This window comes from Stegostoma tigrinum, chromosome 35, assembly GCF_030684315.1.
Source record: "Stegostoma tigrinum isolate sSteTig4 chromosome 35, sSteTig4.hap1, whole genome shotgun sequence".
Taxonomy (NCBI): Eukaryota; Metazoa; Chordata; class Chondrichthyes; order Orectolobiformes; family Stegostomatidae; genus Stegostoma; species Stegostoma tigrinum.
The window spans coordinates 14,051,398-14,195,576 of NC_081388.1; the positions used below are offsets into that span (position 1 = coordinate 14,051,398).

Below are 144,179 nucleotides of genomic sequence, written 5' to 3' on the forward strand. Positions count from 1 at the left end.
GAAGAAATTTGTCCTCATCTCAGCCTTAAATTGGCTCTCCTCTTTACTGAGACTGTGCCCTCTGGTCCTAGACTCTCCCGAGGGGAAACATCCTCTCAGCATTTACCCTGTCAAGTCCCTGAAGAATCCTACACGTTTCATTGAGATCACCTCTCATTTCGCTAAGCTCCAGTGACTAGAGTCCCAAACTGTTTAAACTTGCGTCATAAGACAATCTATTGCCCTTTAGGTGGCTCAGTGGTTAGGATTTGATCCCAGCCTTAGAAAACTATCTGAGTGGAGTTTACACATTCCCTCTGTGTCTGCATGGGGTTTCCTCCCACGGTCCAAAAATGTGCAGGTGAGGTGGATTGGTCATGCTGAATTGTACTGCAGTGTGCAGGCTAGATGAGTTAGCCACATAAAAACAGGGTTACAGGGTTAGAGTATGGCGGGAGGAGGTATGGGGGTCTGGTTGGGATGCAGTTTGGAGGGTTGGTGTTGGCTTGATGGGCCGAATGGCCTGCTTCCACACTTTTGGGCTGTCTACTGTGAACCTTCTGTGAACCGCCTCCAATGAAATTATATCTTTGGGGGCAGGAGGTCACGGGGGCAGCGAGGGCTGAGGGTAATCACTCAGTGACAATCGTCCTCATCTCTCCTGCCATCTTCCCATCATGTCCAGCTTGGTGTAGCAACCAACAGGAGCTGAAATAGGAGAGGGATTCACCATCTTCCCTAGTGCACAAGTGACGGACAGTAAATAACAGCAAGAATTTGTTGGATCGTTCTGCAGCCTGGACAGTGACGGATAAATAAAAAACACACTCAATATGTTTGTGCTGCACTGATGTAGATGGTGTTTAACAAACAAGACATGCTGAACTTCCATTCAGACTGGTGAAGCCTGTTTGTTTACTTCAGTTTCATGAATAGTTCATTCACTTATTTCGCAGCTCGCCCCTCCAACTGGAGCTGTGCAACCGCCCAAGGGCCTGCGCTATCGCTGGTGCCTTTTCGCGTTACTTTCATGGCTCTCCAAACCACATTCATCTCCCTCAGCCAGCGCCCAGCATCATGTTGGAAGCAGCATGCCCAGCCTGAGATTCAGTCAGCTTTAGGGCAAACTCTGCTTGGCACAGTGCCAGCTGGGCTGACCAGTGTCCAAACTGCGACGGAGCGGGCAAACGGCCAGTGGTCGGGCTCTCCTGCAGGATCGCACCAACGTGCGAGATGACTACGCAGTTCCAAGGGTGAAATCGGAGGGCCACCGAGGTGATTATAAATCACACTGAGCAGCGCCAAATAACAAAAAAACCCACTGGCTTCCTAGAATTCAGCTTCAGCCTGGAAACTACCTCCACAATCTTTACTGGAACCAAAAGCTCACGCTAACCACACTCACTGAATTAAGTAACAGAAAGGAAATGACTTCACTCCTAATGAAGAAGCAGTTACTTGTTCTGAGGTGTTTGTCATGGACAGGCATGTTTTTCCTCAATCTGGTTTCTCTGTTCTTTCTCAATGGCTTTTATAATCGCTTCTCCATTCTGAAGTCCTCACACTGAGGAAGTTTTTCTTTTTATTCATTCATGGGATGTGGGCAAGGACCTCTCAAGTGTTCATTCTGATCTCTCCCTCTCTCTCTCTGCAGCTGTAACACCGTGCTCTGTGCTCTGTTCTGCTCCCCGATGCACTTTGTATGGGTACGATCTGTCTGTGGAGCAAATAAAACAACACTTTTCACCGTATCTAGGTACACGTGACAACAATAAATCAAATCAAGTCCCTGCGCACTCCTCTAAACTCTCGTGGAAACCAACACACTCTGTCAAACCTTTCCTCATAAAACACAACCCATTCATTGCAGGTGTCACCCTAATAAACTTCTTGCAAACTGACCCAAATTCTTAAATGCGTTCTTAAATACAGCACTTCTTAAATAAGAAAACCGAAACTGTACATAGTATTCAAGCTGTTGTCTCATCAATGCCCTGTGTAACTGAAGCGTAACATGCTTACATTTACCATTCTGAGGAAAGGTCACTCGGGCCGAAACATTAACTCCGATTTCTCTTCACAGATGCTGCCAGACCTGCTGAACTTTTCTAGCAATTTCTGTTTTTCTTCCTGATTTACAGCATCCATAGTTTTTTCGGTTTTTATCCTTACTTTTACATTCATTTCCTCTTGTAATAAAGGACAGTATTCCATTTGGTATTTTAACCAGTTGCTGTACCTGCAAACTAACTTTGTGACTCATTTACTTGAACACCTGGATTCCTCTGTACCTTGATATTCTGCAGTCATTTGCCATTTAAATACAACTCTATTTTGTTCATTTTTCCTACCAAAGGGAAAATGTGTTTTCCCACATCATACTCCATCTGCCACATTTTCGCCCACACACTTACCCAATCAGTAGCAATCTGCAGCTTTGCTATATCATCTTCACAATATGTTTTCCAACCAGCTTTGACTCACCTGCAAACTTAGCCTCCATACCTTTGGTCCCCTCATCGAAGTCATTGATGTCAATTGTAAATTGTTGGGACACTAGCACAAAACACCATGCTCTGTTTTCTACCAGCCAGCCAGTCTTCTATCCATGTTAATACATTATCCTCCATACCATAAGGTTTAAGTTTCCACAAGGTGTGGCACTTTATCAAGTGTCTTCTAAAAAATTCTAATATAGTGCCTCGCCTCTAACTACAGCACACTAACAGCTCTTTGAGAAAACTCCAATTAATTGGTTAACTATGATTTATCTGTGAGGAAGGCATGCTGACTCTTCCTGAATACTTTGCATTTTTCTAAGGGTGCAGCTATAATCTCTTTAATGATCGATTCTAACACCTTCCCAATGATAGACGTCAAGCTAACTTTCCTGCCTCCCTCCTTCCCTTCTTGAATACAAGAGTTACATTTATGCCTAGAAGGGGCACACAGTGGCTCAGTGGTTAGCACTTGCAGCCAGGGACCTGGGTTCAATTCCAGCTTCAAGTGACTGTCTGTGTGGAGTTTGTATTTTCTCCCTGTGTCTGTGTAGGTTTCCCCCAGGTACTCTAATTTCCTCCCACAGTACAGAGATGTGCAAATTAGATGGATAAGCCATGGGAAATGCAAGGTTACCGGTAGAGGGTAGGGGGTGTGGATCTGAGTGAGATGCTCTTTGGTGGGGTGGTATGGACTCCATTGGTCAGATGGCCTGTTTCCACACTGTAGGACTACTCTGATTTACTACCTTTCAGGAATTTTTGCAAACTTAACACCAGTGCATCTGAAACCTCATTGGCCACCTGTTTTAGACCCTCAGATAAAGTTCACCTGACTCAGAATTTATCAGTTTGCTTCTTACCAGTGTCCCCATGATTTAATTTCATTACATCTCTGTCTCCCTCCATTTCCTGATTGTCAACTATTATTGGTATGTTTTTTTTGTATTCCCTACAGAGAAAAGTATTTATCATTTCTTATTTTTTTTTCTTATTATTTCTTCTTATTTATCTTATTTTCCACTATTAACTCCCCATTACCTACCCCTAGATAACCAACACACACTCTACTCCTGAGGAAGGGTCACTTAACCCAAAACATTAGCTCTGATTCTCTACACAGATGCTGCCAGATCTGCTGAGCTTTTCCCAGCAATTTCTGTTTTATTACTTACTCTTCTCCTTTTCATTTACCTGTAGAAACACTTGCTATTCATTTTCACATTTCTAGCTGGCTCTCTCTCCGTCTTTCTCATACTCTAATTTCTTCCTCCTGATTAATCTTTTAATAATTCTCTGCTATTCTGAACAATTATCTGAGCTTACCTTTGCCAGTGTTACATGCTTTTTATTTCAGGTCGATGCTTTTGCTCACTACTTGAGAAAATACAGATGGTGAGTTCTCCCCTTAGAGTTTTTCTTTGGAATAGGAAAACACATAGTCTGAAATATCCCCTACAATTGTGTTTCTATTGATTAATCGCATAACTTAATGTATCAGTTCACTTCAACGAGTTCAGATTTCATGGCCACATAGGAACTCTCATTTAATCTTAAAACCTCTTAAAGGTCTTGGAGTCTTAGTCTTAAAGTCTTAGACCCAATCTTCTCCCTTTCAAACAGGATGAAAAATTCAACAATTTTGTGGTTTCTGCTATTAGTTAATCCTGTCACATCATACAATGCCTGGTCTGTTCTCTCAAAAACATTCATAGATCTGAGGTGGAACATTGGCTCAGTGGTTAGTAGGACCTGGGTCCAATTCCAACCTTAGACAATCGTCTGTGTGGGTCTTGCATGTTCTCATTTCAGCTGGGTGCCCTGGTTTCCTCCCACAGTCCAAAGACATGCAATTTAGGTGGATTGGCTGCGCTAAATTACCCATAGCATTCAAGGGTGTGTGGGTTAGGTACATTAGCCATGGGAATCCCACGGGTGGGGGAATGGATCGGTGTGGACTTGTTGAGCCGAATGGTCTGTTTCCACACTTCTAGGATTCTATGATTTGTACAGCACAGCAACAGGCCCTTCAGCCCACAAAATGATTGTGAACTTTGCACCCAGGCTTCTCCAATCCATCCATCAATTAAAGTGCACAGAGCCTCAGAGTGGCAGGGAACATGGCTGATGATCAAAGAAGTTGCTATATGAATGAAAACTTTGCTTTCCTGTCTCGAGAGGGACTTCTGAATTGAAGCCACGAAGCCATGACTGGCGCCAAATGGTGTATAAGTGGGAGAGTTCTTTTGGCAAAATGGTAGTGCCCATAGCTCTGAGCCAGGAGACCCAGTTCGATCCCCGCCCGCTCCAGAGGTGTGGTCTGAAGAGGTCAATTCATAAAATACGTGGTATGTAGGCGGGGAGGATGTCAAGCACCTTTTGAAGCTCTCGTTTAATTGGCCCGTCCTTTTGGATACACTAACCTAATTTGGGATACACTAACCTAATTCTGACTGATTTGAATAAAAGCAAGCAGCTATGGACACTGGAAACCTGAATAGTTTGATTTGGAAATAGGTTCCCCATCCAGTCACTGTAGCTAAGGATGAAAATAGAAATCGACAAGCAGATTGGCCCACCAAATGAAGGAGTGGGAAAGACCTCACCCTATCTCTGTGGCCCCATAAAACAAAATGTCAGCTATTAATAAGCTTGACAGGAAACCCGATCAAGCTTAGGGCTGAAAGTCTGCTGTTCTATCATAATCCTGCGAATTGTAGGCTCGCCAGGAGTACACACCAGAGCTGGCTTCTACCTGTCTTTGGGCAGAGCTAATAAACTGCTTATTGAGAATGCACTGTCTGTCACATTTGTCCAATTTAATTACTACGCACTTCATTGAACTCAAATTCCTGAGCCCTGACTCACATTGTGTAATTATGAAGTGCCTTTCTCTGAACCTGTTCCAAACTTTATTTAATCTGCTTGTCATTTCTACGCTGGCCCTCATATTTCTAACATATATACATATATTTTTTGTTGCTAATTGTGGTGAGGACACACCGATTGAAACACAATGCATCTGAGGATTAAAGATGAGGATGTGTGCGACACTTCTAAAGTATTCGGGGATATCATTGAGAGAGTGGATTACTCAAGAGATGAGCTCTGAAAGATGCAACAGACTCTATCAATGCCTTATTTCTCCTAGGACTGGCTAACTGGCTCATTGCTTCAGCTACATGCCACGCCAAATACGATTCATGAAACAACTCGGTGGTCTGGAAGCAGTTGGTATTCTGGGGAAGAGGAGATTCGGTGTAAGGACAAATCTGTCTTTCCCCATCCTGTGGCTTCTGAAGTTGAGACCGTCACATTATCACCTGGTGGCTGGCACAGTGTCTCAGTAGTTAGCACTGATGCCCCCAACACCAGAAACCCAAGTTTGATTCCAGTATCCGGTGACCGTCTTGTGTGGTGTTTGTACGCGCTCCCCGTGACTGCATGGTTTTGCTCCAGTTTCCTCCCACAGTCCAAAGATGCGTGGGTTGGGGTGGAATGGCCATGGGAAATTACCCATAGTGTGCAGGTTAGGTGAATTAGACAGGGTTACCAACGTGTGGTTATGGGGACAGAGTGGGCTGGGCTAAGTGTCCACTACCTGCACTGTAGAGATTTGTTTCTGAGCACCCTGAGCATGCAGAGTAACACGCTCACTGCACATGTGGGTGAGCGGAGCAGTGAATTTGGCCACAGCCAGGAAGCAATGTTACAGTTTGGCAAAGGAGCACTGGGTGTAAGGAGTGAGCACATTTCTGGACAAACGTTTGCAGGAGCATCATCGCCACCTGATGGCTGACTCAGGAAAGGCAGAAAACACATGCCTGTCAGATCCAACTGCTGTCTGGCAGAGCTGCATCCAAACCTGAGCTTGTGAGCGAGGGGGTGGGGCAGGAAGAAATCTGCTTGCTTGTGTAAACCTCTCTTTTAAATCAGCCGCTACCAGCATCCTTGCAAATGCCCACCTTCCTTTTTTCTCCAAACTCCTGGAACGTGTGACACCTCCGAGATATGATCCTGTCTGAATTCCAGTCAGGATTCCACTCCTGCTACTGTGACACCTGCCAAAAATTCCCAGTGGCAGCCCCTTTGCTAATTGCAAAGATAAACATCTACTCTCAACCTTAAACAGGATTAATCACACTGTCAGACTGCCAATGTGGTATACTGCATCCACTGTACCCGGTGCGGCTTCCTCTACATTGGGGAAACCAAGCGGAGGCTTGGGGACCGCTTTGCAGAACACCTCCGCTCAGTTCGCAACAAACAACTGCACCTCCCAGTCACAAACCATTTCCACTCCCCCTCCCATTCTCTTGATGACATGTCCATCATGGGCCTCCTGCACTGCCACAATGATGCCACCCAAAGGTTGCAGGAACAGCAACTCATATTCCGCCTGGGAACCCTGCAGCCATATGGTATCAATGTGGACTTCACCAGTTTCAAAATCTCCCCTTCCCCTACTGCATCCCTGAACCAGCCCAGTTCGTCCCCTCCATCCACTGCACCACACAACCAGCCCAGCTCTTCCCCCCCCCCCCCCCCACCCACTGCATCCCAAAACCAGTCCAACCTGTCTCTGCCTCCCTAACCGGTTCTTCCTCTCACCCATCCCTTCCTCCCACCCCAGGCCGCACCCCCATCTACCTACTGACCTCATCCCACCTCCTTGACCTGTCCGTCTTCCCTGGACTGACCTATCCCCTCCCTACCTCCCCACCTATACTCTCTCCACCTATCTTCTTCACAGTCCATCTTCGGTCCACCTCCCCCTCTCTCCCTATTTATTCCAGTTCCCTCTCCCCATCCCCCTCTCTGATGAAGGGTCTAGGCCCGAAACGTCAGCTTTTGTGCTCCTGAGATGCTGCTTGGCCTGCTGTGTTCATCCAGCCTCACATTTTATAATCACACTGTCTCCTCCTCTGTCTCTCCATTCTTGGCCAGAGGGTTGGATATCTCTCCGCTGCCTCCCTTCATCTAATCTCAACAGATCATCATCCTCAGTGCTTTCCCCTCACGCTCCTTGCGCTGTTGTAAGACCTAGGAGCAGAATTAGACCATTTAGTCCATCAGCTATGCTCCACCATTCAGTCATGGCCAATACATTTCCTCAACCCCATTCTCCCCACGACACTTCATACTATTACTGATCAAGAACCTATCTATTTCCATCTTAAATACACTTGACCTCCAGTGGCAATGAGTTATTACTGGGATTCCCCAAGGATCTGTCCTTACCCCCACTCCATGCCCAATCTTGTTGATCATTGATATTATACAGAGGCACAGCATCCTCTCCTACATGTACACCGACAGCCCCCAGTTCTGTGATCACAGCCAGCGCTCCAGACTCATTCCACTTGCTAAATTATCCAGCTGCCCAGAGGGTAATGGGATCTGAAATACACTCTCTGGAAGGGCAGTGGATGCAGGAACATTTAAGACCTATTCAGGTGACCACTTGAGCAAATTACATACACAGTGGCTCAGTGGTTAGTATGACCGCCTCACACTGCCAGGGGCCCGGGTCTGATTCCACCCTCTGCAACAATGCAGAGAACGTGTGGAGTTTACATGTTCTCCCCATGTCTGCGTGGGTTTCCTCGGGGTGCTTCAGTTTCCTCCCACAGTCCAAAGATGTGTAGGATAGGGTGGATTGGCCATAGTGTGCAATGCAGGGTTACATGGTTTGGGTAGGATGCTCTTCAGAGGAATGGTGTGAACTTGACGAACTGAATGGCCTGCTTCCACACTGTGCAGATCCTAAGTGCTGGGAAATGGGACTAGGGAGGATTGCTGGTTGATGGCAGATATGGACATGGAGGGCCAAAGGGTTTCTGCGACTTTAGACACCCTCCATCTAATTATCGGGAAGACTGTTTTCAGGCCCCAGCGCAACATACTGACAAAGTTCACGACCTCAGTCTCATTCAATCTCTGACATCATATTCATGACATCACCGAGAATGCCTAATTCCCCCTCGGTAACACTGCATCCCCTTCCCCCGCACCCCTTTCATCTTACCTCCCCTGTACTTTCACATTCCTGGTAAATCTCCCACATTCCAGCCTCCATCAGCACAAGGCCATCAGAACCTGCAAGGCTCACACCAGCCTGACTTGGGAACATGTCACCATTTGCTGGCAAACAGGGAGAGTGGAATTCCCTACCCCAGAAGGCTCAGTCATTGAGAATGTCTGAGATAGAAATCAAGGGATTTCTGATACCAAGGATGGCAAGGGAAATGGGGGATATTGTGAACATAGCCACCTCTATGCTATGATCTGTTTGAATGGAGGAATAGGTACAGTGGGCTGAATGGCCTACTCCTATGCTCCACAGAAACACTTGTCAGAACATTCGCTGGTCTGGCTTCTCTTGCCGTCTGTTCCATTTTCCCTATCATTCCTATGCTTGTCAATCCCCGCTTGTTCCTAAAGTCTAGATTTTAAAATGTTCACCTTTTATTTTCAAAACCCTCCTCCTCCCTACCTACAGTTCCACAAACATTTGAGACTTTGGCTCCCTGGTCATTCGGGCTCCTTGAGCATTCCTAATTTTCTTTGCTCTGTTTGCTCCCAGACCCTAAGATCTTGAATTGCCTCCCTACACCAGTCCACTCCACTTTCCTCCCTTAAGATGCTCAAAGATTCCTTGCCCAAGATTTTTTGCATCTTAACCAGCATGTCTGCTTGTGGCTGAGCGTCATAATTCTATCAACATGGACGACCATAGTCCTGCTAAACATTGCCAGCGTTAGCACTTTCTAAATGTATTTAATGAGATATGAGCATCGCTGGCTAGACCAGTATTGCCCGTCCCTAGTTGCCCTTGAGAAGGTGGTGGTGAGCTGTCTCTTGAACCGCTGCAGTCCATGTGCCATTGGGAGGGAACAGTATTTGAATTCAACAACAGTGAAGGAACAGAGATATAATTGCAGGTCAGAATGGGGAGGTCCTTGGAGAGGATTTGGCAGGTGGTGGTGTCATCATGCAATCTTGTCCTTCTGGAGATAGAGGTCACGGATTTGGAAGGTACTGTCCCAGGCAAACATTCACAAGTTGCTGGAGTGTATCTCAGAGATGGTACACACTGATGCCAAACGTATGTCCATGGTGAACAGAGAGAGAACTTTGAATGCAGATGTGGAGATAATCAAGCGGGGGCTGCTTTGTCCCAGATGGTTTCAAGCTTCTTGAGTGTTGTTGGAGCTGCACCCATCCAGGTAAGTGGGGAGTATTCCATCACACTCCTGCCTTATGATGGTGGACTGACTTTGGGGTGTCAGGAGATGAGTTACTCACTTGACTGCTCTACTTCTGGTCTTCGAGTGTACTGGATGCTACAGGTTTGGTTTAGATGATCCTCAAAACAAACTGAAGCAGTGTTAGCATCTACCTTCATGTGAGTCTGCAGTGTTACCTCAAGAGCAGTGTTTTGCATTTCCGAAGTTTGCAAGGCTTTTTTTTAAAAAAGGGATCATTGTAGCAGTGGAACTTATCTCCCTGACATTGTCTCTCCCAACATCGTGCCCCATTGATTATCTGCCATCCAATGGGGGAGATGTGGGTTGCCCATGTGGGTTGAATGCGAGAGGATGATCTCCATACTCTTGTACCCAGGATGATGGCAAATCCTACCATATGTTGTTTGGTCAGGTCAACCCATTTTTATTTAGTGGGATATGGGAATCGCTGGCCGGGCCAGCTTTTATTGCCCCTTGAGAAGGTGCTGGTGAGCTGCCTTCTCAAACCACTGCTGTCCACATGCTGTCCCACAATGCCATTAGGGGAGGGAATTCCAGGATTTTGACCCAGTGACAGTGAAGGAACGGCGATATATTTCCAAGTCAGGATGGTGAGTGGCTTGGAGGAAACTTGGTGGGGGTGGTGTTCCCATATGTCTGCTGCCCTTGTCCTTCTAGATGGAAGTGGTCGTGGGTTTGAAAGGAGCTCTCTGAGGATCTTTGGCAAACTTCTGCAGTGCATCTTGTAGATAGTACACACTGCTGCTGCTGAGCGTTGGTGGTGGAGGGAGTGGAAGATTTTGGATGTGGTGCCAATCAAGCAGCGATGGATGGTGTCAAGCTTATTGAGTGTTGTTAAGGTTTCATTCATCCAGGCAAGAGGGGAGTATTCCATCACACCCCGATGTGTGCCTTGTAGATGATGGACAGGCTTTGGGGAGTTAGGAGGTGAGTTACTCGCTGCAGTTTTCTTAGCTTCTGACCTGCTCTTGTAGCCAGTGTTTACATGGTGAGTCCAGTTGAGTTTCTGGTCAGTAGTAAGCCCAAGAATATTCAGGGGTTCAGGGATGGTAAAGTCATTGAATGTCAACGGAACTGATTAGATTGTCTCTTGTTGGTGATGGCCATTGTCCGGCATTTGTGTGGTGCAGATGTTACTTGCTGCTTGTCAGCTCAAGCCTTGATATTGTCCAAATCTTGCTGCATGGGAACATGGGCTGCTCCAGTGTCCGAGGAATCATGGCGCCGAACATCGCAAACATCCCCACTTCAGACTACATGATGGAGAGAAGGTCCCCCAATGACCTCAGCATGCTGCCTACAGCAACTCCAGCATTCAATGCCAAACAGCAGGATGTTGAAAACAACACAGTCTCGTGGAGTCTGATTTTAATTCTGCATTGGAGCTAGGTTTACAGTTAATACTGTGGTGCTCCCAGGCATTGTCAAGGAGTCAGTCATTGACAAAAATCTGCTTTTTGGAAGCAAGCGTGGACTTCCTCATCAATAGCACCATTCAAATTTTGCAAACCCACTGTCCCAATCCCTGAATATCCACAGCGAGCAACAAACACGTGAACGTGAACACTTTGGGGATGGAGAGGTTGGCTCAGGTCACTGGACAGCCCGTGTCATCCCAGTTCAAACCCCATTCCCACTGGTGGATTTTGGACCCACCTCCTTGCCTTCACAGCAGGATGCTGAGAGTCAGAAATTTGGGCTGAGAAACGAGGAGGTTGTGAATCTGCGTGGCAATTTGGTCATGTCTTGGCTTCAACTCTCATTCAGCACAGCATTTGCAAGGATTCCAGGAGCAACTACAGAAATTCTTCCCTACAACGTTCACTATTTCTAGCAACTGTGACAGTAGTGAGACTTTCAGAGGTGTATTTGGCCCTTTTTGTGTTGAAGAGAGGTGCTGTCTGTTTGAATTCAATAAAGTAAGCAGTTTGTGAGATTTTTCCCCTGAAGTTGGAACAATATTAGTAGCCTGGATGAGCAGGAAAAACCTACAGAACCAGGATTTTGAGTTTTATTTTTCCAGGAAGCTGTTACAGCGGTCTTGAAGCTGGTTTTAGAAGCCACAGTAGATCTTTCCCTGCTGCTTTTCTCTCTCTCTCTCTCACACCCCCTCAGAGTTTTCTTTTGATGTTTTTCCTCCTGGAACGCTGAATTGGATGTGATACAATCTGTTTTACTGAATTTGCTTTTTGCTAAGGGACGGTTTGTGGGACGTTACTACGGTGGAACAATTACTGTGCAGTAGTTAAGTATCGTTTTGTTAAGTTTTCCAACAAAGTTAAAATTATTCCAATTTCTTCCTTGCTTTGTTGCATTTGACTATGATTTACGAATAAAGTGTGCTTTGCATTAAATGGGAAAGTTTGACCAATCAAATTGCATCCAAAATGCATCAGTTTACACCACCTTTAAACTAAGAAAAAGTTAAGGCCAATGCTAGCTTCTGGATATATTGAGGGGGTTTGGGCTGGTCCATGATACAGCCATTTACTGATGGAGAACTGTACAGGAATTGTATCTAAACTGATTCAGTAACATCAAGCTAACGAAGAACAGGCAATTTCGGCCTGCTGTCCTAACCAACAACTGACAACAAGGCAACAGATTGACAGGTTATTATCACATTGCTGCTTGCGGGAGCTTACCGTATGCAAATTGATCGCAGTGTTTGCGTTTTTACAATACATGTTTTACACTTCAGCAATATTTGGTTAGCTACAAAGCACTTTTCAGTAGCGGTTATGAAAAATGCTATGCAAATGTATGACTTCCTTTGTATCATCACCAGCAACTCAATACTACCTTGGCTGACAAGTTTATAGGAAGTGTCATGTGGCAAGTAGTGGCATTTCATGAGTTATTGTAAAAGAATATGGTCCTCATGTTGGCACAGTGGGAGATAAAATTGCCCCATGATCCAAGTGTATTCATACATATGCCCACTATTAACTATTACACAATAAATATAGCTGGAGTGGTTCCACATGATGCTACAACACAAGCCTAAATTATCCCTAGTCAAGCGTTAAAGCAAATTAGAAAAATATTATTGCTTGTTATGCTTGCCCTCAAAACCCAACAATCTGTGCTTTCTATGGGGAAGTGGCTTTTTAACGAGCCACATTTGTCCTTGACAAAGTCAGGACACATCCAAGAGTAAGCCACCTATCTTCAGAGGGTGTACCTTGGCCAACTTCCAATTACAGAGAATGGTACAAGAAACATGGAAAGGAAACATAGTACAGTACAGTACAGGCCCTTCAGCCCATGATGTTGTGGCAACCTATTATCCTATTAAGATCAAACTACCCTGCATGCCCTACATTTAACAAGCATAAGCTGAGCTCTTGGACCTAATTCCGTGCCCAGATCCCACAGTTGATTGAATGTTAGCATGACAGCTCAGCTTTGGAATACATTCCACCCATCAGACCCATTACTAGCTCTCAATCTGAAGGCCTTTCCCATGCAGAGAAATTCAGGCAGCTCCAGCTCTGTGAAGGTAAGCTACCCAGTTCTTCCATCTCCAATGCTGTTCTGATCACTTGCAAACCCAGAAAGGAAGCATCTTTGATGCAAAGACAAATTGAATTAGAGGTGGGGAGGTATCATTGTCAAATTGTTGTTTCGATTGATTCAGAAACTAACCTTCATCCTGTGAGGCTTGACACAGGAGAGTGGACCTCATGACAACATCGTGTATCTCCAAATTGAGGAGGGCTTTCAACTAATTAGTTTTATGGCAAGTTTTCCAGAGATTGAGAGCCATTACTGAGTGGGATGCCTGAAGGCAACAGTCATTGAGTAAGTGTAAATCAAGAGATTTTCCAACCCAAGCAAAAGATGTTTTGGGCGCCAAAGTTGGCAAAGACAGAAAATAATTCCTCAAATGCTTACAGAAGGGTGTAGTAAAGAAAACTGTTTTTAGACAAGCCAAGACAAAAGACACAATCTTGGTCCCCTTAGTTTTTTTTCCCCATTTCATGGCCCATTTCCAAAAAGTGTGTACAGTTATATAGTGCTTTGACTGGAAGCTAACAGAGACTGCTGCTAGTTAATGGAAGTCTGAGCGTACAGTGCAGTTTTCCAGGCATGTACAAGCACTGCATGCATCAATAAAATGTTTGGGTCATCACAAAGGGGTCTAGATAGCTATGCCCAGAGGGCAACCATCTCAGGCCACACTGGCAGCCACTGGCTGAGTTTCACAAATAAGACAGTAGCGAGCCCAGAGAGAGAGAGAGCTCTAAAGCATCAGAGATTATTAATCCAAAATTCCAGAGTCTTTACATATTCCCAAGGGGATTCCAGAGAGTTTTCAGGCTGCCACATGTCAAAATGCACTTCATCTTGAGAAATAAATAACGTGGCAATGTCTGTTTTTTTTTCCTCAAAGAAAAAACACAGACATTGCCACGTTATTTATTTTACCAAATGAAAAGCAGGCTGGTGTGGTGAGATTACAGAGTGCCCAGGGAAGATAAGAAACCAGAAAGAGATGACGATAAGTTTCAGATCTGATTCCTGGGTTGTGATGCAATGAGGAACTTGCACTGGGTTTAAGATTTGGCGATTGCAATGCAGCCAATCCTGGGAGGTTGGCAGGGGGTTGGTGGGGGAAGGGAGAGGAGACAGAATCAGCTGGAGGTTTGGGATGGGGGTGGTAAGACAGTGGACAGGAAAGAATCAGACTGGGCTTTGCTCCAACTGTCACCCATTAACAGCTAAATTTACAACATTCACTCAAATCTTAATATCATTTAAGAGGCAGAGGAAGATTGTTTCATAGAGATTGCTGCACAATTAAAATTTCCTTTTAAAGTAACTTCATTAGAAGGGAAAATGTACAAGGATTTGGACAATATCAGTCAGGGAACGGAACACTCACTCCTATTGAAATTACACAGATTTGCTCAGACAGCTCCAAGCATCTCCCACCCTCAGTGATTAAAAGAGCACATTTAAAGTGTCATTTTATTTAAAAGCAGTGCTTTTGTTTTAAAACTTGTAATCCCCTGCACCTTCACTTGCTGGAGGGAATGGGCTGATTGGCAGCAGTGATGTTTACCTGTGCTTCAGACAGCCATGGGGAGCTATATGGGTGGTGTAAGCAGGGGCTGGGTCTCAGCCAACATTTTCATGTACTTTGGGTATTTCCCAGTCGCACTGGGAGGAAGGAGGCAGAGCGGTCTGATCCCTACACTTGATACAACATCAATCCTTTTTTTTGTCAGTATTTTTGCCACGGGGAAATCAATTTATTTTCACTGGGCTCACTGAGTTCCCGACAAGTCTATACTTAAGATGGCACTGAGCGGTAACATGACAGAGTACCTACCCATGGATACTTCAAGTTCTTTTTTTCTGTAGAAGGGTCCAGACCCCAAACATCTGCCTTACTGCTCCTTTGATGCTGCTTGGCCTGTGTTCACCCAGCTTTATGCCTTGTTATCTCAGATACTCCAGCATCTGCAATTCCTGCTGTCTCAGAAAAGGAAAGGAAACTGTCGAGCAGAGGAGCTTCCACTGCAGCTTCTCACTCTGCCACCAGCTTGAAAGAACTCTCAATTCACAATTCACGAAGAAAGAGACAGAGCATCTGTTAAAGTGCTCCCTCAACCAAAAGTAGATTAGCTCTTTGTTCATTCCAAATATCTCCAAACACATAATCAAAGACCACTCCAAACAGCTTTTAAAAGTCCGCTCATGGACAAAGTGGTTAACTTGTGCACAGCAAGGCTTCAAGAAATATTAATTTATTGGCAGTGGTGGTTGAGGGAATAACTATTGGTCACAGCACCAGGCAAGATCGCCCTTGCTCTTCAAATGAGTGCCATATGGCCTTTATAACATCTACAAAAGGAATCTGTTCAATAGCTCATCTGGAAGAAAGCACATCTGGCTTTCAGCATTGCAGTGCAGTGTTAGACTGGCACTGAAACTTGTGCTAACTGGCATGTTCATGTCAAATATGGATTGCGTTTACTCCAGCGTGGGTGAGTGTACTAGCAACTGCAACTTTGTGAACAGGGCTCATGGCTCCAGATCCCAGCATCATGGGTTCAAGACTCCCTTCAGGACTCAAATGCGCAAATTAAGACACATGATCACACACACCACTAAATTATGAGAAGCAATATCTTGGTTTAAATGAATTTCTGTTGTTGAGGTGAGAAATCATGGAGCGTGGTAAAAGATAAAGGCTACAAGGACTTATTCTGAAGAAAGGGCACCAAATTGGAAACACAAACTCCACTTTCTCTCCATAGACACTACCAGACCAACAGTGTTGCTCCAGCAATTTTTGTCTTTCAGATTTCCGGCATGTGCAATTCTTATATGTTGATTAGGAGTCTCAAGAGCTGTGAGATCGCTGCTTAGTAGTTGAGGCCCATGTCTCTGTCCTCCTCCCACTCAACTCCTGCATCACTCTCCTCTTCACACTTGGGCTCTAGGGCCAGACAGAGTCAGAGGTATTAAAAAGAAAGTCGCACTAAGAGACAGAGAGGGTGGGGGTGGGGGGGGGTGAAGAGAGAGAGCTGGGAGGCAAAGTACAAAGAGTAGAGGTTTTTCCAAGAGCAGTGTACAAATGTGAATTAAACCACAGCTTGAGTAACGGATACAGTTCATCATAGAAACAGTTGATTACACTGGAGCTAGAGGAGAGACTTACAAGAATGCTACCAAAACTGGGCTGCTTTCAGTGCAAAGTACTTAAAGATGGGTGGTATTTATGAGACGTACAACATTGCACACATTACATTTTGAATGTATTAATGGATTGGACTTGGAGCATGAGGTTCAGGCTTCCCTGTATCAGGGAGAATTATTACATCCCATTGCAGCTGGAGAGACCTAGACATTCAGATACATAGCTTTGAAAGCTGCATCTCACGTAGACAGGGAGGTTAAGTGGTCATTGGGCACGCTTGCCTTCATTGCTCAGACCATTGAGTACAGGAGTTGGGACATCATGTTGAAGTCGGAGTAGTATATAACAGTTCTGCTCACCCTGTTTTGGAAAGGATATTATTCAAACGGAGAATGGCAGAAAAGATTTGAGGATATTTAAGGACGTCTCTCACTGGAGCGCAAGAGATTTATAAAATCTCGAGGGGAAAAGATAAAGTGAATAGCAAAAGCCTTTCACCAAGGGAGGGAAGAGTTGAAAACTAGAGGGCATGGGGTTAAGGTGAAAGGGCAAAGATTTTAAAAAAGGTACCTGACTGACAGCCTGTTCATGCAGAGTGTGGTGTGTATATAGAACAAGTTGCCAGAGGAAATGGTAATGCAAGAACCGTTATAACAACACGTAAAAGACACTTGGACAGGTAGATGGAGAGGAAGGGCTTGGAGGGTAATGGGGTAGATACAGACAAATGGGCACTAGTTCGGTTTAGGAAACTTGGTCAACATGGATGAGTTGGATTGAAGGGACCGATTCCATGCTAAATGACTAAGTTTTCTTAAAAATAAAACCATCTAAAGCTCTATAATTTCTGCAAACTGCTCTGACCTAAATGGATATTAAATAGGCACCATAATGAGATTTGCATTCACAGCTTCAAATAGTAACTTGCGATTTTTCTGCCAAGTCTGCAGTTTTTTTGTTTTAAGTGTTTGCCTCCTGATTTACAAAGCTGTGGAGAGCTCAGCCTGCAGAAGGCTTTGGAACAACTTCTCAACTTTTAACATTTAGGTTCCGGAAGCAAGATAGATGATTGACAGCAGGATGCTGGAAAAGGGGGAGGGGGGGAGAGAGAGAGAGAGAGAGAGAGAGAGAGAGAGAGGGAGAGAGAGAGAGAAAGAGAGAGGTGGGGGGGGGAGAGAAGCGGGGGGGGGGGTGGGGGGGGGGGGGGGGAGGCAGTCGCAGAGAGAGACACAGACCAAGCATGTGTGCAAGCTAGTCTCAGGATTAGCTGGATGGTGATACTGCAGAATTTCCACTGCGTTTGCAACTTACCTCCTTGATTTCATCGCCCTCTGGTGGCATCTCACTTACAACAGAATTATTCACCATTCTCTCCAGTTCTTGGGCTTTCAAATGAGAGTTTGAAAGTGGGAGGTGGGACTCAAAAACACTAGCAAAGATTTTTAACTCCTTTTTGCAGATATTTTCTAAAATCAACCTGTTGAGAGATGTTCTTACATGCTCCTCAGAGGTATGGGCAGTACCACTGTTCCATTAGACTCCCTTAAAGCATTGACACAAAACCATCACCAACATTGGCAGCTTGAAAGGTGCCCTAACTGAATGATGACTGAAATCTCAAATCAGTGACAAAGATGATAGCTAAAATGACAGATGGAGTACAATTTGGTACAAATGGGACAGGACTTATACAAGTCACGGTAGGGCCTTCAATAGCATTGTAGAACAGAGGAAGCAAGGTAAAATAAATGTTTGAATTTTGTGTCACAAATAGGCAGAGTAGTTAAAAAGGTGTTCAGCACACTTGCTTTCATTGCTCAGACCTTTGAGTACAGGAGTTGAGGTTGTGCAGGACATTGGTGAGGCCTGTTCTGAAGAACTGTGTCATTTCTGGTCACCCTATTATAGTAATGTTATTACTAAGGTAGAGAAGGTTTAGAAGAGATTTACCAGGATGTTGCCAGGTAAGGAAGATTTGAGTTCTAAAGAAAGGCTGGGACTTTTCCCCCACAGGAGTGCAGGAGGTTAAGAGGGTGATCTTGTAGAGATTTATAAAATCATGAGGGCACAGTTAAGGTGAACAGCAAAAAGACTTTTCCCCTAGGGTGACGGACTTCAAGACTAGTACACATATTTTTAAAGGTGAAGGAAGATAGATTTCAAGATGACGAGGGGTATTTTCTTTGTAAACACACAGGAGGGCAAGTGACATGGAATGAACTGCCTAAGTGGCAGAAGTGGTCACAGTTACAACATTTAAAGGACATTTGGAGAAGTACATGAATAGGAAAGGTTTGGAGGGATACGAGCCAGGAGCAGGCAGGTGGAACTGGTTAAGTTTGGGAACATTAGCTTGGACTGGTTGGACCGAAAGGTCTGTTTCCACGCTGTATGACTCGAGGCTATGAAGTGGTTTGGATGCAAGTAGAAACACAGGAGTAGGGGCCATTTCAAAGCTTGGGTTAAGGCAACTGAAGCTGCTTCTTTTCAAAGATGGTGTGGAGACAGAATGGAGATACACATCAGAATCAGACGACTGGAGAATGTGAATGCAAGAGGGAGGGTAAAAGATTGCACATGGAACAACACAATGTAGACCAAAGAAACTGCTCATTTTTGACTTCCACATTCTATTCCTGACTCTCAGATGTGCTTCCCCTTAAAAGCATCCAAAACTACTTACAGACTCTACCCACCACAGGGGGAGATTTTTCTGGGGGTGGGGTGGGGAAAGGAAAGAAGGGATGTGTAGCTATTTGCACACGAACAGAGAACCAATGCAACTCATTGAGGGAGCTGCATGAGCAGAGCCACGTCTCTGCAGCTAAAAGCCTCATCCCAGGGCTTCTGTGACCTGCAGCTGTACACATTCCAAACGTTTGCCAAATCACCATCGTTCAGAAAAATGTGATCTGAGAGATCACCCTGCTTCTCATATACTGGCCTGTGCCAAGTGCTCGACCCTTTAAGGGAAATTAAGGATGGATAAAAAAGCTAGCCTTGACAGCACCCATATCTGATAAATTAAATAAATAAAACTCTCCACAGATCTACCTTAACTCCCAAGCTCCCCAAAGAAACATTCAAAACACTTTATTTTGATCCTTCCATGGGCTTTTCCCTTCCCATCAATATAGAGACCTGGATAATGTTTTGGACACCCAGGATCGAATCCCGCAATGGCATATGGTCAACTTTGAATTAAATAAATACCCGGAATCATAAATCTAATGATAACCATTGCCAAATGTCAGGGGAAAATCCCATCAGGTTCAGTCAAAAGTCCTTCAGCAAAGAAAGCTGCCATCCTTGCCTGGTTTGGCCTACGTGAGTCCAGAATCACAACAATCCGGGTGACATTTGACTGCCCTCTGGGCAATTAGGGAATGGTAATAAATACTGGGTTAGCTAGCAAGATCCTCAATCAGTGAATGGATTGTGGAAAAAATCCTGGCTGCTTATGCACTGCCAGTTTTTGACCCAAATTCTGATTTCTCTCTCCCGTCAAAGTTCTTACAATCTTCTTGAAAAGCTTCTCTGTTGAGCAATTTTGAGATTTTTCTTGTGGAATCCTTTTTTTTAAAATCTTCTGAAGTACTGGAGTTTTTGCTCTGTACATTAAACGGCTTCACACAAATACATAAATTTATGAGGTTGGCTCAAAAACTAAAAATGCCCAACATAACTCTTGTTTTGATGTGTTTGGTTTAGTTAAAATGTGGGAGGTTGGAGCAGCTTAAATGGCTGGAAAGAGCAACAAGATGATCAGAGTGTATTTCAGGGATAAACAATGGGCCAAATCCCCAAATATTTAACTACGTTATTATTCAGCAATCTGATTCCCTCTACATTAGCCAGGGTGGGTGCTCAGGTTAACAGCTACCATGAATACAAACAGTGATATCTGAGCAGACTTCCGAGATGTGGGTGACAGTGCCTCTGAGTCAATAGGAGTCAGTTAGATTGTGGTTGGGTGGTAGCTGGGAGGCCTGGGTTCAAGTCTTAACAGTTCCTGTGATAATTTTCGAACAGATGGTACTAAACTCAAAGGGTGCAGAAAAAGACGGACAAGGATGTTACCAGGCTTGGAGCATTTGAGCTATGGGGTAACGTTGAATAGGCTGAGGCTATTTTCCCTGCATTGTCAAAGGCTGAGGAGTGACCTTATAGAGGTTTATACAATCATGAGGGGTGTAGACAGGGTGAACAGTCAAGGTCCTTTTCCTGAGGTGGGGGAGTTCAAAATTAGAGGGGCATAGGTTTAAAGTGAGAGGGGAAAGATCCAAAAAAGAGGAGACACCTAAGGGGCAACTTTTTCCACAAAAAGTGGTGTGTGTATGCAATGAGCTGCCAGAAGTAGTGGTCGAGGCTGGTATAATTACAACATTTCAAAGGCACCTGGGCGGGTACATGGAGGGGGGGACAGGGGCCAAACACTGACAAATGGGACTGGATTAATTTAGGATATCTGGTCGGCATGGAAGAGTTGGACTGAAGGGTGTTTTTCTGTGCTGTACATCTCTACAACTGAGGTGGACTGAAAAAAATTAGAGAACTCAAGGTGGTAAGCTGCTGTCCATTATCAGAAGGAAATCATGTTGAACAAAGTCAGCATTAGGTTTTATCCTGGAGGTGCCACACCAGCAGAAACTATAGGCTTCACTGATGCAGTTTAATTCAATTCACTGAGGATTGGACACCATTTGTTCAGATTCCCCATACTCACTGCTTTAGTTTGCAAAGCCCTTTGGAAAGAGCAGAAGAATCAGAGATTAATGCAGAGGTCATGAATACCATCATCCACTCTTTCCTCCTCCTGCCCGCCCGCCCCCCTCCCCCCCCTCCCCCCCCCCCCCCCCCCCCCCCCCCCATCCTTATTCTAACAATTCATATCCTTTGTGACTGCTACTCAGGTCCTGCACAGCTGCTCAGAAGTTTTAGTTCTGTTTAAATGGAATTCAGAAACAGAAAAGCTGATGACAGCTTTAAAAATAGTGAAATGATTGCACTGCTGTTAAGTTACAGGCGAGCTAAATCTCTCCTTTAGCAAAACGAATTCAGTCAAACATACCTGGTCTGGTCCACGTGTGACTCCAGGACCATATCAACATAGCTATCAGAGCCTCTCAGACCTATGTAATTCTAGTCAATTAGGAATAGGCAGTAAATTCTCAACTTGCAACAATACTTACAGCCACAAGGTGGCAGCTGACAACCTTATATCTCCAACATGTTGCATGGTTTCATGAGCAGAGGATTCTGACAGTTCTGATCCAAATCCTTCATGGTGGAAACTTTGTAGCTTGTAACTTTTGCTTGTTCTTTGCTTACAATACTGATCCTATTCATTACCATAGACCTAGCTCGGATGAACGCCACCAGGCATGATGTAGAAACAGTGATAATGGGAACTGCAGATGCTGGAGAATCCAAGATAATAAAATGTGAGGCTGGATGAACACAGCAGGCCCAGCAGCATCTCAGGAGCACAAAAGCTGACGTTTCGGGCCTAGACCCTTCATCAGAGAGGACAGGGTGAGGGTTCTGGAATAAATAGGGAGAGAGGGGGAGGCGGACCGAAGATGGAGAGAAAAAAAAGATAGGTGGAGAGGAGAGTATAGGTGGGGAGGTAGGGAGGGGATAGGTCAGTCCAGGGAAGATGGACAGGTCAAGGAGGTGGGATGAGGTTAGTAGGTAGGAGATGGAGGTGCGGCTTGGGGTGGGAGGAAGGGATGGGTGAGAGGAAGAACAGGTGAGGGAGGCAGAGTCAGGTTGGACTGGTTTTGGGATGCAGTGGGTGGAGGGGAAGAGAGGGGCTGGTTGTGTGGTGCAGTGGGGGGAGGGGACGAACTGGACTGGTTTTGGGATGCGGTGGGGCAAGGGGAGATTTTGAAGCTGGTGAAGTCCACGTTGATACCATTGGGCTGCAGGGTTCCCAAGCGGAACACGAGTTGCTGTTCCTGCAACCCTCGGGTGGCATCATTGTGGCACTGCAGGAGGCCCATGATGGACATGTCATCTAAAGAATGGGAGGGGGAGTGGAAATGGTTTGTGACTGGGAAGTGCAATTGTTTGTTGCGAACCGAGCGGAGGTGTTCTGCAAAGCGGCCCCCAAGCCTCCGCTTGGTTTCCCCAATGTAGAGGAAGCCACGCCGGGTACAATGGATACAGTATACCACATTGGCAGATGTGCAGGTGAACCTCTGCTTAATGTGGAAAGTCATCTTGGGGCCTGGGATAGGGGTGAGGGAGGAGGTGTGGGGGCAAGTGTAGCATTTCCTGCGGTTGCAGGGCAAGGTACCGGGTGTGGTGGGGTTGGAGGGCAGTGTGGAGCGAACAAGGGAGTCACGGAGTCTCTCCGCTCGGTTCGCAACAATTGCACCTCCCAGTCACAAACCATTTCCACTCCCTCTTCTATTCTTTAGATGACACGTCCATCATGGGCCTCCTGCAATGCCACAATGATGCCACCTGAAGGTTGCAGGACCAGCAACTCATATTCCGCTTGGGAACCCTGCAGCCCAATGGTATCAATGTGGACTTCACCAGCTTCAAAATCTCCCCTTCCCCCACCACATCCCAAAACCAGTCCAGTTCATCCCCTCCCCCCACTGCACCACACAACAAGCCCAGTTCTTCCCCTCCACCCACTGCATCCCAAAACCAGTCCAACCTGTCTCTGCCTCCCTAACCTGTTCTTCCTCTCACCCATCCCCTCCTCCCACCCCAAGCTGCACCTCCATTTCCTACCTACTAACCTCATCCCACCTCCTTGACCTGTCCGTCTTCCCTGGACTGACCTATCCCCTCCCTACCTCCCCACCTACAGTCCGCCTCCCCCCCTCTCCCTATTTATTCCAGAGCCCTCCCCCCATCCCCCTCTCTGATGAAGGGTCTAGGCCCGAAACGTCAGCTTTTGTGCTCCTGAGATGCTGCTGGGCCTGCTGCGTTCATCCAGCCTCACATTTTATTTTCTATGATGTAGAAACACACCTGATCAAGGTGGAATTTGGAGAGTTACTTCAAAAACGCGGACAGATACAGTCCTTAAATTATAGGAGTGTCTTACAGTCCAAATGGCTGATAAAATCCCCTGCTTTTGTCAAAACAGAATGATAACTGTGACTCTGCACAATATTTGTACACTCAAGAGCAGGCTGCATAAGAGCTTAAAACCAACTTCCAAACTTGGTTAGTTATGACTCAAAGTGATTCACATTTATAAAATCATGTCCAGGATACTAATACTTCCCTGCCATAGGCAGGGGGCAACAAACCTGGGCCCTGGGCCCCATGGTTAGGGGCAGCTTGTGCAAGAGGCCAGGGTATGGATGGCCTTTGAATAGGCAAGGAGGGCTCTGTGGCCTATTATCAATATAGCAACAAGTGCCATTAACTTAAGGAACCTCCATGGAATTAAGTAATAAACACACGCACATGCACGCAATAACAGAACTGAAGAAACACAGGTCTGGCAGCATATGTATAAAGAAAACAGAGTCCAGGGACTCAGTTCTGATAGTAACTGGACTAAAAACATTAACAGCTTTCTCCATACAGATACTGCAACACCTGTTTCTCCAGCACCCTGTGTTTGTTGTATATATAAAGTGAAGTGTTTAAGCATGGATTTTCCAGACCCCCCTCACAACTTTATTGGACATAAAATTAAAATCAGACAAGTCGATGCTATGATTGGGGGTGATAGGGACAGAGGAGAGAAGAGGAAAGCAGAGGTGAGCTCAGCTCCCCTAAGCTCCTGCACTGCCGTTTAGCCAAGTGAAATAATAAAGAAACAAACTGCAGTTCTACCCCAACATGCACTGTGGCACCAACAAACGTAGTCTCGTGGTGCAGTGGGTAGTGTCCACACCTCTGAGCCAGAAACACCAGGTCCAAGTCCCACTCCAGGACATGGTCAAGGAAGGTGCACAGGGAGAGTGGCAACGGTCTTCCAACACAACACCAATCGGCAGGCAGCAAGAGCGTGACAGATGACTGCTAGTCAGGCACGTGACAGAGAACATCAGAGCATCCACCATCACTGTCTGACGATCCTGGCTACAACGTTAGTGCAAAAAGTGCACACTGCTATACGAACTTGGGCAACATTTCACAAGAGGATAGAAAGAAAACTACCTGTGCAGCAATTCATTGTCTTAATAGGTCTATTTCTCAACAGTGAAACAATTTACAAACTTCAATAAATATTTAACAAAAAAATTTGGGATACACTGTACAAAACTCAAGAGCAATTAAACTGACCAGCAGCTGTTTTAAGTTTGTTGGTACAGCTGTGCAATACATCAAAATGTTAAAGATGACAATGCTTGCCCACAAAAGAAATTCACGTACTGCATACACACAGTCCATAAATTAAAGGTTCTTTTAAACTTTCTTTCATATTAATTTGACAAATAAAATACTATTTACAAGACGTTTCCTTCTTCTTCCCTGAGATTGGGCTCAGTCACAGCACACACAGGTTTATGTTTACTAAAAAACAGAACACATGCCTGATCAGAAATGGCTTATTGTTTTTCTTCCTTTTTTAAAATTCAAGTTTGGCAGGAGTTTGTTGGTGAGATACAGACACAAGGAGTGGAGGAAGGAGGGGGGCGGGGGCAGATGAGAGAGGAGGAAGAGAGGGGGCGCGCAGGGCAGGGATACAAGACAGGGAGACAAGACACTGCGCACTGTGGGGCAGGGAGACGAAACACATAGGGATGGGGGGAGGCAGACAGACAAAGGGGGAGGGAAGGGGAGGGAGACAGACAGATGGAGGGAGGCGGAGACAGGCAGAGGGATGGAGGGAGGGGAGAGACACGAGAAACTGCAAAGAGGTATATAATCGGAGGAGTTTTGGTATAGCAGACAGTTTGTGGTAATCCATAGGGATTTCTGGGCTGCCAGGTAAGTGTTTTTTTTGGTCGACGTTTGAGCTGGCTGGAAGCCAGGGTAGTGAGAGGGGGTTTGAGAATGCCACACGAAAGAAATTCAATTCCCTGCACGTACTGTCTCAGGCCCAGAGAACAGAGTATCAAGGTACCTTCCACATGCATTCTAACTAGCACACAGACTTGCTTCTTCGAAAAGACGGCATTCCTTTTGACAGGCTTGCTGAGAGAAACTATGACTACAGCATCAATTTTTCTTTTTTTGCGCACTTTAAGATCGCTCTGCACGTTTTCTGAAGAGTTACAGGGAATGCTACAGAGAAACTAAACCATTGACAAGCTTGAGAGACAGGCCAGGCATTGGGGGGAGGGTACTAAAGACACCTCAATAAATGACCCTGTAGTAAATGCTGCCTTCTGAGAGGATCTTTTGTAATTGGACTGATGCAGCATTCCAACCAATGGCCCCAATTGAGGAGTTTAAGAGGTGCACTCAGCTGTGACCCCAAATAGGAAAAACAGAATACACACAGTCTAAACCTTCTCAAAGCTGAATGGAGGGTCACTACAGGTGATTCACAAAACATTCAAGGTATATGGAAAACTGCTCCAGCCAAAGCCTAAAGGGGTTGAATTTAACAGAAAACTTAAAGCGTAAAATACTGATAATGGAGTGAAATCTAGGCTGTGCTTGGGAATGGAACACTTCCCTTTTTTTGGCACTAAATGTCGGCATCACACTTCTCATGTATATGCAGGAGAACACGAGTAACAGGCTGCGGAGCAGAGCGCCCTGCTCGGGTAACTCAATTTTGGGAAGAGCACCACGCTGTTGTTCCAGCGCGAAACTGCACCCCCCCCCCCACCACACCACCTCAGTTTCTCAGCCCTCGCTCATGTTGCTGAGTTTCTGCTGCAGGGGAAGAGGTAGCAGTGGAAGGGGACTGACAAAACTCAGTTCAAAAAGTCAAGCCAGTCCAACAACAAATCACACCCCCGCACCACTACCCCCCCCCTACACAGTTTCACCACAGGGGCCCCTTTCCAATGATGCAGCCTGCCACTCTAGGACTTCTCATTTTAAAAAAAGGTGGGGGAAGAAAGGTAGGTTTAAGCACTCTTGCAAATTCTTCAACCATTAGGCGGGGAACATACAAAAAGTTGGCAGATTTAACCAGCTCGCACCATCACATCAACCACACCACACCCCCAACCCCCACCCCACCAACCCCTAACTCGATGTACGCCAGCTCTAAACAGGTACTGCAATAGAACACTTTCTATCAGTATACAACTGCTTCACAAAACAGACAACTAACACTCAGATCTAAGGAATGACCGGGAGGCTCTCGGTCAGGATGACCCACCCATCGCCTACCAGTCTGACCCCTTTTAAACACTGGTGGGCTCCCGCTTATTGCCAGCGCCAGCCCCAACCCCCTGCAGAGAGGCAGAGGCTGGAGGGAGAGCTGTGAAGCTCCAGCCTCAGCAGACCCCTTTGACCGAATAGCTGGGCAGAGGAGGGTTTGTTCGGAAGGGTGCAGCTGTGTTACGGCTCTGCTTTCCAGCCGCTGGAATACTGATGTACGTGGAATGACTTGGTAGGTTTGTGCCTCTTTCTCCCTTTTTTTTTGAAGAAAAAAAAGATAACAAAGGAATCCACTGCAACCTAGGAAGACTTGGGACAGGCAGGGTCCCGAACTTCAGCCAAAGCGTTCTCGAACCAGCATCATGAGCTTCTTCTTGCCTTTGTAGGTCTGTTTGAGGTTGTCTATGAACTGTGTAAATTGAATGTGCCCATCTTGAGCCATCAGGAAGGTCTCCCGGGCTTTGCTGAGGAATTCAATGAACTCGCTGTAATGGCGGGGGCTGATGTGTGTCAGACGCGAGTGCGTGGTGCTGATGTACGCATCGATCGTCGCGTTAAGCAGCTGGCAGAGTGGGGCTTTCTCCGTTGACATGAGCTTCCCAGAATTCCTGCGGCCGGGAACGCCGGCCAAGCCTGGGGCGGACATTGTCCACCTTCTCAAAATGTCTGACAACACAGGGGCACACTGGACGCTCTTGATTACCAGTGGCACAATGGCAGCCAACTCATTCTTGCCCAGCGAGTGGCTCAGCGAGCAGGCCCACAGGACGTCGTTGATGGCGGTGTGGGTGTCCTGGTTGTAGGCGACATTGAGGTGGGACAGGGCGAGACTGGCCATCTTGTAGGCCCGGATCGGGAAGCCCCTGTGCTCCATGTACCGGGCGATGGTGAACAGGTGCGAGTAGCTCATCCCCGTGGAGGCAGAGTCCAAGACAATCTGGTACGCGGTTTCAAAGGCTACGTGGTTCTTTTCGCACAGCGTCAGCGCTGACAGTGCACAATTCTGAGGGTCCTTCATTGTACACTGGAGTGCAAGTGTCCGAGCACAACTATCCAGTTCCTCACGTTGGGTATAGTCCAAACTCAAGCGCAGAACAGTGGCGTGAGAGGTTACTGTGGCAGCTACTATTGTAGTGGCTTCAGTTGGAGTAAAGAGAGAATACCAATTCTGCATTATATTCATCAAGGCACAGACACCTGAAAGATACAAGAGACAGCCTCCTTAACAAGCAGTGCAAGAGGACAGGTCGCAATTGCTGCCAAAACAATTAACCGATTGCATTTATACAATGCCACGCATAACCTCAAAGCATCCTGGCGCTCTTTACAGCCAATGAACTACTTCTGATGTTAGCATTAGCTTTGTCAAACGTACTTGAATGAGTACAGTGAAATGTTTACAAGTCACCCACTTACAGCACCGTCTTAGGCACAAATGTACCTAGGTACAGATTGTGAAGTACAAATTCTGAGGGGAAAAATGAAAAAAAGGTCACAGAAATAAACTAGAAAAAGTAAGTAATTTGTAGGAATCAAGCCAACCAGTACAAGATACCAGAGTGACTAAAATTACCATAAAGGAGGTGATGGTTTTGATAATTAAGGGCCACAATATTTATATCCACTAAAAGAGACCAGAGTGATTTGCTAGTCTCATCAGAATGATGATGATAAAGGACAGCCTCAGTACTGCACTGGAAGCAACGGACTTGCAACGTATCTGCAAAGTAAGTGGAACCGACACCACTCTTGCTCAGAGCCACAACAGTGACCGCAGAGCAGGTAACATCTCTGTCTTTCAGGGAAAGCATGAAGGTCCCTGTTTCCATCTGAATAGCCTCCAGTGAGCGAGTGTCACAATTAATTACAATATCGCTTGGTTCTGTATATAAATACAAGCCAAGGCATCTTGATGAAGACTGTATGCCCAGCACAGCACACCCAGTCTTTTACATGAAGTACACATTAGTTGAACTGCACAGCTGCAAACAAACATGCACCAGTTGCCATTCAAGAAGCAGCAGTGACTATGGAACTGTGCCTCAGTGACAGAATAAACAGCATGCAGGAGAAATGATGCATCCTGTCCCTGCAACCCTGCATTAATCATGGTTAACTCACTTTGCCTGTGCATCTCTCAACATTATGGCTAATTTTAGCACAGCCACTTCACCTAACCTGCACATCTTTGGTCTATTGGAGGAAACCCATTTAGGCACATGGGAGAATGTGCAAACGCCACACAGACGGAACCCGGGTCCCTGGTGCTGCCAGGCAGCAGTGCTAGCCACCAAACCACCATGCTGCCTGAGTGCTGTTAACTCTTAGCTGTCCCCTTAAATGGTTTAGCAAGTTTCGGTTCAAGGGCTGTTAGGAATGTGTAATAAGTGCTGGCTTTGCCAATCATACCCACATCCCATGCAAGAACGTATTTTTAAAAACTTGTTACTTACCAACTTCTGTTGCACAGCTCACCAGCCATCGGACCATCTCACGACGTCGCCAGTTCATAGTAGACAGAGTCATTCTCATGACCTGTAGACAGGAAGGACATCCAGTCAGGGTACAGTAAGAAGGCATTGCGAGTTCTGATCACTTAAACATGACAGGTGGATCTTCTAAAGACAACTTCATTCAATTTCCAGAACATTAGCTTTTTGTGATGCTAGATGCAATGCACAATGGGTCTCTACCACAACCAGGAAAGACCTTCTACAGAGCACAGCACCAGGGTGTCTGTGAAATAAGACTGAGGCTCACCTCCCACAAGACGGTCTTACTGCAGATTGTACAGCTGAAAAGTAAGAGTTGAACAGAGGCTCCGCAATAAACTGTGTCCCTACCACAGATCCTTAAAATATCTAGGGATGAGTCAGCACAGCATACAAATGCACAAGCAAATTAACATGTACAGGCAAATTCAATTCCTCAACCAAACAGCTTCACTACAAAGTGATACCTTCAGCATGGAAGTGTCTCAGTAAAGCCGTACAAAATAATGCTACATGCAGAGAAGACAGACAGGGATCAGGGTTTAATAGAGAACAGCTCTGCACTTGCTCTGAGGTACAGGACAAGACTGCTCCTTGCAGCACCCACTTTGCTGCACCTTGCAACACCTACAACCACCTAAAGGGTTTGAAACACAGCACAAATATTGTGTCTTGATTAGTTTCAAGTTCACGCCAATTCATTTAGTCTCAGTATTGCTCTATGCAGTGCTTGGAAGATCCTCAAATTAAAAGCATGTAACAGGCCACAAGTTGAAGCCAGGAAATGAACACGTAAAGCAACCTGGATTGTGCCGGGAGCTCCAAGTTGGTGTTGCTAGCAGGGTTTCAAATAAAACAAACTTCATCACAGCAGGATAGTAACTGACGGCAAGTACAGGTTGGTCATTGATCACAGCTACAAGAAATCAGCCCACAGCAAAAGTCATGTCCCCATCCCTTCAAATTAAATGTTGGTTTTTATAGCTTTATATTGTCAAATCCTTTTCAATGTGAAGAAAGGGCAACAGGAATATATTAAGTCATATTTTCTAGCGTCCAGATTTGATTATTCTAATACTCTTTCAAATTGTCTTCCACCTTACATCCAATGTAATTTGTGGCTCAATCAAAACTCTAGTCCTTTTTAGCCATAGCTCACGCACACTGGCAGTGGTTAACTATTTTCATAGAATCATACAGTACAGAAGAGACCCTTCAACCCATTGAGACTGTACTGCCATTCTAATATTCTTAGCCTGGATTTCCAAACCCTCCCATGACATCACTTAATGCAGCTCCATAATCTCCTCCAGTCCCGCAACGCAGGCCTCTGCACTCCTTCAATTCCAGCCTCACAAGCAATCCCAATTTTGACTGCCTCACCTTGTGGAATGGGACCTTCAACAGCTACAAGCTCTGGAATTCCCTTCCCAAAACTGTGCTTTGCTTCTTTAAAGGTATTTCTTAAAGCTTTAGTCACCTGTTTTAATATCTTACAGGGATTTGGGCCAAACACTGCACACTTCAACAGAATGCTGCTGTGGAGTGCCTCAAGATAGCCCACCACATGAATGGCACTATAAAAATGCAAGCTGTTAGGATAATGGGAAATAATGCGTCAATTCCACACTTCGTTCTACAGCAGAAATTATATGGAGGATAAAAACAGGGGAGAGGTTTCTTTTAAAATGCTGAATTGACAGTGAACTGACACAAATTCAATAATATTAAAACAGACCTACCTGTAACCCTAGCTCCAGGGATACATTGAGGAGTGTAATGTCAGGTGCAGCATTTGGTGGTGTAGCTGTTTTGCAAGCATCCTGTGCTAGCTTGTATATGAGTGACGGAGAATGAATGTTCTGTTGAATGGATTCCAAGACCACTCTCAACCACTTTGGGTCTCCTGCAACAAAAAGGAAATATTATTTGATCAAACTAGTGAGGAGAAAGCAAGAATACTTGTGCAGAAAGGAGTCTAAACTGCAGCCTCTGGCTCATTTATCACAGCTCTAGTTTTGTCTAGAAACGCGATATATACACAATGAACCAACTGGCTTATTAGGTCAAAAAGCTCTGAACAACTTGCTCAAGAGTCACAACTGGTATTGCATTCTTAGAAGGAGGACTTTATCAAAATAAAAATTAAAGAAAAAATTGTTAACATGGTTTAAAAGAAAGGGGAAGACAATTTAAAATGATTTAGAACAAGTAATTTCCTATCACAGGTGTTGTGGAAATTGAACCTATAAAGCAAACTATTTTTAAACACTAGAAAGAAATACTTTATCATACGATAGAATCTCTAGTGTGGAAGGAGTACTCACTGGAGTCGACATCAACCCTCCGAAGGCCATCCCACACTCCCTAGCCTCTCCCTGTGAACCCTGGATTCTCCCCTGGTTAATCCACCTAGCCTGCATATCACTGGACACTATGGGCAATTTACCATGGCAAATCCACCCTAACCACCACATCTTTGGACCCTGGGAGGAAACCAGAGCACCCAGAGGAAACCCTCGCAGACGCAGGGAGAATGTGCAAACTCCACAAAGACAGCTGCCCTGAGGGTAGAACCGAACTGGCATCCATCATGCTGCAAGGTAGCAGTGCTAACCACTGAGCCACTGTGCTGGCCATCCTGCCTCCAAGGCAGTGTATTTTCCCAAATAAGGTGCAAGGAACTCCAGGTCAGGTGTATGACGAGCTGAACTGTGCTACAATCTCTGAAGTAAGTGATATAAACAAACGTAAGGACAAAAAGTTCATAGTGAAAGAGGTAATCCCCTGAATTGCTGAGTGGAATTTGGAAGAGCCCGGAGGCTGCTTGTTACTGGCCCTCTTGAACACAATGAAACTATAAGGCACAAGAAGAGGGACATTAAAAAAAAGTAAGGACGACTTACTAATCCACCCCACCCATTGAGCAACTTAAAATAGGCATTATAATCACTTCTAATTTGCCCTGGAAGCAAAACCTCAAGATTATCCAGAAACCAAACAAAGGCCATAAGACTATGACAACTCCAGGGCAGAGACCTGAATGAAGGTGTTTTTACTTTAAAACAGGATGATTAAAAAGCAAAAGCAAATATAATTTCTCAGGAGAACTTGAAAATGACAGACGTTGAAGTGGAAGTAGCACATATCACAGCTGGTGTTTTCATAAGCTCAGTTTTCAGGAAACCATGAATTTCAGAAAGAGTTTTGAAAGCAGGTCCAGTAAAAGCAGGGGTCTTCCGGTAGAATGGTTGATTGAGAAACACTGGGAAGAACAGGTTCATGAGGAAGGGGAACAGAGAGTCTGAAGTGAATAACTGACAAACACAATTGTGCAGCTCTCAAGGATACCGATCTGTATTGTGTAAGCTAGTTCGGCTACTCGATATTATCCAAGTACTTTTCATAACGACCTGGCAATTATAGTTTTCAAAACTTTCCGATTGTACCAACAGGGGGCTTTGTCGGAGGTCGGGTAACATAGCCAATTTGTTTAGCAGTTTCTTTGACCGACATCCTTATGCTCTTCTTCCAATGATCCATCCAGTGGTGATGAAGTTTCACAACTTCAGCATGGATAATATGCCCAAAAAGAATTTAATTTATCATTTTGATATTACTTAAGAGTTCTTACTCTTCCAGCTGATTCAGTCCTAGTTCTTCTCCACCCAGTTATCCCTTGGGATTCTTCTAATGCAGTGCATTTCAAAGCTGTTGAATTTTTTTTCCCCCCAATAGCTAAATAACCTGGATAACAGATATGAATGAATGAACTAGGTGGTGATGTGGGCTATTTGGCCTCGAGCCCCCTTCTACCATTCAACAAGATCATTTATCTGTATGTTTGGCTTTCAAATTCCACATTCCCAGATATCTAAAAACCTTAGATTCTCATTCGGCGAGCAAGTCAATTTACCTTCAACTTAAAACATTCAAAGGTACACTCCCACCGCCTTCTGAGGCGCAGTGCTCCAAAGTTACGCAACTCAAAAAAAAATCTCTCTGGATATTTGTCCAAAAAGTGCAACCAATTTTTTTTTGTTAAAGAATTAGAAGTGGCTCACTGGTAAGCACTGGTGCCTCACAGCAGCAGGATCCTGGATTCAATTCCACCCTCGGGTGAGGGTCTATGTGCAGTTTCCTTGTTCTTCCAATGTCATCTTCCCATTTCAACGGACTCTACTTAGGGATATGTAATTGTTGTAATATGTACGATGTCACATTTTGGAACAATGTTGTGCTAAGCACTCTCATGGCTGTTGGTTAGCAGTGACAGGGTTGACAGAAACTACAGTAGCAACAACGCATAGCTCGAAGATCCACAGAAGATAAACATAAAATCCAGATGGTTCAGACTGACAGCACGGCAGCTCAGTGGTTAGCACAGCTGCTTCGCAGCGCCAGGAATCTGGATTCAAATCCACTCTCAAGTGACTGTCTGTGTGGAGTTTGCACATTCTCCCTGTGTCTATGTGGGTTTCCTCCGGGTGCTCTGGTTTCCTTCCACAGTCCAAAGATGAGCAGGTTAGGAGGACTGGCCATTGGAAATGCAGGGTTACAGGGATGGGGTGGGCTTGGGTAAGCTGCCCTTCGCAGAGCTGGCGCAGTCAAATGGGCCAAATGGCCTCTTTCTGCACTGCAGGGATTCTATGATTCTACGTGCCCCTTAGTTCTCAACATCCTTTCCACATGCCCCACTTTCAGACAAGCCACTTTTAACTCCAGTGAAAACAAGCCCCAGTTGTTTTACCTATCTGAAGGCAACCACTGCGTTCCAACTGCGAAAGTTACATCAGTTCAGAAACTACATCCTGAATTTGAGAGTTTGACCTTTTACTTTGAAATTAATTTCAAAGATGTAGCTCAGTGGGTTTAAATCAGGCAAATGAAGCGTCAAAAGAGGCATCCAGTGTAGGCAGAAGTAACATTCAATTTGGTCTTGGCTTACTCTAAGATTGTGACCTTTCTTGTTAAAATTCCATTTTGGTTAACTTTCCTGGACAAGGTTTGGGAGAAGAAGGTTTTGAGAAAATATTCAGAAGAAATTTGTTTAACCCTAGGTGAGCAAGACGACCCATTGTGATGAAGGGTCTAGCCCGAAACGTCAGCTTTTGTGCTCCTGAGATGTTGCTTGACCTGCTGTGTTCATCCAGCTCCACACTTTGTTATCTCGGATTCTCCAGCATCTGCAGTTGCCATTATCTCCTACATTTTTTTTGTTTTACATGGTCACTGCTTTTAAAATTAAGTCCAGAATGGTTTCTGTGCAGTAATACTCAGGTGCCTGTTGATGGCACTCATGATTACTTTCTGAGCAGTTTGCAAGTGGTGAAATACAGGCAGCTGGTTACAGCCACAAGCGGAGGTCAAAATGGCTCCATTGCAAGTAGAAGCCAATAACTCATGTCAAAAGCATCAGTTCTGGCAGCAAGGACTGCATTCCTGCATCATTACATCTAGCAATTGAAATTCAACAAACATGGGGACCTTGGTGACTACAGGAATTCAGTTTCAGGAAGTTCCTTTGTGGAATGAGTCGGCCCAGCTCAGAAGGAGCGTGCCAGAAAGTTGGGAAAACTTCGCATTAAAGTTAGATTTGAAAGTAGCATCTTGTTCTTAAAAACAAAGGAAGAAAACCTACTGGAAATGCACAGATCGACCACTGTTCAAAGAAAACAGCAACAGGAGTAGGCCATTCGGCCCTTTAAGCCCACTCTACCCTTCAACGAGATCATGGCTGATCATCCAACTCAGTGCCCTGCTCTCACTTTCTCCCCATACTCCTTGACCCCTTTATCCTAATGCATGAAGTAGAACTCTTTCCTGAAAAGATGTCATGCTCTGACCTCATCTGTGTTCTGCGATAGAGATTTCCAACGACTCACCACTCCCTGGGTGAAGACAGGTCTCCTCACCTCAGTCCTAAATAGCCTTTTAAACTGTGACCCCTGGTTCTGGACTGCCCAGGCACTGGGAACACTTTTCCTGTCTCATCCTGTTGAGTCTTACTGAACAGACAGCACTTGACCCACAAAGAACTCAAACACGTAACTGCTTTGACGTGATAGTATCTTGAGTTACCTTTCGCTGCTGTTAACATGGTCGAAGCTAACTCGCACTGTTGAGTTTCAAGATGGCCGAGGATGAACCAACGCGGGTAGCGGCTTGGATCCACTAATGCGACGAGGTGGGGGTGAGAGCCATCACCTGCTGGTGCCATCGATTCCAGCACTGGTAGCCTGGAAGGGGATCATAAACAAAAATGAGCAAGGGGACCTCATGCTGATCAGACCAACTCATCAACTATAATAACAAATTATAAGCAATTAGAAAAGTCAGGAACTCCTTCATGCCAAAATAAAAGAAAATTAACATAAAAATTTGAGAACTTGTTCCCCACAACACCATTGTGTATGCTACAGAGCCAAATAAAATTTTCAAAAAAACAAGATCGATAGATTTTGGTTGAGTAGGGCCTTTAAGAGGTATGAAGCAAAGGCTGAAACTGAAGTATGTAGATTAATGGGGGAACAGGCTTGAGGGCCAGAACGGTTTGCTCCTGCTGCTATGATCCTTTTCCGATGCTTGTTTAGCGAATGTGCTGTGTTTCACATAACACCATTGCACCTGTTACCTAATGCAGCACTGTCATAATACACTGTGCCAATAAAACAGATTGAACATCTACAATTACCAGAGCCAGCACTGTATCCTCAGCCCCAGCCCTCGGGTTATAACTGTGCTAGTGTTGGAAGTGTTGCCTCTCCGTCCTGCAAGGATGGCTCTCGATCACCACCAAATGGCTGCACCAAACATCTCCCAACCATAAATTCTACCTTTCCACACGCTTTTCTCTCTCAGTTACTAATTCACATTACATGTGTTTGGCCCCATTAATCTACACCAGCCCCTGGGGTCACACAATTAACAACATAGCCCAGTATACCCCAGAAAGGACCTCTGATGGGAATGCAAAAATTCGAGGTTTTTATTCTCGTCCATTCTTAATCTGAAGAAACCAGAAATGATTCTAAGATAGCTAGTGGTGTCCGAGAATAACCTGAGGATTATTAAACAACACCTTCAAAGATCTAAGGATGGCCCGAAGCACTTCATAGCTAATTATGTACTTTTAAAATATGATACATTATATGCAATTTACTCAAAATTCCTACTAACGGAAATACAATAAACCAGATAATCTTAGTAAAGCTGGTTGAGCAACAAAGTATTGACAATGGCACCTGGAAGAGGTCTTAACTTTAACTACCTGTCTTGGGACGTTACACCAATTCAAAAGGTACACTTCCAACAATACAGCACTCTTCAGTACTACACTGAATTTGCAGACTAGGTTTAATCTTCAAGACTGGTTGGGGGAGGGGTCTGCCCTGACTGCAACACAGCACACACTTGGATTCAGTGGTACTAGTTGGAGTCAGAAGATTGTGGCTTCAGATTGTCAATGAGCCTCAAACAGCAGTAACATGACCACACTTCATCCTGCCAATGGTTTGCCCAGAATTTGGATTTGGCCTTAAACTACGGGGAGAGGTTGAACAGACTGGGGCTATTTTCCCTGATGCGTCTAAGACTGAAGGACAATCTTAAAAGGGATTATAAAATCAAGCGGGGAATGGATAGGGTGAGTAGCCACGGCCTTTTCCCCAGGATAGGGGAGTCCAAAACTACAGGGCATAGGTTCAAGGTGAGAGGGGAAAAGATTTTCGCACAGGGTGGTGAGTGTATGGAATGAGCTGCCAGAGGAAGTGGTGGAGGCTGACACAATTGCAACATTTAAAAGGCATGTGGATGGGTATATGAATAGGAAGGGTTTAGAGGGATATGGGGCAAATGCTGGCAAATGGGACTAGGTTAATTCAGGTTATCTGGTTAACATGGATAAGGTCGATCAAAAGGGTCTGTTTCCATACTTTACAGATCTGACCACTCTAAACTGCATTTTAGAGAATAATGCCGATATTGTCACCCTCCGAGCTTAAGTTTAAAATCACTAACAGAGTCAACACAATCATTGGAAGGGGTGTATAGAAGGATGCTAAGAAAGTACAATTAGAATGCTTGAACTGAGAGCTTGTATCCATCAGGGAAGGATGAACAGGTTGGACTTTTTCTCTTTGTCGCCGAGAAAAAAAAAAGTGAAGGCTGATCTATTACAATCGAAGTCTTCAAAAACTTTCAACAGCACGGAGCCTGCTTCAGTACCATATATCCCTTACAGCACCAAGGAAGCTTTCACATGGCAGAACCTCTCAGGCTAGGGCATCAACACGCGGAAGAAAAATACACTTGCGTCAGCTCTTTGGAAAATTGTGGTTTAGAGGGAAGCCTCCTGGACGAATTAATTAGATAGGTCTGTGGTTAGCGCTGTTAAGTCATAAAGCTACTGAATTCGCTGAGGCGACCGAGCAAGGGAACCTACAGATAAGGAGAAGAGTGACGTCCCATGAGAGAAAAAGTTTTCCTCAGCTCACCAGCAAACTCCCAGCCCACATTCTTTTGATGTGACTGCAGTGGCTCACCACAACAGGTGCCTAATACATCACATGGGCCCACCCCTTAGAACATACTATGCACTGGTCTCCGAAAGAAAAAAAAGTCACACATAAACGGGAACGATCACAGAACACCCAACCAGAGCGTGCTTGCACGACGGAGGTGACTCACTGACCAATATATATATATTCTGCATATTTCCTGCTCAAGAATAGCAGACTCTTGCAACAGGCAAATGAGTGCAAGGAGATTGCCTTTCTTATGAAAACAAGAACCATACCAGCAAACAGTCTCCTTCAAGCTGTGGGATGAGGCTTTGTAGCAATAACTTTGGTCAAAATCCCCCACCCCTAAGAAACCTTCATGGTGCTTTGGATAAGTGCAAAGCCCACACTAAGACGTGCTTTCCACCTCCTTATGGCTTAATGAAGTACACCATGAATCAGGATGGAAGTTTCCAGGTCGTGATCTTTGTGACGGCTTCACAGCGATCCTTTGAGCAACTTTAGAAACATTGAATCATAGAATCCCTACAGTTTGGAAATGAGCCCTTTGGACCAACAAGTCTACACCGAGCCTCAGAGCATCCCACCCAGACCCATCCCCCTGTAACACACCTAACCAACATTTCCCATGGCCAATCCACCTAGCCTGCATATCTTTGGACTGTGGGAGGAAACTGGAGCACTGGGGAAACCGACGCAGACACGGGGAGAACGTGCAAACTCCAGACAGTCGCCAGACGGTGGATTCGAACCTGGGTTCCTGGCACTGACAGCAGTGCTAACCACTGAGCCAACATGCCACCCTTTTGCTGAGACATGTTTTCAGGAGGCAACATAAAACATCAGGTGTAAACCTGGTTCCTCATATGTTTCACCTACCTCATTGCTCTCAGTGACACTTTATAGGCCAAGTCAGGGTCATGAAGCAGGAGAGCCTTGAACAAGTATCTTGCAAAAGTGTGCATTGGAACACTCTCCCGATGGACGACCTCACCCAGACCACTGAACGGACCGCCTGAAGGAATACAAGTCATCAGATTATTTTCGGTTAACTGAAGAGAAAATTGGATTGATCCTCCTGTTTTAAAAAATGATGCAGTGTTAGTCAATCTGCTTTTCAACAAGCTGATCCAGAACACAAAATAAAATCTGAACAATATATATCAAGGGAGGTCCAGTTTCACTCATTGGGCGTTCAGAGTTTGATCAAAGTTGACAGCGGGGCATAAATCAACTTCAGCCTTCCTGGGCTGGGGAACAGAAATAAGTAAAGCGCAGAGATAACAAGGTGTAGAGCTGGATGAACACAGCAGGCCAGGCAGCATCAGAGGAGCAGGAAAGCCCAAAACGTCAGCTTTCCTGCTCGGTCTGCTATGTTCAGATTCTCCAGCATCAGCAGTTTCTACTATCTCTTAGTAAAGCGCAGACTTTGTTTTGCAAACACATGCTCCCTGGTCAGGAGCAAAAATACCAAAGGATGGCCAAGTACATGCTCACTTAACAGCATCCACTGCCAAATAGCTTGCTCATGAAACTTATGTATAAGGCAGACTGTTTAGATCAAGCACAGAGGCTGCAATGACAAAATGATATCTTTGTAGGGGAGATGAATGCTACTTTTTCTTAGGTCCAATAGGACTTTTTAGAATCATATGGGACACAACAATCCACTTTCTCTCTCCACAGCTGCTACCACAGCCTGCTGAAATTTTCCAGCGCGTTTTATGAAATTTTGCATTTCCCACATCCATTGTTCTTTGTATTTTCAGAAAAATAATTTGTTTTTATGTGTAGTTAATGAACTGTTGACTATTAGTGACATTGCATGTCCAATAACAGCAATGGTCAAATGCCTTTAAGCAAGGCAACTTCTGACTAACTGACTTTAAGCTCACTAGAAAGCTTCAGTTGGATTTAGAAATTTAGAACAGAAATCCATTTATGGGGTTCCCTCCGGGAAAGTTTTGCAATATTTGGCATTAAGAGACCTTTTTACGTCTATTGACCAAACAGCGGAAAATAGTCGCTCTGCCTTCCAACTCCTGCAGTGCAGAAGAACAGCCACTGGTGCCTATACTGGGTTTCTGTTTTGCTACACAGAGGACACAACGCTGTTTAGACCAGTATGTGGTGAGCACACTGTACTGCACAGGCAAAACATGGAGAAGCAAGATTATATCTACAAGTTAATGCTAGCCCCAAATCTAAATCCGATGGTTCAACTCATGAACAGGGGTGGGGAAAGAGAGACAGAGGCACACAGAGAGATGGACAGCGAGTGCGCGCGCGACAGAGAGAGAGAGAGAGAGAGAGACGGACATAGAGAGAGAGAGAGAGAGAGACGGACAGGAGGGCCAGAGAGAGAGAGAGAGAGAGAGAGAGAGAGAGAGAGAGAGAGAGAGAGAGAGAGAGAGAGAGAGAGAGAGAGAGAGAGAGAGGGAGAGAGAGAGAAAACACCGTGCACATTGTGTTTTCAAGCTGTACTTACATTTTGCCACACCAAACAACCACGCTCTCTGCACTGCACTAATGTGTCAGTGTGGTTAATAAGTAAAGGTTAACTCTTCAGTGAGTTTCTGGTTGCGTAACGGAAATTTTGATACAAATCGGGGGCACTGTTTCTCCTATAACACTGCACTGAAGAATGGAATTCTCCATTGAGTTGGAGGCGGATTGCCCCCGCACCCAAATCTCCACTTTACATTTTGCTATGCAAATTACTGGGGCAAACTGCAGAAACTTGTTAAAATCTGCATTAGAGCTACAGTTCAGGATGGTTTCCTGACATGAAAAACAAACAACTCAATTGCTTTCTGGAAAAGTTCTTTTTGTAAGATGATGTAGCACAAGCAGAATAGAATAGAACTGAATAGAATCGCTACTGTGTGGAAACAGGCCACTTGGCCCATCCAGCCCACACCACCCCTCCAAACAGCATCCCATGCAACCCACCCCATCCCTGGGCACTATGGGCAATCTAACATGACCAATCCACCTAATCTACACATCTTTGGACTGTGGGAGGAAACTAGAGCACCCAGAGGTAACGAACACAGGCACAGGGATAGTGTGCAATCTCCACACACAGTTGGCCGAGGATGAAATTGAACCAGAGTCCCTGGCATTGCAAGGCAACGGTGTTAACCACTGAGCCACTGTGCTGCCCTTAATACAACAGAAATTGATCTGACCAAGAAGCGAACTTCTAACGAGCCTAGTCAACATTTAAGAACTGGTACGGGTTATAAGAATTATGAATCTGCTTCTAGCCACAAATGGAGAGGGAGCAGAAAAAAAAAGTTATGTTGAAAGCCCAATTCCATTCTGAAAGCTTCGGAAGACAAGAAAGGACAGGAAAAGCTTGGCTAGTACATACAGTCAGTGCACTGCTCAGATCACAATGCCAGCACATCCTTCCTCAGCTCATGGTAAACATCTTGGGATAAAGACAAAAACTCGAGGTCAATTTAGGGAGGAAAAGAAAATTCAAACTCCTCTGACAGTGCTCTGCTTTTAATGATTTCTACACCAGTCAACTGCATTTAACTCTAAGATATGTAAGACTTTTTATTCAAGACAATTATTAATTATTTTCTCCGAAGATTTGTTAAACTTGTAACTTAGTTGCCTCAGGCAATGCCCAGTTCATCACTGAATTCTATACGATGTACAACCTGAAGTCTTGACAAGAACAACAAGTCTGGGCACTCTGGTTTAAAAGGAAGACAAGGGTGAGTGAGGACTCCTGATCATCACCGTTTGCAGGTTGCCCCGGGAGAGAGAGGTGCACATTTGCCTTGCAGCAGCAGGAGCAGGCTTGGTTGAGGTGTGCATTGCCATATCCAATCAAACAAGCTGCTCACCATCTCACTGTGAGATGATGCTAAGCAACAATGGAGGTGGAGGAGAGAAGAATTCTGCAATTATATGGAAGAAAATCGATCATTCTTACCTTCCAGCAGTAAAAGCGTTTGTTTACGCAAAACCTGAACAAGCCGTTCATCAAATTCCATTTGAGACAACATTGATATAAGTTGTTCTTCATTCCGACAAACCTTGTCCTGGGCATAAAGTCCCTCTGGCATTAACCTTTGCTGTCCTAACCCTATTAGTGCCACCTCAAGTGCAAGGGCATAATAGGATTCTCCCGCATTACTGCTGCCAGGAATTGGAAAGTGCTGATAGACTGTCTTCCTAATATCACTTATTGAATCTGAAAAATAATCAAAACATCTCAGCTATATACAGGTCAAACATTTTTTAAAAAACCAGCAAATACGTTTTTAGGTATGGGAACCAAAAAGGGGAATATTTATGTATCATACATAAAGACACACAGAAGAATGCAAGCATTGATACCCATGATTATTAAGGGTTTGTGGCTTTCACAGAAAAAAAATAATTGATGGAATCCCCTAGACTGGTAAGATTTGTAGAATCCCATGGAACCAAAAGCACCACGCATCATTTCTTCAGTCACCATTAATCAGTGGCTCAGAGAATGATTCACTCTTCGCAAAACACGTCTCAAGATTTAACACCTTGACTTTGAGCATTACGAACAGCACCATGCAGTTGTTGTTTTGGGCTTTCCCGACTGAAATTTTAAAGCGGAGATGCAAACAACTACATCATGTTGGCTTATCTGTGTTTTTAAAGCACAGAAGACAATCAAGTCGATTTGCAAATCATTACATTCCTCACACCCGCTGTATTTCATGTTAAACTCTCTTTAACTAACTGCTATTGCAAGAAGCTGTACAACAGACAACCTGAAGATTAGGAGTTATAGCCATGTTACAGAAGAGTAAATTACAGAAGAAACAGAAACAATATTTCACAAAAATATCATCAACCGAGCAGCACAGTGGCAAGCACTGCTGCCTCACAGCACCAGGAACCTGGGTTTGATTCCACCCTCGGGTGACTGTCTGTGTGAAGTTTGCACGTTCTTCCCATGTCAACACGGGGTTTCCCCTGGATGCTCCAGTTTCCTCCCACAGTTCAAAGAGGAGCAGGCTAGGGGGATTGACCTTGCTAAATTGTCCGTAGTGTCCAAAGATGTTTAGGTTAGGTGGGTTAGACATGGGACATTAGGGAAATGGGGTCTGGGTAGTATGCTATTCGAAGGGTTGGTGTGGACTTGTTGGGCCCAATGGGCCACATTGTCAGGATTCTATGAAGTGCCTGAATCATTTGTTACAAGTAAGACTTAACAATGCAAGAGAGATGGGTCACAATGACAGCTACAATCCATTCATTGAAAGGGCTAAGGGTAATCCGGATTTGGTTACACTGGATCATTTGCAAAGGCATCATCCTTGTGGAATCTGGTGGATGCACGACTTCATCTTAGTTTTTTTAAAAAGTGATCCAACTTACAACAGATTCAGCAGTTACCACTTGCTAGATGCTCAGCATGTTCATACCAAGGCAAACCCTACTCAAGTATGTCCTACATTGGATTCACGTTCAGCCAGCATGATCAAATTAATTCATGTCATTTCCACAGCTTGTGTTCTAATAAGACTGAAATAAACGGCATTCATAACTTCTACTGTTTTGATTTCTGATGCATCAATCACCTTCAATTCCACAGCATTAACATGACAGTCGAGTTGCAAACACCATTTTCTTAGGCAACTAATAGCCTCCTTTGCTTCAGCTGGTTCCTGAAGTGGCAGGCTGACTGAGGATAGCACCCCCACTGCTTTGTCTACAAGCATGTAATGGCACAGAAGCACAGCCTCATCCGAGAAGCAGTTGGAATATTTACCAGTGAACAACACAGAGCTGTCATCCTCCATTTTGCAAGCTTCAAGCAAAGTCCTGCACAAACACCCAACAGGATCCAGGGGATGTCCAACCCAGCCTTCCTGGTTGGAAATGGTGGTTGACCCTTTCTGCAACAGTTCTGAAAAATAAATCAAAGCCATTAAAATACATACTTCACCCCCCTTGGGGAGCCGTGCGACAGAGTCTCTGTTGCTCGTTGAGTACATTATCAAATCTATTCATAGAATGCAAACTAAGGCGGATTTTTCAAAAAATAAAATTGTTTATGCAGCATCTCACCCCATCTCAAACATGGAAAAGTACCACATTGCCCCACTTTGAAAGCAACTCAATTCTTTCCCTGCCACTTGTCTTTGAAAGAAGTGAGAACACAAGTCATTTAGGTACACAAGAGTCAATGAACTGGCAAGTGAGGAACAAGAAACTTTTCCAATGTTTAAACAAACACCCTACACAAGTTAAAAGATCTTAAATAAAAATTTAAGAAGAAAGTACAAGACTTTCTTTCGGCTCCCACCACTCCGTGGGGAACCCAGCCCATCCTCCAATTCACTAAAGTAGCTTGCATCCCCTTTACCTTTCTTTTGCTGCTTGTACATTTCCAGCTGACGTCTTTTCTGCAATCGGAGTGTATTGACAATCGCAATAGCCAAACGAAGAGCTTCCCGAGGATACCCATGTGATCTCAGTGCATCCACTCTCGCACAAGCGGTTGGTACATGCTCTATATTTTAACAAAGATTACATGCACTGCTGTAAGATTTTTACAGATCGGTTACTGCAAATGTTTAACATTGGATATTGGGCTGCTTCAATTTATTTGCACTGAAATCTAAGTAGAAAGTCACCCAAGTGCACAAGATTAAAAGGAATGAGGAAAGCAATAGAGGGGGGCTTTGGACAGAAAACACAAGTTACAGCGAGTAATGAAGGTTCCTCAGTTCTTCATTTCAGGTTACTCAGAAATGCTGGGAAACAATGTCCCTCTTAACTAAACCTCTGTTCTCAACTCACTTGCGTGAACAAAATGGAAATACAAGTTTTACAAGAAAAAGCAAAGTGATTGCTTCTGACTGGCGCTGGATACTTCAGCTCAGAATGGAAGACAGGTTAAGGCCTACTCCTCCACCAGCTTACACACTTGAGCTTTGGGCACACTAAGGCCAATTTAGCAGTAGCCAGGTACTCCCTTGGTGGCAGGTAACCTACACCAAGCTGTGATAGGACAAAAATACACAAATTATCAAATAGCTGTATTTTGATACTAATTCCATATTAAATGCAATTACTTTTGGAGAACCAGATGTTTCAAATCTTTGCAGAAAGTACAATTTTGCCTCACTGTTTGTTTATTAAATAGCCAGCAGTTCAACTGCCTTATATGATTCAGTATCTGATGATGTGACAGCATAAACAAGTAGTATTTGGGATTTGTATGCAGCCACAGATGTTTTGAATTAATCAAGGATTAACTATTGATTCTGGCAGACATTTAGTATGAGGTGGGGAAAATGGGAGTCATGTAGAATATTCACAAGTCTCAAGTGCACCAATAAAATCAGATGACTATTTCTCATGAAACTGCACTATCACATACAGGTGGTCCCTGAAATACAAACATGCAGCTTATGAACACTCATGCTCACAAAAGTGATCCCACACAGGTTTAAATTTTAAAACATCCATCTTACGAATGGCTATTTTATATCCTGCATGCTGACTCAAGTACAAATCGACCCCATTCCCAACCCAGACACTGCCTGTCCAAGTTGCCAGCAACACCGACGTCAATATCCTTAAAAATAAAATGTTAAGGCAACATCCATCATTCTAGGAAAACCTCTCTCCTACAGCAAAGCAAGGCAAGGCAACTAGCAAGGTTCTTGACATTTTCTAACAGTAAATTAACCCTTGTTTGTTTCATCTCAGTGCCAAGGCCACTGGGAGGGTGAATGCTCGCCTACTATCCAACTTTCTCCTGTACAGCCTCAAAATTAACACTCAATACTCTCCATCTCAGTAACCTCCTTCACATCTCGAATTCAAGTTTGTTGTGCATTCCTCATTTTAAACGACTCTGCCAGTGGCAGCTGTCACTTCAGTTGCCTGCACCTCTGGAACTCCCTCCTCAAACATCTCCTCCTGATACTTCACCAACCCCATCCCTGTGCCAAACTCTTAAAACACATACACCCGATGTCTCTTTGCAGCTTGGTGATTAATTTTGATTCATAACGTTGCTGGGAAGTGTTCAGGCCAATTTAATCTTACAAAAAAGTTTTTTTAAATTCATTCACAGGATGAGAGCATCGCTGGCTGGGCCACCATTTATGCCCCAGAGGGTAGTTCGGAGTCAACCCCATTGTTGTGGGTCTGGAGTCACATGAAGGCCAGGCCAGGCAAGGATAGCAGTTTCCTTCCCTAAAGGACATTAATGAAGCAGATGGGTTTTTCAGACAATTAAGAATGGATTCAGGATCATTGGACTCTTAATTCAAGATATTTTTGTAACCGAATTCAGATTCTACTGTCTGCTGTGGTGGGATTTGGAGTTGGGTCCCCGGATTTACTGTCCAGTGATAATACCACTGGGCCATTGCCTTCCTGTGCTATGTAAAAAGTGCTCTACAATGCTATTTAAATACAAATAGCAGTCACTGGTCAATGTTCTGGTAGAAGTCTAATTCTGCAAAATCTCAGAAGTGGGAAATACAATACAATTTCACATTTTTATTCCACAGCAACCTTCTACTTACCAAGCCAGAGGGGCCGCCCCTGAGAGTCAAAGAGTGACCGGTCTCCATCTCTCCACTGATTTGTATAGTTGTCACTGCTGATAATTTTCCGTAGGTGACAGTCCTTCCAGTCTAGACCACAGGCTTCTATAGCACGCACAAAAACAGTTCGCCGGGAGCCTGCTGAGGTTTAAAAAATAGTTGTTACACAGTTCTGAAGCCTCTTTCAACTGCATGGTGCACAATACAATCACAACAGACAAACAGGATCTCAAGGTCAGCCATCCCAAATTTTGTCTACTGTTGTAGAAATTCAAATATTATATCACAGAATCAGTGAACGATTGCAGGAGGCCCCCAAATCACCCCCCATCCCCAACCCGTGCTGGGTCTCGGATGCAGCCATTCATCCAATGACAACTCTGTCTTTGCCCTGTAGCCTCTCAATTTTGTGCTTTTCAGGTCAGCCTTAATTGACTCTGCCTCCACTACTCTCCACACAATACATTCCAGGTCCTAACCACTAATCCCTCTTTTTTCAATCCTTACACCAATGGGGGAAGGTTTCTAAACTCTGATTTTGAGCACCCTCTATCAAAACTTCTCTCCTCTAAAAAGGAGACCCAGTCCCAAATTTCTTTAATCCTTCTAGGTAATTGCAATTCACGCCTGAAACCATTCTCGTGAATCTTCGTTGCACCCTCACGAACGACTTTACAATCTTCCCAACGTAGTGGCCAAAGTTCAACACAATGCTCCAGTTGAGGCTAACCCTGGCATAATTAACCCAACTTCTTTGCTTTTCTATTCTATGCCCAATACAGAAGTCTAGAATGCCATGTTTAATGAACAATAACATTTCATTTACCCTCTCTGCATCTCCATCTCTAACATCGCATCAAATGCCGCACTAAGCATTCTGTCTACAATTAATCAAATTAGTTATTTTGCCCAATTGGTCTATGCAGATATTTGTGATCCATAGGTTTCTCTAAACTTTTGTTGCACACGACCAGCACGTCTTACTGTTCCTCTCCTTCTCTCATGCACATAAACATGACAGTTTGTGTGCGCTCCAGAACCTGGAAAAGCACGTTCAAAATTACTTGCCCAAAAGTTCCTACTCCTGAAAAATACCCATTGAATCGTCGTTCTGGTCTAGACGCTGATCTGAATCTAGCTGTTGTTCACCAGACTGACACCAAACAGCAGAAGTTCTCAAGGTACAACTCACTCTTACACAGAGAGCTGTCATGCAATCCTAGCTATCATGAAAGGTTGGGAGCTTGGGTAGTGTGCAAGGGATACAGGAATGACACCCAAGTTGCACCATCCACAGGACTACACCATCAAGAACAAAAAGGGAGAATGTTTTCAAATGGATCTAAGATTTGAAGGTTCCAGGCACCATTCTTGTTGTACAGTCTGCGTGAAGAAGGGGAACATAATGACCAGGTTCCAGCTCTGCTCAAAGACAAAGCAAAGGTGCTTCGTCTATTCTTCAGCAACTTGTGCCCTCCAACCAGAAACATGTTGTCCCTGAATGGAATGCCTAGATATCAACATGCAACCCGCCACTCCCAGGCACGATTCAAACACACAAGTGCAATTATTCCTGGTCCTGAACATTAGCCGTATAAGCACAGTATCTTCTTGCATTAAGAAAAGGTGCACTTGGTCTCTATTGAAGGCCTCTTTTCGAAATGGCAGCCACTGGAGTTACAATACTCCAGTTTGCTTTGGCCGTGTCAGAGTTCTCTGGAGGTTTCCACATGCCGGCCGTGCAGCCTTCAGGGAGATGGCCTGCACAGACTTGCCCTGACACAGTCTTTCCAGCGCTCCAAGTTTTTCAGCAGCAACACTGTCAACTCTCAAACTTGACTTCACTGGAAGCAGTTCCACAATAGATCAATCAAGTTAGTTTCAACAGAGCAGAACTAACTGCATTTTTACTGTATTTAGCAATCTCAGCCATTGCATCAAATCACTTTGCAGTTCTAAAGTTTGAATCATGAACGAGCGCAAGTCGCAAAGTTCAAATTTTTTTTTGAATTACAGATCATATTTAAACACAGACCACCACTAACAGAAGAGAAAGCTTTGTTGATGCAATGAACTTTGCAATGTAAAATGTAATGCCAATATCCCCAGCCCCAAAAAACACAGGCATCCAAACAAGCTTCCAAAGAAAACACAAAAAAAATTACGTGACCTCATTCTAAACTGACTGAGTACTTAATTGTTCAAAATATGAAATCTAGAGTTAGAAGAAAAGGACATTACAGGCTATATACACCATTCTTTAACACCTTCCACACCCCTTCCACCAACCCCAAACACTACCATAAAAAGGGCCACAAAGTTCCTCCCCCTACTGCCTCTAATTCAGTCCCAGATCCAGTTGCCTTTGAAAGGGGTCAGCTGGCCCCAAATCAATTCTCTGGAAGCCTGTTCCCACAGCTGCAGTATTCTACAGGGAAATCAATCTTATGAGGCTTATAAATTTGGCACTCATGTTCACCGTCTCAGGAAGAGTGTTTTCTTAAGCTTAAATCCCCATCTCTAGCCTTCATCCATTGTGCAGCAACACATCAACCTCTCAAAAATTCAACAGTTAATACAAATCATCAGTTAAGGCGTTGTTCAGAAAGTATAACCACCCAAGGCCTAAAAATCATTCTCGGTCACTCTTCAAATCTCTTCATAATGCAGATGTATTAGTCACTCAAAAACTGCATGTTATACTTCAGGAGTCACTACATATTTGACTTCAGAGGCTTTAACTTAGCATTTCAAAACATTACAAATGCACCCCCGTGTCCCATTAGGCTACTGGGGTATCAGTGAAGCTGAGAATAAACTATTAACTAATGCGAGGGACGCCAGCTCAACTAAGTTTTATATACAACATGGGTGTGGTAGATAAACTCAAATTCCAATTTAGTGGGTTTCCGTTACTGCATCAAAATAATGTGCCAAGTTGTGAAAGGTTAGTTGACTGCAGGGAAACCTATAAGATGGAATCACCTCGATTGGCCACCTTGTAAGCTTGCCTTGAGCATTTTAAACAAACTCAATCAGTACTTTGTGGAAAATATAGACAGATTTGAGGTTTAGTACTGGAAGAAAAGGCACTCCATTCAGGGCAATACTTCACCTCACCTTCAGTCCAGATGTAACGTCTTCAACAATCAAAAAAAGATAACTAACCAACAAATTAATCCAACTAATAGAAAGTAAAGGTAAGGACATTCCAACCGGGGATAAAAGGGGATGCAGCAGGAGGGCCTGAAAGGCTCTTCCTCCTAATGGATTACAAAATCTTTCTTAGGCAGGATGTGGGGTCATCCAGCTCAAGTGGAAGAGATGACCCCTCATCCTCATTCAAGTAAGTTGTTTAACACCAAGAACGATCACTGGGCAGAGGGCATGGAGAGATATTTATTATCTTTCCACTGTAACTTGGCCACAACTAAACAACCAGGAACTCACCTCCACAACACCCTGCAAAAATATTTTGGAAAAGGACATACAAGACGGAAAGGTGGCTGTAGTCGTGGTGCTAGTTTGAAAATATTTGTCATTCATAATACTGAAACAACACTCTTTCCATTTCACATGGCTACAAGATCTATATTAGCATGGACAGGGTAGGAAACTATGACAAATATATTTGTTGCTGCAGTTGTGTTGTTTTTTGGAAAGTTCCAACAGAACAACAAGCTAAATACCTTGGTTTCGATTTGAGTTGTGTTGTATACCAGCAGTGATACTAGGGGTTTCGTTGACATGGTTGCCATAGTTACCATCTTCTTGCGGGCAGACATCCATGTTGTTCCACTTCCTGAGTAGCTCTAGCCAGCCAGCTTTCTCCTCCTGCTTACAGTGAGGGTTCAGTACCACACACACCCAGAGAGCACCTGAGGGAAAAGGGAGAGGCTGGTGATTAAAGCAAATTGTGACCAAAAATAAATCTAAGCCACTTCAGTGTTGCCATATAAACAATGGGGTGGGTACAGCATACAAGCCTTGGGGGAAGAGGTCTGTGGCCTCGGGAAAAAAGCTTAGCCGGCTGGTTTCCTCAGCTGTTTGCGACATCAAAGGGAAATTCAAAGCAACAACTAGGCTGTAAATCAGTAACCACAAATACACTTTCACATGGCATGCACTTTGAAAGGGTAATAAAAAAATCAGGTCTTAGACATGTCAAGAGTTTTGAACTGATGAGATGGCACATTGAGCAACTAGTATTTGCCGCATGACTGGTACATGGCGTCAGTTATCTTCCTAACATCACTTGTCCGTAACACTCGTTTAGCAGGATTCTGCAGAGACACGATGGCTGTGGCAATTTGAGAATACCACAGCCGGTATTTTAATTACGTTACAGTACTAAACTGACTCACAAACACTAGCTTTCCAGTGACATTGGGAGATAAAATTGGTTTTAAAAACTAAGAGACTGTACCAGTGTTAACTTTCAGCTGGATTTCTGTGTCAATTCAGATTGCTGGTATAAAATCAAAGCTAGTTTTGATCTTTATCTTCCAGTTTTGATCAAAGGCTATCAATGGAAAACTCTGACTTTGTTTCACCCTCTTTGTAGACCTGATCTGCTAAGTAGTTCCAGCATTTGTAATTTTTGTTTCCAATGTTTACTGTTTCCTTCTGCATTACTGCTTAAATTTGCTTTTTCAACTCTCAATGTAATAACACCTCAAACCTCGTTTCAAAAAGATCAATTATTGGAACAATTCGTGAATACCACTTGCGCAATGTCGTATGAGTGGTAACCCACTTGTCATTTGAGGCACCAAATGTCAACAACCATCCCATCATTCGACCTCAACTTAGACCCAACTGCCTCAGTTCACTCATCAATTCTAGTACCAAGTGCCTGAATATGACACTACATTCCTGCTGCAAGGAGGCAGCAGCAGGGCGCACAATTTCACACAGCCTGCATAAAAAATAAACACATGAATGCAATATTAATTGTACAGCCATTTCATAACATGCACCATCTTGAAAAATTGATTCAAACTACATTCAGATGTGGTTACACAAAGCCCACTGAACATGGACTTTATTCTTCATCTTACAGACAAGGACATCTGTAGGTGGGGGAAAAAAAAAGTGCCACGAAAGCATATTGCTGACTTTTCTGAACACAATCTAGGCTCCGATTTCCCAAAAAAATGGTTCAGAGCCAAGTTGCCTTGTTTAAAATTTAAATACAGCTTGGTAGTTAGTAGTCAGTCATCATTAACTGGTGCATTTTCCAAAGCAACATTATCTAAAGAAGTCAAGCAGCTCTAATCAAACAATATTAGATGTTATTTTCCCTTTACATTGCTAAATCTTGAGAATCTTCCCAAAACATTCAACAAACTTCTTTTTTCAGGAATAATGCTAAGTGTGCCATCAACACACTTATTAAAACAAAATTATCACCACAGGAGAATCCGTGAGGATTCACCACATGTTTTTTAAACTATTTAGCTTGGTTGCTGCATCTACCACAGAAAGGATTACTTTTACTTTTCCTGCACCCAATGGCCTAACCACAGTAAAGACAGGCTGTGGCTGTTTAACTTCAGCAAAACAGAACAGAGGAGAAAGAATTTCTCAGCAAGTATGCAAAGTACATTATGTGCCAGGTCAAAAAGGAATTCAAACTGGCTGCAGTTACAAAGCAACTCTTTTGCTAACAAAAATATATGCTCCAAAACACGGAAACCTAAAGTAATGAAGCACTAGACAGGGAGTTAAAACGTCTCTTTTCCCAACCTCCTGCATTCTTAGGACAGAGTTGGCAAGCAGAAGGCAGACATTTTGATATGTAGTATGAACAGGATTTAGAGGTACAGCAGTACAGATACATCTGCCTAATGCCTATTGAATACCCTACACACATCCTCCAATACAATGCAAGTGCCAGCAGATATTTAAAAAAGAAATGGGTGCAACGCTCCTCTCAATAATAAGTGAAATAAAGTGATCCAACAAGTGAAGTTTAATCAATTTCTGTGGTACAAATCTAACAAAAATATGGCCAGAGCACTTTACATAAAAGGCCCAGAGATTTTAGGTCACCTCTCCCACACCACAAAACCTTGGTATGTCTCGGATGTGACTTGTAGCTGTCTATTTGACAGGTAAGTCAAATGGATCAAATTTACAATCAACCTCTGGGCACCAACTAGACTGACAATCAGCAGTGGGAACTGGAACTAAATATTTTCCACTCCCTCCAAACTCTGGAGTGATGAGGATAATCGTAGTACAGACTCCCTGCTTCTGTGGTCTCACTGCAGCTGCTTAAGTTCCAATGGGACAGAAGAATGTGGGATCCAATCATTTAAACAACTTTGAGCCCATGAGGGGGCAGCTTGTGTGCTCACCTCAAATCTGATTCTTCTGTCAAGTCTTCATCACTGTCACCAAAAATACACAGGTCAAATCAGCCAGGAGACAGCATAATTTACAGTATATGAAACCCCAACGGAAATATATTTCCCCTGAATTTCAAGTACTCCAATTTTTTTTCCTAATAGCAGAAAATAAAAGCTCACTCATTAGGGGGTAACATCGGCAGAGACAGAAAACTGGCTGGTTAACAGGTAGCCGAGAATAGGAATAAGTAGGAATAATTTTTCAAGCTGGCAGTACATTCAGAGAGTGCCCCACAAGGGCCACAACTCCTCAATTTATATAATGACTTAGACAAAGGAACCAAAGGTACGGCAGCTAAATTTACTGATGATTAAAGACTGATAGGAAAGGGAGTTGTGAAGATGACAGAAGGAGCCTAAAAAGAAATTTGATTAAGCGAGTAGACAAAGATCTGGCAAATAGACCACAATGAGGGAAAGAGTAAAATGTAAAATTTTCACAAAAAGAGTATAAGGCAGATTATTATTTAAATAGTGAACGGTTGTAGAACTCAGGTGCAGGGAGATCTGGGTGCCTTAGTGCCTGAATCACAAAAGATTAAGGATGCCGGTACAGCAAGTGATCATGAAATCTAATAGAATACTATGTTTTATTGACAGGGGAACTAAATGCAAGAGAGGGTTTATGCTTCAGTTATACAAGGTATTGGCAAGACTGCATCTGGAATACCATACAGTACTGGTCATCATATTTACAGAGGGATTGTTATGCCCTGGATGCAGTTCAGAGAAGGTTAAGTAGACTAACACCTGGAATGAGTGGATTGTTTTATGGAGGAACGACTAGACAGGCTGGGCCTATATCCTCTGACATTAATGAGAGTCAGAGTTGATTTAATTGAAAACATAAATGATCCTAGGAGAACTTTACCTAAAGGACGGAGAATGGCTGCTCCTTTCATCTTTTGGCACGATCTACAGCTAGGGGTCAGTGCAAAACCAGAGATTTTTTTGGGGGAGGGGGGTTAGCCCACACAGACGAGAAAACATTTGAGGGTGGCCATGTGCCTTTTGAATTCCCCTCCCCAAAAAGGGATTGCGCATGCAGAATCTTAATTTTTTGTTTGTTAAAAAAGATAGCGGTTTGGAGATTCTTGAAAACCAAGAGGATGAAGGATTACCAGGGGAATGCAGAAACGTAAAATGGAAGTTAAAGTCAGATCAGCCAAGATCTGACATCGCGAAGGGTTTAGGCCCGAAATGTCAACTCTACTACTCCTCTGATGCTGCCCGGTGTGCTGTGATTCTCCAGCTCCACACACTATGGCATATTAATGAATTGTACAGCTGTCTTAAGAGCAAGTGATCTACTCTTGTTCCTTGTTAGTAGACTCATGATCTCAATCAAGTTGTTTCAATAGCGAATCAGTCTACACGCCAGTGATGCCCAGATCGCAGGTAACACTAGACCGGAACTAGTTTATTTCACAGGTTGCCCCAGTGATCAAAAAGGGCCTGATTCCTTCACAGCTTTGACTACAAAGATAGAAAAAAATTAAACTGTAGATCAATTCTGTTCATCAGATGACCAGTGAAATGACTGACGTTGCAGGTTCAAAATTGGTTACACTAAGGGTTTTCTTAGAAAACGTGGAGGATCTAAATTTGAAAATAACCCAGAGCAGTGAGCTAGACTATCGCACACACAACAGGTCTCAACAGAGTAGAACCCAACGATCTGTAAATATCAGCTTTCGCATTATGCGCATAGAAAGGTTTGCAACACAGACATTACTGTTTCCCTACACACGTTCACAATTCCAACCATGACAATTGTCTTTATCTGAGAAGCTGACGGCCACATGAAATGAAAATCAAGCAACATTGTTTGTAAAGATGGCACGCAGTATAAATGATCTGGCACAAAATGACACTAAATGAAAGTTGATCAAAATGACAAAAACGCTCTGTTGAGAGTGGAAAATCTCACACTGGTACAGCAAATGCTCTTTCAAGGTTGGTATTTAGCCATGTTCTTGGTGCAATGCAGAGGGAGCTTGGCATGTAAACAAAACAGACCTAGTGCACTTGCGAATACCAAAAGAATATTAAAGCATGTTGTTGCAAAAAGAAATGAACATTTGGCCCATCATGTCTGTACAAACGTCCAGCTCCAACCATTATTCATAGTCTATATTCTTTAGTGCAAATCAGAAATTAATCTTCTGAAAATAAATTTAAGAATCTGCTTCTGCAGTTAGTGGGTCCAGAATCTAGGCAATGGGAACTTGATTCCCAACTTACGGCAATTGTCAACATCTTCAATGTGAGCAAGAGTAACACTAAACATCCCAATACTGCTCCCCTACACCTGACAGCCTGCATGTTAGGGGATTCGGATGTAACAGCTATCGCAGTTTCTTTCAAAAATTCCCTACATGCTGAAAACATGAGCTGAGTTGAAAACCACAAAAATAACATTATTCAAATATGTTAGGGGTACAGAAAGCAGGAAACTATAGCTCAGGTCACGCAACATCTGGTAGAATGGGAAATCATTACAAACCAAGTAAAGAGGTTACAAAATATTTAGAAAACATTAGAATATTAGAACAGTATCTGACAAATTAATTGAGTTCTTTGAGGTGATGTGAAAGAGGGTAAATGGGGAAGCCCCAAGGTTGTAAGGAATTTGGATTTCCAAAAAGCATTAGTTAAGGTTCCACATAAAATATTTTATCGCACAGGATAAGAGCTCATGGTGCTGCCTGTGATATGTTGGCATGACTAGAGAACAGGAAAAGTAGAGACAAATGATCATTTGCAAGTTGACAAACTAACTAGACATGCTGCAGTGATCGCAACTGGGGCCTCCATTATTTAAAATTTACATCATTTAAGACTTCAATGAAGGAACAAGGTAATGTTGCCAAATTTGATGATATCACAAGGAGGACACGGACAGTCAGCAAAAGGATATAGGCAGGTTGACAGAGTGGAGAGAAAATGGGCAGGTTGAGCTTAAGTGTGAATGTGAGGTTGTCAACTCTGGCACTCAAAGAACAGAAAAGATTATTTAACAATCACAACGCAGAAAACTGCAGTTGACGAATATAGGCACCCACGTACACATGTCACAAGAATTTAAGATGCGAGTACAGAATTCATTCTGAAGGCAGTATTGTTTTAGTTGTTATTGCAAGGGGAATGAAGTGCATTGGAAATCCTGACAGCCACGCAGGGTACAGAAGGAGCTGGATCAAAAATAGTTTTGATCTTTCTTAAAGAGAAGTACATTTCCATTGGAAGCAATTCAGAGAAGGTCCACTTGGTTGATGCTATAGATGAATGGGTTGTCATACAAGTAAAAGGTTGAGCATTATTTTTCTGAACTCCAATTAATAAAGAGGCAATCTTATTGAAATACATGATGGGGGCTTGACAGGCTTGATGCTGGAAAGAGGCTTCATCTCACTGGGGAATCTAGAACAAGGCAGCATGCTTTCTAATTAAGCAGCCTCCCACTTAAGACTTGGAGAAATTCGTTTTCATAGCATTGCTGTGTCTTCTGAACTAACTATTCACGTCAATAAAAAAAGCCAAATTTCTTTCCAGAAGCATGGAATTCTGGGCCCTGCACTAGATTGAGGACACTTCTGTAAATGTTCACTGGCCATGAAGCACATTTAATGTGTACGGTGTTATTTTTACATTAAATTAGACTTTGCATGAGATATTAAACAATAAAAGTCCACTGATTTTACTTTCTTCATTCATTCATGGACCGTGGGCATCATCAGATAGGACAGCACTTACTGCCGGCCCCTAATTAACCTCAAAGGGATGACAAGCAACCTTCTTGAACCGCTGCAACCCTTGGGGTGTAGCTACACCTATAATGCTGTTAGGCAGGGAACTACAGCTTTCTGATCCAGCAATGAAGATTGTGTGTAGCTTGGAGGGAAACTTGCCGGTGGTGTGCCCATGCATCTGCTGCCCTTATCCTTCTAGATGGAACAGGTTAGGAGTTTGAACCATGCTATCAAACAAATCCTGACATGCCACAGTACTTCTCAGACAAAAATTTTCTTCTGTTCGATCATATGGAAAACAAAACATGATAGGAAAGGCTTAGGAGGGATAAGTGGCAAACGCAGGCAAATGGGGCCAATTCCATTTAGGAAACCTTGTTGGTATGGAGGAGTTTGGGGCCTGTTTCTGTGCTGTATACCTCCACGTCTCTAAAAGGAATCAACTGGGAGCACAAAACTGATACATTGGGAATCAGTCTTGTGAAAAGTCACTGACGGAGACCTACTGAAGTGACTTACATTTAGGAAAGGGTCTCAAATGGCAAATATAGAATTTTGCATTTCCACACATGCCGTACAAATCCATAGCCACTTCCCATCCAATTTACCCAAACTGCTGCAACAAAATCTGAAAATTAGACTAAACTGGAGGCCTCCAGCCTCATTAACCACTTAACTGCCACAGCTCCCAAGAGCAAGCTGCTGCCAACCCTTGCTCTGCTTCAGTCAAAGCCAAAAGGCAGCAGCAGAGACCACTCTCCATTTAATCCCACCACCTGCTTGACCAGTCCCAGTATTTCCCACTTTTATTTCAGTTAGTGCACATTTGTCCGACACACTGAGGAGGCTGAGTCAAAAAGAAACAAACTTTACCGAATGAATGTCCAAAGTTTATGAACTGTACGAACATAATATATACAAGATAATTCCAGTTTAGTTCAGTCAATCCAAAAACATAGAAGTGATCTCAGGTAGACATCGATAACAAAAATGAACCAAAAACAAAGTGAGGCTTATAGGGACCAACCTCAGATGATAAGCAAAAATGGGCTGTCTGACAACATAGGTTTAGTGTGATAAACAGCAGCCGTTACCTAACTCATCCCACAGCTCCCGACATTTATCAGTCATTCCTGTGCCCTGTTGCCTCCAGAGAGAGAGCCGTGGGTCTTCCATAAACTGCTCCGTCATTAGAGTCAGCATACGAGCCCCATTGGAGTCCCGCATCCTGAGCATCTCCCGCACCTGTCAAGCAAAGATAGAAATTGCTGAAACTGCATTAATTTAAAAGCGAGGCTAAAAAATCATATTCCGCCATAATCCCAATAATAAGCAGTGACAATTAAACAATTGCCATTGAAATAATACATCGCCATGGAGTGAATTAGACATGTATGCAGCACCTTAAGCTGACTAGTATGGAGCTGGGAAAGGGTCCTCAGGTTGTTTCTCCAGCTGGTTAAACTGGATGATCTCATCAGCAAAGTAGGGGGGCATTACAATTAGCCTCATCGGTGAAGGGTTAGAAGTCTTTCAGGATTGGGGGTGGGGGTGGTGGAATCCTTCCTTCCAGCAATTTCCAAGAGTGTTTTTGGATAATCGGCAAGGATTGTATCAGACTGACAGCCTGTCATTCACTGTTTGAGACTGTTTTTTGTGTCACTGATGATAAAATGGCCAGAGACGAGAGGTGGTCTGTGGAACTGTACCAGAGAACATTTTATTTCCTTTTACAGACAATTGCATGGAGTCAAAGTGGTGGTGCCAGTGGAAGCATAACAAATCACACATCTATTTGTGGACATTTGTATTCAAGAAGCAGATAAGTAACTTGCCTTCCGATTCTCCTCCTTTCAACAACTTCTCATCCCTCACTATTGCCATTACTGGTGTATGGCCTGGGTGAAGTCTGGTGGGAGCTACCGAGTTGAAGCTAAAGGTCAATAAAAGCAAATGATCGGGTGAATATCTCAAACCCTTTACACAGAGTGGTGGGTGCCTGGAATGCATTGCCAGCAGAGGTGGTAGAGGTGGGCACAATAGCATCACTTAAGATGCATATAGACAGACAAATGAATGGGCAGGGAGCAGAGGAAATGCAGATCCTTGGAAAATTGGTGACAGGTTTAGGTAGAGGATCTGGATCGGCGCAGGCTTGGAGGGCTGAAGGGCCTGTTCCTGTGCTGTAATTTTTTGTTCTTTTGTTCTTTAAACTTAGATAATTGACATTTTGTCAGAAAAACTTCAAGTGCCGGGAACAGTCAGTCCGGCAAGAAATAGATATTTTTAATAAAGATACCACTTTCAGAAATGCATGGGAAGATTGGCAATGGAATATTCCCTAAAGCAGAGGCAGCAGATATGACAGACAGTAGAAATTGCAGATGCTGGAGAAGCAGAGATAACAAGGTGTAGACTCGGATGAACACAGCAGGTCAGGCAGCAGAGGAGCAGGAAAGCTGACATTTCGGGTCTCGACCCTCTTCAGAAATGGAAATTCTTCAGAAATAGCCCCTTCTTCAGAAACGTCAGCTTTCCTGCTCGGTCTGTGTTCATCCAGTTCCAGACCTTATCTCTTATGGCAGCAGATACGAACCCTCTGCAATTATAGGATCTCAATTTGTCAACCTCTCTGTGGATGCTCACCTTCGCAAACATGGAATGCAGCTGCTTACTAGCTCCGTAATATCCACTGATTGACAGCAGCACTTTCACTTGCTCCTGTACCTGCTCTTCATCCAGATGCCAACAGTTCTCAGCATCGATACTCGCACCTGCTGTGGGGTCAGGAGCACCTGTAATGCAATGTGGAAAGAATTTTCAAACAAAAAGAAAATGCAGCTTGGCTTTGGCAAAACAATTGCACACGTGTTGGGGTGGGTTTGAATCCTATTACATGCAAAAGCACAGGAGACAGGTGAGGTAGAGTCAGGGGTGTACAGCATGAAAACCGAACCTTGAGTCCAACTCATCCATGCCAACTAGATACCCCAAATTAATCTAGTCCCATTTGCCAGTGTTTGACCCATATCCCTCTAAATGTACCCATCCAGATGCCTTTTAAATGTTGTAATTGTACCAGCCTCCACCACTTCTTTTGGCAGCTCATTTCGCACACGCACCACTCTCTGCAAGAAGTTGCCCCTCAGGTCCCTTTTAAATCTTTCTGCTCTCACCGTAAACCTAAGCGTGCTAGTTTTGGACCCTCATACCTTGGGAAAAAGACCTTGGCTATTCACCATATCCATGCCCCTCATCATTTTATATACTTCTATAAAGGTCGCCCCTCAGCCTCCAGTGTTCCAGGGAAAATAGCCCCAGCCTATTAAACTTCTCCCTGTAGCTCAAACCCTCCAGTCCTGGCAACGTCCTTGTCATTGTTTTCTGTGCCCTTTCAAGTTTCACAACATCTTTCTGAAAGCAGAGAGACCAGAATTGAATGTAGTACTCCAAAAGTGGCCAAACCATTGTCCTGGTACATCCAAAGCATCAGAGGCAATGACCAGAAAATTAACTGAATCAGTCACATATACAGTCTCCGCACAGGGGGTGGGGGGAGAGGAGAAGAGAGGAGTGGGGAGAGGGTCTGCAGAGTTGCAGATCCAGCAATATTCAAGAAACGTGGCCGGGGTAAAAGCAGCCCATCTCTCCAACCAGAGCCAGATGTGTAGTTCTAAAACATAAACATGCAGCAGTGCAGGAAATCATTAAGATTTTGCTTCACTGCTATCACAACCTCTGCGAGATGGAAGAGCCAGGGCTGCAGCCTGAAGGGAAGTTCCAAGTCAGACAATGTTCCAACCTGTAATTGCTGTTCCTCCTTCTTACTAGGCCCAAGTCTTGCTATTCCCAACCTAACAGCACTGCGGAACTAAACACATGCCAGGACTGCAACAGTTGAAGGAGACAATAGTCACCAGGTTTCACAAAAGACCAACTGTCCAGACAGAATAGATGTACAAAAACAAAATGAACAGCATTCTGCTGACACTTGCTGTACAGACTTATACATGAGGAATGGTCACATGGGGTATATCACGATACAGCAGTACCTACAACTGAGAACAAACACAATCTTTGGCTTGGGTGGAAATAATGTCAGACATCATATTACATTAACAAGTAGGCTGCTCGCTATAGTTCTGCTCAAATCAGCAAAACAGATGGCAAAAAGCAAACAATGTGCAAAAAAACATATTGCCAAAACATTTTATATGGTATAAAATGGAATCATCGATCTCATTCCCCAGCACTCCCTGTTGCAAAAACAGATACTCTATCTACCCTGTACTCACTCACCATCTGCTGCATAGTGTATTCAGAGCAACATTTTAGCACTTTGAACATCCATCAGGGCAAAAACAATAGCAAGATGGACTAACAAAAATAGGATTTGTTAGGCACACCCCAATCACAATGCCCTTTTCGATTGCAGAGAGCAAAATCAGCCACTCTGCTCAAATTGGTAAAAAAAGACACCCAAGTACATAGTAACATCAAGTCCCTTTGCAAGAAGTATACACGGAACTGCTTTGATCTGGCTGGGAATTACTAGAAAGGTTTACTGAACAGACTTGACAATGCCCATCCTGAACAGACTTGGCAATGCCCATCCGTTCAGCTGGTTAACACATCAGCATGACTTGTTATTGCCCAGAACCTGCCCCCAGGACAAGTCAGCCATTCTGAACAGTACATTCTGATCACTGTATGATAAGCAGCTTTGCCAGGGGGAAAAAATGTCCCATATAACCTCAACTTCCTATACAATCAGGTTAAATGTAATGCACACAAACTTGATGAGTTTTAAACATACTCTCGCTGCTCTGTAGTCCTGCTGCAGATTCACTGCTATTTGTCATAAACAACATGCGACTTATGTCTAGCACACCTTCAGGACTGGGAACAAATACCTATTGGAGTGCTGCCCAAATTAGTAGTTCAAAAGGTGCTGGCCAATTTGTTGTCTTAAACGTGAAAAGCCAGATAACAAAATCTCTAGAATCTGCCCTAAGCATTTACAATCCTTTACGAGACATTAAAAACTGATTTATGAAAAAGGTAGATGCTACAATTCCCATGAGGATGCTCAAAAGGAGATGGTAGGTTTGCCCAGTGGTCTGGCCAACATTCCTCCCTTAACCAATACCACAGAAAACAAACACACTATTCATCTAACTGCCAAATGTTACACTCCAAAGCAGCTGGCACACTTAGCTATGTAGTCATGATACTTCAAAAATAATTCCACATGTGAAATGCTTTCTGACATTTTCCAACACTTTTGGAAGTGCAACTTTAATACTAGTACAATCAATAGCAAAAAGGTAAAGTCCAAGTCACCTTAATCCTAACGGACCAGAGGACTGAGATAACACTGTGAAGCTGAATGAACACAGCAGGCCAAGCAGCACCAGAGGTGCAGGCAGGCTGATGTTCGGACCGAGGCCCTTCATCAGTCTTTTGAAGAAGGGTCTAGGCCCAAAACCCCAGCTTTCCTGCTCCTCTGACTCTGCTTGGCCTGCTGTGCTCATCCAACTCTACACCCTGGTTATCTCAGATTCCCCAGCATCGGCAGTTCCCACTGTCCCTCAACTCTAGACTGGACGACTCCAGTTCTCTCCTATTAACTGTCTCACACTCTACCTTCACAAACATGAGCTCTTGAAAATATGACACTGCTTGCATCTGAATTTGCACCAAATTCCATTTACCCAGCATCTCACACTCACCAAATTACACTAGATTCCTGGTTCACCAACTCAGTTTTGACATTTGAAAACTGATTTGAGTTCCTTCATGGTGTCATCCCTTCACATTTTTGTAACCTTCTCCACCATACAACCTTGACCTCTTGCATTTAATTCTCATGGCTCCACCATCGATTGTCATCATCTTCAGCTGCTAGGGTACCAAGCTTTGGAGTTCCAACATAAAACACACTGCCTATCTCTTTCCTTCTTTACAATCCTTCAATGCAGACCAATACAGTTTTAGTTTCACAAGTCAATTTTGTTTGACGCTGCTTCAGAGAACCATCTTTAGATATTTATGTTAGCACAGTTCAGCAAAGTATCAGGTCCTTCATGCTAACATGTCTGTGCCTACCATGATGCCATTCTAAACTAACCACATCCGTCTGTACATGAAGAGCTTGTATAGTGCCCTTAGGACAAAACACAGACCTCAAGCCCATTCTGACAGTTATGCTTCTACATGATCTACTTCTACCCACTTAATTAAAAAGTTGGGATTCTGTTCTTTCACCTTCATCTGCTTAGTTAGTTCCCCGTTAAATACGTTTGCAATCCCAGGCACACGTTGTGTTCAACAAGGCATACACAGGTACTGAAGTTGCAGCAGTCTTGGAAGAAAAACCTCATTAAAAATCTTTGTCCTAAAAAAATGAGTACTACTTACGAGGTGCCTGAGAACGCTAAAATGAAGAGGAGATGTAAACTATGGAAATGGTTTCCCCCCATGCTTGGCAAGAATCCTACCAAAAACAGTGTGGGCAGACTCAACTTCTCATATCATGATCCTGGCCAAAAATGCAACAGCAGGCCAACAGAGGGCCAAGACAGTTAACAAAACGGCAAGGGTACACTTCAGGACCTGTTCATGGCAGAATGCAGAAAGCTGTTTTCTACATTTGGCTTCATGAAGCACCCGATTCCAATTAAATTCAAGCCGAAAACAGAAGGGGATGCTTTTGTTTGTGGAGAGCAGCATAACTAGAGGCTGTCATTATAAAGACAGTCATCATGAAATCCAACGGACAACACAAGAGAAACTTGTTTACTCAGTGGTGAGAATATGGAACTCACTGCCAGATATAGATGTGTTTAAGGGGAGGAGGGGCATGCAAATAAGAGATTTAGAAGAACAAAGAAGAAAGGAGTCTAGAGTAAACCATAAATCACTGGCACAAACTAGTCAGTTGAAGCAGCCTTTTTCTGTCTCTCTCTCTCACTCTCACACACACAGGAGTAGGCCATTCAGTCTCAAACATCATTCGTCAAGATCACAGTTGATCTGATTTTGTCCTTAACACCACATTCCCGACAACCAGAAAAAGGTCAAGTATGACTTCAAATAGAAGACTATTTTAAAATGGTGCCTCCTAGTTTTAGTCACTCCAAGATAAACACCTTTGTCAACTCCTCTCATGATATTACATTTCAGTGAGATCACAACTCATTCGGCTAAACATTACTGGACAGGGGCCCAGCCTGCCCAACTTGTCCTCATCAGATAGATTCAGCTGATACCTGGGATGGAGGGGTTAGGTAATCATACAAAATTGAAAGCAACAAGTTAGTGTCTCAGACCCCAACACAAATCCTCATCTAGAGGATATAGAATCCTTAAACACATACTAACCACCAAAATGAAAATACAACTGAAAACTGAACGACAATATAATCCAATTAGCTTGTGAAATAGAACACCACACATACCAGACAAAAAGAAACTCAAACTACAGTCCACTTAAAGCTAAGAGCATTTCTACAAAGATCGAGCATAACACGCGAGCTTTAAAAACTGCTGTTTTAACTCAATTCGGCTAACAGTGAAGTAGCAGAGTGTAAAAATCTAGCACAGTACACAGCCTTGCACCTTACCGTGCACTTGATTAATTTCCGAACAAGACGAAAGAATTTCATCAGCCAGTTTCTGTGCAGTTGGAAGCACTTCCGTGTGATGGGCTGTGATGAGGTACTGGACAAACTTCTGCAACTGGTCCCGGTTCATTTGCGAGAGCGTTTCGGAGATGGGGAGTCGCAGCTCTACCAGCTGAGCTTTGCGGATTCGGTATAGAGAAAGGGCCACTACATGGCCACAGTAGAAGATGTCCTTATTACCACAGCCACATGTCACAGAAGTAATTTTGCAGCGGTCAAAGCTGATGGCAACTTTGTATGTTTTCTCAGGTTCACCCTGGTTGGCGAGCTCAGTCACAGTTCCACTCAAATGAAATCCTGTGAATAACAAACAATAAAGTTTTAAGAGCGAACCACAAAGAAAATAAAATTTCAAACTGTGCCCACAGGATTCAAAATGAAGAATTAAGTATGCGACATATTCCTCTCTCTAGTGCTTTGAACTGGAGGACACTAGACCATGTCCTCTGGAAGGTTTAGGTGCAAACCTCACCTTGGTCCTTCATCAGGCCAGGACATCAGACCCCTCTTTTGGTTGCATCAGCCCTTTTGATTGAGAGAGATTTGGGAACGGGGTGGGGGGGTGTGGAACGTGGTCAACTTGTATTTAATATGCACAGGAAAGTAGGATACTAGGACAGGATCTTGGCTGCATTGCAATGTCCCCCTGTGGTTAAATAGCCTGCCAAGCACGAAGAGATAAAATGAAGTTTAGGCTTGGCTTAAGTCCAACCCAATGAGACAAAGTCTCTCTTCTTTCCAGGCTTGGAGAGAGAAAGAATTTGGAGCAAGTTCACGAGAACACAGCATAGAAAATGCCCACTTTTGGGCCACACTCTTGTCATTTCGATAACCATTTTATTTTGATTCAGAGCTTGAGAGCAGCAGCATCTAGGAGTATGGCGCCACTTACTAATGATCCTTCTAAGTGCGCTTTTTCCTACAATAGACTCACCAAGCTAAAGGAGGAGATATCATCAAATTCAGGGATCTACCTTGGTCTCCTAGCATCAGTGAGGAGGAAGTGAGGTGGGGAAAGAGACAATGTCTAAAAATAGAATACCTTGAAGAACAGCCAAGCACAAAACTGGAAGAATACTGCCTACAAAAAATCTGGGGTCAGACAAACCTTTTCAGGCAGTACTGACAGCTTCATTCCATTGAGTATGATAGTCTTCAGCAAAACAAAAGTGCTCAAAAGCCAAAAAGTGAAATGCCTCCATCCAGAACTAAAATATTTCAAAAAGGAACATGGAAAGGACTATTTGATGCAGCTTCCTGCGATTCTAGTAGCTCAAAATGTTTCGCACGTGGCAGACAAACCACATTATGTAAATGAAAATTTCAGAACTATGACACTTCAGTAGCAGGGAGATCACTGCAGCAACACAAGTCACAGGCTTGTTGCAAACTGAAGCGCTAAAGTTAGTCAACATGAAGTTACAAAGCTGAAGGAGAGACTTGAGACACTAGGATTTTAACAAATCTGCAGCATTAACACAGTTCTGTTTGAATTCAAAATAGCAAAAGCCAAAAGAAGAGGGCTTTGCTGCTCTAAACTGACTCCCAGATCTACAGTCAGAAAAGAACGAGCAATACTCGACTGATTCCCATTCACAAACTGGGTAAATTCAAGTACATGACAAACCGTGGTTCAAAGGTACATGGGAATCTGATGCATCAAATTTTTAAAAAACTTTTCTGCAATCCTAGTAGCTTAGAAAGTAAACTCTAAGCAGGAATAGTTCAACTAAATAAACAAACCTCTAGTTCAGAGTTATTTTAGAAAGATATGTTCTTATTTCTTCAAAACTCAAAAAAAAGCATAAAATGTTAACATTTCAACGTGCATAACCCATTGTGATAGTAGAAATGGGCAGCTAAAATTATGTAGTCAAACCTGGCACACATTGCTACACCATTGTTAATGTGTTTTTTCCAAAAAAAAAAGGCCATTAGCAATGGAACTGCCACCCCTCAAGAGGGCTTCACACCAATAACTTGTTCCAGGAGAACAAGAAAGGGGAATGAAAATGAAGCCATTTTCACAAATGCCTCCCTTGTTGAGAAGGTAATTGATGCTCTCAGCTGTGATGCTCACAGTACCACATCACACCTCCATCATCCTAATTCCCCAGGAGGAACGAGCCTATCCCCAGGCTCTGCTGGAAGCTCATCTTTCCTTAATTAGTTTTAATAAATGAATCAATGGCAGACAGATGACACTTGGTCCTTAGTTTACTGGACGTCTATAGAGTTGCACTGACTGTAGTAGAGGGGTGGGTAAGGCAGGAGTTGCACATTCCCTAGGGAGCAATCAATCAGCTGTCTCAACTCTCAGCTCTGTCCAAAGGCAAGAAAAAAAGTACAAAGCAGTACTCAAGACCCCACAGCAACTGCCAGACGACTGAATTATGGATTAATGCTTGCAACCTTATCTCCTATATTTATAGGTAGATAACCTTAACAGGTCAACGCAACATTCACTTCCTAAACATTAGGAAAATAGACACCAAAACTGAATTACAGCTTCTGTTCTTTTTTAAAAAGTTTACACAAACTTGTTATAATGTGTTTTTTGGCCTCAGCTGTTCCAATCAAATTCAGAAAGAAGGTCAAAACTCCTGTTACTTTGTGCGGTAGCATGCAATAACGAGCTTTAATTATTATGGAAATTTATATTCATGCAATGCACGAATGGTTAACACACGAACAATTAATATGCCTCTACCCTTCAGGAAAAGCCCTTTTTATGCGTCAGCCGTACTTTGTTCAAAAAATTTCATCTGAAAGGGGCTTTGCCTGTGAATACTGCAGTCTGATGCAATCAGCTAATTTCATACAATGAACAGTAAACTTCGCTCTCACGGCAACTTAAAAGTGCACATCACTGCAATTGTGTTCAGCATGCAGTACAGCAGTAAACAGCTGGTCATCTCCTTGGAGACAGCAAGGACTGCAGATGCTGGAAGCTAGAGTCAATAAATATCGAGCTGGAAAAGCACAGCGGGTCAGACAGCATCCAAGGAGCAGAAATGTCAATGTTTCAGGCCAAAACCTTTCATCGGGGCTGACGAAGAGTTTTCGGCCCAAAACTTTCCTGCACTTCGGATGCTGTCTGACCGGATGTGCTTTTCCAGCTCCGTTTTTATTAGCCGGTCATTTCCTGTTAATTGTACAAGAGCTGTCTGCTGATTGCAGTATTGAAATGAGTCTATCCCAACACTTCTCTTCACAATGCCCACTGTAATCTTTCCTCCAAGTTCCATTTGCAACCTAGTGGAATATGTTTGCTCACATTCAGCTGCCCTTCTCAGTCAAACTGGGGCTGCAAGTTCAGATTCCTCTATTTGATTAATAAATGTTCTACTGCAGGCAAAGAAAAGGTTAGGAAACAGTTGGAGCAATAGACTGAATGACATGATAGACTTCCACATTTACATCAGATTTCAGTTCATCAAGTACTCTGTTGAACGAGATGCGTCTGATAATAACGCTAAGGTCCTGGGGAGTGTTGTTCAACAAAGAGACCTGGGAGTGCAGCAGGTTCATAGTTACTTCAAAGTAGAAGTACAGGTAGACAGGATAGTGAAGGCAGCAATTGGTATTCTTGCCTTTATTGACCAGTGCATTGAGTATAGGAGTTGGGAGGGCGTATTGCAGCTGTACAGGGCATTGGTTAGGACACTGTTAGAATACTGCCTTCATATCTGGTCTCCTTGCCATAGGAAGGATTTTGTGAAACTTGAGGGGGTTCAGGGAAGATTTATGAGGATGTTGCCAGGACTGGAGGGTTTGAGCTAAAGGAAGAGGCTGAATAGGCTGGGGTTATCTTCCTTGGAGCATCGCAGGCTGAGGAGTAACCTTATAGAAGTTTTATAAAATCATGAGGGGCATGGATGGGGTGAATAGCCCATGTCTTTTCCCCCAGAGTAGGGGAGTCCAAAACTAGAGGGCATAGCTTTAAGGGGAGAGCAGAAAGATTTGAAAAGGAGCCAAGGGGCAAACTTTCCATGCAGATGGTGATGCCAGATGAGGCGGTGGAGGAAGGAAGAGGAATCGAGACAGCGCAGAGGGCAAGAGATGCTGGAAGCGCAAGTGTATGAACTGACTTTATTCCCAAGTGATATTGTAAGTGGCTACAAATAGATAGGTAGGGGCTAAGAACAAATTCTTGAGAACTGCAGTAGAAGCCACTGCAGACTGGACTGCAACCAGACAGTCAAGAAAGGAACCTGTCAAGTGCAATCCCATCTAGTTGGGTAACTGACGCTTAGAAGAGAATTTTACAGTCCATCTCAGAAACTGAAGACAAGTCAGGAAGAATAAAGATGTACTTACCTTTAGCATATTAACTATTTTGGTACTGCAACAGAGCAAAAACATGATTGCAGGCTCTCAAATATGAAACTGCAAGGAAGATGAGCATAATAACATGACAGGACATTCAAGGATGATTGAAAAGTGACGAACAGAAAGAGCTGGAGAAACTCAGTAGGTCTGGCAGTATCTGCCACATTCTTACTTTTATTTTGGTTGGAGAGAAGAAAGAAGGGGTTTCTTCCAGAAGGGAATGAAGCAGTGATGACAGCGAAGTTGAAGGCGATTGGAGGTGATTTACTATTCTCTATCCCAGGTACAGCAATTTTGTTCGAATAGGGTTAAGGAAGCAGGTGTGACAATAATAAAAGTTAATATGTAGTGAATAACATCAATTTTCATACAAGATTTTGATGCACTGCAAGCTTCACTCACAGACTTTCAGCATTTTCTCCTGGTATTTCTTTCTAAGTTTAGTTGCTCCGAACAGATAATTAAGAGAATTGCTATACTACACTCAACTTCAGTTCATGAAGAATACTGCAGCTCGTCCACAACTGAGCAGTGCTGGAAATAAGCATATGTGATCAGTATGTTCAGGCTTGGAGGAAAATAGGGAGTGCAGTGCTAAATGGTGTCACAACGTCACTCATGGCAGGCAGGTAAATAAGGTGAAGTCACATGTATTGGGGTGAGCTAGCTAGATGGCTACAGAAATAGCTTAATCATAGAAGACAGAGATTGGCGATGGAAGCATGCTTTTCAGAATGGACAGTTGTGACTAGTGGTGTTCCACAGGGATCAGTGCTGGAACCTCTGCTGTTTGTGGTCTATGTAAATTGATTTGGAGCAAAACATGCCTGGTCTAATTAGTGACTTTGTGGATGACACAAAGGTTGGAGGAATTGTGGACACTGAGGAGGACTGTCAGAGGATACAGCAGGATATAGATCAGTTGGAGGCATGGGCTGAAAAAATGGCAGATGGACAATTGTGAGGTGATGCATTTTGGAAAGTCAGGTACAAGTAAAAATTATACAGTGAATGGCAGAATCCTTAGGAGTATTGACATGCAGAGGGATCTGGCTGTGCAGGTCCAGAGATCACTGAAGGTGGCAAAGGTAGATTAGGTTGTAAAAGGAGGCCTACAGCATGCTTGCCTTCATCAGGAGGGCACAGAGTCTATGAACAGGCAGGTTATGCTGCAGTTTTATGGAAATTTAGTTCAGCCATACTTGGAATATTGTGTACAGTTCTGGGTCACCATGCTACCAGAAGGTTGTGGATGTTTTGGAGAGGGTACAGAGAAGGTTTACCAGGATGTTGCCTGGTATGGGGGATTTTAGCTATGAACAAAGGTTGGATAGGCTGGGTTTGTTTTCACTGGAAGATAGGACGTTGAAGAGCAACATAATAGAAGTTTAGAAGTTTGTGAATGGCATGGAAACAATGGTAAGAATGATGCTTCCCCACCCCCAAGTGGAACTAAACATTGTTCGTAGTATGTACTGTGAAAAAATACAAGATGGGCCAAAAGCCCTCTTCTGTACTGTATGATTATTTGATTAAGAAATCTCGCTCCCAACCGAACTTGCCTCTTGCTAAAGGCAGCAACTAATATTCAGGGAAGGCTCTAACCACCACTTCATTCACTGAAATTCAGCAAGTGATTTTTCAATTAGAAAGTTGAGTGCAAGCAAGTCCATCCACATCCTGCCCAACAGGAATGTTCAAATGATCTTTCCAGCAGTGATCAAGGAATTATTAAAGGGAAGGAACACCAAGCAACTCAACTGCCTCCCGAGCTTCCCCACCCCCTGCAAATTCAGAATAACTATGCACCAGCATTGATCTGAATGGTAATTGCCAGGTCAGTGGGTTTCAATCAATCCACAGTCTTGCCCAAGCATCTATCATTAGAACTAAATGTTTAATTTTAAAATGGGAGAGCAGTATCTTTTACTCTGGGGGGGGGGGAGCACTGGATGTGCCACAAATATAAAACACATAAGAGCCCTACGGAGCCAAGGAAAAATTTGTCCTAATTTGTTGCTCAGTAAAGAAAGAAAGAAAAATATTTAAGTTAATTTATTAGGGAAGGCAGTACACCACATTAGCTGATGTTTACTATTATTGGCTAGCAAAGAACCAAGCTGCATGAATAGCACAGTTATCATGCAGTTATCAACAAGAACCCAAGCAGCAAAAACACACTGCAGCATTCGGAAGGTCTGGGTTAGTTAGCATGTCCCTACTGCATGTCCTTGCACGCAGTAATGTTCTCCGAGGAGTTCAAGAAATCCAAATTGCCCCCCGAGGAGCCGTAACAGCTCTTGGAACAAAAAGGCATGTCACTGTTGCAAGCTATATGAAATGACATCCTTTTCTCTCTGGAGAGAAGGACTTTATCCCTTGCCAAAGTTGGGTTTTTTTTGGGTCAGGATTGACTGGAACTCAGTACCTCAGCATGCTGCTAGCATAAATCAAAATACTTAACTTCATAACAATGTCAGAATGGTGCAATAACACTTCTTCACCCTCCACAATCTTAGGAAGGACAATTAATTAGAAACAATAGATGCCCCAAAGTTAGAGAACAAGACATGGGAACAAGTGATGATCACGGCAAACTAAAAATTCTTTGACAGCTGCTTAAAGTGGAAACCGACTGCATTCAAGGTGCAAAATAAATCTCAAAGTTTACTCAACATAGGCACCAGCCATGAAAAAAGTTGATGGGTAAGGGAGACAGAGAAGCACATTTTCTAGTGAAGACAAATGGGATGTCCTCCATTAGTCCCGATTTTCCAAGCATCCATCTTCAAAGTAAGGTTGTTAATGAAAAGTTGAATTTAGGGACTAGTCAGACAGATGGGAGCAGGCAAGTCCAGTCACAGGAATAAAACCTACAGACACAAATGGGTGAACATTGCCATTCCCAATTTAGATGGACACAGGCATTAATATTATAGCTGGGTATCAAAGTCAGTCTGCATTTTGGAAGGTCCAATTCAACAGCGAGTTATACAGTAAATGGAAAAGCCCTGCAGAAAACTGATGCACAGAGAGATCTGGGTGTTCAGGTCCATCGTACCCTGAAGGTGGCAACGCAGGTCGAAAGAGTGGTCAAGGCAGCATACAGCATGCTTTCATTCATCTTACGGGGTATTGAGTACAAGAGTTGGCAGGTCTTTTTACACTTGTATGGGACTTTGGTTCGACCACATTCGGAATACTGCATACAGTTCTGGTCGCGACATTACCAAAAGGATGTCGATGCTTTGGAGAGGGTGCAGAGGAGGATCACCAGGATGTTGCCTGGTATGGAGGATGCCAGCTATGAAGACAGATTGAGGTGGTTAGGATTATTTAGATTAGAAAGACGGAGGTTGAGGGGGGAACTTATTGAGGTCTACAAAATCATGAGGGGTATAGACAGGGTGGATAGCAAGAAGCTTTTCCCCCCCCATAGAGTAGGGGGACTCAATTACTAGGGATCACAATTTCAAGCTAAGAGGGGAAAAGTTTAAGGGAGGCATGCATGGAGAGCTCTTTAAACAGACGGTGGTGGGTGCCTGGAATACATTTCCAGTGGAGGTGGTAGAGACAGACACAATAGCGTCATTTAAGATGTATCTGGAGAGATACATGAATGGGCAGGGAGCAGAGAGATACAGATCCTTGGAAAATAGGCGACAAGTTTAGAGAGAGGATCTGGATCAGCGCAGACTTGGACAGCCAAAGGGCCTGTTCCTGTGCTGTAATTTTCTTTGTTCTGCATTTTATTAAATATGCAATGACACACCAGGCGCAACATCCATACAAAGAAAGCATACAAGGTTCCTGTTTCATCTCAAGAAATATGTAAGCCTAACTCCAAAGTTGACATCCATCAATGGCAGATCTCATTCCAACGTCACTGGCTTTTCTTCTTAAATAAATCAAAATGTTTTAACTGAAACAGAATGGCATTTAACAAATTGCATGGAGTTTTTGGGAGTGTACAATGCTTGAAGAAGGTGGCTTCATGGAAGGACCGGATTTTACATGACCTGGTGTCAAGGGATCAGCTTCTGAAGATAAACTAGAATGTCATTCCACTCCTATGAAAGCTGTGGGTGGGGAGGGTCACCATTCAGCAAAGATATTCCAAAAGTCAGTGGGATCAATTAGTGAGGCAATAGTCCTTCATTCTGTCACTGTTCTGTGCAAGGTGACAAGTAGTGGGCATTTTCTTTTTCTAGCTCAAGGGAAATATAACCAGGTACAGCAGAAAGGGTTTTTTTTCTAACCAACTTGTTCAGAGATGTTTTTACAGACCTTCGGATCTGGTGGAATTTCAACCCAAGCCTCTTGGTCTGAGATAGGGACACTACCACTGTGCCACAACAGGGCACTGGATTTTCTCTCACACCAAGACATTAATGGAAAGCAACAAATGCAACATTGCATTTCAATTCAATTCACAATTGGATTGCAATTTCTTCATGCGCTAGTTACGGGACATTAATTAGCAAAATTCATGGTAAACCCATTGCAAAGACCCCTTTACAGTTTCTAGAAACCAACAAGATCAGCAGACAAAAAATATATAAAGCATTTAAACAAGGATCAAGAAAAGATCAGTCTCTAGTCTATTGCTTGATGACTGGCTTGAGCCCAGTGTGCGACTGACCTTGGAAAATAAGTGAAAACAGTGATAGCTTACGTGGTCGAATAACAATTGCAAGTATCAAAGCTTGCCATACCAAAGTCACATATCAATGCTTTCACTGGCAGTCAGTTGGGTTTTACAACATGCAAAATGGCTTTTGCGAACAAAGCAGTTGGGACTTCCAGCTCAGTCAGTTGCAAAATGAAAATATTGAGTATGCGCCATAAAATAAAACACAGTCTCCAACAAGCGAGTCTAGGCCCGGAACATCAGCCTCCCTGCTCCACTGATGCTGCTTGGCCTGCTGTGTTCATCCAGCTCTACACCTTGTTATCCAACAAGACTGGTTTCTTTTGCTCCCCTGCACAAGTTAATACAGTGCACATCTTTCATTTTCCAACTTAAAAAGATCTGCAGCTCTTTCATATCTGTTCCATGCCAAAACAGTAAAAAGGACACATGCTCAACCAGTATGAGAGAAGCTTTTCCAACAAAATTGCAATACAGAAAAGGAAAGACCAGAAGAGAGCAGCTCCTTTGGGACTTTGTTTATCGTTCACTCCCTGCAGTTGCGCACTCACTTTGCCGATCATTCAGTTGCTATCTCAAAAGATTGGCAGGCGATCACTGAAGTTAGAAGTGGTACAATTTTCTTGGAAGAGTAAAAGTATTTTAAAGCTTATTTTGATGCCTGTTTTTAATAGAATCCGCAGCCCCATGTTTCAGTTGGGCTCCAAGGCCACTACCTTACAAATCATTCCTTCACACTAGAGCTTGATAGCAAGTCTGTTTATCCAAATAGGGGAGCCAAGGTCATTGAATCTACCCTCACAACACACCCCAGAACTTTAGGAGCTGACAAAAGCAACTATTCCACCTTTCTGAAAAATATAGTCCCTTGGTCTTCCATTTCCCTTAAACCCATTTGGTCTCTGCACAGGATAACAGTAGCTGGCTAAGAACTATGCTGATGAAACGTGCAGGAGAAAGTAAAGTTCTTGTTACCACTTTAAAAATGTAGATTGGAATTCAACGCCCATGAATAAGCATTCACATATAACGACACTACGGTCAAGCATCGAGACTAATCTTCAAAATGAATGTTGCCTGCAAAAGCATGAATTACAAACATTGGGAATTCCATTTTTAAAAAACAAATGGTTTAAGGTTTTGGAAAGGAGTTGCTTTGGCTACAAAATTTTAATTGTGCTCAACTTATAAGTATTAAACTCCCATGCATTGCGCAAAGCTAGATGTGCACTTGTGCGCAAAACAGAGAAAGCTCCCATATCTCCATCTGGCTGGTTTTAATTTCCTTCTTTTCAATTGGCTGCAGCAGCTCATCTGCTGCCTCTTTGGAGCAGGAAACAGAGGTATCAGCTGATGACCTTCCAAAATGCTAATTCTGTCTCCATATGGCTACGCATTAATAGAGTTATCACACAGCGATGAACACAGGGGCTCAAATTGAAACCTCATACGTGTAACATCTCCATCTGAAATCGTAGCCCCTGCTAAAATGGGAACACATGCTGCGAAACATTATCCTTCACACGACCACGCAACTGTTTCTTGTTCCATTGTCTGCTGCAGTCCCACGCATACTGAAACACCCAGTGCTGGGTGCACATTCGCAGAGGCCGAGCAACCATTCTGGTGCCCCAACAAAACAGCTGGAAGTGTAAGCAATTTCCTTTGATAGCACTGTCTTTAAACAGCCGAGTGCATTGTCGATTATCATGGCTGGTTTAATCCCATTCTTCCTGAGCCCAAGCATGCACTGACATGCAATAGTTCAAGTGTGACAGCCACCGCTAAACTGACTTCTGCAGCACTTGTGTTCCAAGGCTAAGCAGTTCTGCACTATTCTGAGCCATCTTGCTGGCTACAAAATTCACTACTGTAGCACACATTCTGTGACACTCACTATAGTAGTTACATTTTCAGAACCCAAGTTACAATCAACACATTCAAGCATTAAAAACAGGTCAGTCCAAGGTTAGTAAGTCTCCTTTAGCGTAAAGATTGTAAATTTTAACTAATTATTGGTGTTTGAGGAGAGGGCTGCAGAGGTGATAATAGAAAAACATTAGAAACTTAAATGAGATACAAAAACTGGAAATATGTACACACAGTCCTCCTGAGCACAAATCAGAGGCTCTGTGTGCACCAGCCCAGAGAGATATCCAAAACGGTGCAGGAATGGAAACCTAGCAATGTAAACATCATTTATATCTGCATTCCACTTTTAATTCACTGTGTAATTATTTTTGGTTTAAGATCTTTGAGACTCAATTCCGATCCGGTCACGATTCGCCAGGTAAATTCAGCTTTTAATGATAACTGTTACAAACCGGAGCATAGGCTATTCAGCATCATTTAATATGAAACTAGGCAAGATTTAATTGGAGTGATAATGGGAACTGCAGATGCTGGAGAATCCAAGATAACAATGTGGAGCTGGATGAACACAGCCGGCCAAGCAGCATCTCAGGAGCACAAAAGCTGACGTTTTGGGCCTAGACCCTTCAGAGAGGTTTAATTTTAAGATTTAATTGGAGCTCATTCCTACACCATGCGGACCCAGTAAACAGTCAATCACCAGGCTTACTTTTTCAGGAACCAATTTTCCCCAGGCAGTACAAGAGGAGATCCCATTCCAGCTTATATGACATACTGAATCAGTGGGGGGAAGACTGACAGGCAATAGTTTCCAAAAAACTGTAGTGCTAATTATCACCACACATCAACCTAGTGGTTTTATAGATTTCATGTCTTCTTTAAAAAAGTTACAAAAATGTGGGTTCTAAAACAAGACACCTGAAGGAAGACCAATATAAAATATAGTCTGGTGTATAATCAGTCCCACTTGAAACATCAACCTACATCAAGTACAAACTAGCCTGCCATGTACTGCAATTCCAAGTTTACTCCATTTCATCTCTTCAAACTTACCTTCGACTTCTGGATGGTAGCTGTGGCTCAGTTAATAGCTGTCTTGCCTGTGAGCAGGTTGATGGTTGATGCAGATAGCTGAGCACAAAACTCGATGCAGCACTGAGGAATGCTGCACTGTCACAGGGTTCAGTTTTAAAAGGTAAGGTCCCATCACACCTTTTAGACAAATGCTAAAGGTCCCATAGTTTTAATGTACCAGAAATATGGAGTCCTGGTCAACATACAACAGACTGTCATACCGCTGTTCGAGCGATTGTTAAAATTTGGTTGCCATTTTTCCTATATTGCAGCCAAAGAGTAGTCGCTATTTTAAATTACTTAACAACATCCAGAGATCAAGTAAATGATAATGAAACTGTTGGCCATCCATCAGAAAGTCTGAAACCTTGAGTCTCTGCATCCAATCGGTATCCAACAAACAATGACAAAGCTCTGTTGTTCTTCGACAACCAGACAGCACTATGCAACTTACACCTTAAGGATGGAGTTTTGTGACTGCTCCCATACACAATGTTGCAACATCTAGATGGAAGCATCACATGAATTATCTACATTGGCCATCTTCAAGGGTGACGGCATCATAGTCGGTTGTGGACCAGTTTGATCCACCCGTGTGCTAGCAAGAAACAACTCAGCACAGTGAACACGGGCTACGTGACAGTTTCCAGGTGGACAGAAATGCTACGGAACCAGCTGTACTCCTTGCTAAGCCATTCCTGCAAAGCTACAATACTGAGATCTAACTTTACATGGAAAACTGCCCACTAAAAAGTAGTAGTACACAGAAAGACCTTGCAGCCCTTTTAAGCCTACACTACTATTCAACAAGATCACAGCTGATCTCTTTGCTTTCCAAATTCAATAATCTACATCTACCCTCAATAACTTTAGATTTCCATGCTTAAGAATCCATACGTTTGTCTTAAAAATAATTACAGACCTTGTCGCCAGTGCCTTCAGAGGTAGAGAGCTCTAACATTTCAGGACAGAAATTTTTGCTGGTTGTGAAAAGAGAATCCTCATTATTAAACTATGCCCCTTGTTCCGGCTGACCCAGCTGAGCAAACGTCCTTTTCACCTCATCAAAACCATTCATTGTGCCACACTCTTAAATCAAGTCACCTTGCACTCAAATGGGTCTCGAATGAAAAAGAAAGGCTAGTCTCTCCAAGCCATTTTCAAGACACCCCACTCAATTCTAGCCTACCTCCAATGCATTTACATCCATTAAGTAAGGAGACCAAAACTGTACAATGAGAGATATAGTCACACAAACAATCTATACAACAAACACAAAAGGGAGATGTTACATTCAAATCCTCTTTTAATAAAGGAGACTATCCCATTAGCTTTCTTGATTACTCACTATATCTGCACATTAAAAATGTGAGTCATGCACTAAAGCGCCCACGTCACTTTCTCCCTCAAAATTCAGGAATCATTTTTCATTTAAAACTAATACTGATTTTTAAATTATTCCTGCCTAAGTGAAGGACTTGACATTTTCCACGCAGTATCAGCTCTTTGCCCACTCACTTCAGCTATCAAAATCCACCTGTAACTGGATGTAACCTCAACCTGAGCTACAAATCTTCTCAAAACTCGCTTCCACCTGTAACATCCAGTCATCACAGCATTCATTCCTACCTAATTTATGCACCATACCTAAATTCTTCTCAGCTAAGTTGGTGGCATGAATTGAAAAAACCAGAGGCTCCAACTCAGACCCTAGACACTTTACTCATCACATCCTGCTAAACGAAGACCCACTTACACAATGTTTTTTGCCAGTGAGCCAATCCTCTATCCATACTAATATTACCCACTATACCAGAGCTTTCATTTTCCACAATAAAGACATTGTGGCACTTTGTCAAACACTTCCTGGAAATCTAAGTACAGCAGTGGCTTCCTAATATCTACAGCATACAGTACTCCTTCAAGAGAACTCAATGTCACAATCACAGTGACTCTTCAATAATTTTTATAAATGAGCAGCTGAAGGATCAATTCTAGTACGTTCCCCACAACACATGCCAAGCTAACTGACCATTAGTTTCCCATTTTCAGTCATTCTCCCTCCCTCGCTTTCTGAGAAAAAGAGTCATATTGGCACCTTTCCAGAATCTAGGGAATTTTGGACAGTTTACACCAATGCATCAACAACCTCACGAATAACCTCTTGTCTGGACCCAGAAACGTGACTAGCTACAGCGCCAATTTGTTTAGTGCCATTTCTTTCCAACTGCCATTTCATCAAGTTTCCTTCTACTTTCCACATCCTGATTTACAGTGTTACTACATCTTCTGTAGTGGAGACAGAGCCAGTTCTTTATTACCTACTGTTAGCTCCCTATTCATACTCGAGGACCAAAGCTCACTTTACTTGCTCTTTTCCTTTTTAGACACCTGTAAAGACACTTTATATCTGCTTTTACATTTTTAGCTAGTTCTCTCTTAAAACTTCATTTCCTCCTCCTCATGCATCTTTTGGCATTGTCATTCTTTATATTTGGACTAATCAGGTGACCATTTAGAGAGACATTTGCTTTTTCCTTAAATAGGATATTTCTCAACTTTAGATCACCATAGCTGGTGGGTCATCCCTTGAGAGATTTTTTAAGAACAGTATTGTACTTATTCTGTGTTTTCTGATATATCGTCCAAAATGTCTACCACTATGTCTCTACTAATCTAAACTCTTGCCTGGCATGCCAGTTCGCTTCAGCAAAACTTAAGGACTGCTAAGTGTCTCACCCCCAGACTTCATGCTTTAAAATTGGATGTAAAATTCAAAATAAATTCCAAACATGCTGCTGAGAAACACTCAAAAGCATTCTGTGAACTCCTCGGCCAGGCTACTACTGCCAATTTTTCTAGTTTGTGTAGATTGAAGTCCCCCGTGAACAATCAAAATCCTTGTTTCACAAGCATCCAATATTTCTTCATGTTTTGTCCCACACTGTGGCTACTGTTAAGTGAACTATAAATCACCTCTATTGGTAACTTCTTTCTCTTATTCCTCATCTACGCCCAAACTGATTCCATAATTTGAGCCATGGTCATCAACCATTATGCAAATGCAATCTTTGATAGTGCTGCCGTTTCACCTTTATCTTGCTTCCTCCTCTTCGTGAATGTCATACCTCAGTATTCAGTACCAAATCTGCCTCATCCTGCAACCATGTCACTACAATGGTTATCAGATTGTGCACTGCCAATTACTTTTACGTTGTGATGCATATTACATATTCAAATACAGAGCCTTCAGATTTGTTTTTGTTAGAAGGCTTTGTACGTTCTGGCCTTCCGTTTTCTGACTCATCGCAATAAGTACATCTCGCTCGATGAACTGGATTATTTCCAATTTAACCACTGCCTCTTTTACCTTATCTCTAATCTTTGACAGATTGCATCTTTGGCCCCTTACCCTCATTATTTAGAATAAAACTCTCTACAGAAGTGGGGAGTTATACCGTTCACAAGGACTCCGGCCCCAGCAGCTTCAGACGTACATCATTCCAGTGGTATAGTCTTCACTTTCCTCAATGCCAGTAGTCCACAAACCAGAACGCACTTCTCCCACATCAATTTTTTTTATTTTAGTGGACTGTAGAGGATCTTGGGGTTACGCTTGGTCAGAGCAAATGTGTGTTTTTGGGAAGGGGCTAAATGCAAGAACTACAGGCATTGAATCAAAACAACATTCTTCAATTTGAAGAGTAGACTGTATGTAAAATTATTCCTGTACCAATGTCCAGGCATCATGTAGACAACAGCCATGAAGCCAAGAACAAAGCTGATGTTCAAATGTTGCTTAAGATGTGCTACGGTGTTATTCAGCGACCAAGAGGGACAATTACTTGCAGTCATCTCAATGCCATGATAAAGAAAAAGGCCAGTCTGTTCATGTACATTCATTGCACAGCTGCTTCACAGCTAAACTGGTTGCACACTGGTTTAAGTGTACAGGTGAGTCATGACTCACTGCCAAGACCTGGCTCATGCACTTTTAAATTGACAATAGCACTAGCAGGATATGGCAGTACTTTTATTTTAATTAATTTATTCTTAAAACCTGTTTCAGCACGGCACTTGATCATATTTATAGCAAACACATTTGCAACAGAGCAGAATGGTTCTGCAGTGTTGCAGTGCACCAGAAGGTTAAAACTGATAAGATTTTCCACTGACAGACTGACAGGACAGTATTTTCACTTCCAAATGAATAATTTCACTATCAAATGTGCTTGCCTCTTGAATGCAATTTGAATACTGCATTTCATTAACAGGTTTAATTAGTTGTTAAGACACTAGAAGATCTGAACAATGGATCTGGGACATTGGGGAGGGGTGGAGAGAAGTAAGAAGGAAACATTTTCATAACAAATTCTAGTGACAAAGCACTGTTGTAATTTGATGGCATTGAACACTGGGTTAACATGTAACAATAATAATGATTTTCCATTTTTAAAAACCTACAACTTATGATTTCTATCATTTATTTAAAAAAAGGCAAGAGAGCGGAGCAAATCCATGTCAGCAGTTAGGAGAAAGGATGGACTGAGAACAGTCTTAATATAGCCCATTAAGCGTGAACAATTTCATATCTACAAAGCTTAGATAGAAGACTTTCACCAAAAAAACGTATTGCCACAGCTGCACAAAACATCAAGTTTCATTCAAAAAGGTCACTCTTACCAGGATATTATAGTAATTGTTCAGGCCAGCCAGTTGCCCACAGATTCCACAGGGGATGAACAGACACTGGGTGCTTTCATGCAGGAAAGAGAGATTGATGAATTACAGAACTATCTCACTGTAACAGGGAGAATGAAGGCACTGAAAACTGACTAAAAACAGCTATGTAATCCAGGAATGCACTGCAGTTCTAATCATTTTACGAAACATGACCCCAAAACAGTGCAGCAATTGCATATTTCTTTTTAAATTACAGATCAAAGATGTGTTTTGCAGCATTTAAATGGGCAGACTTTCTTCTTGCAAGGAGGACACGGCTATTGTTAAACCTGTTCAACTCTTGCAGAAAACTCATTCATACAGATATGATGGAACAAATGCAAACTCCTCAACATTTCTGCGGGGAAAAAAACAATTCTGTAATGCAACAGAAAGGAAATGTGCTTTAAACATCTAGGACAGACAAATAACCTTCAGTAAGAACTAATTGTCTTTTTTAAAAAAAAAAGAAAAACTGATTTCCAGACTGCTGGACATGCATATGGTCACAGAAATTTGAGGGTGCATACATGAGGATCAATGGTCGGCACAACATCGTGGGCTGAAGGGCCTGTTCTGTGCTGTACTGTTCTATGTTCTATGATCAATGCTCAGAATGGAGGACAAAAAATGAACAGGTTGGGAGTGGAGAAATTGGGTACATAAAGCAAATTGATGGAAAATAAGTAAATTTAAGAATTAACAGGAAGTTGTTTAGGCCCTTTACCCTCACTGGAGATCATGAATCAGTGATGCACATGTATCAATCTTGACCTCATATCCTTTCAATTGTGTTACTCAAAAATGTTACCAAGCTCCTACTTTTAAAAATTAACTGATCTAACTTCAGCTGACAATTGAGGGGAAGAGCTGAAACTTCTGCCATCCTTTGCACATGACAATTTCCTAATTTCATTCCTGAGACAGTCTAGCTGCAGATTTCGGACCATGTTTCCCTAGTCCCAGCCTCCAGTTAATGCAAATAGCTTCTCTTGACATTCGCTATCTACTTCCTTTAAAACTTTTTAAAAGAAAACTTTGCCAAAATTATGCAATGTTTGAAATTCCAGAGAACACAATCCTAGCTGGTGTAGCCATTCCTCAAAATTTAACCCCTGTAGTCCAGGAGTCATTCCACCAAATTGATAAGTGAGTCCATTGTTTTGAGATCCTAGAAAATACTGAATTAGAACAGGATAAACTGAAAGCATTAACAGCATTAAGGAACTGCCAAAAATTTATTCAGAATCTGCAGACACTATGGTCAGAAGGTTGCATGCAGTGCTAGGAATCAAATTAGGTGAGACAGTGATCTTAGTCACAAAGTCAGACAGCACAGAAACAGAACTTTCCGTCCAACCAGCCCACGACGACCATAATCCCAAACTAAACTAGTCCCATCTGCCTGCGCTTGGCCCATATCCTTCCAAATATTTCTCATTCATGTACTTATCAAAGGTCTTTTAAACGTTGTAACTGTACCTGCATCTACCATTTCCAGAGGAAGCGTTTTTTTTTCCCCCCACATACAAACCACTCAAAAAAAGTTGCCATGTCTTTTCTTTAAATCTTTCTCCTCTCTCGTTGTAACTATGCCCCGTCCTGAAATCTTCAACCCTAGGGAAAAGACACCTGCCATTCATCTTATCTGTACTCAATTTTATAAACCTCAACCCTCCTACACTCCAGTGAATAAAGTCCCAGGCAATCCAACCTCTCTTTATAACTCAAACATCATCTTCCCCACCCCACCCCCGCAAATTCCTGGCAACATTCTGGGGTGAATCAATTCTGAATCCTCTCCAATTTAATAATATTTTTCCATTAACTGGATGACCAGAATTGGACACAGTACTCCAGCAGACGCCTCACCAACGCTTTGTACAACCTCAACATTTACTCAACTGGAGTGAACAAAGGCAAGTTTCCTAAGTGCCTTCTTAACCCACCTTGTGGAACAGAGTTCTTCTACTGCCCTGGGCAATATTCTGCCTTGAACTGACAGAACCCAAACAATTTAAGCTCCTTATATTTGTTTACATTGGTGTTTACTCATACGAGAGAGACTGCACTCAAAAGCAATCTATTGGCATGTTAGGCTTTGGACCAGCCAGAGGAAGTGATAGATTTTCCCTAAAATAAAGGGAGTCATTCAGAAAACTATCTAGAATTGCCCCCACTATAGCAGAAAAACTTACCAGGGATCTGTCAATCAGCAAAATAGAGTCTGAACCAACAGGGCTTCTCATGAATGCAGTTGTGAAATGGACAGATCAGAACTAGAATGAGAATGCAGAACAATGTAACACAGGCCTGTCAAGCATATTACCCAAACTTTCAAATCTTGAGCACTTGATCACAATTTGCCTAACATGTACAAAAAGATAACACTTGATGCTTAGTAGGGACGGACTGCATCACAGGACGTTCACCAAACTATCACTATTAAATCCTACATACGAAGTACTCTTAATGAAAGAAAATCCTACAATATACGAAGGTGGGATGTTTCAAGCATGTATGCAGTGAACCATGGTAAAGACCGCATAAGGCAATTAAATCCATCCTCCTGACAAGCACGACAGCTCCCATGCATATTATAAAAGATAGTGGCTTCAGTTCCCAACCTCATCCAATGCACTGGAGTGTGTGTTTTTGGAAAGTCATTTCAGTGTGTCATTTTCTAGGGAGGTATGTTTTGTGGAAAAATTCTAACTGTGTGTATGAAACTTGGGTATAATCCTTCCCACTGTAACAAGTTGCTTATGAGCCTTGGAGCTTGGCCAATAAGACTGTGCTGCTCAAGTGACCCTTGACTATACTCTCATGTCAGTGTTACATTGGAGCAGGTTGGATCCATTTGTAAAACATGGAAGCTCCTGCATCTACAGCCATTAAAAATAAAATCAGTCGCCAGGACGAGGAAAAATCCAAACAGTGGAATGGTCTAACCCCTGTAAGTGTCAAGTCCTGTCATTGCACCATGCTATAATGAAGAGTGACTGCAAGTTCACAGGAAAAAGCTTGTTGGTAAAAAAAAGCAGCTCACACCAGAATCACAGCTTATCTCTGGGACAAAGGGTTTTCTTATGAAAAAAAGTTGAGCAGTTTATTGAATCCTCACGAGTAAAGAATGGAGGTTGGGGTGAAAAGGAATAGAAAGAGGGGATCATAAGACATATTCCTAAGGAGATTTGATTTGGTGGATTCCGAGCATGCTTCCCTATGAAAACTAATCTGGAACAAGGGGCATGTTTTTGGGCAGACGGTGAGGGAGTAAGTGTCTCCATCTTAAATGGATGGCCACAGTGGTTCTCTCATAGAGTCATTAATCCATAGAATTCTCTTCCCCAAGAAGCAGTGGAAGCTAGGCCACTGAATTTATTCATGAAGGAGTTGAATAGATTGTAATAGCCAAGGCAGTGGTGTTATGGAGATAGACAAGGAAAAAAGATAATTCACTGCAACCAACAGATCAGCCATGATCTCAATCCAATGATGAGCTGCTCCCAGGCAACTCTGCCATAATGCAGAAGGAACTCAATTCCCCACTGTTGTAAAAAAAGTGCTTTCAGAAGGGGACAGAACTGAACATTAAATTGAAACAAATGAGAGTCAGCTCATAAAGACTGTTCTGCCATTCAATAACCACAACTGATCCTCTACTTCTAACTCCACTCACCCACCTGATCCCTCCTGTCTGTGCCCAAATCTCAATCGGAACTTTCAAAATACTTAAAACTTTCAATGGCACAAACCTCCAAAACTACACAGCCATTTAAAAAGGGAACACTTTCTACTTCTATACAACAGCGCTACTGTCAAATACAGCCACCCGTTGAGAAACCAATAAGCTGTGGTAGGTTGGAAATACAAAGGAGAAAGCAGTTAGATTCCCGTACATTCGGCCAAAAAACCCTCTAAATTTTGATTTTTAAAAAAGAAGCTGTAAAACTTAGCAACGAGAAACAAAAGGCAGATCACCAGATTGAGATGATTGGCTCCTCAAACCAGACAATACCCTGTGTTGCTTGCAAACAAGTCGCTAGGTACTCATTTTTCACCTCAAGACAGTGGAAGCTTCAAAGCCACTATTTAGTCAACTTGGCATCCAGGTAAAGACAACGCAACAATTTGAAACATACCTAATCAGTATTTGGAAGACAGAATTTTAAAGAAGGGCCTAAAGCTTTGCATCAGTGTTTCACTGGATCTGAACTGCGGAAAGAGTTGGGGATGGGTGTCAGACTAAGTTCAGTTTGACAATGGTGGATGTTTAGACTCAGCAAGGGGTGCAAAGACTCCAGTTTCAATTCTATTTAAAATTCAGTTTTCAGCATTGGGTCATTCTTCCCTATGCAATCCTCAAGTAAATGTCAGTATTATATTCTTTCTGGTCACATGTCCTCTTCCCCCCCCTCCCCACCCCCTGCTCCAAGAAAAGGGTGATGTCAGTTAAGAATATGATCCACTCTCTTGACTTGTCCTATCTCTATCTGCACATCGCAACATGAAGTAACACCATAAAATTGGATTTAAAAAACAAACCAACACACTTCAAATGCCTGTCCTTCCCTGTGTATACTCAGAGTAGGCATGAAGGTGCAATACACATCACATTTTATTGCTTTCTCGAAATCCCTTCGACTTGCCACAAATTATACCAGCTTGGGCCACCCAATTAAGCTTTGCAAATACTATCATGACACCTGAACATCAAAAGCTACCTTATATAGTGAGCGAGGCAAAAATACAAAAGCTTACTCCATAAAGTTCTGAGAAAGGAGATGTAAGCAATCTATTATTCAATCCACCCATCTTTAAGAAATTTAACAGAAAGGAACTGGATTTCAAAAGGCTGTGAACAGTTTCACAGTAAATAAAATTAATCTTGACTAATTTCAAACGTTTGATGTCAAAGTAGTCAGCAATTATGCAACCACAAACAGACCAACAGTGTGCTCTGACAAATAATTAAAATCTCATCCACAACAAATCCGGCTAAACAAACGCCAAATCCCACTACTCAGCTTCCACGGGCCTGCAAAGACACCGTAACTATATGTTACTTGAATTCTTGGGCTGAGAACAGCAGCCTATATAATCAATGAAAACTCAGTAGAGGGAAGTTTTTTAAAAAGTGATTAAAAACTAGATCATTAAACTTGGATAAATGCTACCCAACTATTGAACAAATCAATTCAACAGACTTACACTTGTATGGAACTTTCCACAACTAGACACATCAAAAGCACTCAGCGTTTCCGAAGCGTATTCACTGTTGCAAGGCAGAAATCAGGTCAAACACAAAGCATGAAAAACATAACATTTTACACAACCACCATGTGTTTCATTCACCACAAGCAATAGGGACTTTCCCATTTTCCTTTGCCCACTGTTTCCTAACAGGACTCCCTACACATTGCTAGCCAGTTAAAGGCTTTATGGTGGCAGGGTATATAGTTTCAAATGGAACTTGTATGCTTCTGCTCACTATTTATTACAAAGTATTGCAGATATGACTCCAAAACACAGGCAACATGGATCATAGGCAACCGCTGTTCCACAATTTTAGGGCACATTCGTCAGGAAAATGGGTTGAAGTCAATCAGTTAAGAATTTGAAAGGCAGCACGGAGTTGGTGTCAGCATTTGGAATGAAGGAACAGGGTGGTTTGGGGGAAATTCTGTGCAACTATCCTGAACTTTCAAATCCTTCCTTTAAAATGAGTCATGCAGTGTACTTACAACCTCATTTTTAAAGAGGTCATTGGTGCAGAAGAAACACTGCCCATAAAGTGCATGTCGATATTTTGTACATTAAACATCAGAATTTGACCAGTTTCTTTTGCCTGAAGTATTATTTCGCTGTCAGCTGCAGAACAGCAAAGCTGTTTGGTCCAATTCTTACCCCTGTAGCTTCACTGAAATTAATCTCTTGTAACTTCCCCTGTGATCAGATGTTCAACGTGGAGAAAGTGCTAGGTGACAGCTGGTCCTTCCAATTGCCTGCACAGAGTCACCTCTTTCCTGTCCATGGAGAAATGATACACCAAGCTGACATACTTTGACATCAGTGAGATTTCTATATATGACGCTCAATCATTTTGCCTGGCTAACAGTTGAGGAACAACCTTCAACCACTACTGGCTATACCACACACACACACACACACACACACACACACACACACAATACAACTTAAAACACCTAGCGCTGGCTATATTTTTAACCCTCATGCTGCTCATCATGTTTGGCTAAATTTTCCCCACTGCTGCATTCCAGCATATCAATGCAAAGTATAAGCACATTAGTGGAGACCCCATAACTGCATGAATGTTTGAGGAGTGTGCTCATATACTCTTGTAGTACGTCACCGCTTGTGCCAACTCAACTAGGTTCCTTGTTGCTCAAGTTGCACGCAACAGCCCAAATACACAAACAAGGAAATGTGATGCAAATTATAAAGTAAGATAATACCATATGCTCAAAACATCATCTTCACATTGCTGTATAGGACAATGCAAATGAAAGAGTTAATACCATATCATCCTAATTTCTTTTGGCAACTTTCATTTCTATCAATGTTAATGTAAAATGATATCTCCCAAAGTACTTGAAGAGTATGATGAAAGCAAGCTTGACACAGAGCCATTTAAAGATGATATGAGTGGATGACCAATATCCTGGGCAGTGAATTAGGTTTTGTGGGGTAGGCGTTTAGGCAAGAATTCCAGAGCACTGGGGTCAGGGAACTGAAGGTTTGACCACCAAGAAAGCGATTAAAACTCAATAGTATCTGGGTCTGGAAGGGATTACTGATCAGAAAAGGTTGATGCAGAGGGATCTGCAAATAAAATTTTCTTTAAATCAAAGCGTTCATAACCTCAGAAGTAATGTGCAACTCAAAAAGTAGTTAAATCGCTGATACAGTGGAAAGGCGTCCATTGACAATGCCGAGGCTGAGTTGAAGCGAGATTGTCCACTGAGAGGCAGACATGGACAGAAGGACCTCTGCATACTGCAAAAACTGATTCTACAAATGCCCAGGCTGCATCATTGCCATGGATACGTCCAATTGTTTAAACTTAGGAACAACACACAAGTCTCTTTTTGGGCCAGTTATAACATAGCAGACGAGTTTCATACACAGCTATATACTACCTTTGAAATATAAAAACAGTGCTTCAGAAATTAGTGGGGCAAATGGAGATATTAGTTACAGGTAGATTTAAAGTATAGATACATCCTAGAATTTAGGACCTAAACAATTGGACGCAAGGGCATCAACGAGTGGCAGATCCACAAAGGACTCGTGGGAACTTAAATCTAGCATTTAGTGACCCTTTTTAATTGCTTAAATTTAAACAATGTAAAATTTTGAGTTCTTAAAACCCCAGTTAAATTTTTTTTTCAAAATCCAGGCTTACCACTCCATTTTCAGCAGCAAATACGTCAAGTTCTCCATTTTCAAATGTTTGATTCATTATCCCACCCCCCTGCCACAAAGTAATAACAAGAATGCAATCATTCCTGCTGTACAACAGTCACTTGTTTCATAAACGTCTTACAGGCTACCAACAAGATATCGGATATCAGAGTCATTTACACAAAAGAACTTCTTTGAGACTTGGTGCTTGCGGTCATGACCAGGGATTGGGATCTTGTTGGTGATTCAGTACTCAGTCACAAAATAGACAACCTCACTGTATTCCTCTTTATCCGGATTTTGTTGAAATCAGTGATCCATGTGCCGATACAGTTCACAGAGTGATAACAGCTGTCGACACCCTGCACAGATTGGCCGGGGGAGCCCAAATATTTCTGCCTTCGTGAGCAGCTCAGGTGCACACCACAAGAGCCTCCTTACCTTGCCAAATCTGAAATCAATGCTCCAGTAAAGTCAGCATGCTCCTCGAGTTGCTCAACCTAACAGCTTTACTTCTGATTGGTAAACTAATGAGGTAACAGGAAGAACAGCCCTTATAATCTTCTAAGCTTATGCAAGTAAGAGAGGACGAACAAGTGCACTGAGCAGAATCAGAAGCAGTGTTAAATAGAAACTATTTGCAGGGCCTACTTGGAGCTTTGGAACCGATTGTTCATGAGACCAGGCAGTTTTGGAGGGTTAGTCAGCCCTTCGAGTTTCACAGCACACAGTCTAATCTGAAACTCACCATATGTACAATTCCAAAATCAAACAACGAATGTTTAAATTGTCAGGATCAGACCTCCAGGCAAATGATGTTTCTCCTTTCCTGTGATAGTCAGGCCAACGGCTGCACCTCAAAAGGGTATCCTTTAACCCACGATTCACAGACTACGACTGCGGCCCTGAAGATTTTAGTTCAGTAACAGACCTCAATGTAGTTAGCTGTCTGACTTTCAACCCAACTTTGAAAGTATGGGGTTATAGCACACAAGAGAACAGCGTTATCTAAAGCAGCGACTACAGCAAGTGAATGGATTTTATGCAAATCTCTTAAGCAAGCAGATGGATGATGATGGGATAGTGTAGGGGGATGGGCTTCGATTAGTTCACAGGTCGGCACGACATCGAGGGCCGAAGGGCCTGTTCTGTGCTGTATTGTTCTATGTTCTAAGATGTTCACAAGGCCACCTAACCAGCAATCTAGAAGTCAGAAGTACAAATTCCAAAGAAGATTTGAAATGGAAGTTCAGAAATGCACTAGTTTGGTTATTTGAGGAATAGCACCTCAGCAGAACACGAAAATAGTGACTTTGAAACTTGCCAGACCACCAAGAGAGGAAAAAAATCAAACTTGTACACTGGAGTATAAGTAACATTTGGCACTTCAGGCAAACCAATTCTAAAGCAGCAGCAGTTATGCTGCTGTGCCCTATGCTGGAACTACAGATGCATTTTATACATTTCAGAGAAAATCTACATTACAGGTTCAGCATGAGCGTAGGGCATCACACACACAGTTCCACAGACATCAGCAAATTACAGCAACATCCTGCCTTATTTCAGCATGTTCACAGGGATCATGTGAGGTTTAAACGTATTAGACGTTAACTCCAATCCTAGGCACTGTTTAAAATCAGAAATTCAGGGAATTCCTAACAAGATGTGGAATGATGGTAACATTTCACTAAGTATTTGAGCTACAGTTCAATCATCAAGCACTCTGCTCCACACAGTACAAAGCAAAATGCTGATGAGCGTAAGCCAACATCATGCTTGTGAATATGCTGAAAATATGCATGATGTTACAATATTGTGCAAAGAAGATCATTGGGGTACAATGGGCCTTGATCAGATGGGCCAAGGAATGGCAGATGGAGTTCAATTTAGATAAATGTGAGGTTTTACATTCTGCAAACACAGAGCAGGACTTATACACTTACTGGTAAAGTCCTGGGGTGTGTTGTTGAATAAAGAGACCTTGGAGTGCAAGTTTATAATTCCTTGAAAGTGGAGTTGCAGGTAGACAGGATAGCGAAAAAGGCATTTGCTACGCTTGCCTTTAGGGGTCAGTGCGTTGGGTACAGGAGTTGGGAGGTCATTGTTTTGGCTGTACAGGACATTGGTGAGGCTATTTTTGGAATACTGTATTCAATTCTGGTCCCTCGCTATAGGAAGGGTGTTGCGAAACTTGAAAGGGCTCTGAAAAGATTGTCAAGGATGTTGCCAGGGTTGGAGGGCTTAAGCTATAGGGAGAGGCTGAATAGGCTGGGGCTATTTTCCTTGGGGCATTGGCAGCTGAGAGGTGAGCCTGTAGAGGTTTATAAAATCATGAGGGCCATGGATAGGGAAAATAACCATGGCCCTTTTCCCCAGGGTAGGGTAGTCCAAAACTAGAGGACACTGGTTTAAGGAGAGAGGGGAAAGATTTAGAAGGGATCTAAGGGGCAACTTTTTTCCACACAGACAGTAGGGTGTGTATGAAATGAGCTGCCAGAGGAAGTGGCAGAGGTGGGTACAATTACAATATTTAAAAGGGCATCTGGATGCGTATGTGAATAGGAAGGGTTTGAAGGGATATGGGCTAAATGCTGGCAAATGGGACTAAATTTATTTAGGATTTCTGATCAGCATGGATCAGTTGGACCAAAGGGTCTCTTTCCTTGCTTTACATCGGTATAACTATGATTCTATAGCTTTCCTCTGTTCCTCTACGTTAATTTACTGCCTCTTTCGAGGGAAGGGTTGCTGAGGGAATGGATAAATCTGAAGTGAGAGGAGAGAAAACCCATACAGATTACTCAAACCTACAAAATCCAGACTAGTCAAATTACATGAAATTTTAGTTCCTTGCCAGAGGATCTGCAGCTGTGAGATTTGCTTAGTTCAAAGCCACTGGAACAATGGCAGGCTCTAATCTAATTCATTGCCATTTCCCTGGTCACATAGCTTACCAGTAACGCACTAGCTAAAGGGGTGAGTCAGAGGGGAGGGTCACAGAAACCTACAGAAAGACTGAAACTTCCTGAACTATTCATATACCAGCTGCTAAATATTCCCTGGGGTAACATTTAGATAAATAAGCTACCATCATCAAACCACTCTCATAACAAGCTTTTAAAGATGAGAAATTCAGATCCATCAAGGCATTTAAGAATGTGTTCAACTTGCTGTGGCAAAGACAGAGTGGGTTATTACTCAGACCGTGCTTTTGAATCAATCTTTGTTTACAATACAAGAAATAAAAACAGGCAGCCAGAAATGCAGTAACTGATTTCAGAGGACAGAACAGATTTTCACAATTTAAAAACATCAATCTTCAGCTTCCAAGTGGTAGAGACCATATAGCCAACATTTTACTCAAATTCACGGACAGCTCACTCAACAGCCTGTTTAAACTAATCAATTGCAGTGGTGTCACCGGGCTGAGTACAAGAACTCTACAACAGGACCAAGGGCTGGGAAGTTGGGATACGGGAAAAGAGAACTGATTTTCCTCCCTCAAAGAGTTCTCCCTAGCTAAAAACTCAGGAACCATTGCACTTACCAAAGCAAATGGCAAAAATGACTCCATTATTCTAGTGGGGAGAAGGCTGACGTTTAGTATCAATTGTCAGGATATTACTAAATGTGGAAGGAAGGAAATGAGGACTTGGACAAGGGTTGGCTGATAGAAGAAAGGACTTCAAGATAAGCTCATGCCTGAAAGATTGGATATTTTTTGTTGTAGAGCTTACTAACACAGTGAATCACTGAGTGCCTATCAATATATTTGTAATGTATGGACTTCTGGCAAATATTTGATAAGTAACTGCAAAAAAGAGGACACACAATTATCAGAAACCTTGTGACAAGCCTCAACGTTTTTCAAAAAAAAAATGATTTTTGGGTGGAAATAGAGGAAGGATAAAAGGCTGACTTTACCATAAATATCATTGGCTTGATCAAGAGGAAGAGGATATGAAAGTTTGCAAATAAAAGAAGTGTTAGGAAGCTCCGTAAGATGCATGGATAGGAGTAGGGGGTTGTATGAACAGGCAAAATTGTGACAAATGTCATCCCACACGGGAGTGCAAGCACTGCGGATCTGAAACAAACCAGAGAATGTTTTCATAGCAAAAAATTAGGAGCTTTGGAGCAGCAAATGTCATTTTAGGTGTCTGTCTACTGCACCCACTAAGCTTGTGCAGCCAACCAGAACAAACGTGAAGTATTCCACTGCATTCTGATGTATTAAATCACGAAGAAAAATTGACCAGTTTAGTTGGAAGGGATGTAATATGCAGACCCCACCCAGTATCAAGGGTCAAATGACCAGGATAGACACTTGGCCTATTTTCCCAATGGCAAATATGATTGGAGAATCTTTCAAATGGTGAAAGGTAATTCCATGCAATGGGTAGATCTCATACAGTACATGACTGTAAAATGACAGCTTTCAGGAAAGAAATCCATGCCACCACTCGTACAAATGACACCAAAAATATGCAACATGGATACTGGGTCACAGAATGAGCACCCATAGGAGAGGATTTGCTGGATAAAAGCATAAATCACAACTTTTATCCCCCAAACATCCCCCTTGAGGATAAGCAGTTTGTAAAAAAGTCAACAGTATGTGTCAATAGTGTAAAGAGCATTGCTCGCTATTGAAAGTTAAACTTAGCACAGAGGTACACAACAGGAACACTCACATAAATCCACTGATGTGATGGTGAATGGAATAACCTGGCAGATCTCTGACCAAATCCTTACTTCCGAGAGATTTTAGACAATAACAAATAAGCTGATTTGAAGAAAGCCAAGTGAGAAAAAGTAATCACTACCTCCCTGCAATTTGCACTGAGGCTTTTCATGTCAAAAAGGGGAAAAAGCCAGAGCAAATCCAGAAACAAACTGCTTGAAGCACAAGAGCAGCCATTACTTCAGAAAATAAAGGTGTCTTACTCCAAGTCTGGAAGGGTCCCAATGTCTGAAGGTCACTCTTCATTTGACTCAATTAGATTCCCTAGTTTTTGTTCCTCTTCAATGTATGTCACGAAGTTTCAACAGGAAGTACAATATCAATCTTAATCCAAGTCCAGAAAATCATCTCCTCTATATGGAGCTAGGCTAAAAGTGTCATTTTCTTTCGTAAAAGGGCAGGTACAGACCACGTGAAGCAATCTGTCATCATGTCATTAAAAACAGCCTAAAGCACAAGAGGATTCCTAGCAACTTTCCTAAGCTCATATCCTCAACAGACACCATGTCACTTAAATCTACGGTCCCGTCATGTATCACAAGTATAAACGGAACATGGCATGACGGAAGGTATTATTTTAATATGTATCGGGGGAGGTGGTAACAGTGGTATTGATCACTGCACCAGTAATCCAGAAACCTAAGTGAATACGCTGGGAACATGAGTCCAATCCTACCCACCCTACTGGCAATTACGTAACTATTGCTGAAAGTTGTCGAGTCCCATCTGGTTCCCCTTTAGGAACGGAAATCTGCCATCCTCACCAATCCTAGCCTGTGAGACCACAGGCCAACAGCGCAGTTGACTCCGAATTGCCCTTTGAAAGCCCTGGCAAGGCATCTGTCAAGCAGCAATTCGGGTTGGGCAACTAATGCTGGTCCAGCCTCCAGCACTCACATTCCAAGGCATAAGATTCTGAATTTTTAACACATGACATAAAGGTTGTACACATCCATGACAGGGATTATTAACTGTTAGGTATTTCTGCAGCCATGGTGATTTATTTTAAAACAGTATTAGGAGAGACATCCTGGAGACTAAGAGTAACTAATTTACATTGGGAGAGTTTATGCATGAAGTTAATAGTAAGCATTAGACCTTCATATTGGAAGCTCGGGAATTTTTTGGGGCTTAGTGGGAAAATAGCTTGGTAAAAAGCATTTTTAGTTTCCATTTAGGCAGCTTGCAGAAGGGACGTGTGAAACGTTTGCTGCTGAGATAATTTTAGGACTTGAGAGGGGTGACCTCAGTGCAGAGAGTTCAGCTCGACCAGAAGCGTTGGTTAAAACTCTGAAGGGGTTATTTGAAAATGAGAAAATTTAACCTCGGTTGTATCAAGATTCAGGAAGAGGTTCAGATTCTCTCAAGATGGTGAAGTAAATCCACACTGTTAAATTAAGCCCTATATATGTGAAAGAGAAAAAATGCATCTCTGGTGAGAGCATTGTAAAGGGAGTGTTGTTGAAAATAAAGGATTTGTACTTTACCATGTGCTTTGAAATCTTTAAACCAAACTATCTAGACATACCACAACTTTGTTCCATTTTACCTTATATGATAAACTTGTGCTTTCAGTGTTGAACCGAGATCTGCAGCAATGGTAGGTTTGCTTTAGTGAGAGACCTTGTCAAACCACACACAAATAAAAATATAATCCACCAAACCAGATCAGTCTGGGATCTCACTTGTCCAGTAATAACAGGAGTTGGCATCGGAACAGTGGCCTATGCCTTATCAGTGCATAGTTCCTTCCATTTACAAGCTTTCCCTTGGAGAATGTATTAATGATAAGGGTTTGACAATAGACCAAAAGATGTCCATTTCTCTGAAGGCACTCCCATATCAAATGGAGTTAAAATTTCTCAATAATATAAAGCTCCTTCACATTTATAGGAAGGACCACTGTACTGCAGCACCCGTTTCCAGGCCACATAGGAAAAGAGTGATGCCAAATGCAACAAAAACTAATGAACACTGTCTTTAAACATTTCTTTAGTAACATGACAAAGCTTACAGACTACGCTTGCCTAAAAACAGTATCAACATTGCTGAACAGTCATAACTCTGAAAAGAGTTCCAAAAGGAAAATCCAGTGAGTAGACTTTAAAGGTAGCAGAGAAGTGCAGGCAACGGTGACAGGCAATTTTTGTTAAAACTCTTGACAGGGACTTGTGTATAATGAAATTGGTGGCAACACAGCAAAGAGGGTGACAGAACTCAAACCTCAGTTGAGTCAGAGTACCTAGAGCTGGCCACAACCTTCACATTGAGGAAGGGACGCAGCAAGGGGGGAAGAAACGTTACAGAACACTGAAAATGAATTAAATATAAAATAGTTGGTGCTAAAAAGCAGATGGCAGTGAGACAGTTCACTTTTAAGTCCTGCAAAACTGCAGCTCAAGCACATTATAGGCAGAGGGGAGAATGGTAGCTCACAATATACAAGGACACCACCCACTGACCTCACTAAGCTTTCCATTCTGTGATTCTCCTCCTCCCTCTAGGAATGCAGTTCCTGTTAGTGCTCAAATACCTCCTCCCAGTGAATCCCCCAGGGGACTGTTGTCGCAACTTCGTGTGTGAGAAGCACCTCTTTTTGATCTACATGCACGTGAAATTATCAGTCTTGAAGACTGAAGCAATCAATCACAGTCAGGGTTTGCAACAAGACATTTGGAACAAAAGCTGAAAATGTTCGTTCAAACACAGTTTTAGTTCAAGGCTATGCTAACATCCTTAACTGTGCTGTCCGCAAGTCCAATGGTCACTTCCTTTAGCTTTTTAAGAGGGAGGAGGGGCAAACAGCTTTTATGATACAGTCGAAGACAGATCAACAACCTTTTGTACAAAAGAAAAGGCTGTGCATAATTGTCAAACAAAGCATATTATTTCACCAATATGTAGCAACTTTAAGGATGAAGAGTTACAACAACTGAATGGGGGGGGGGAGACAAAGCAGTATTTAGCCTCTGAGAAAATGTCCCAATTCCCAACCTTGGTTTCTTTAAAATGTACAAAAATAAAACATCTACTGGTGTGATTGCACTTTTCCTGTGCCAACTGCTGATTGGAAGTTCCATTTTTAGCAAACAGGAACTGCGGGAGCCATGAGTAATTGCGTTGTTTCCTGAACAATTTTTTTCTCCCTAACTCATCTCCTCTTGCTGTAAAACTACCTCCTTCCAAAGCTACGCTTCCCTGATTTTCACTTGAAATAATCATCCATCCATCCCACTATCCCTCACTTCCCACTGACTGTTTCACCTTCAGCCAGAAGCTTAAACTGGAACTGCTTTTATTCAGGAATTGAGAAGTAGAGGAATTGAAGACCCCACGTAAAGACCACCTCTCTAAGTAACACTCCAATGCACTTCAGAAGTGGAATGCCTTTTACCAAAGATGTTCTATAAACATAACTGTCTTTATTAAAAGAGCAACCAAATTCACAATCATAGAATTGAACTCCAGCTAAAAAAGGGAACTTCATATTTGCTAAAACTGCTTAAGAAAAAGACATACAGCCCTAGTATACAAAGTAGGATTAATATAAATATTTTAAAATGTCAAATTCCAACTTGGAGACTGATACCAGTCAGCTTTAAAACAGTTGATGTGAGGAACTGGTTTGCTGCATGCTCCCATCAATCAGGATTTGGGACCCCAACATGGACCAAAGAGCTACTTCACTGCCGTATGAGTTTACGGTCACTAAGGGAATGATGCAGGCCATAAAATAAAACAGATTCAAATGTTAGAAGATGGAAATGAAAACCTAGAAAAATTAGATTAAATTTGTATTAAACGTTTGTCAGACCAGATGCAACTTTATATTGAAAAAGGATGTAAACAGGCTTATTGTTATGATGATGGTTAAAAAGGTAAACTTTTACCTTATGTTATCCGATTTTAGCAGCTAGGAGCTTTCTCAGACTAAAAAGTGTTTTTAGAAAGGGAAATGCTGATGGAAGATAGCCAAAATGATCACCCAGCAACAGGCTACACCAACAGGCGCAACTATTTGAACTGAAACTAACATACCAAAATTACAGTCAGTCCTGTATCTCATTGGATTATGTGAAATTTCCAGAAAACTGGCAGAGATTAAAGACCTACCTGCCGAAAATCAGCCCTGGAAAAACAAAATTAAGCCAGACAGCCAGAGGAATATACTGCTCAACTACTTCAGGGAACAGCTTTTTGCAGTGTGGAATGATGGATTCATAACAGAGCTGGAATGGTTACATTTTCCCTTCCAGTTCCTCTTAACCTCTTGAAAGAGAGCTACTTGGTAAAAAGCAAAACCAGAGAAATGACAGTGCACAGAACTAAGGACAAACTTCACCATTACCCAAAAATGCAAGCCATCAAATTGCCTTGGTGACTGGATAAACCACAGAGAAGGTTAAAGGGCTTTTTGAACTACAAAGTCTTGGTCTTGTGTTATGATAGTCATTAAATCCAAGAGGATTCAGGAAAAACTTGCTGCACCTCAGAAAGGGGCCAGAACATGTGACTTGCTCCCAAGTAATCTGTTTGAACAAATTTTCATAATATTCACCTACGGACAAGAGCTTGCAGAGATGGGGTCATTTTAAGATTAGAGAAAGTGTTATTCTTCAATTGTACAGAACCTTTACTCAGCTGGGGTACTATTTAGATTTAGCACATCATAACCCAAAAAATGGAAACTGAAATTAATTTGTTTTGGACAACTCTACAAAGTGAAATGGAGCAATAGTGAGTGAACAAAGTTGGGGTAGATCTTTGATGGTCTAAATGGCTGCATATTTGAATCCTGTTCCTAACCATGTACTTAAGACTGGTTTTGGAAGGATTGTAAGTTGCTTTCAAATTACTGAATAATAAATACAGTTTCCTTGATGGTTCTGCTGGCAAACAGATTGCCTACTGCGCATAAGGCTTTTGTTAGTTTTGTTTCAATTCAGATTCTGGAAGGCCAGAACCCACGAGCTGGCATGTATGTTGAGATCCAGCTGGCACTGCTAGATCTAACTCCTTTATGTGCACAGCAGACTTGTAGGCCAAGTTCTCACAGGCTATGACTACACTGCTTGTTCATTCAGGTGTAGTGGGCTCCATCAATCAGGAATAAAAACATATAATTTACCTATTACTAGGATGGAAGGAAACAAGAGTCCAAAAGAAATATAGATTGACCAAACACTGTCTACTGGGAAAAAAAGCCATGTAGTCTCTTCCAGCTCTTCGCTGGGGCAACTTCGACCAAACTCTGAGGCATGGTCTTAGTGTCATTACCCTACATTTTCATCATAAACATCTAGTTTCTCTTACAGACAGCTGGCACACTAGGACAAATCGCCTCTTCTGTGCATTCTCAAATTCTGAAGAATTCCATGGCCTCTGTTACAATCATTGACAAAACATCCCATGTTTTGATAAGTTTCCACAAAAATTTCTCCTGATACCACTAATTTAAAGATCTTACATAAAGAAAGAGCCCTCCCTCCGTTTGCACTATTAAAACATGAAATTAAAAATGATTATTTCTTTCTAGCCTTCTCTAACCAATGAAATCCAGAATAACCCCACAGCTGAAGCATTAACTCTCGCTACAGATGCCAAACATGAGTTTCTCCAACATATTTCAGATTTCCAGTATATGTAGTATTTTACTTCTAATCACCTCATTCTTACTGGTTCGTATTCATAGAGTACCCACGAATTCACCGAAGTGTTGTTAACCCAATGCATAATTTAGAGCTTTTACAAAATGGTCTTCAACATTTCCAGAGACGACTTCACAACTGGGTCCCTTAATTACTGACTAAATGCAGCTGGCGCCTGAATGAAGACCAGAAAAGGACACCACGGAGCAGAAACGAGGGGACAAGCAAGTGGAAATATGCAAAGCCAGTTAGAACATCCACAGACCCTTACCCTGTTAAACTTGTCACGACCTGATGGCATTATAAAAACTGACTGGGAAGGAGGCAAATCAAAAAGCTCGCCCAGTCCAAGTTCTGGGATTTCCTCCCTCAACCTCTAAAAACATGTGTCAATGAACAGAGTTAGCACAGGATCAGGCCTGGCTCTGACTTGCTAGACTCAAACATACCAAGAGCAATCATAGACATAAAACACTGAAGGGCAGTTAGTATTTGTAAAGCCATGTCCAGGCATGAGTCACCACCGCTGGCAGGGTTAAGCGAAGTTTCCTCTGTGGCTTTGCCCAAGGCCTGAACTGCAAATGACTGCAGCATTACTCCAGCAACTGCTGAGTAAGCAGAGCTGCTCTCTGCTAATGTCTGTTTGTTCGTACACAGTTCACACACTGATCATTTTGGACTGTCCATTTTTTCACCTACTTGGATTAAATTGGCCTGACAGAGCACTATTGTGCAAGACAGATCTTCACTGGGTGTCTGAAGACATCACATTAATGCAACCATCATGCATTTTTTCGTAAAGGTAACAAAAGATACACCTCTGCACAACAACAAAAAAAATGAACAAAGCATTTGGTACGGGGGTGCTGTAAGGAAGTTGTCACAGTTTAAGATACAAAGCTGTTAATGGCAATTCATAGCACCCATACGGAACCAATTTTGGTTGGGTGGGGGGGGGGGGGGTGGAGAGCGGGTAAACAACCTTAGTTTGACAACATTCACACCTCTCATCAGAATGCTCTAGACATCCAAACATATTTATTTGAATTCAATGAAACACTTAAGCTCGTCTAATGGCAATTTCATCATTTTCAATTGTTATATAAACCTATCTTGTTTGCTCATGTCCGTTAGGGAAGGAAATTGGTGTCCTTGCCCAGTTCAGATGACACACGTCTTCAGATGCGCAGCAATGTGGCTGATTCTTAACTGCCCGCTGAAATGGCGCCATCAAGAGACACCATTCAAGGATCCGAAATAACTTAAGTTCTGGTCACCCTCTTACAGGGAGCATGGCAGCAAGCTGGGCAGGGTTCAGAAAAGATTTACCAGGATGTTGCCAGGAATGGAAGATTTGAGCTATTGGGGGAGACTGAATAGGCGGGAATTTTGTCCCAATGGGGTAGAGGTGGTTGAGGGGTGACCCGAGTGGTTTATGAAATCATGAGTGACATAGACAAGGATAATAGTAAAAGTCTTTTGCCCAAGGGTGGGGGTGTTCAAAACTAGGGGGCATATTTTTAAGGTGAGAGGAAAAAGATTTAAAAAGGACATGACAGGCAACTTCTGTTAAAAAATACAGAGTGGTTTGTGTGTGGAATGAACTTCCAGAGGAAGTGGTGGGAAAGGTACAGTTATAACCTTTAAAAGGCATTTGGGCAAGTACATGAATAGGAAAGACATGGAGAGATAACGGTCCCGGAACAGGCAGTTGAGTTGAGTTTGGGATTATGGTCAGCATGAACTGGTTGGACCAAAGGGTCTGTTACCATTCTGTATGGCTCCACAACTTTAACAGCAATGCCCACCATTTACCAAACAAAAGTTTTTTTAAAAAACTTCAATTGAACATTAGATCTTTCAGAATTCCAGAAAACAGTGTTTCCTCCAACAGTTTTGGTGACTCAGGTTTTGAAACATTTGCTACTTTTCATCTGTTACATCAGCATCTAAATTTTACAGTTCTCCCATTTCTCACAACACACCAATATTATCAGACATGCCTGCCTTTCACCATGGTGGGATCAAAGTTCTTCCTGTCCCAGAAGCTCCCTCATATTCCTACCACATCATGCAGCTGATTTGAAATGATCAGCCACTCTGTAAATCTTTAGGTCACAAAAGTAAAATCAAGAATTGCAGACTCTGGAAATCTGAAACAAAAAAAGGAATTGAAAAAACTCAGCAGGTCTGGAAGCAAATGCATAATATGAAGAACGATCACTGGACTTGAAACATTAACTCTTTCTCTCACCACAGGTGTTGTCAGACGTGCTGAGTTTCTCGAACAAAAGCACATTAAATAAATGACCTCCTTTTCCGTGCTGAAACCTCAGTGACGTGGGAACATTCATAACACACTCGCTCTTCAGTTACAATATACCAGCAGATATCACCTGAAATATACTAATTAGACTTTGATCACAATTGGCAACCTTGCATACATCCCTGCAATGCTAGAATTAAGTTGTAGCAATTAACAGGTTGTTAGACGTGAGGACAAGCATCTTCTTCGTCCATGACAATGAAGCTAGTTTAAAGCAGCATGTTAATGCATTTGCCTTGACAGCAGTATACAGAAAGAAGCCTGATGGACTGCAGACGTTTAAATCCAAGTACCCAGTAATTTGTCCTTTCTGATACCGAGCAATCTTACTATTCTGATGTCCGGATTTACTTGCGGTAACATAATCCTGTCAGAAACCTCCAAGGCAACAGCATCAACACAGGACCAAAAAGCAAGTGCATGTACACCCAGGTCTGATCTTCAAAAGGCTGGAACATCAGGGCCTCAGCACTAATGCCACAAGCCCAGCTCAGAGGAAATGAAATGCAAAAATGCAATGTTAATTCTCTCCCTATTATGGAGCAGGTCAGCATGGGTGTTCAGTTCAACTGTAGTCAAAGCTCACCAAACAGATTGCTGCAGCTGAAAACACCAGCTCATGACCACCCTTAAGGGCAACCAGGGAGTGATAAATGCTAACTCAGCAGTGACACCCATATCCTGCGAGTGAATAAAAATAGTCAGATGTCACAGCAAGTCCAGGTCCATCAGATTCAAAATGGGACGCTCTCATTTCTACCCCACCCACCACAACAGGTTTCCAACCTCTACTTTGAGTCGACTGATATCTTACATTTCCCACAACTGATTTTTCTCAAGACCAAATATCCTGAGCAGTGAGCAACGACCAAAAATTAATAAATCTAACTGCTCTTCCTGTGCTAATCACAGGTTGGCCACTCTTTTCAGTCGGTCAATCCCACAAAGTTTGACGGCTTGTTTTAGGGCCAGAAGCAACAGAATTGCATGACACACTTCAGGCAAAGAATCTAAGCAGGAGGCTGCCAGTAGTTTCATATATGAAATATGCATAATTACAGACCCTAAACAAAATCAGTTTAGGGAAGCCCAGAGGACACAGACAAAAGTCATTGGTGCAGCGAGTGTAGAAAAGGAAAACTGGATTATTTACTGGAGGCTTGTTGGGGTAGACGAGACGGAAGATTAAATGTATTCATAAATTTGCACCCCTTTAAGCCACCGTCACATGAATCCACCACACAGGTACTGGCACATCATAATTAAATACCAACAGGGAACAGCTTCATGACTGTTTGATGTTCAGGACAACGGACCTCCATGTCCCATTCAGAGCCCTGCATGAGACTGCACTGAGCTGACAAGAGTTCAATGCAGGAGCAACCACTCAATGCAATATTTTAAAGGAATTGAGATTCACATTAAAAAGATGGCTGTGAATGGAGAAAGCTGCAGTATGTGAACAGTGGAACGTGTGTACAAATTGGCTAACTGGCACATCAAGGTTGTCTACGCTGAGGCAGCTTTGCATTCAACTCAAATTCTACTTTTATGATTCAGGTCATTCATTATCCAAGACCCTTGGGTAATCCTAAACTTTACTGCAAATGTAACATTTGCTCACGTTTGCCAAAATTATTCATTCTCATGCACTGCTGGACTGGTTCAGTCAAATGACCTTGCAAGTGCAAAAATAAGCTTGTTAAACAATCCAGAAACAGACACCTGCCTGTGGTTTCTCAGGGACCTTGCGTATGAATTATACATAATTACACACCCCAAACAAAATCAGTTTAGGGAAGCCCAGAGGCCAACAACTCAGCACAGACAGAAGTCACTGATGCACTGTTACCACACAAAGGGAAACTGGATTACTGACTCATCGTCTAATCAGCTTTCAGAACTGTGCAAAAGGTTCACCTGTTATGCAAGCACTAGAAGCAACGATTCATGTACAAGCCAGACAAGGAACTAAAACTCAATTTTAACAAAAAAAATTCCTACTGCGCATTTCCAGATCTCAATCAATATTGACTGTGCCAGGCTTGTAAAACTTGGCAGCTTTATGACAGAGTGGGTAGAAATCAAACATTTTGGTAATAAGACCAAGTTCCTCTGTTGAGGAAATAAATTCCATTTCACCTTCCCCCGACCACTCCTCCAAAACCACCAACTCAATCAGAATACTAGAACACCCTGAACCGATTCAAAAAGCTTTTAATCAGAATGTAGGGGTAGGAAATTTGGCACCTTAAGCCTACTCTGCCATTTCAGATGATTGCGGCAGATTGATTAAGGACTCAATTCCACTTTCTTGTCTGTCTCCCAAACCCTTAACTCCCTAACCCTCCAAAATATTTGACTTAATGTTGAATGTATTCAATGGCCCAACCTTCACTGTTTTCTGAGGAAGAGAATGCTACATGCAAATGACCTTCAGAAAAAGAAATTCTCCCAATCCCAGTCTTAAAAGAATGACATCTTATTCTTCAATGGTGTCCTCTGAAAGGGAAGCCACCTTCTCAGAATCCACCAGTGCCAGTCAACTCATGACCTTAGATTTTTTTTAAACAAACTCTGACAATTAAAGCAATCACAACCAGACTGAACCATCCTATTCACGCACCTGCAGAAAATGGGAGCAGTAACCTTGGCTGGTTTCACATGACAACCTGCCCCCATCTCCTGGAAGGTATAGCAAGTCATTTATACAGCATGTTCCGTAATTGTGAGATGGGTTTTACAGCCCATGAGGCACTTTTCTGAATTTCTGGCTGTCACATTGCTTTTGATTACAACAATTTCAGACAGCACCCTGGAATCTTTCACCCACACACAAGGAAGCAGGTGGAAGCCAAGTTTTACACATCATGTAAAAGACCACTTCAACAGAGTGGCATTCCCTCAGTACTGTGCTGGGGGATGAGTCTGGATTTGTCACTAAAGATTCTGGAGCAGGACTTCAAATCACCATGTGGTGGAGACAACAGCACTCCCCAGGGAAGGGCAGCTGCTTTGATGGTACTGCAATCTCTAGACGCCCCGGCTAACTAGGTGCAACAGAAAACGAAGCCAACTCAACCTCTTAGATTGTACATAAAATTGCATGTTCAGTTAAACTTTGAGAACATGACACAGCCCCATCAAGTAAAGTCTTCCTTTCAACTGAAGATTGGTCCCCAAGCCATCTGAAGCCCATTCGTCATGACAGCTCACTTTTGTTTTTACTTTTTTCATGTCAGATGTGGGTGTCTCTTGTTGACTGGCATTCTTGCCCACCCCTAATTGCCCTTGAGAAGGTGGTGGTGAGCTGCCTTCTTGAACCGTTGCTGACTACCTGCTGTAGGTTGACCTACAATGTCATTGGAAGGGAATTCCAGGATTTTGATCCAGCAATAGTGAAGGAATGGTGATTATATCTCCAAGTCAGGATAGTGAGAGGCTTGGAGTGGAACTTGCAAGGAGTGGTCTTCCCATATATCTGCTACCTTTGTTCTTCTAGGTGGAAGTGAGATGTGGAAAAGTGCTGCATTGCCCCAATCTTTGGGCTAGACTAGCATCACAAAGAAAAGCAAAGCAGAGTATATTTCTCCCCTCTATTTCAGCATATTAAGTGCCTTTTACAGATACAGTTCTCCATGGGTCTGAACCACAAGCTCCTGCAAGCAGATTGCATGAGGAAATAACCCTTTCTCCAAACATCCTCAGGGACATTCCCACTTTCCTGCTCTTTCAGCGCACATGCAAGAAAAATGCAGGTGTGTAACCGTCTCATCGTGATCATGTCTTAACTGAATAGAAGTGTGCCAGCAGAAATGACATGCAGTGTACCCTTAACAAAATTTGATTAATTTTCTTCAGATGGACTACACTCAACAATTCTTGCCTGTAGATACTCAATAACGTACTCACCTACTTGCAGCACCCGATCTATGGCTCCAGTTTCCAACAGTCGTAGCCCTTTGTTGAAGGGAACTTCACCATCCTTCTCCCCTTCCTGACATTGATAGCTAAGTGATGAATACATGCAAATCTCTCGCTCATTTCTGGGGAAGGACCAGAAAATAATCCTCCGTTGAACTGGCTCTGGAATACGAGAAAATCTCTCCTCTACCTAAAAACAAAATGTAGACAGAATAAAGAAAGTATGAGAAACAATACAATAAACACTTCAAAATCTTAAGACAATAGTGAGAGAGAAAGGCACATCAAAAAGCATTCTGGTTTTCAGAAGCGGTCAACTTAAAATTTAACTTTTGGAACCTAAATCAAAGTATCGTTCTTGTTGCAACGTTCAAAGAAGTTCTGAAAAGCAAAACATTCTTGTATGGACAGGAATGGTAGCCTTTGACAATTCCAATCCAGCAGCAATGCAGAACAAGAAGCTCCTTTTAAAGGAGCAAACAGCAACTTGGGTTCATCAGTATCAGCCGCCCTGCCTTCTTCTCAGCCCAATACCCTCTACTTTAACCAGAGTCCATTACAAAGCCTTTTGTTGAAACCTCTACCCTGCATCATGAGAAACCAATGAAAAACAAGCGACAAGGCCACTTGGCCCATCAAGTCCATTCTTTCCACAGATATTGCTGGGATAAATTATATGTGGACAGCACCCAAACCACAAAACAGAAGTAGCACATACTTTTCCCTTCATTATTTGTTGGCAGTTCAAACCCCAAGCTTTTCACTCAGCTCTGCCGCTACATAAACATAATCACAGATTTCTTTTAAACTATGTTTAAGTGAGTACTTCACCTGCTGATTATGTTACTGACCATTTGAAGTAGCTGCCAGAAAGGAGAGGCCATTGAGCGAACTGAATTTCCACCGTAATCAAATCGGGTATTGAAGGCCAGGTCAGCCCAGTGCCAACATTCACACCTGGAAATCAGTGATGTTAGCCTCCAAGCACTTACGGCACTCACTGCAGCTCCTCTCACCAACAATTCAACAAACGCATTAGCCCATTTGTATTACAGGAATTTGATATGAGAACACAAGACAGCTGTATAACATCAGCAAGTCTTGATGGATTGATGCCAATATACTGGGAAGCAGTGCACTTAATCACATTCAAGATTCTTAAGTTTGCTACCTTCCCACCATTGTGGATGTCAGCAATACAGCACCCTTTGAAGGAACAGCACTACCTTCAACAAGATTTATTCTCCCCACCACTTGCCCTTTGCACCTTTTCAAGATTCTACAGGAGAGGAGTTGACATTACAAAGCAATAAAAAGATAGGAGAAAGATTTTAAAGGGCCCTGAGGGGGCACAGAAAGTAGCAGATGCAGGTACAGTCAACGCTTAGAAGACATATGAACAGGAACAGTTTAGAAGAGTAAGGACCAAATGCAGGTAGGTGGAATTAGTTTAATTTGGGAAACGTGGTCAGCGTGGACGAGTTGGACCGAAGGGTCTGTTTCCCTGTTGTATGACTTTCTGACAATATGCGTTCACATGACACCTTTAATGCAAACATACTCACAACAGCATTATGAAGCAAAATCAAAATCACTTAGAAAAGGGATCATTAAAGGAAGGTCAGGGATTTGAAAGCAGGGGCACAAATTGTTAGAAACTAGGCTTTGCTTAATCAGGAAGCAACGTAGGTCAGCAAGCACAGGGGCAATGGGAAAGTGGGACTGAGAGTCTGGGCATCAGTAACTGTTTCGGATGACATCATGCTGACAAAGAAATGTCGGCCAGGCTAAAGCAATCCAAACATGCGAGAAACCTCTAGCGCAAAGAACGCTCAACGCTGTAGGTGGGTTCAGAAGACACTCAGTGAAGCATCATTTCTGACTTTATAAGGAACATTTCAATGATGACAGCCTTTAACCTCACTCATGGACATCTGTTATTCTGCAACTAGCATACTGATCGCGACACTACAAGAAGCCACAAACCACACTTGTTTTCGTGGAGATTTCCACTTTGAAGTAGAAAAGTTTTGTTATGGTACCCTGGAAGTTGCTACAGCTTCAATCACCTTGAGGCAAAGTTACGTCAGTCCCAAGATTGCGGGATTGCTCTGTCCAGGGAGTACGGGGGCATAGAGTACATTTCCACACCCACTTATAACCAAGATGCGTAATTAACAACTACTTTATAGAACTGACAGTTTGGAAATTTTTACAAATTTAAAGCCAGAAATTAAGGACGACCCAGAAACTGTCAGAGCAGTGCAGATGAACTAATCAGCAACCTAAACCTATGAGACAAATCAATTTCAGATGAAAAGCTCCAATCAGAACAACTGCCAGATTAAAAAAACCAGCACATAAACGGAATATAATGCACAGTTGGACCGATAATAAAAGGTTTTACAATTACAACTGGGCAAGGCAGAATTGTGAATTTAATGAGAGATTTATGAAGCATGCGACAACACCCCAACCAAAAAAACTTTGAAGTCACGCTGGACCCATATCGTGTGAATGAGCCATTTAAACACTGACTTAATGCTGGCCAATTTCTGGAGCAAGGCTAGAAATGAAAGACTGAATAATCTTTAAATTAAAAACCATTTCAAATAGTCTCAATTTCTCTCCCTTCCCACAACTCTTTTTTGAGAAAGAATCTACACGGACTCGAACTCAGAACAGGTTTGGCAAAAAGACAGAAGCAACAAAGTTAAATCTGAATCTCACTTAGTTGACCTTGCTTGCCACTCAGACCTCCTTGCTGGGGTAACTCGCCCCCAGGGAGGAACTGAATAAAGTGGGGGTGTAAGAGCAGAAAAGACTAAAGAAGGTGTGGATTCAAAGTCTGACACTTCTTTAGTAACATGCATCTTCTGGGTGTTTCAGGTGAAAACAATGCATCTCTCCACAGACAAATCTCGAGGCTCATACATCACACACACATCTGTTCTCAACCAAAACTTAAACCCATGCGCTCACGACCAACATACATTTCAGAACATGCACTACACAAATCAACTGTGATATTCCATATCAGAAACTATGTAAGCACAAAAAGGCCACATTCTCAAGGAACCCTCAATTGGCTACATTTTCAATTGATGTAAACAACCTTGTACAAGACTGGTAACACAGGATCAATTCTGCGTGTCAATTAATTAGAATATTTTATCTACTTCGTGACAACCATAGGAGAGCCATTCTGTTTCTCCTAAAGTTATGCCCTTTGCTGGTTTGAAACAGCTTTGGGCAAAGTGAATCAACTTTACAAAACAAAATCAGTCAATTCAAGCTGTTTGCAGACCTCTTCGGTACTAACTTGCTGGTAAATAACTTAACAAAAGCAGTCATTACTGTTATCTGTTGGACCACAAACCCAAGAATGCAATCTGCAGTGAAATGCCAGAGTCTCTCACTAATACTAGCGCTAAAATTAACTGCAGACACAAGGGGAATTATACCCAGAAATGTGATGACTTCTACTGCAGGAATCAACTCTGGGACTTACGATCATACGGGAAGAGGAGGATAAAGGAGAGAAGAAAATAGAAAAAAGGACACTTGTTCAACTATTCATGTTATTTTAAATCATTTTATACCATCCTGTACCAGAACATAGACGTCAACCAGTCCATTTAATTCACTACGAATTTTCACTTAATTTTCCTACTGCTCCTCAACCACAATTCTGTCTTTTTTCTTTTTTAAAAAAACCTGCTCTGCCACTTTTTCTAAAAAAAATCTTTTATAACACCTTCCCCACAGGATACAGATTAATCACCCAACTTTCAATTCAGGAGAAAATGAAAAATCCCTCGTGCCTTCCCCCCGCTTAAAAAAACAAAAGGAACAAATACTTCATTTTTGATTAATTAATGTTTGGTGGGGGTGGATGAAAAGGACTCCACTTTTTTGCAGGGAGGTGGTGGTCGGTAAGAGATCTGGACAAACAGCAGGCTTTCGAAAAATAAACAAAGTACAATTTAGTTTTAAGGGGGGGGTTTAATTTTAAGGAAATAATGTGAATGGCAAAAGGTGTGTAAAAGACAATTGGGAAGAAGACCAAATTTTTTTTTTAAATGGGGAAATTAAGGCAGGACTGGGTGGAGAAATGATTGAAATCAGTATTTTTAATGTGAAACTTGAAGCTGTGGAGTGTTTATGCTGGTGGATTTGGGCTGGCACTGACAGCTCAGGGTTTTATTGCCTATTGTTTTCAGCCCCCTCTTGCTTATTGTAGTAATTTATTCTTTAATTTTCCTGTCTTCTCTCCTCCCTCACCCACACCACCACCCACCCCCCTCCCGTCACAGACCCACTCCCCTCACCTGCTCGAAGGGCCACTTCTCCGCCACTTTCTTGGCGCTTATGTCCAGCAGGGTGTCGGGCTTGTGGAGCCTGCCGTGGGCCGGCTTTGTCTGGGCCGCTCGTGCCGCCGCTGCGGCCGCCGCCGCCGTCGCCGCCGCCGCTCCCCAGCAGTCACCCAGGCACAGCCGCTTGGCCGGCGGCTCGGCTCCGCCACCGGCGGTGGCTGCTGGCGCTGCTGCTCCACCATCCGACATCGCCGCCGACTCGCTCACAACTGACCGCACGCCGGTTCTCCCCGCCCCTTTTATAAACACCGCCGCGCGCGCCCGCCCACCCTCCGTTTCCATTGGCCCGCACTCGGCAGAAAACCCGCCGCTCCATTGCTCAAGTGCGTTGCCTGTCACCCGATCCCCGCCTAGCACTTCTTCCAGTGGTCATATCGCTGTCCATTATAGTCTGCTGCAGTTTCTATGGTCAGTTTCCCAGTCAATCATCAGGCTCACCACCCTCCATCTCTTCTATTGGTCAATCCCCGGTACACACAGACGCCCCCCAACCTAGTGATTCTGTATTGGTCCGACATACTGTCAATCACATACTTTGCATTATCATTGGTCAAATTTCCAGTTCGTCAACGATCGCCTCGCCCTCCGGCGCCTTGTTGGCCGATTTCTCCGTTCATCACACCCCTACCCACCCATTCCGTCTTTCATTGATCAATCTGCCCATCCATCGGTATCTTTCCCACCCTCTAGCTCCTCTAATGGCCACTTTTTCAGCATACCCAGCTACTATTGGTCATTCCGTTTGTCCATCAGAGCCTTCACCTTACGGTTCCCCATCCTCACGTCAATCAGCTGCCGAATGAGCCCGCCCACCACAGGCGGAGCGAGCTGTCAATCATTCCCCCGTATCCCCACCTACCCAGCTGCAGGAGAATTAATGATGTGTATTATTGCAGCCTGAGTCAATCATGCTCATGTCTGGGGCAGTCTGGTCTTGGATATTTTAAATCATTGCCAGACGAAAAATAAGGAACTGTAAATGTGTCGCATTCAAAACTACAAAAAAAAAGTTATCTTAAACAAACTGCATCAGCAAATTCTGCAAATCAAGTGTAAACCATACAAGGTCCCAGATTCAATTCACGTGCTCGGAGTCAGAATGGGTTTTGCCATCTTGAATTGAATTAGCAACGGTACAGTTAGCCTCACCATCCACTAAAATGAAAGAAATCACTCTATGTTTCCAATTATCACGACTAGACAGCGATGCTCTGTCTGAGAATGGCCATGCCAGGAGTCAGGACTGTGGGGCTCAGCTGCAGGCTTAGCCTCAGTGGCCTGTGGTCAGACAGAAGTGAGCAGTCAAGGCTTATGAATAACAGTGACGGATACCAGTGGAAAGCAGGGCCTGTGGAAACTTGCACCGAAACCACGAGAAGTTGGGGAGAAGAACAAACACAGCAGCCCAAATCAAGAATGATAAAAGCCCAAGACAACAAAGTGCGGAGCTGGACCCTTCAGGGTCTAGGCCCAAAAGGTCAGCTTTTGTGCTCCTGAGATGCTGCTTGGCCTGCTGTATTCGTCCAGCTCCACACTTTGTTGTCTTGGATTCTCCAGCATCTGCAGTTCCCATTATCAATGATTAAAAGCCCAGCTAGATTACCAAAGAAGGAGGGTCACTAGACTCTAAATGTGAACTCTGCTTTCTCTCTCTACACAGATACCACCAGGACCTACTGACTTTCCCCAGCAATTCCTGTAATGTTTCAGATTTCCAGCATCCACAGTCCTTTATTTTATTTTAGATTATGAAAGATTTGGTCATTCATAGAATTATAGAATCTCTACAGTGCAGAAGAGTCCTTTCAGCTGATCATGGAGTCTCCAAGGAGCATCCCATCCAACCTAACCCCACAACTCCACATTTCCCATGGCTTATCCACCTAGACCACTCATCACTTGACACTATCGACAATTTAGCATGGCCAATTCAACTAACCTGTACATCTTTGGACTGTGAAATAAAACTGGAGCACACCAATCTGAGATACACAGAGAATGTGCAAACTCCACACAGACAGTCACCCCAAGGTGGAATCAAACCTGGGTTCCAGGTGCTGTGAGGCATCAGTGCTACCACTGAGCCACTATTGATTATGTTATTCCTAGATCGTCTACACTAAACCTTGCTTTCACAAAGACTGCATATTTGCCAAATCATGTGTCGATAACAGATACATTTCAATTTACTTAACTGCTTGCTAATTTTTTTCATTTGAGATATTTTGCTTGCTCCTTTTGTTGCAGCAGTCAGGTGGTGAGGAACATTTATGGCACTGCGCAATGGGTCATTAAATAACAAATCCATATTCTGGGCCAAAGCACTAATCTTCTAACTGGCAATCTCACACAGCAGAGGTCACAAGCTGGTAGGTAAGAAAAGTTGAATTTTTAAAAAGGAACAATGTGCTTGTGATGCATGAGAAGCTTTGCAGAGGCTGGAGCTTGGGGAGATCACAATTCTGGATCTGGTTGTATTTGAACTGAACAGTTTTGAACCATTTGCAACTGATACTGTGTGCCTGAGAATGGAAAGTGATCCATTTCTCAGTGTCACATCCCTCTTCGATCAGTGCCACAGCCTGCGTGAGTCTTTAAAACCAGTTTAATAGGAGACAGGAAAAGAAAACAAAAACCTGTTGTTTTTCTCAGTTACACATACATCCCAAAATAACAGTCCTCATCCATCTGTGGAGACATTGGCCGAAGGAGAGGCCATTCAGCCCTGCATGCCTATTCTATCATTCACTTGGACTGTCGCTGATCTCTGCCCCAAGTCCATTGACATATATTCACTCTGTACCTTTTGTTTTACTAAGCTTATAAAAATCTAGCAATCTCAGACGTGACCTTACGCTCCTTCCAGGGCGGGTGGGGTGAGGAAGACAACTTTCTAGATTTTCAATGTCTTTTGTGTAAGAAATTGTTTCCTGATTCACCTACCTTCTGATTTAAAGTCATGACCACCAACCCACCCCCCAACTCTCTAGCACAGCCTTGTTCCATATCTCAGGAAATAGTTTTACTGTGCATAGCCTGAATTATTTAAATACTTTGATGAGATCACTCTTCAACTAACCCGATCTATCCAACCACCCCCACAATATAACCATTTTAAGTCCTGGTATTATTTCTGGCAAATCTGCCCTGTTTATCCCTCCCTGTTCGAAACTGAACAAAGTACTCCAGATGGAACCTGACAAATGCTCAGGAGGTTGATAAATCATTTCCTCACATTTGTATCCTCCTTCTATTTTGGTAACTGTACGCTAGGTTTTAACAATTTATGTAGACAGACAACTGAATCCACCTAGTCTGTGGCCATCGCAAAAATATTCCAAATTTTCCCCTCAAACTCAAAGTAAATGACCTCACGCTGAACTCTATGATCCCACCACTTAAGTCCAAGTTTCTTTGTAAGTCCATGTCAACATAGCCTCTAACTTAGCGTCAACAGCAAACTTGGATATACAATTCTGTATTACATAAATGGAGAAATACTGTGGAAAGTCTTCATGTATGAATCACAAAAACTAAGTTCAGTGGATAATAGGGAAGGTGGGTCAAATGTTAACCTTCATTTCAAAGAGATTGGAGCGTAAAAGTAGGGAGGTTTTGCTAAAACTACAAAAGTCACTAATTTAGCTCAGATAGACTTTGTCTTAGATAAAAACCAAAGGAACTGTAAATGCTGGAAATTAGAAACCAAAGCAGAAATTGCTGGAAAAGCTCAGCAGTTCTGGCAGCATCTGGGAAGAGAAATCAGGTTTTCACCTTTTCTTAGAATGCACTAAAATTAAGACAATTTTTTTAAAATCTATGTTCTTTGTTATTGGTATAGGTGCCATGGTATGGTGACTTATACACTTTTCACTGTATGTTTTTGTTCAAAATAAAATCTGTTCTAAACAAAACCATGAGAAGTCTTGGGTTCCCTTTCAAAGGAAAGGTATACAGAAACAGTTCATCATGTTGATTCCAGGCTTGGATGGGCCTGTACTCATTGGAATTTAGAAGAATGAAAGGTAAGACCATAAGACCATAAGACATAGGAGTGGAAGTAAGGCCATTCGGCCCATCAAGTCCACTCCGCCACTTAAATCGTGGCTGATGGGCATTTCATCTCCACTTCCCTGCACACTCCCCATAGACCTTGGTCACCTTATAGAAACATATAAGATTCTAGGGGATTTGACGGGATAGAGGCGGAGACGTTTCCCCCTGTGGAATTGTCCAGGACTAGAGGGACATTTCAGAATAAAGGGTCCCCCATCTAAGACAAAGGTGTGGAGGAATTTCTTCTCTCAGAAGGTAGTAATCTGTGGAATTCTTGACCGCAGAGAGCTGGCAAGGCTGGGTCATTAAATACATTCAAGGCTGAGATAGATTATTAACCAGTAACAGGATAGATTATTAACCAGTAAAAGAATGAAAGATTATGGGGAAAAGGCAGGAACGTGGAGTTGAGGATTATCAAATTAGCCATGATGTTATTGAATGGTAGAGCAGACTCAATGGGCTGAATGGTTTCCTGTAGCTTTTGATCTTTATTACTTCAAGTCATCAATATAAGGGAAGCGGAGGCCTGAGAACATATCAGGCCACCCAGAGGACAAATCTCCTGTCCTTATTTTCTGCCTCTTGCCTCTCAATTATGAACCCATGTCATGAAAGTGACTCAGTGCACTCTCAGTTTTGCTCATAATCTCTCATGTCAATAGTGTTGGCATTTCACGTGAACAACAGCTAGAGGTGTTTCCCTAGTTACAATGCCAGTATCCTCCACTCTGAAAGAGGAAAGTTTAATGAAGCTTGTTTGGGAGAGGCTCTTTTCACATTTCCATTTGCAGACAATAGCACCCATGTTCGACAGTATGCGTCAGCTCTGAATGCAACAAATGGTCAAGAAGTCACTGCAATTATGCAATTTTAAGCTCAGAGCATGGCAATCTGCATAGTCTGATGGTTGACGGTACAGATGAGGTGAGAGTTACAGCCTTTGATCTCACGGTTGCATTCAATCAAGTGTGGTATCAAGGAGCTTTAGCAAAATTAGAATCAATGAGTATCGAAGGTAAACTCTCCAGTGGTTAGAATCATTCCTGGTATGTAGGAAGATGGTCACGGTTGTTGGTCAGGAGTTCCTCAGGGTAGTGTCCTAGGCCCAACCATCATCAGTTGCTTCAATGTCGTTCCGTCCATCATAAGGTCAGGAGTGGGGATGTTCAATAATCGCACAATGTTCAGCACCATTTGTGACCTCAGATACTGAAGCAATCCATGTTCACATGCAACAAGATCTGGACAATATGCAGGTTTGGGCTGACAAGTGGCAAGTAACATTTGTGCCACACATTGTCTCTTATTGGTGATGGTCATGGCCTGGCAAACTAACCACTACCCCTTGACATTCAATGGTGTTACCATCACTGAATCCCCCACTATCAACATCCTGGGAGTTAGCATTGACTAGAAACTCAACTGGACTCACCGCATAAACACAGTGACTACAACAGGTCAGAGGCTGGGAATACTGCAGTGAATAACTCACCTCCTGACTCCCCAAAGCCTGCTCACCATCTACAAGGCACAAGTCAGGAGGGTGATGGAATACTCCCCATTTGCCTGGATGGGTGCAGCCCCAACAACCCTCAAGCAGCTGGACACCATCCAGGACAAAGTGCTGCTTTCCATCTTTGATCCAGGAGCAGGTCCATGTTATTACACTGGGGTCTACGTTCACTCTGTGACCTCACAGATGACACATCTATAGGACCAGCACCCTACTCCTGCACTGGAAACACCAGCTCTCACTCACACATGGGCCCTAAGGGCTTTTTCCACAGTGCAAGGATTCCATGATCCTATTAATTGCAACTGGCTCTTTTATCAAATCAGCAGTCACACATCAATAACGTCAGGGTCCATTTGTTTTGACAATCTAGGCGGTGTTCTATACATCATCCGGTGTGGTCTAACTTGCTTCTGTACAGTCTTTAATGCAGTAAAATGTCTCAAAGTTTGATACGAAGATACATGAGATATTAGGGCAGATGGACAAAGAGTGGGCCAGGCAGCATCAGAGAAGCAGGGAAGTTGACGTTTCAGTCCTGTTCCTCTGATGCTGCCCGGCCTGCTGTGTTCCTCCAGCTCCACGCTGTGTTATCTCTGACTCCAGCATCAGCAGTTCTTACTACCTCTGGATGAAGAGTTGGTTTTAAGGGGCATCTGAAGGGTGAAGAGGTAGAGAGTGATTTAAGGAAGGAGCTTTAGCGTAAGTAAAAGCAGTAGGCGATTGAGCCTGCTCTGCCTTACAATATCATCAAGGCTTATAGTCTGCTCCCACTCCACATTCCTAACCTTTCGCATATCCTTTGTCAGCCTACAAGAGCAAAAGTCAGTCCATCCCCATCCCAAATCTATTCAGTCATGAAAATAATCCTCTGGGATACAGAACGTGAAAGATTCACAACCTTCGGTATGTAGAAACTTCCCACCTTGATTTGGGAGCTTGAGCCTTTGATTGAAGGGGGTAATGCATAAGGAGCTATAACGGGGTGGAGGGGTTGGAGAGACATTGGGGAGAGCTATCTGACTGGAGGAAGTGACAGAGACTGCGAGGCATGAGGGGACATAATGCACAACTGTACTGTGTGGTGCAAATGCACCTTGTGTGACACACCATCCAAGGTTCAGCTCAGGGACTAGGAATAGAATTTGAGCACACAGAGGAAACTATGAGTTTGAAGTGTGGAAAAAGCCATCAGCAGGGACAGTGCAAGAGTAGAGCTGATGAGAAAGGTACAGTATACATAAAGACATCCCTCACACCTCTCTGAACAAGGTGCAAACTGAAATCAGGAAGTCTCCTTTGGAGGTTTGCAACCCCATTCATAAAAAGAATCAACTTTATATTTGGCTGACACTCCCAAGGAGGTAATTTAAATCAAAGCCAATACCATTTGAAGAAATGCAATACACAATACCTTGCACCCTCAACCCTCTGAATGTCCTTAAACAAGTCAAGGAAACAAGACTTAAACAGATAAGGCCTGGAGGCTAGATCTGCTTCTAGTGGGTGTGATAATGAGTCGCAACGGAAAAATGAGGCAAGTTGAAGGACGGCAGGACCCGGGCAGTAATGAAGGAAATAAACAGGAAAAATAACGTGAGAGAACTACAAACAAAAAATGCAGAAGTTAAATGTATGGGCAGAACTCCAAAGGCCTGGAGTCAGCAATGAGAATGATGAGTGGCTCAATATCAGTTTCTATGTCTCCTCCGCTTGGGGCTTCTGGTCTACACTGGTCTTCCCAGAAACACTAAGAAACTCTATTCCTTTTTAACCTGATGACTATGGCCAAGGGAGAAGTCCTGTTCATTAGCTACTATTTCGCAATGATTCACAGGATGAGGGTGTCACTAGCCAGGCAGTACTTATTGTCCATCCCTAATCGTCCAGACGGCAGTTAAGAGTTAACCACATTGTGGCTTGGGTCTGGAGTCACATGAAGGCCAGACTAGATAAGGATGACAGTTTCCTTCCCTAAAGGACACAAGTGAATTTGATGGGTTTTTCTGACAATCAACAGCAGCTCGGTGGTTAGCACTGCTGCCTCACAGCACCAGGGACCCAGGTTTTATTTCACCCTTGGGTGACTGTCTGTGGGAGTTTGCATGGGATTCCTCTGGGTGCTTTGGTTTCGTCCCACAGTCCAAAGATGTGCAGGTTAGGGTGGATTGGCCAATGTAGCGTCCAGGGATGTGCAGGCTAGGTGGGTTAGCCATGGAAAATGCAGGGATATAGGGATGGAGTAGGGGGCTGGGTCTGAGCGGGCTGCTCTTTGGAGGTTCAGTTTGGATTCAATGGGTCAAATGGCCTGCTTCCACACTGTAGAGATTCTATGAACAGTTTCACAGTCATCATTCAACTTTTATTGAATTCAAATTGCACCATCTCCCATTGTGATTCAAACACCAGTTCCCAGGGTATTGCCAGAGTCTCTGGACTAATGACGTAGGGACAATAGAGCCCATCTCCTCCCCACAGCAGATAACTGATTCTGTTGTCCCAGGCATGTGACCAATCTCCAGACTTTGCTCGTGCCTAGCTTCCCTCTGCAATTATTCCTGGAAAGATATCTAGTCCTTTGTTCCTGTACTTTATGATCAAGCAGCTTAGATTGGAAACCACCACCTCCCAAATAAAAAAAACCTTCCCACATCTCACCACCGCCATCACTCCCATTGCCTTTCCTTCCTGCCTCAACAATATTGCTATCATTAGACAAATATGATTGACCCACACACACACACAGTTTTAACACTGGGACGACAACACACTATTGACCATGAGCTGCACTAGGGGTGTCAGTCCAGATTTTGTTCTCAAGTCCCTTCCCAAGGTAGGAGAGTCCAAAATTAAAGGGCATAGGTTTAAGGTGAGAGGGCAGTGATTTAAAAGGGACCCAAGGAGCAACATTTTCATACAGAGAGTGGTGCGTGTATAGAATGAACTGCCAGAGGAAGTTGCAACATTTAAAAGGCATCTGAATGGATAGATGAATAGGAAGAGTTTGATGGATATAGGCCAAATGCTGCAAATGAGACTAGATCAGTTTTAGGACATCTGATCAGCATGGATGAGTTGGATCGAAGGGTCTGTTTCTGTGCTGTACGATTCTGTGGTTCTACTAAGGGAGTTGAACTCTCAAATCTTCTGACTCAGAGACCACAGTGCTCCCAATTAAAGTGCAGCCAAAACCTGTCAAACACGACCAAAACATAGAAATTGCAATCAGAAGTAAGCCATTCCAACCCGTTCTGCCATTCAAAAAGATCATGGTTAATGAGTTGGTATCCTGAATTCCACATTGCCATCTACCCCAATAACCTTTGAACCCCTCCTCACCTAATCACTTCTGCCTTAAAGTACGCAATGTCCCCATTTCCACTGTCTTCTGAGGCAGAGGATTCCAAAGTCTCACGACCCCCAGAGAGGAAAAAGCATCTCATCTCTGTCCTAAAAGGACGCGCCTTCGTTTTTAAACAGTAGCCCCCAGTTCTGGGCTCACCCACCAGGGTAAAGATCTTTCACTTCTCACCTTGTCATGAGCTGCTTATCCACATCAATCACGTCAGCCCCTGTTCCTCTGAACTGGGGTGAAAACAAGCCCAGACCAGCCAATCTACTCTTGAAAGCCAAACTCACTGACTCCCAAGGAATATAACAGAAATCTCTGGTATATCTTGATGGGTGCAAGCAGTTTACAATTTTGTTCCTTTCTTTCTCAGCGATGCCACTTGAGGGGAGGCGAAGACCTCATGGTGTCATCACTGGACTGTTAATCCAAAGACCCAGAAAACGTTCAGGGGTTCAAATCACAGCATTTGGTGGAATTTGAATTCAATAAAATTTCTGGAATTAAGAGCCTAATGATGACCGTGAGCCCATTGTCAATAGTCAGAAAAACCGATCTGGTTCACTAATGCCCTAAAGGGAAGGAAACAGCCATCCTTACCTGGTGCGGCCTACATGTGATTCCAGATCCACAGCAATGGGGTTGACTCTGAACTGCCCTCTGGGCAATTAGGGATGGGCAATAAATGCTGCCTGACCAGTGACATCATTATCCCATGAATGAGCAAAGAAACACTGTCTCATCAACCACACAAAACAGAAGCTCTTTGCTCAGTGGTTTGATCTCCACTATCCTGCAGAGTTCATTGAAATACCTTGCCCTGAAATATGATGTAAAAACAGAGACATGTCAATTTGTTATCGCTCCTTCTCCATATCCCAACTGATACCATCGGCTAAGATAACAAAGTGTGTAGCTGGATGAACACAGCAGGCCCAGCAGCATCTCAGCAGCACAAAAGCTGACGTTTCGGGCCTAGACCCTTCATCAGAGATGAAGAAGGGTCGAGGCCCGAAACGTCAGCTTTCCTGCTCCTGAGATGCTGCTCGGCCTGCTGTGTTCATCCAGCTCCACACTTTGTTATCTTGGATTCTCCAGCATCTGCAGTTCCCGTTATCACTGACACCATCGACTGCCTTCTTCCAAAGTGACCTGCCCTTTGCAATGGGCAGACCAGCGACTTTCCCCACACTGCATCCCAAATCCAGCCCAGCCTGTCTCTGCTTCCCTAACCTGTTCTTCCTCTCACCCATCCCTTCCTCCCACCCCAAGCCGCACTTCCATTTCCTACCTACTAACCTCATCCCGCCTCCTTGACCTGTCCGTCTTCCCTGGACTGACCTATCCCCTCCCTACCTCCCCACCTATATTCTCCTCTCCACCTATCTTCTTTTCTCTCCATCTTCGGTCTGCCTCCCCCTCTCTCCCTATTTATTCCAGAACCCTCTCCGATGAAGGGTCTAGGCCCAAAACGTCAGCTTTTGTGCTCCTGCTCGGCCTGCTGTGTTCATCCAGCTTCACACTTTGTTATCCAGCGACTAGCAGCAGGTTTTTAAGGCTTCTGACCAAATGGACAGTCAAACTGAGTCCTGTCCACTCTCAAATGCCCACTGTGGTGGGATGGCATTCCGGGAGTGAGAATTTCCCCTCCCTACAGCTGAAGGGGACTCTAACCCACTGACTCACAGCATTACGTTCTTGCTGATGGGATGTAAATGTTTGATGTTTGCTTTTTTTAATCCCAGTCTGTTATTTGACAGAATTTTAAAAATATTTTCTGGTAAGGTCTCAATTGAGCTCCATCTGCCACATGTGTTCTTTATTGACAGAACGCCAAACAGATGTAACAATTTATTGATTGTATGAAAGAGTAAAATAGGACCGCAAACATAAAAATAAGCTAATTTTCATCCTTGAGGCATTTTGTCCCAACCTACAAGTTTGAATTTGCTTCAATAGAAACAATTAGACAACATTAGACACTGTTGTATCACATCAGACGTTTTTTTTTTCTTCTTTTAAGGATTACTCTCCGCTTCCCACCTCTTCTAAAGTTGAAAGATCTTTCAGATATCCTGGAAATTAATCCTCGTGTGTCTAAATCAACAGGGGCTTTCGTCAGCATCATACCCAATTCAGATCTTCTGTTGCCAACTCCATCTCTGCTTAATTGCTTCTCACTAATCTTCGCGACGGGGTCCCAGCCCGGTCCCTCGGCACGGCATGGTGTGGCGCGGTGATGGTATTGCGGGCTTACACGAGAAGAGCGCGCAGCGAGGGCGATCCCCCATTATCTGCAGTGTCGAGAACAGGCAGCTGAAATCTCCTGGAGACCGAGATTTAGTGCGTCCCTCAGCACGTAGTCCTGGACTTTGGGATGTGCCAGTCTGCAACACTTGGTCGGGGTCAACTCCTTGTTCCGGAAGACCAACAAGGTTCGGGCAGACCCAAGAGCGTCGTTCACCAAGTTGATGGTCCTCCAGGCACAGTCATTGCGCGTCCTGGGGAACAGACCATACACCACAGAGTCCTGAAACCTATTAGTTATTGCTGTAAACTCTTGCAACCTCCTCCCCTTTTAGTACTATTTGTAACAGTCTCCTGAGAATCCACTGCTTCCTTTACCTTTTATAACTCCTTAGACCTAACCAATTTGTTTTGGATTTGTCTGTTCAGATAAGATGAAGAAACCTAAAGGTGTTTGTCAAACACTATGTATTAACACTACGTCCATGATGAGCAGACAGCAGAAATCTCTGCCTTAAGCTACCCTAGTTCCAAACTCTGAGCAGAGTCTTGCTCCATATGACTGCTATATCACAGTATATCTTACAGGCTCTTCTGCAGCAACATTTTCAATAAAAATCAATCCTTTCTTATCACATCCAGTGGGACTTTCACTTCATATTAAAGCTTGTACATATCCTTTCTATAACAGGGCAAGCTATCATTAAATTGAAGTGGATGTAGAAAAGATGTACGAGGATGTTGCCAGGTCTGGAGGGTTTCAATTATAGGGAAAGGCTGAATAGGCTGGGGCTACCTTCCCTGCAGCGTCGGAGGCCGAGGGGTGACCTTGTAGAAGTTTATAAAATCATGAGGGACATTGATAGGGTAAATAGGCAAAGTCCTTTTCCTGGGGTAGGGGAGTCTAAAACTAGAGGGCACAGGTTGAAGGTGAGAGGGAAAAGATTTAAGAAGGACCTGAGTAGTACATGTATGGAACAAGCTGCCAGAGGAAGTGGTCGAGGCTGGTACAATTACAACATTTAAAAGGTATCTGGATAGTTATTTGAATAGGAACAGTTTAGAGGGATATGGGCCAAATGTTGGCAAATGGAACTAGGTCAGATTGGAATATCTGGTCAGCACAGACAAGTTAGACAAAAGGTTCTGTTTCCATGTTGAATGAATCTATGACTCTAAACGGGACTAGATCAGTCCCAGTTAAAAAGTTTGGGAAATTTGATCAGCGTGGACAAATTGGACCAAAGGGTCTGTTTTAAGTGCTATATGACTATGTTAGCTGCTGCAGAGAGAAAACAGGAAGAAAATTAATATTATCCTAATGTTGAACCACTGAATATGTCAGCATAAACTATTTATGCTGCAGGTGCTAACCTAGTTATATCAAATACTCTTCCTTAGGGTGTAGATGTAGCATTTAATTAAAATATAACTTCAGGAAAATGAAAGAAAGAATGAAAACTTTCTTCCATTTACTGTACTCCTTTGCCAAAATGTTGCAACATAAACACACAACCTTTGGTCTATTTTATACCCTGGGGCAGTCACTCTACAGCAGCTATGAAAGCTCACCAAACCCAAAGGAACATCTGAAATGTTACCTTTTTTCTTCAGGCTCCCAGATTTCTCCAGACAGACACAGTTCTTTATCCAGCCAGGGCTAGGACTGCAAGAGCTGATAAACATGGATCCTACTTTACCTCTTCCTAACAGACTCCCTCTGCTGGTACATGTGCATATGGTAGCTTCCAGTGGCCAAAATGCACAATGCAATTTTCTCAAACATGTCACTCTGCTGTCACATTCCAGACACGGTTTTTGCTGCTTTGTACTTAGCCATCCAATCACAACAGCTCTCCAATTCTTTTGGGTTAGGGGAGCGTCCAAAAAGGCAGGTCAAAAACAATTATCGCATGAAGTGGAGGGGATGGGGAGAAGGTGTTTCTACTGGTAGGAGAGACTAGAATCCGAGATCACAGCTTTGAGCGAAGGGACAACCCTTTAGAACTGAGATAAGGAGGAATTCCTTCAGCCAGAGGGTGGTGACACTGTGGAAGTCATTGCTGCAGAGGGCTGTAAAGGCTGTATCATTAAGTGTATTTAAGGCAGAGACAGACAAATGGTTTCTTGATTGGTAAGGGGAATCCAGGGTTACTGTGAGAAGGCAGGAGAATAGGGTTGAAAACCATATCAGTCATGATTGAATGATGGAGCAGTCCTGATGGGCCTAATGGCCTAATTCTGCTCCCATTTCTTATGGTCATGTAGGTGGGCTGCTCGTTCGAGGGTTAGCGTGGGCTCAATAGGCTGAATGGCCTGCTTCCACACTGTAGGGATTCTACGATTCTATGACACCTGGCCAAAGTCGATGACTTGGACATTGGTTGTATGGCCAATATGAATCAGATTGGTGTCAACAGCACAGGGTTGGGATAGATTCAGGACCCACCTGCTTGACCTAGCCAAGATGGAAGTCACGACACAGTGGGTCAGACTTGACCTTGAACAGGTAACTGAAGAAAATGAAGACAAATTGCAAAATGCCAACTCGACAGAATAGGGTTCCATACCCTTCAGGGCCAGCTCTTAAATCAAGCGATTTACCTGTACAATATTTACATTTATATACCCGAATAATGTTGCAACATGACAAAACTTGGCACTGGGCCACATTACGGAATATCAGGACAGGTGGCCAAGAAGAAATAGTTGTCAAGGATTGTCAAAAAATTTATTTGTGGGGATGTGGGCTTCGCTGGCTGGGCCCAGCATTTATTGCCTGCCCTTAGCTGCTCTTGAGAAGGTGGTGGTGAGCCATCTTCTTGAACCGCTGCAGTCCACCTGCTGTGGGTTGACCCACAATGTCCTTAGAGAGGGAATTCCAGCGTTTTGACCCAACAACAGTGAAGGAACAGTATTATATTTCCAAGCCAGGGCAGTGAGCAGCTTGATGGGGAACTTACAGACCGTGGTGTTCACGTATACCCGCTGCCCTTGTCTTTCGAGATGCAAGTGGTCATGGGTTTGGAAGGTACTGCCTAAGGATATTTGGTAAATTTAAAGGAGGATAGAGAGTGGAAAGACTTAGAGAGGGACTGTCATACTCGGTTGCTAGAGAGATGATATCACAGTCACCAATGTCCCAGTGCAGGAAGGGAGGGCGGCTGGAGGAGCTGACAGAGATAGGATGGAGGGAATTGAATGCATCAGGTCTTTAAAATTGAGGCATGCTGGCCCAGAAGACATAGTAGGTCAGGGAGAATGTGGGGAGACAGCTGAACAGGATTGGTGCAAGTAAGGATACAAGTGGTAGTTTTGCATGTGCTGAAGTTTACAGAGATATGGGAAGTTAGCTGGCAGCATATTGGAATAGTCAACATGGGAAAAGGTATGCATAGGTTCGTTGTTGGAATTTCACTCTCCTGGCACTTGCCATAAGAACACATGGCTGTGGTCAGAAAGCTTTGCTTGTCCAAGGATAGGAGATAATTTCAGACTTGCGGGTTAGGTATACAGTCTTCCCAGGCATGTGCAGAGCTATATTCCCTGCTATTCCATTTCAGATCGTTTAGCATTATAGGCATCCTCAAACTTCATTAAAGGAACCTCTACTTCACTTTACAAGCAGATGTCCAAAGGTCTTCCAGAAGATATTTTGTCAATCACCAAATAATACTCTGCATTGAGCCAAAAACAACATCTACATGAAATGTAAACTCTGCTTTCTCTCCACAGATGTTGCTAGAACTGGTGAGTTTCTGTTTTTGTTACATATTTGTTGTCCTTTTAACAGAGATTGTATCCCTCGGGATTCCACACAGGTAGAAGTATCTAAGATGGACATAAATACATGGAGCTCCATGTATAAAAGCAGGCAGGCATGGTGGGCTCAGTGGTTAGCACTGCTGCCTCACAATGTGAGGCACCAGGTTTGATTTCACCCTCAGGTGACTGTCTGTGTGGAGTTTGCACATTCTCCCTGAGTCTGCGTGGGTTTGCTCTGGCTTCCTCCCACAGTTCAAATATGTGCAGGTTAGGGTGGAATGGCAAATTGCTCTGTAGTGTCCAGGGATGCGCAGGCTTAGATGGGTTAGTCATGGGAAATGTGGGATTACAGGGATGCGGTCGGTCTGAGTGTGATGCTCTTCAGAGGGTCGGTGTGGACTTGATGGGCTGAATGGCCTGTTCCCACACCGTAGAGACTCTATTCTGTTCTAATCTTGGTCATTGCCTCAGGGGCTGATATTCGCAATTTGAGTTGTAGTAATGTCACTGGTTCACGCATGCAGAGTCCCAGCCTAATGCTGCGAGTACATGGGTTCAAATCCCACCACAGCAACTGGTGAAATTCAATAAATAAATTGGAATTGAAAGCTAGTCTCAGGGAACTAACACTGTAAAAACCTCTCCATTTCACTAATGTCATTAAGGGAGGGAAATGTGCTGCGCTTACCCTGTTTGATGCTATGTGACATTCTAAACCCACAGTAATGTTGCTGACTCCTCTGAAAAGGCTCAGCAAGCCACTCAGTTCAAGGGCAGTTAGGCATGAGTAACAAAATTCTTGCTCTGCCAACAACGCCCACATCCCATGAAAGAGCAAATTAAAAAATAGCTTACATGCTGCATGAGAAAACGAAGAATCTTAAGTACAAGGGAGTTTTGGGATCTGCACAGCATGCAATGCTTTCCCAGTGTGTACACAGTCCAAGTTATGACTGTACATATGATGAAAAAAATAGACATTCTAACAGCCTGCAATTGACAACAGATGGCAAGGAAATACCCACCGCTTTAACAATCTAAACATCTAAAAGCCCATACCACTATATTGACTGTAGCAGTGCTAATCAAAAAGGCTAATGGAATGTTGGCCTACATCTCAAGGGGGCTGAGGCTGGATTACAAAGGAGAGGAAGTAATGCCTCAGTTACATATAGCTTTGGTCAGATCCCATCTGGAGAATGATGCTCAGATCTGGGCACCACATCTCGGGCCTCAGAGTGCTGATTCACTAGGATTTAAAACAGGCTTAAATGGGAGGAGAAGTTGCGTGACCTTGGCTTTTGCTTAGAAGGCTGAGAGAAAGGATTCTCATGGTGTGCTGGTGGATTCCCACCCACTCTCTCTTTCCCCAAAAGGGCTCTCCCCCTACACCGTCCACCCTTGAGCGCTCCTTCCCCTTACCAACACAATGACCACCACCTCCTCAGCTCCCCAAGCCTCTCCTCCCACCCCCACTGTAGGGATCCCTAGCCGTGTGGACTCCTGCATTTAGATCGGCTCTCTGATGAGCAACATGACAGAGCAACCGTTATTAATTGCAACAATTATTTGCAACATTTGCATTGGCAGCATGATGGCTCAGTGGTTAGCACTGCTGCCTCACAGCACAAGGACCCAGATCAGATTCCACCCTTGGGTGACTGTGTGGAGTTTTCGCTTTGTCTGAGTAGGATTCTGCCGGGTGCTCTGGTTTCTTGCTGCAGGCTAAAAGATGCGCGAGTGGTGTTCAGGGACTTGTTGGTTAGGAGTGTTAGCCATGGGAAATGTAGCGTTACAGGTACAGGGTAGAGGATGGATCTGGTGGCATGCTCTTCAGGGAGTCAGTGTGGACTTGTTGGGCCGAATAGCCTGTTTCCAAACTGTATGGATTCTAGAATTACTGCATTTGTTCATTAATTACAGCAACTGGCTTCACAATTCCTGGTTATTTCCACCAGTTAACCTGATAGGGATTTGAATCTGTGTCAGCAGTGCATTATATATAGCCAGGTCTCTGACTTACCAGTTCAGTGATAATACCACTATCTCACCATCTTCCCACAGTGGCAGTACGAATAAGCTGCAGATCTATAAGTCCATCTCAGTTGATGCTACCAAAAAGGTTCTACAATCCCTTCCCTTGTGATATCCATATATTTCCACAATATTTATTTATTTATTCAATTTGTGGGATCTGGGCATCGTTGGCTGGGTGAGCAATTATTGTCCATCCTTAGTTGCCCCTTCAGAAAGTACTGGTGAGCTGCATTCTTGAACCGTACCAGTCAACGTGCTGTAGGTTGACCCATACTGTCATCAGGGAGGGAATTCCAGCGGTCCATCATTCCGAGGGTCTCAACATTTTCCAACACATCCATATATTTGTCGCTCCAAATATTTAAGTTGCCTTTTACGACCTTGATCCACTGTCCCCTCCTCCTTCTCTCATAGATTCAGGAGTGTTTCTGGACTAACCTGTTCTCCATCATTTACCACCTTACACACCCACGACCAGATTGCAGATATCTTTTTGCAAGCCTGAAACAGATCAAGTTTCTCTCATCTTTCATCACAAGTTGAAACCTCCAACACTCAGCTCAATTGCTTAGCAGTCTTCATTTTTTTTTCAAGTCTTCACCCTCCCCCTGCCTTTTCACAAAAGTAAACTGAAGAAAAGACAAGGAAAATTGTTGTCAAACAAGTTGTGGAGGATCCCAAATTTCAGCCAATGCAGATTAGCTTTACAGAAGTGGACTTTTCACTGTTAAACTTAATTATATAGCAAACCTAAATGCAAAAGATAGGGTTAATGCACATATGGCAACCACTGAACAATGCCAAATTAAAACATTTGGCAGCCATTTATATATGACTTACAATCTCCCATCTTGTTATGTTAGCAACAGTCTTTAATTGTTGGATCTAGTTCAATATTTGGCATTATTAACCATGCGCAGACCTCTCTCCTTACATGGGCTTTCAATGCTTTTATCACATCTTTCAAAACCACTTCAGAGAGAAAGAAATCGAAGTTTCCAATGAAAACTCCATTGAGAAGTTGAGTGCATCCGTATTTAGCTGTAATGTACTGCAGCTCACATAACAACCCATAATAACTCTTCACTCCATGCCAGGAAACTACAACTTTACAGGCTACATTAGAGCAGAACTTTGGTCCCTTTAAGGCACACTTTTACATCAAAAAATGACTCTTACTCGGTTCACCAGTAAAAGATATTTTAGGAGAAGCTAAAGTAACAAATCACCAGATTAAACGTTTCCAATTGTTAGCCATTAACAGTCCCCATAAATAGCTATTCATCCTCCCAGCCAAATCATTATCCACTCCTTTGTCGGTCCAACTGTTCTTCCCTCGCAGCCCTCCCCCCAACACTAGCTTCCGCGTATAAACCAAGATTTTCATAGCTGCAATCAGTTCCGAGGGAAAGGTAACTCAACCCGAAACGTTAACTCTGATTTCTCTCCACGGATGCTGCTAGACCTACTGGGCTTTGGCAGCAATTTCTGTTTTTGTCACCGGATTTAACTTTAAGCTGTCGTAACTACAGACTCTATCTCCACTGCTTTGGCTCCACCGGAGATGGTACAGAAAAGGTTTACCAGGATGTTGCCTGGTTTGGGGGGGATTTTAGCTGAAAAGAAAGCTTGGATAGACTGGGTTTGTTTTTACTGGAACACAGGAGATTGAGGGGCGACCTGATAGAAGTTTAGAAGATTGTGAATGGATGGATAGAGTGGGAAGTAAGAGACTTTTTTCCCAAGGTAGAGGGGTCAATTACGAGGGGACACAGGTTCAAGGTGTGAGGGGGTAAGTTGAAAAGAGATGCGCGAGGCACATTTTTCACACAAAGGGTGGTGAATGACTGGAACGCCAGAGGAGGTAGCGGAAGCAGACACAGTAGCAACTTTCAATGAGCTCCTGGACAAATACATGAATAGGAAGGGAATAGGGGGATACAGATCCTGTAAGGGAAGACAGTTTTAGGATGGAAGGGTAAAACATCTCAGTGCGTGCTTGGAGGGTCAAAATGCCTGCTCCTGTGTTGTATTTTTTGTTCTTGTTCTTTGTTCTTGCAAAGTGATACAAAATGAACACTTGACACAGTAGCTAGGGATACCAGGCCAGATAAATCTGAATTTTTCATATCATCAGTTATGGAAAATATTTGCGACTGTGCAGAATTACACCACATAGACCATAGAACATTACAGCACAGTATAGGCCCTTTGGCCCTCAATTGCTAGCTCAGATGCAATTTAGCAGGAAGGGACCTGCTTTGCCCACTAGGAGTTGAAATTATCTGTACAGATGAAGGTATAACTTTGGGGCTGCATGGTTGAATGCAGCACCCCCAGTTCGCGGTTCCCCAATGGTGGGGACTAAGTGTTGAACGATCAACCTTTGTGCCACCGTTCCCGACACCGGATCCCCATGTGACTGTTTATGATTCCACTGGGTGATCCACCGAAGATAGCCAGGACACAGTGCAGATGAGGCCATTCAGCCCATTGTACCTTTTCCATGTCATTGAAAGAGGCATCCAAATAGTCCCACTCCCGATTCTTTTCCCCCAAGGGCCTTGCAAACCATTCCTTCCCAATTAATCATCCAATTCTGCAATGAAGATTACAAGGAATCTGCTTCCACCAGACAGTGTGTTTTAGATAATAAAGGTTTATAAAATCTAGAGGTTAATAAAATCATGCAGATACAGATAGGGTTAATGGAAGATGCCTACTCCCTATTATGGGGGTTTTCAAGGCTAAGGGCATGTTTTTAAGGTGAGAGGAGAGAGATTTTAAAAAAGACATGAGGGCAAATTTATTACACAGAGGATGGTTTGTGCGTGGAATGAACTTCCAGAGGAAATGGTGGATGCAGGTACAGTCACAACGTTTAAAAGACATTTGGATAAGTACATGCAGCAGAAATTTTGGAGAGATCTGGGCCAGGAGCAGGCAAACGGGACTCATTTAGTTTGGGATTATGTTTGGAATGCACTAGTTGTACCAAAGGGTCTGTTTCTAGCTGTATAACTTGACTATTACTTCCTCAAGAAGGCATTAAGCTAACTGTCCTATAGTTACCAGTTCTTTTTTGTCACTTTCCTTGTTGAGTAGATTAAATTAGATTCCCTACAGTGTGGAAACAGGCCCTTTGGCCCAACAAGTCCACACCGCCCCTTGCAGCATCCCGCCCAGACCCATCCCCCTATAACCCACACACCCCTGAACACTACGGGCAATTTAGCATGGCCAATCCACCCGAGCCTGCACACCTTTGGACTGTGGGAGGAAACCGGAGCACCCGGAGGAAACCCACACAGACACGGGGAGAATGTGCAAACTCCACACAGACAGTCGCCCGAGGCCGGAATTGAACCTGGGCCCCTGGCACTGTGAGGCTGCAGTGCTAACCGCTGAGCCACTGTGCCGCCCATTCCCAGTTTTCCAATCCTCTGGCATTTTTCCAAAAATCAAAGGATTCCTAGGAGATTACAACCAGTATCTATGTACCAGTGCATCCACTATCTCTGTAGCTACTTCCTTTAGTATCTTTGGGTGAAACCCATTAGTTTTGACAGACTTATCAGCCTTCAGCTCCATCAGTTTCCTTAGTACATTTTGTCTAGTGATACTTATTGTATTTATTTCCTCTTCCCCCTTTTGTCCCTTACTCTTTAGCTATTTTTGGAATGCATTTAGTGTCTTTATTTACTTAGGTATTTATTCATCTCCTCTGCCATTTCTTGGTTTCCTGATTATTATTTCCCCAGCCTGGTCCACTTTGGCCTCTCTCCTCCATGTTACATTTTTTAAGTAAGTTCTTGCTGTCTGTTTTCATTTGACTTCCAAGTTCCCCCTCAAAGTTTGATGTAAAACTGTAAGACATAGCAGCAGAATTATGTCATTTGACACATTCAGTCTGCTCTGCCATTCGATCACAGCTGATATGTTTCTCAACCCCATTCTTCTGCCTTTTCCCTGTAACCTTGATCCCCTTATTAATCAAGAACCTATCCATCTCTGTCTTAAACACCATCACAGGCTTTGTCTCTGCACCCTTCTGTGACAATGAGTTCCACCTGCTGGCTGAAGAAATTTCTCCTCATCTCAGCTCTAAAGGGTTGACCCTTCACCCTGAGGCTGTGCCCTCAGGTCCTGGTGTCTCCTACTGGTGGAAACATCTTCTTCAGACTGACTCTATCCAGGCCTGTCAGTATTCTGTAAGTTTCAGTAACAACCCCTCCTCATTCTTCTAAATCCATCAAGGACAGACCTAGATTCCTCAACAGCTCCTAATGATAAGTCCTTCATCCCCAGGATCATTCCTGTAAACTTCCTTTGGACCCTCCCCAATGCCAACACATCCTTCCACAGATACAATGTCCATAACTGCTCACCATATTCCAAATGGAGTTAAACCAGACCCTTGTACAGGCTCAGTAGTGTACCTCTGCTTCTGTATTTTAGCCCTCTCAAAATTAATGCTAAAATTTAAATTGCCTTCCTAAATGCCAAATGAACCTGCCTGTTAACCCTAAGGTAATCCTGTACAAGGATTCCCAAGTCCATTTGTGCTTCAGATTTCTGAAGCTTTCCCCATTTAGAAAATAGTCTATGCCTCTATTCTTCCGACTAAAGTGCATATCCTCACATTTTCCCACATTGTATTCCAGCTGACACCTCCTTGCACACTCTCCCAGCCTGTCTAAATCCTTTTCCAGGCTCCTTGCTTCCCCAGCACACCTGACCCTCACACGTATCTTTGTGTCATCTGCAAATTAACAACAATGCTCTCAGTTCCTTTGTCCAGATCGTTAATGTATAACATTGAATAGTTATGGTCCCAACACTGATTCCTGCAGAACTTCACTAGTCACCAGCTGCTATCCTGAAAAATCGTCACTTACTTCCTTCTCTAGTCACCCAATCCTCTATCCTTGCCCTAATACCAGGGGCTCCTATCTTGTTGAGCAAACTCTGTGTGGCATCTTGTCAAGGGCTTTCTGGATCACGCCTACTGGCTCTCCTTTGTCTAACGTGCTCATTACATTCTCAAAGAATTCTAACAGATTTGTCAGGCATGCCCTCCCCTTGACAAAGCTGAGCTGAGTCAGCCCTATTTTACCATGCCTTGAGTGGCACGGTGGCTCAGTGGTTAGCACTGTTGCATCACAGCACCAGGGACAATGGTTTGATTCCAGTATCAGGCAACTGTCTGTGTGGAGTTTGCACCTTCTCCCCGTGTCTGTGCGGATTTCGAAACCACTTGGTATGGGCCGAATGGGCTGCTACCTCACTGTAGGATTCTATGTTACTATGCACTTCCAAGTACTCCACAATCTCATCCTTAATAACAGACTCTAAAATCTTACAAACAACTGAGGTTAGGCTGCCTGGCCTATAATTTCCTGTCTTCTGCCTCCCTCCCTTCTTAAACAAGGGTGTTACATTAGCAATTTTCCAGTCTTCTCAAACCATCCCTGACTTCAATGCTTCCTGAAAGATCATCATCAATGCCTCAACAATATCCTCTGCTATTTCTATCCGAGCCATGGGGTGCAGTCCTTCTGGTCTGGGTGAATTATCTAACTTCAGACCTTACAGCTTCCCCAACACCTTTTCCTAGCTTTTCTTTTCTCTTATTTTCCCTTGGCTTTGCTGCTGTGGTTAACTTAAGGGTTAAGTCATAGCAGGAGATCCCAGTCCCATGTCTTGCTCCTCCTGTGCAATATGGGAATTCAGAGACCCTTCCACTTTTCCTAAGGTGCAGGAAGTGTGTCCAGCTGCAGCTCCTGCCTGACAGTTCTATGGTTGTGGAGCTAAGGATGGATTCACTTTGGAGCATCTGCAAGGCAGAGGAAATAATAGATTGCACATTCGGTCAGTTGGTCACACTGCAGATAAAAATTACTGAGGAAGATATGGAACAGGTGACTACCAAACAGAGGAAGAGTAGGAAGACAGTGCAGGAATCCCCTGTGGTCATCGTCCTCCAAAACAGATATACCGTTTTGAATAGTGTCGGGGGGGAATGGCAGCAGCAGCCAGGTTCATGGTATTGCAGCTGGATCTGCTGCACACATGAGCTGGAAAAGGAGTGGCAGATCTATAGTTATGGGGGATTCAATTGTAAGGGGATGGATAGGAGTTTCTGCAGCTACACGTGACAGTCCAGGATGGTATGCTGCCTCCCTGTGCAAATTTCAAGGGTGTCTTGCAGAGGCTGCGGGACATTCTGGAGGTGGTGGGGGGGTGAACAGCCAGCTATCATGGTCCATATAGGCACCAACAATTTTGGCAAAAAGTGGAATGAGGTCCTACAAACTGAATTTACGGAGTTAGGAGTTAATCTAAAAAGGACTTCAAAGATAGTAATCTCAGGATTGCCACCAGTGTCACATGCTGATCAAAGTAGGAATGGCAGGAAAACTGAGATGTGCCTTGAAAAATGGTGCAAGAGGGAGGGATTCACATTCCTGGGATATTCGAACTGGCTCTAGGGGAGGTGGGACCAGTACAAACTGAATAGTCTGCACCTGGGCAGGACAGGAGCCAATGTCCTGGGGGTGTGTTTGTTAGTGCAGTTTTGGAGGGTCTAAACTAACATGGGATGGGAACCGTTTTAGGAAGTCTGGAGGAAGTACAGTGGGGACAGAAACAAAAGGCAGTGAAAAGTGAAAATGAAAGACAGAAACCAAAGACATAAATCAAAAAGGGCCACATTACTTCATAATTCTAAAAGGGCAATAAATGTCAAAAAAAATGGGCCTGAAGGCTCTGTGTCTCAATGTGGGGAGCATTTGTAATAACCTCCATGAATGAACTGCACAGACAGTTATAAATGGATATAATGTAATTCGGATTACAGAGACCTGGCTCCAGGGGTATTCAATTTCCAGGAAAGATAGATGGAAAAGAAGGGGAGATAAGGTGGTGTTGCTTGTTAACTTGGAGACTAACACAATAGTAAGGAAGAACTTTAGCTTGGACAATGTGGAATCTATATGGGTGGAACTGCAGAACACCAAAGGGACAAAAATGTCAGTGGGAGTTGTGTATTCGGGGCGGCACAGTGGTTAGCACTGCTGCTTCACCATGCCAGGGACCCGGGTTCGATTTCACTCTCGGGCGACTGTCTGTGTAGAGTGTGTACATTCTGCCCATGTCTGCGTGGGTTTCCTCTGGGTGCTCCAGTTTCCTCTCACAGTCCAAAGATGTGCAAGCTAGGTGGATTGGCGATGCTAAATTGCCCATAGTGTTCAGGGATTTGTAGATTAGGGGCATGGGTCTGGGTGGGGTGTTCTGAAGGTCAGTGTGGACTTGTTGGGCCAAAGGGCCTGTTTCCACACTGTAGGGATTCTGTGATCTGATCTTCGTGATAGTCACGGAACTCACTTCTGCCTCCTGACTCTCTTGAAGTTCTGGTATGCTGCTGGTGTCTTCCACTGTGAAAACTGATACTAAGCACCTATTCAGAAAAGTTAAAGGTGGATGTAGGGCTCAGGAGAGATTATGAAAGTTTTCAGAACAAGGACAGAGAGTACGGAAAGAGTCAGGAATCTAACTTCAGACACAGCAGATAAGGAGACAACTGTAAGAAGGCAGACAATTTCTTTGTTCCCCATTACTATTTCTCCAGCCTTATTTTCCAATAGCCCAATGTCTACTCTTGCCTTTCTCTTACCTTTCATATATCTAAAACATCTCTTGCAATCTTCTTTAATGCTGTTAGTTAGCTTACCCTCTTATTTCATCTTTTCCTTCCTTATAGCTGCTTAAATTATCCTCTGCTGGTTCAACGGCTTCCCAATCCTCAGGCTTCCCACTAATCTTCCCCACATTATATGCTTTCTCTTTTGCTTTTATTCTTCCCTGACTTCCCTTATCAGCCACAATTACCTCATCTTCCTCTTAGTATGTTTCTTCTTCGTTGGGATGAAATTCTGCTGTGCCTCCGAAATTGCCCCCAGAAAGTCCTGCCATTACTGCTCCACCAACTTCCCTGCCAGGCTCCCCTTCCAATTAACGCTGGCCAGCTCATTCCTCATGCCTTAGTAGTTGCCTTTCCTCAATTATAATCCCATTCCAGCTTCTCCCTCTGAAATTGCAGGGTGAATTCTATCATATTACGATCTCTGCCCCTTGAGGGGTTCCTTTACCTTCAGTTTCCTAATCAAGTCTGTATCATTACACATTTCCAAATCCAAAAATTGCCTGTTCACTAGTGGGGTCTACCACACACTGCTCCAAACAAAACCATCTCGTATACATTTCACAAGGCCCCTTTCTTGAATTCCAACCTGATTTTCTTAATCCACTTGAATATGGAAGTCTCCCAAGATAATAGTGCCTTTCTCACCTGCCTTTCCTATTTCCTGATTTATTTTCTTGCCCACACCCTGACTACTGCTGACGGCCCGTACACAACTCCCATTCCTTTGTGGTTCCTCAACTCTGCCGACACAGATCTACACCTTCTGAGTTGATATCACTTCATGCTATTTATTTAATTTCATTTCTAACCAACAAGATAACCCCAGCCCCTCTGCCCATCTGCCGATCCTTTCGATAGGACGCGTATCCTTGGATATTTAGTCCAATCCCTGATCCCCTCGCAGCCACATTTCTGTGATACCCACAGCATTGTACCTGCCAATTTCAATCTGTGCTACAAACTAATTTACCTTGTTCCGTATACTGTGTGCATTTAAATACACTCCCTCAGTCCTGCAGTGATTGTCTCCCTTCTTAAAGTTGTCTCCTTATCTGCTGCACCTGAAGTTAGATTCCTGACTTTTTCCGCACTCTCTGTCCTTATTCCGAAAACTTTCATAATCTCTCCTGAGCCTGACACCCACCTTTAACTTTTCTCATAACTTTCCATGCCACCGAACCCATCCCCACACTATTTAGTTCAAAGCCTTATCCATAGCCCCATTTTCTCATTCATTGTTTTGGGTCATCTTTGTTGGTTTGAAAACTTTCCCAGTCCGCTGTAGCTCACTACTGATCTCTGCCATGTGCCATGCAGGTTTTTTTCTCTCCATTTGATGCCTTTGGAGCATTCCCATTGATGAATCCCATTGCCCAGATGGATCACTCCCTGCCAAGTCAGCAGTACCCAAGAAGCTGGCTGAGCAGAATGAAATGCACAGGGTGAAAAACTGGCCCTTGTATTAGTCTTCTCGCCTCTCCCACCTCCTGAGACTCTTACCCTCTTTACTTCAATGCAACAACTGGTATATAAATTAAAACACTGAGCTCATTCCTTATAGTGGAGGGAACAGACCCTCCCATACTCTGCAGGCTGCCAATTCCCAAATTTTAATCCGATCCTGACACTTCACAGGGCCCTGCCTTTGGTACTGCATGTCCCTTGTTTCTGTCTCCATTTACTACCCACTCTTTGTGCCTCTACCATAGTCTCTGACCACAACAGTGATCTTTCACACAGGGATCTGAGTGAGACTTTAATCTCCCTTAACCAGCACAAGTGACAGGAAAAAGCCTATTTAAAAATCAAAGGTTTTCAAATCCTTAATGAAAGATAATTAGATTAGAAAGGGTTGGGGAGAGGGAGAAGGAGTGTTGGGGTTTGGGGGGGGAGCGGAGGGGAGCTGGAGAGAATGTAGGAGGCGAGGGAGATGTAGAGAGTCGAAATTGGCTGAAACACTGGAATAACAGTACAAAGACACCCTTAAGCCCTGCTTGATTACTCCCTCCACCCGTTTGGAGTATCATCGTTTCTCACATGTCTTGAAAGGTCGTCTGCGAAACCAGTTTGGAAACACGATGAAAGTATCTGACTGGCCTTGAGCAGAGCTGATGCTAATTCAGACGACCACAGGCCAATTACTTCCAGTTCAGTTCTTTCAGCACATATTTTGGCACAAAATGCAAACAAAAAAGTCAAAATCCACAGGCACCAATTTGTTTCATTGCAAAATATTAGAATGCAATATGTGTGGCTCCTGCGTTTCCATTTTACTTGCTGTACGCCTGTCTTTGGCAGTCCCCTCCAGGTCCAGGATGACTTGATTCCACTCCAGGGACAGGTGTGGGGCTTCTTCTGATCCTGGCATCCCGCTGTGCCCTAGGAGGGGCAGGTGGTGTTCGAGGAGTCGGGTGTGTTATGGGTTATGCCCACTGCTTTACACTTGGCCTCCACCTACTCCACTAGGTGGTGCTCACAAAGGGTTTGGGACCTTTGCGGATACTTCTTCTCCTGAGTTTGCACGTTCTGGGGCACTTGCTTCCCACACGTTGGTGGGGAGGGGGGGGGGGGGAGGGAGGGAGGGGGATGTTGCATTTATTTCCGGATGCCCTTGTGGTGATTCCTCTGCTTTCTCAGAGGTCCCTTGCCATTGCGGAGCTTGGAGCAGAGCCCTTGTTGGGGGAATGTTGTGCTGGGCATGTGGATAATGTGGCTTGCCCATCATAATCCTGGGGCGGCACAATGGATCGGTGGTCAGCACTGCTGTCTCACAGCGCCAAGGACCAGGGTTCGATCCCAGCCTTGGGCAACTGTCTGTGCTGAGTTTGCACAGTCTCCCCGTATCTGCGTGGGTTTCCTCCGGGTGCTCCGACTTCCTCCCACAGACCAAAGATGTGCAGGTTAGGGTGGATTGGTCATGCTAAATTGCCTGTAATGTTCAGGGGTGTATAGATTTGGTGGGTTATAGGGGAATGGGTCTGAATGGGATGCTCTGATGATTGGTGAGGATTTGGTAGGCCAAAGGTCTTGTTTCCACACTGTAAGGATTCTATGATGATTTATATGTGACCCAGTGCCTCCATACTGATTTATATGTGACCCAGTACTCCATACTGTATTGGCCTGGGATACATAAGGAGAAAAACATTACATTTGCACCCTGTGGCTGTCAATCAACTTCCTTCTGTGCCGATATTAACAATCAAACAATTCAGCATGAATGCTCACTCATGGCACCCTCTGGCCACTGTAGCACTATCAGCATAATCCCAGTGTGAAAAAATTACATTTCCATTATAACCGTTCGTGTCAAGGATTTCTTTTTTGTTCCATTACCCTTCCATAGAACGTGAGTCATAGAGTCATACAGCATGGAAACACATCCTTTGGGCCAACTCGTTCATGCCGACCAGATATCCTTAATTAGTCTAGTTCCATTTACCAGCATTTGGCCCATATCCCTCTAAACCCTTCCTATTCATGTCCCCATCCAGATGCCTTTTAAATGTTGTAATTGTACCAGCCTCCACCACTTCCTGGGGCAGCTCATTCCATACACGCACCACGCTCAGCATGAAAAAGTTGCCCCTCAGGTCCCTTTTAAATTTTTCCTCTCTCACATTAAACCTGTGCTCTTTAGTTTTGGACTGCCCCACCCACAAAAAAAAACACCTTGGCTATTCACCCTATCAATGACCCTCATGATTGTATAAACCTTTCTAAGGATACCCCTCAGCCTCCGATGCTCCAGGGAAAATAGCCCGAGCGTATTCAGCCTCTCCCTGTAGCTCAAACCCTCCAAACCCAGAAACATCTTTTCTGAACCCTTTCAAGTTTCATAACATCCTTCCTGTAGGAGGGAGAGCAGAACTGAACACAGTATTCCAACAGTGGCCTAACCAATGTCATGAACTGCCGCAACATGACCTCCCAACTCCTATACTCAATGAACAGACCAATAAAAACAAGCATACCAAATGCCTTCTTCACTATCCTGTCCAACAGTGACTCCACTTTCAAAGAACTATGAACCTGCACTCCAAGGTTTCTTTGTTCGGCAACACTCCTCAGGAGATAATCATTATAAGTCCTGAGATAATGGGAACTGCAGATGCTGGAGAATCCGAGATAACAAAGTGTGGGGCTGGATGAACACAGCAGGCCCAGCAGCATCTTAGGAGCACAAAAGCTCAAGCTTTGTGCTCCTGAGATGCTGCTTGGCCTGCTGTGTTCATCCAGCCCCACACTTTGTTATCTCGGATTCTCCAGCATCTGCAGTTCCCATTATCTCTGATACCGGATCCTGACTTTTTTTTGTGCCTGCTACGTTGCGGGAGATCCCTTAAAAGCAGGTAGCGCCGTGATCGAGAGCTAGTGCGTTGGCCAGATGAGGACTCTGATCCCAGAGAAAGAGTGCAGCTTCTTCGTTAACCTTCACTATTAAAGAAAATTGCACCTGGATTGAGAAGAAACATACCACTGCCAACTGACTATGAAAGGAAAGTTCAAAAGAATGAGGGCTGGGAGGAGCTGGGCAGGTGAAAAGTTGAAAGATACATTGTGTGATCTTGCTGCGTGCAGACTAAAGACGCTTGGATCTTGGTTATGAATCATGCTGAACCTGTGAGCACATGATGCGCACCCCAGACTCAAATAAGAACTGGTTCAGATCCAAGATGGCGGTGGAATAGGACGCCTCACTCAGAGCTTTTCCACTCCGTCTGTTTCTTTTCCTTCTCTTCCTTTCCTTCCACTTTTGTGTTTCTCTTCCTTCTCGGCGACATCCTGAGCTCCCGGCCTCAGACGTGTGGCGGTCTCCCTGCCTGGTGCGGCGGCCCAACATGGCTGATGCTCCCCTGTTCGCAACCAACAACGAAGCGACTGGTCCCCAAGCGCCATCTTTTGCCACCGGGCTGACCACGCTGACATCACCTCTTCCGACATAGCAGCTGTCCATTCCAGGAAAGCCAAGTTGGGGCCTAATTCCTGACGCGCCGGGCCTTCGGCCTGGGCTCCCACTGCCATCCAAGCTCAGTAAGTAAGTGCAAAAAGGGGAAAGGAGATGGGACAAAGAAAGAAGAAGCGGTCAAAGCAGACGAGCTCTGGCACAGGAGGCCTTCTCCACTGCTATCTTGGTCCAACTGAATGTAACATGGCAGCCATAAATGAATTCACCACCACATCAGCACCAAGGAGCTTCAAATTTTACAATTCTCACCCTGTTTTCATATCCTTCCATCTCCCAACACCCAGTAATTATCCACTTCTCTCCATCTCTCACCTCCTCCTACCCTGTGACTGGTAGCATAGTGGTCAAATCCTGTCATGGGAATAAATAGCACGTGTGTTCAGTGCTGATGGTGGGGCATAAGGAGCTAGGATCTAGTCGGTAGATTTCGCACAGAGGTCTCTTCGACTTGCCTTTCTCAATATTTTACAAAGTTCTTGTTTGACAGAATCTGCTCCAGAGCCACCTCAGAACATCATTGTGATATGGTGGCAGCTGTGAAACATTTACTGAGCGCAGCTTTACACTACAACCCTCTGAGGTCTCTGTTCTCCTCAAACTCTGGCCTCTTCCACACCATTTCTACCACTGCCAGCCAAGCTTCTAATTTCCCTGGGTCACTTTGTCTGGAATTCCTTCTCTAATTGCCTCCATTTCTTCACTTTTCTCTCTCCCACCTTAAGACATTCCTTAAAATTGACTCGTATGAAATTGACGCGCTGTGAATCAGAAATGCAAACAGAAATTGCTGCAAAAGCTCAGCAATCCTGGCAGCATCTGTGGAGAGAAATCAGATTTAACTGAGGGCACAGCCTTTGAGTAAAGGGAAGACCCTTTAGAGCTGAGATGAGGAGAATGTTCTTCAGCCAGAGGGTGGTGAATCTATGGAGTTCATTACCAAAGAAAGCCGTGGAGGCCAGATCATTGAGTATAGTTAAGACGGAGACAGACAGGTTCTTGATTGTCAAGGGGATCGAAGATTATGGGGAGAAAGCAGGAGAATGGGGTTGAGAAACCTGTCAGCGATGACTGAATGGCGGAGCAGACCCGATGGACTGAACGGCCTAATTTCTGCTCCTATGTCTCATGGTCTTACAGTCTTAAAGTTTCGGGTTCAGTGACACTTCCTCAGAACTGATGGTAGCTAGGAAACTGTGGGTTAAATGCAGAAGGCAGGGTGGGAGGAGGTGTTAAGGAGTAAACGATAGATGAAGACAGAGCCCAAAGAGAGAGAGGAGCAGTTGGACAGGCAAAGGAGTGGATAACGGTCTGGTTAGGAGGGTGAGCAGCTACTAATGGGGACTAATAGTGGCTAACAATGGGTTGTGTGTAACAGCAAACCATGGGACAACAAGGCCTGGTGTGTGGGGGTTGGGGTAAGGACAGGGCAGAGCTCAAGCCCAAAAACTGGTGAACTCGACATTGAGTCAAAAAGGATGCAGGGTTCCCAAGTAGAAAATGAGGTGCTGTTCTTCCAGCTTGCGCTGAGCTTTGCTGGAACACTGCAACAAGCTTGGGACAGAGGTTTTCGGCCAGGAAAGAGGGTGGTGTGTTAAAGGTACACTCCAGGGTGCTTCCCAGGAACTTTACGGAATACGGTTTGATAGAGAGTCACTCAGGATGACGAGATCAGAGGGCTGAAAGTCTGCACGAGGCATTAAGGTGTTCAGGAGTGCCCTAATGGATGAGTGGAAGGTAAGGGGTTCAGAGATGATTGGGAAGGGAAGGCCAGAGTTCACAGGTGAAAGAAAGCCACCACGGCTTAAAATCTGGGGTTTCTTGAGACGGTAGAATTAGAGGAGGGCAGATATCTTTCAGGGCAGTGGAGCTGGAGGACATTTCAAAGATCAGAAAGAGGGTGAGGTCATGGGAGGATTTGGAAACAAGGATGAGAGTTTAAAAATCAAGGTGATAGTTCACTGGGAGCCACCATAGGTTGTAGAGCCATACAGCACGGAAGCAGGCCCTTCGGCCCAACTCGTCCATGCCGACCTGATTGCCTAAACTAAACTAGTCCCATTTTCCTGGGTTTGACCCGTATCCCTCTAAACACTTCCTATCCATGTTCCTGTGCAAATGTGTTTTAAATGTGAGATAACAAAGTGCAGAGCTGGATGAACACAGCACGCCAAACAGCATCAGAGGAGCAGGAAGGCTGATGTTTTGGGACTCGACCCTCCTTCAGAAATGGGGAAGGGGAAGGGCGTTCTGAAATAAATAGGGAGAGAGGGGGAGGCGGATAGAAGATGGATAGAGGAGACGATAAGTAGAGAGGAGACAGACAAGTCAAAGAGGTGGGGATGGAACCAGTAGAGGTGAGTGTAGGTGGGGAGTTAGGGAGGGGATAGGTTAAGGGGGTGGGATGAGGTTAATAGGGAGGAGATCAGGGTGGGGCTTGGGGTGGGAGGAAGGGATAGGTGGGAGGAAAGACAGGTTAGGGAGGTGGGGACGAGCTGGGCTAGTTTTGGGATGCGGTAGGGGGAGGGGAGATTTTGAAGCTTGTGAAGTCCACATCGATACCATTGGGCTGCAGGGTTCCCAAGCGGAATATGAGTTGCTGTTCCTGCAACCTTCAGGTAGAATCAATGTGGCACTGCAGGAGATCCAGGATGGACATGTCGTCTGAGGAATGGGAGAGGGAGTTGAAATGGTTCGTGACTGGAAGGTGCAGTTGTTAGTGCGAACCCAGCGTAGGTGTTCTGCAAAGTGGTCCCCAAGCCTCTGCTTAGTTTCCCTGGTGTAGAGGAGATGCAGTATACCACATTAGCAGATGTGCAGGTGAACATCTGCTTGATGTGGAAAGTCTTCTTGGGGTCTGGGATAGGGGTGAGGGGGAGGTGTGGGGGTAAGTGTAGCACTTCCTGCAGTTGCAGGGAAAAGTGCCAGGTGTGGTGGGGTTGGAGAGGAGTGTGGAGCGAACAAGGGAGTCCAATGTTGTAACTGTACCAGCCTCCACCACTTCCTCTGGCAGTACATCACCCTCTGTGTGAAAAAAAGTTGCTCCTTAGGTCCCTTTTAAATTTCTCCCCTCTTACCTTAAACATACACCCTCTCGTTTTGGACTCCCCTACACTGAGGAAAAGACTTTGGCTATTCACCTTTTTTCCCCCTCATGATTTTTTAAACCTCTATAAGGTCACCCCTCAGCCTCTGACACTCGGCGGATAAAGTCCCAGTCTATCCAAACTCTCCTCATAACTGAAACCTTCCAGTCTCAGTCAGTGAGTGCAGGAGTATTAGAGGGAGGGACAAGGATAGAAATCACGAGGTGGGCTGTTGCCCAAGCTCCCAGATCACTTCCAGACCCTGACCTGAGCAGAGCAGCTCCCCCCGCCCCACCAGAGAACCACATATGGGGATCTGAAAAACCTCCTCTGTCCCAGACCCTGGAATGGGGAACAAGACGTAGTGCAGGGTTTTTAACTCATGCAGCGTGGAATCTGGGAGTACAGAAAGTGGGAGACCATCCTGGAGGGTTGCAGAAGAACAAACACAAAGAGTCAGGTTTGGACAAAGCTCAGTAAATCAAAGTGGATAGCACGGGCCTTTTTACGTTCGCTATCCCGGGTTTCCAAGGCAATTCCATTCAGGCCCTCCACCCACACCCTGTTCCCAACTGGGCTCAAATTACCTTCAGTATCTTGGGAGGCAATGGCCTAGTGGGATAATCATTTACTGAGAACCAGGTAATAGTCCTGGGCCTGGGTTCGAATCCCGCCATGGCAGATGATGGAATCTGAATTCAATAGTTAAAAAAAATCTTGAACTAAGAGTCCAATGAAGACCACGAACTGATTGTTGGGTAAAACCTGATCTGTGTCACTCATGCCCTTTAGGGAAGGAAACTGCCATCCTTACCTGGTTTGGCCTTCATGTGACTCCAGACCCACAGTAATGTCGGTGACTCTTAACTGCCCTCTGGACAATGAGGGATGAGCAATAAACGCTGCCTGGTCCAACAAACCCATATCCCATGAGTGACTTTAAGAAAAAGCCTTGCAAACCTCATGAAGGGTGTGGTTCAGCTGGCTCAGAGAAGGCTCACTCATCTGATAAGGAGTTACTTTACAACAAGAGGTGGAGCCTGTGCTCATTTAAGAGAATGAGACGCAACCTTACTGAAACATATAAGATTCGTAGGGTATTACACAGGGTTGGTGTACAGAGGTTGTTTCCCACTGCGGGACAGTCTAGGACCACAGCATATAATCAAGATGGGGAGTTTCAAGATGAGGGGACACATTTTTAAGGTGAGTAAGAGACAGATGTAAAAATTTTAAAAAGACAGAAATATTTTACACAGCAGGTGGTTTGCATGTGGAATGAACTTCCTGATGAACTGGTGAATGCAGGTCCAGTTACAACATTTACAAGACATCTGGACGGATATATGAGTAGGAAAGGTTTGGAGCCGGGAGCAGCAGGTGGGGCTGGTTTAGTTTGGGATTATGTTCAACATGGACTGGTTGGATGAAGGGTCTGTTCCATGCCGTATGACTCTATGACTATTATCCTCGGGTAAGGGATCACTCATTTTGAGACAGTGATGAGGAGGAATTTCTTCTGTCAGAGGCTTGTGAACCTGAAATTCTTGAAAGCTATTGAGGCTGGATCGTTAAGTATGTTCAAGGCTGAGACGGATCAATAAGGGAGTCATGTATCATTGTCATTTATATAAATGATTTGGATGTGAATGTAAGAGGAATGATTAGTAAGTTTGCAGATGATACCAGAATTGGTGGTATGGCAGACAGTGACAAAGGTTATCTCATAGCGCAACAAGACCTTGATCAAAAGTAAATCAAAAGAATGATCAGAGGATTAGATAGGGTGGACAGTAAGAGTCTTTTTCGGAGGATGGTGACTTCAGCTTGTACAAGGGGGCATAGCTACAAATTGAGGGGTGATAGATTTAAGACAGCTGTCAGAGGCAGGTTCTTTACTCAGACAGTGGTAGGACGTGGAACGCCCTGCCTGCCAATGTAGTTAACTCAGCCACATTAGGGGCATTTAAACAGTCCTTGGACAAGCAGATGGATAATGATGGGATAGTGTAGGGGGAGGGGCTTAGATTAGTTCACAGGTCGGCGCAGCATCGAGGGCCGAAGGGCCTGTTCTGCACTGTATTGTTCTATGTTCTAACTCTGGACACTGTAAATCAGAAGCAAAAACAGAAATTGCTGGAAAAGCTCAGCAGGTCTGGCAGCATCTGTAAAGAGAAATCAGAGTTAACATTTCAGGTCCGGTGACCCTTCCTCAGAACCAGGACCTTGATCAGATGGACCAATGGGCTGAG

The 144,179-nt window shown here is 43.5% G+C and overlaps 1 protein-coding gene across 2 annotated transcripts; it reads right to left on the minus strand.

The window, feature by feature from the left end:
- Nucleotides 1–24,251: 24,251 nt before the first annotated feature.
- Nucleotides 24,252–109,393, minus strand: LOC125447609 (zinc finger SWIM domain-containing protein 4-like). Of its 2 annotated transcripts, none has more exons than XM_048522165.2 (15): nucleotides 109,156–109,393; nucleotides 104,813–105,014; nucleotides 64,044–64,400; nucleotides 59,065–59,213; nucleotides 57,513–57,663; nucleotides 49,943–50,131; nucleotides 46,233–46,391; nucleotides 44,054–44,200; nucleotides 43,457–43,594; nucleotides 41,633–41,893; nucleotides 38,560–38,695; nucleotides 35,240–35,397; nucleotides 30,901–31,064; nucleotides 29,120–29,201; nucleotides 24,252–27,863 (listed from the first exon to the last, which is right to left on the minus strand). In XM_048522165.2, exons 1-15 carry the CDS (start codon nucleotides 109,387–109,389, stop codon nucleotides 27,001–27,003), a joined length of 3,390 nt encoding a protein of 1,129 aa, XP_048378122.2. In that variant the 5' UTR covers nucleotides 109,390–109,393; the 3' UTR covers nucleotides 24,252–27,000. The 2 variants fall into 2 exon arrangements, with proteins under 2 accessions (XP_048378122.2, XP_048378121.2); XM_048522164.2 differs by having other exon boundaries at nucleotides 46,233–46,394.
- Nucleotides 109,394–144,179: the final 34,786 nt, after the last annotated feature.

Bases quoted from the DNA above. Each gene is read 5' to 3' on its own strand.
- LOC125447609 (XM_048522164.2), bottom strand. From the start codon at position 109,389: ATGTCGGATGGTGGAGCAGCAGCGCCAGCAGCCACCGCCGGTGGCGGA. The intron at 57,664-59,064 runs GTGAGCATCCAC...TTTGCTTGACAG, and splicing joins TGCATTCCATGTTTGCGAAG to GTGCGGGAGATGCTCAGGAT. The intron at 31,065-35,239 runs GTAACTCAAGAT...TTTTTGTTGCAG, and splicing joins CATGTTAACAGCAGCGAAAG to GAGACCCAAAGTGGTTGAGA.